General features: G+C 41.7%; 3 protein-coding genes and 2 long non-coding RNA genes across 13 annotated transcripts; 2 read left to right on the top strand and 3 right to left on the bottom strand.

Moving 5' to 3' along the window:
- Nucleotides 1-363: 363 nt before the first annotated feature.
- PPP4R3B (protein phosphatase 4 regulatory subunit 3B) lies at nucleotides 364-20,000 on the bottom strand. Of its 3 annotated transcripts, none has more exons than XM_053937215.1 (16): nucleotides 19,672-20,000; nucleotides 18,330-18,385; nucleotides 12,529-12,627; nucleotides 11,422-12,042; nucleotides 8,467-8,544; nucleotides 8,150-8,266; nucleotides 7,410-7,526; nucleotides 6,938-7,069; nucleotides 6,422-6,524; nucleotides 5,695-5,736; nucleotides 5,268-5,426; nucleotides 4,873-5,042; nucleotides 4,109-4,248; nucleotides 3,467-3,651; nucleotides 2,828-2,952; nucleotides 364-2,095 (listed from the first exon to the last, which is right to left on the bottom strand). In XM_053937215.1, exons 1-16 carry the CDS (start codon nucleotides 19,811-19,813, stop codon nucleotides 2,000-2,002), a joined length of 2,382 nt encoding a protein of 793 aa, XP_053793190.1. In that variant the 5' UTR covers nucleotides 19,814-20,000; the 3' UTR covers nucleotides 364-1,999. The 3 variants fall into 3 exon arrangements, with proteins under 3 accessions (XP_053793190.1, XP_053793189.1, XP_053793191.1); XM_053937214.1 differs by having other exon boundaries at nucleotides 2,828-3,030; nucleotides 19,672-19,998; XM_053937216.1 differs by lacking the exon at nucleotides 19,672-20,000 and adding an exon at nucleotides 19,147-19,635 and having other exon boundaries at nucleotides 2,828-3,030.
- Nucleotides 20,001-23,216: 3,216 nt separating this feature from the next.
- Nucleotides 23,217-39,018, bottom strand: PNPT1 (polyribonucleotide nucleotidyltransferase 1). The gene is made up of 29 exons (XM_053938882.1): nucleotides 38,828-39,018; nucleotides 37,336-37,396; nucleotides 36,930-37,004; nucleotides 36,375-36,480; nucleotides 36,003-36,052; nucleotides 35,469-35,532; nucleotides 35,337-35,384; nucleotides 34,556-34,669; nucleotides 34,155-34,341; nucleotides 33,949-34,000; nucleotides 33,208-33,265; nucleotides 32,963-33,059; nucleotides 32,767-32,869; nucleotides 31,887-31,957; nucleotides 31,233-31,269; nucleotides 30,417-30,483; nucleotides 30,226-30,315; nucleotides 29,880-29,933; nucleotides 29,668-29,774; nucleotides 29,022-29,093; nucleotides 28,862-28,925; nucleotides 28,230-28,313; nucleotides 27,660-27,743; nucleotides 26,907-27,013; nucleotides 26,764-26,819; nucleotides 26,114-26,192; nucleotides 25,701-25,748; nucleotides 25,191-25,349; nucleotides 23,217-24,450 (listed from the first exon to the last, which is right to left on the bottom strand). Exons 1-28 carry the CDS (start codon nucleotides 39,016-39,018, stop codon nucleotides 25,194-25,196), a joined length of 2,382 nt encoding a protein of 793 aa, XP_053794857.1. The 3' UTR covers nucleotides 23,217-24,450; nucleotides 25,191-25,193.
- Nucleotides 39,019-39,144: 126 nt separating this feature from the next.
- Nucleotides 39,145-46,838, top strand: LOC128786117 (uncharacterized). Of its 2 annotated transcripts, none has more exons than XR_008430183.1 (4): nucleotides 39,145-39,392; nucleotides 42,160-42,253; nucleotides 45,254-45,402; nucleotides 46,303-46,838. It is a non-coding gene; the product is annotated as an uncharacterized LOC128786117 (long non-coding RNA). The 2 variants fall into 2 exon arrangements; XR_008430182.1 differs by having other exon boundaries at nucleotides 42,127-42,253.
- Nucleotides 46,839-58,277: 11,439 nt separating this feature from the next.
- EFEMP1 (EGF containing fibulin extracellular matrix protein 1) lies at nucleotides 58,278-103,958 on the bottom strand. Of its 2 annotated transcripts, XM_053939168.1 has the most exons (12): nucleotides 103,628-103,958; nucleotides 103,285-103,373; nucleotides 103,070-103,157; nucleotides 100,105-100,153; nucleotides 99,666-99,926; nucleotides 70,621-70,743; nucleotides 67,091-67,210; nucleotides 64,776-64,895; nucleotides 63,076-63,195; nucleotides 61,700-61,823; nucleotides 61,369-61,564; nucleotides 58,278-59,490 (listed from the first exon to the last, which is right to left on the bottom strand). In XM_053939168.1, exons 3-12 carry the CDS (start codon nucleotides 103,148-103,150, stop codon nucleotides 59,332-59,334), a joined length of 1,353 nt encoding a protein of 450 aa, XP_053795143.1. In that variant the 5' UTR covers nucleotides 103,151-103,157; nucleotides 103,285-103,373; nucleotides 103,628-103,958; the 3' UTR covers nucleotides 58,278-59,331. The 2 variants fall into 2 exon arrangements, with proteins under 2 accessions (XP_053795143.1, XP_053795144.1); XM_053939169.1 differs by lacking the exon at nucleotides 103,285-103,373.
- A 106-nt stretch (nucleotides 103,959-104,064) lies between these two features.
- On the top strand, nucleotides 104,065-115,155 carry LOC128785334 (uncharacterized). Of its 5 annotated transcripts, none has more exons than XR_008429848.1 (5): nucleotides 104,065-104,287; nucleotides 105,436-105,485; nucleotides 106,063-108,528; nucleotides 108,756-109,219; nucleotides 110,305-110,898. It is a non-coding gene; the product is annotated as an uncharacterized LOC128785334 (long non-coding RNA). The 5 variants fall into 5 exon arrangements; XR_008429847.1 differs by lacking the exon at nucleotides 104,065-104,287 and adding exons at nucleotides 114,142-114,330; nucleotides 114,628-115,155 and having other exon boundaries at nucleotides 104,297-108,528; nucleotides 110,305-110,390; XR_008429845.1 differs by having other exon boundaries at nucleotides 105,436-108,528.
- Nucleotides 115,156-125,143: the final 9,988 nt, after the last annotated feature.

Raw genomic sequence — 125,143 nt, 5'->3', positions numbered from 1 at the left:
CTGATGGAGACAAAAGACCCATTGGGAAGCTCAAGAGTGAGCACACGAGGATGGTGCTGCAGCTTCTCCTTACGAGCAAACACTTCCTTGGCTCCGGAGCTGAGGAGTGTTCCCTCAGAGTCCTGTGCTGGGTGGCCTGGAACTTTCCAGGGATGACACCACTGTCCCCAGGTCCATCAGAGCACCCGTGTCTTGCTTACACATTGGGAAGAGCTCACCCATTCCCTCTGGGATTCCATCCAGTGGTATGGAGTTACTTCTGAAACCTGCATGGATAACTAACCTTAAACAATATCCTACAACAGCCACGTTGAAAAGTCTGAATTCACTTACCATGTGTAACAAACCAAACAAAAGCAATAATTATGGAATTACAGGGTCACATTTTAATTCCTGAATTTTACAGTTCAGCATTAATATCACCACATGTATACAAATGGTGTAAAACAAGTACAGTGGTATCTTTAATACAAAATAAACTTTTGTTTTATGGAAAAAACTATACTTCATATCTACACAGACAGCCCATCTTTTCCAAACAAGAGCTAAAATTAAAACTAACTACAAAAATCTCCAAAACAGAGAAACTGCTTCAGTTTAAACTATTCCAGGAGAAATGGACCCATAACACTTATTACAAGAGTGATCTATGTGGTGGATTGCAGCTGGTTCCATCTTTAACATCTCTGACACAGTCGCTGGGAGATCTCCTCTCACTTAGTCATGATCTCAGATCACATATGGGCAAACTAACATTAAAATATTTACAGTTCATGTGCTGCTCATGAAAATGAAACCTGGACTGTTTGCCTCTGTCACCTTGCCATGAACTCACCTATTCCTGTCGGTTCACTCACCTATGTGGAATGTGCTTTTGTGTTTTAAAAAGCAGCTTTTTGTACCACCCCCAGGTTCAGGTGCTGCTTGTGGATTCTGCCTCCAAGCCCTCAAGGTGTTCTCCTGGCAATAATCCCATCTTGGTCCAAACTGACTTTGGTGTTAAAATGCTGCTCAGTCCATCACTATGAAAAACCTGTGAGTGTTTCCTATTCCCACCACAACCATGCAGCTCCTAAACAGAGAAACAGCTGTTCCAAGAGGAGGCAGCCCTTGGAACACCATGGAGCACGGCTGGAATTCAGGCTCTTCCCAGCCTGAAGCCAGCAGCTGAGGGATGTGCTGGGTGCAGCCCCACCATGACACAAGCAGCTGCTGCAGACCCTTGGGAAGCCCCTGCTCCTTGGCATAGATATTTCTGGACATCTCACTGAAAGAACAAGCAGAACCTTCCATTTTGAATCCAGCTTCCATTCTCTCCTTTTGGAAAATACAAATTAAAACTTATTTTAACTGTTTTAAACAACTCAACATGCACTATAACTGCAGCGTCCCTACCTCCAATCATGAGAAATGCAGTTTAGTTGGTAATAAATGGTCCCAAAATATGGATTGTTTTTATGCAAACAGAGTTAGTTTTCCCTTAACATTTTTTAAAAGAGGCATTGCTAAAAGAACACAACTGACAGCACCATTACAAAATTAAGATTACTGGGTTCAAAATTTAAGCTTGAATTTTTTTTCCTAGTTCTGTTAAACAATGGGGAAACCCTGCAATATTTTTAAAAAAGTGTTACCATACCTTTCCCTTCCCCTTTCCCTCCCAACACCTGAGACTTTCCTTGCTGAGAAGCCATCATTCAGGTTCTGAGAATACTAACCCACCTTTTTTTTTTAATTTTTCTTTTTTTTTTTTTTTTTTTTTGACAGCCTGAATGGCAGACTCCTTACTTTCTAGAAAGACATTAAGTTCCTTGGAAGATTTGTGTTTATAGAACTAACCCTTTCTAGCTGATACACCGAGTTTCTTTTGCTACTCCTTGTATTATCTTATATACTCATGGGAGAAAGCTTTCTGATTCAGATTCTTTTTAGCTCTTAAAACAGTTGCAGCATTTGAAACCCCATAATAAAAGTTCTTATTCCAAAGTTTTGGTTTCTTTTATGAACCCAGACGAGGTCTTTTCCTTGGCGATGTCTCCTCCTCTTCATCATCGTCTTCATCATCAGGATAATCCACTAGCCCAACTAGACTTCCCTGCCAATTAGAAAAAGGAAGTTTTTATATTGAAGAAGTACCTAGAAAGGTGCAAATTTTGAACAAAACCTCCAGCCAACGTGTCCAAGGCACACCAGCCTTTGGCATTCCAAGTCCTATTTGTCTGGAAAATGGGTTTGAACCTCAAGCTGCAAAATGTACTGGAGCTTCCTCACTTCCCTGGGTCTGGATTGAAAATTGTTTAAAAATCACTTTCAGCCCAGCGGGAACGGCACAAACTCCAATGTGCAGGCTGACATCCCTTTGGCTGCTCAGCCTCAGGGTGGGCAGTCAATCCCTGCTACACTTTTCTGTAGCTACTCAGGAGCTTGATGGCTGAGGATTCCAATAATGCACGGCTGAGTCAGGCACCACTGTGGGGTCACTCACTGCATTAGTCTCCTCAAAAACACTGGGTAATTCCCTGGCCAGTGAGGCACTAACGGAGTTCCCAAAAACTCCAATTTCCTTTGTGCATCAGATATACAGAGCAGCAAGTGAGCAGGAACAAAAAGTGTAAACAGTGAAATGATGCAAATGATGTGGGATGAGACTGCACCCACCAGATTCCAACAGAGTCCAGCCCCACTCTAAACCTCCCCAGAGCAGTGAGGGATTCACTGGAGGGCTCAGGGTGAATTTATCCCCAACTCAGCCCCGCTGCCCACAGGCTGTTGCTGCTGTTACCCTGGGACAGCCCCATGCAGGACAGCCCCACATGAGTTCTCCCACCTTGGGGGCTGGCACCGCCGGGCTCAGGGCTGTGTTCTTGGAAGAGGAGCTGTTGGAGCTCGCTGGTGATGTCTGAGCTGCCACGGATTTGCTGTTTGCACCATTCGCACCGTTGGCTGCGCTGGCTGAGTGGGAAAAAGTGAATTTGAATCCCCCAGCTGAAGTCCTTTTTGGAAGATTCTCTTTGTCTTCACTCTCCTTAGCTGAGGGACAAACATTGTCACACTTAGGTATCAGCTGCACACCAAGGAGTACAATCCACATCACAGTGCAATCACAGGGTGAGAGCCAAGGTATTTTGGTTCCAATTCTGCTGCAATTCTCAGTTCCCCAACCAAGCCCATCCTGAGCCCATCAGCAGCAAACTGAGCGGGGCCTGGATGGTGAGGGCACAGGGACATGGCTCACCTGGAGCACACAGGCACATTCAAAGTCCTGCTTTTGAATACCATTTAAACTTGTTATTTTAATCCTAAACTGGCTTGCAAAGACACATTTGGATCTCATGATTCAATTACATGGAATACCCTGTACTGCTGCTTGAGGTACAGAGCACAAACCATGGGGTAGTTTGGGTGATACTCCACGTATCTGCCATGGAGCACTTCCAGTGCCAACAAGCTCAAACAGAGTAAATACCTTTTTTAGTTTCCATAAATTTCTCATAGCTATCTGGAAAATCATCCTCCTGTTTTGACTTCTCAACTGGAGGTACAACAGCTTCACCTTCTTCCTCTTCATCTTCATTGAACCACATTTCTTCATCCTCCTCCAAGGCTCTGGCATCTCTACGGAATCTATTGCTACGCAATATGGATGGGACACTGTAAGAGACACACACAGGGATTCCAGCTTGGCTGCTGTTTCAGGCTCGGGATCACAAATGTCTTCCAGAGCTTTAGAGGGAACTCAGTGCATTTGAGAAGGCAATGCAGCTCCATATCTCTGGTTCTGCCCTCACCGCAAGACTCACCAACACCCCAGCTGATGACAAGCCTGACTGAATCCCAAATCAGAGTGACAGAGCAACATTTTGCTCTTCTCTTAGAGAGTTTCCTGAACATAACATTTAGTCCACTGGCCAACATCAGCTCTACTACACTTGACCACAAGGAAAGCAGAAGGGGCTTTCCTCTAATCCGAGAAGTTTTCACCAAGAACGAAACCCAACCCCAGTCCCAGCCTCCTGCTCCTACTGCCCTCTGGGAAAGAGAAAAGCAAGGAGCAGCCCTGCAGAGCAGCAGCCCCTGCCAGGCTCAGGGCACAGAAACTGGGGCCTACCTGTTCAGCTTTTGGCTTTGTCGGTCCTTTTCCTGCTCATATTTTGTCTTCAGTCCCTTGAACGTCTGAACATACTCAATAGATGCAAGTGCATTATAGAAGTTTTCAACTATATGTGCAATAAGGGACTTAATGTCTTCCTGCAGAAGAACAAAACAGGGTTTCAGCTTCAAATGGGCACAAGCAGAAGTTCAGAAAGCTTTTGAGTTTAGTTTGTAAAGTAATTGATTTCTTGCCCAGAGCCAAAGCATTATTGTACAATACTGTACAAATGTGAAGCATGAAATCAGATTTATCCTTAATAAAATAGATGAGATTGAGAAATAATTATTAGGCTTCCCATAGAAACAGGCAATGGACCCAGCAGTGACCCAATTGTATTTGTGACACTTCTGTTAAACAAAGATCTTTTATGTAGGAGAGCTGTGCCCTGTCCTCTCCACAGGCTCCAGGTCTCCCCAGTCCTCAGCAACTACAGCAGCTCATGTGGGACCAGGAACCTGTTGGGCAGTCCCCCTCTATCAAGTCTCTCACCATATCAGGCAAATTCTACAATTCCTAATGTTCTTCTTGCTGGAAAAGACAGCAGCTACCATATCCTACAACTAAAAACTGCCCTTCACTTTCACAGACCACAAAGATTCCCAGCAAAGCCTCCCACACATGAAGGCACTGGCAGCAAGTGGGCTCAGGAGCTGCTGCAAGTCCTTGCTTTCCAAGGAGCTGGGTGCTCCTGTAAGAGCTGGAGCTGCAGCTGCACTCACCACTCTGATGAACTCGAACAGCTCAATCACAGCAGAGTTGAGCAGGTTGTACCGAGTGCCATTGTCCAGAAGGGCATTGATAACAGGCTCAAAGAGGTTTCCCTTGGTGATGTAGCGGTTATAGAATTCATCTTTCAGCCCGATTATCCTCCTCATAAAGCGAAGAGCACCTGTGGGAAGAAAAATTCCAGGAGTTAATAACCACATGCCAGGGCTGATAGAAAGAACTGAAACCCCCTCATATTACCCAGAGGAAGATGGGCCCCCAAACCCAGAGCATTACAATCTCATCCACACCCCTTAACACAAATTCCAAGTTCAAGTGTACATTGGAACACCTTCCACACAGTCCCACCATGCCTGGAAGAAGGAAATCACAACAGCTCCATACTCACACAAGGCCAGAAAGGTGTGTTTTGAATTCATCAATACCAGTACTCTTCTTAGCAAATCTTTGTTCATAATGTAATTCTTGATGTGATATGTGTGGTGTTCCACACAAAAAGTAAGCAGCTCCAAAATTAAGGCAAGTAGTTGTGCTGTTTGGTAATTATCTGCAAGAAAAATGAACAATTTCAACTTTCAGTAGCAAGGTTGACGTTGACTAGGGAAAAAAAAAAAAAAACACCTCACTAACTTAAAAACAGATGAAAATGTTTCTTCAGCTTCCAGTCATCTCAAGTGAATCAAAGCTCCTGCATCTATTTCAGTAAAAAGTATTATAAAAATAAAATATTGGCATGCCTAGCTTTTTTTTTTAAATAGAATACCATACACAGCACACAAGACAAGTTTCAAAACTCAAAGTCAATTCAGACTTACCAGGACAAATTGTATTACTCTTAGTGGATCCAACTACTGCATCTGATAAAGAGAAAATAAAAACAAAAATCTGAAAAAGGTTTTCAAAGCATTGTCAAGATTTAAAAGATGGGGAGAAACAATCAATTCTACCAAGTGGTCAGATTTTTCATCAGCTCAAACATTAGTGAGCTACAGGGACATAAATACACAGCAAGAATGCAGCCAGGTGAGATTTCGGTATTTAATTTACCTTACAAAGTTTTAAATCCATCTAGGTGGAAATGTATAACCTAAATCTTAGGAATATGCTATAGAATAAAAGCACCAATCCTAAATTTTTCAAATAATGTACTAAAATGAGTACTACAGATATTTTACAAGTTTTATTTTTGTATAAAACATGCAAACCATTTTTTTTACTTAATATTTAATATGAGACCTACAGACACTCTCTGCTTTACAGGAAGTATTTTTTAAATGCAATTAACAATTGTATATTAGCATGATTAACATCAAGGAAGTGCATCTTCCACAAAGCACAACACGAAGCTACAGCAGCATCCACAGCTGCAGGGAAGAGCTGGGAACTGCTGCCCACAGAGCCCCTGTCCTTGGGGGACCAGCACTTTTCCACAAGCACATTCCCCGCTGTTATCACAGGCTGATCCATGGGAGCAGCACTGTCAGTCACTGCCAAACACTACAGGCCTGAAATGAAGAAAAAGAAAATGGAAATATTCAGTACCTTTTTCACATTTATCCTCTGATGTATTGGCCAGAAGCGGCGCAGTGAGAACATGCATGCAATGGTTGTAGAAGAAATTGAGAAATTCACTCTTTTCTGTTTTCTAAAACAAAAGTAACTTTATTAAACACTGGGATTTGTACACAGGCTTTTAAATAAGAAAGAACAGTAACATAGGAAACAGCCCATACAGAATTCTACTGGCTTCTTCAGGTCTGCCTGTATATTTGTTGGGACTGCAGGACTGTTTTTGCAGATCAGTTTTTGCATTTTGGGACAACTAACCAAGCTCACTATCACCAGAGTCCCCACCATGCAAACATCTACTGAAAAAACATCAACAAATCAAAAAGCTTGACAAAACTTTTTTAAGAAACACCTGCACAATGCCCCAAAATGGAAACATTAAGCTTATTTTTGACTTGTTTAAATTCAGTATCAGAGCAAACACAGAGAATGACAGGTTTTCAGCTCTGCTGGGACAGTGCAGTATCTGTACCCCCCACATCTGCTTACATTGGCTGTGGCTAGCATATTCTCTGGGTCAATCAGAGTTCTCAGCAGCCCCATTAACTGAACAGCTCCCCCGAGCTCTGGATCTGTGTCGCAGATCATCTGCTCAATGACCACATTGATGAGGAGGATGTCCTGCAGAAAAATCCCAAACAAACACACCACCAAACAATTAGACATATTTTCAAGAGTGGAAAGTAATTTCCATAGTCTCTGTAATTTTCTGAAGACGATTTTAAACGAAATTGAAGAATTGAGAGCTGCATTTGGATACAGAAATTCTGGCAAGCACAACCCTCCACACCTACAATCCCTGTTAGTCAGATTTCCAAAACTATAAACTCATACAACACCAGCATGCTCAGAAATGTTTGTATATTAAACCTTTCTCCTGTACTTCTAGAGGTTTGTTTGTTTCCTGCTTGCCCAAAGACTGGTATACTCAACATGTTAACTGCAAACCACTGTAACTTACATCATCACTCTGCTGGGCCTCTTGCATCACAAATTCTCGGACCATGGATGGGCTAAATTCTACTAGATAAGAAAATATATCTGTAGCAGCAGATCTAACTTGCAGATCATCCATTCCCTAATAAAGAGAGAAACTGATTAGCAAGAACAAATTAAACTGGTATTTATTACCAAGTAAAGCTGAAAGTAATAGGCAGTTTTAAGTTTTGGAAACATCTCATTACCAGAGTTTCTATGAGAAACACAGTAATAGGGTTACAGAAAAACAACAATAAACCTGCAGAATGAATTGCAATGTTCAGGCAGCAACAGCTTCAGCCACAGGAGTGAAAGAAATTCTGTTTTCCCATTGCTGATTAGGACAGATTAATCTGCTAACGACAGGATTACAGGATCTTTTGGGAGGAACCAGCCAACAGTTCAAGATTTTCTAAAAATACTTCTTGGCCCTGGGCCAGTAACAACCACAACAACATTCCAGCTGCACAAAGAGCTTCTGCCAGTTTTTACACCCCCTTGTCCCAAGGACTGTGCTCACCACAGGCTCACACAGAGTAAAAACACCCAGAGCAGCCAGGTCAGGCACTTCAGATCTGGGGGCAGCCTCTGCATTGGGAATGCTCCAATCAACTCCCACTCCCAGCACAGCAAAACTAACACAGAGGGGCTCAGCAGAGCCAAAACTGCTTCAATGGCTGTAGCTCTTCTACTTGGTTAAAATCAGCTAGAAGTTTCACTCACCATTACAATTTCAAGAGCTGGAAGAATTCCCAACTTTGCCAAAGTTTTGAAAAATGCATCTCTGTTCTGAGGTTGTAATGTCTGAGAAAAGGCGCAAAATTCCTTGAAGAAGTTCACCTGTTGCACAGGGAAAAAGGAATTAGAAGTGTACTTGGGTCAGAAAACTCTGAAAGGATCAAACAGTTACATTTTGTAGCAGAGTTTGTGTGTTGGCTGATTCTACAGAAATCCCTCACTGACTGCACAAGAGTTTCACTGTTTCTCTTTCATCCCTCTCACCTAAAGCCTTGGAGGTACCACAGGGAGCTGGGACTTACCAGTTCACACCGTTTGTCGTCATCTGTAGCTTCATCTGTCAATTGTGCAAAAACTTCTGATAAAAACTTCTCGTCTTCCTGTGTAACACACAAAAGGAACACACCTTACACAGCGCCTCTGGAAAACAACTTCCATCCCTACAGGATCCAACCCTGCAGAAAGTGCAGCTCTCCATCCAATTTATTCCAAAGAAGACAAATGCCAGAGTACACATCCAGCAGCATCTTTCCCAGGGCACTCCCTCTCAGCAGCTCAAGCAGCTCCAGGAGAGCAGAGCCTGGTGAAGCTGAGCTCAGCGATGGTCTCTAAAACTGCAACTACAAAGTGCCAGCCAAGGGACAACTTTGCAGCCATGTCCCATTACCTCACTCACAACAAAACCTCTCCTACTTGCATGTGCTCTGCTTTGTCAAGCTGGGAAACTTTATGGATTATTACTGGCTTTTCATATTCACATCCTCTGTCACCAAGAAATATTTAAGTATATACAAGGAACACCTCACTTCTTGCAAAGCATTTCAATTACCCCATAAGATCAAGAGGTACCCAAAAAACAGGGTGAGCATCAGCATCTCTCAAGGGTTTGGACACATTCTGCCCTTGGATTAGTATGCACTCTTTCACATTGAAAATAGTGTTGGCATTATCTCAAATTCAAATGTTTCTCTTACCTTTTAAAGACAATATAAATCTGACGGCAAACAGTAACATGCTACAGCTTTACAAAATGTTACATCACTGTACCAATTCAACTCAATAAATTTGTGCATGGAACAAAAAAGAACAGTACAGCAGCATTCCAATAAATACACGTGAACTTTACATTGAATAACACAGTGTGCTTACCTCTCTATTTTGCTGTGTGCTGTCACTAAAATCTCTCTACTTTATTAGAATAACAATACAGAATTTTTACAGTTACAATGCCAACCAAAGACTGGCAAACCTTTTCCTGACAATTTTAAGATGTGGGGATAAAAGTGCTTTACAAACAAATGATACCTGGAATTAACATCACAGGGAGTGCAAGATACACAGATTTAGTAGTTTATTTTAAGCTTTGCTGGCTTAAACAGCTTAATTAAGCCTGTTACAAAAAAAAAAACCTCACACCATGCTACAATCAACAGCAGATGTAGTAGAAAATCCCTACTGCAGAGCACCTGAGCACAGAAACATCTCCTGTTTGTCAAAGGCAGCTACTCAGCCCAGTCCTGTGTCCTGAAGCATGGGATGGATGGAGGTTCCTGTCCCATGTGGCTGCCCTTCCACTGGGATCTAGTGCTCCGTGGCATGTAGAAAGGAGCTTTGCTGCTGTGGCAAACACAATCTGCTGCTCCTCTAAACTGCCTTCTCCCAGGGAGCTCTGCCAGTATATTTAGGGTAACAGGATGTCCCATGTGTTCCCCAAACCCAAAGAAGCTTTGGAGGTTCTTGCGCCCAACAAGCTGATTTACACTACAGGCCTGCAGAAGCAGTCCTGGACCTAAGGTCCCCACAACCTCAAGTGGGAATTTTCCTCAAGTGTACTATAACATCTGCAAGTGTGCTTTCTCCTCAACCTGTAATTCTCAAGGACAAACATTATCTGTAAATCACCACACATCTCAATTACAGGCTTTAAAATAAGCAGGCAAACCTGTATGCACATACTACGTCTACTGATGGCAAAGGCAGCCACAGCAGTACCAGCAAAGAACTGTCAGAGAATTTCAGAACCTTCTGCAAGGAGTACTTGGGGTAACAGCAAATCAGAGTTCTCAATTAAATATTCAGTACTGTAGAGCCCCAATGGAAAAAAAAAGAACTCTATAAACTAAAAAAATCTCTACTCTAAATGCAAACAGGACTGTAGCCTCAGGAGCATAATACTGAATTTATTTTTAGTTTTTGAAAATATATGCAAAAGAATTTAAAGGAAAATCTTTATTTAACACAAAGCTAATCATTTTACAAGAGGGATTTAATTTTTTGTTTCTTTCTGCTATTGAGCCACAAAGATAGTAGAAAGAAGCCAAATGGCATACTCATGCAATTCTCTGCAATTACTCAGTTCTGTTTTCCAGTCCTCTATTGAACTCTACCATATTTCACCCATATCTGAACTCTTTAGTATATTCCATATGGCTATGTTATGTCTCCAGTGCCTCTTTCTTTCCACCATTTTTACTCCCTTCCTCTTTACCTCAACTCTTGGTGTTTCACAGAGGCTCTCCACACTCACCCCAAGAGTATAGGTATGTGATGTATCCTACACAAATGGACCATTTTTGGACACAGATAAACAGAATAAAGCCACTTGGGTACACATGAGTTTGCACAACACAGCACCAACTGAAAACCCCAAAACGCCATAAATTCACACAGCTCTTCACCAAGGCTCCTTCCAGGGTCCCAACCACCTCAGAGCCTCTTCTGACTAAAAAGTGTGGAGGACAGTTTTTCATAAAATAACAGCTTGGTTATTTATTTATTATTACTTCTAGATATCAGTATGAAAAAAAAAAAAAACAAAACCCAGCAACTAGTTACTTAATCTTTAAGACAATAGGAACATTTGAAATTAGTACCATGATGTAACAGTAGTGTAACAGGAATGGTTCTGAACATGCTCTTTTGAATCACAGATCCAGAATTTGTTACAAAAACAGCTCAATGTCCCTAATACAGAATACAACAAGTTGCCTGTTCTCTAAATACTTACACAAACTTGACCAAAAATTGTATGTTGCTTGGGAATCAAGGAGAAAAATCTTCAGGTTTACAACCCATTAAAAAATATTAATATACTCACCTGAAATGTACCTTTTCAAATTATAAAATCAAAGGTATCAGAGAGCAGGGCAAGCATTCAAAACATTGTGCAAATGATGTGTGTGATTAACTGTAATCCATTTTGAAACTAAAAAGGTATCTAAAAACAATCCATCTAGACCATACGAAGAACCACTTACCTGCAACATACTGACAATCTCAACTTTGTTGAAGAAAATAAAGGAAGTGAGGGTAGAAAGAAAATTCTCTTCAAAAACAGATGGTGTCGGCAAGATGATGTCCTGAATATACTGTACCCTGTAAGTCTGGTGGATTTTTTGCCTGAGTTCAGAGTCTGTAATAGGAATAACCTCCTTAAATTTTGCTGTTTTGGTCAAGAACTCCCTGTGCCGTTTTGGCTGAGCCAAAGAAGGATCATACTCGAGACATCCGACCACATCCATAATACACTCGTCAGAGAACATCACCTCAAACAGAGTTGCTTTGTTGAGGAACAAAATCCCTCTAATAATTTCGTACAAATGATGCAAGCCTTCGGTGTTCTCTAAATTCTCGCAGACTTGGAAAAGCTGTAGCAGTTTTTTAATGTAGCCTTCATTCTCCAAGGCCAGTGCCAGCTTTTCCCTACGGATGGGTGAGGAAAGAACAGAGGTAACTAGGTCAGCAATCTCTTCAAGTTTGTTGAGTTCACAAGTAGGAAGGTCAATCAGAGGACTGGTTTCAGGCATTTCCTCTATGTGTTCCTCTTCTGACTCAATAAGTTCCTGCGTGACTTCCACTGAAGGATCCTTACCCTGAACCTAAGGGAAGAGGGCACACAGTTACTGTCTGATCCCAAAAATGAGCAGGTCAGTAGCCAAAATAATAACAGATCTCAACTACCCAGTGTGTCCCAAGGCAGCTGCAATGGGATCTGAGCTCTCTGTTTCCTTACAGCACATTTGCAGTTCCACTGCACTCCAATAAGCTGCTTCCTGAGGCCAGCTGGTAGAAGGACAATTAAAGCATGGAACTCTGGCAGTCCCTTTCTAATAAACACAATCACACAAACTGCCCCAGAACATCGACAACCTGAATCTCACCATTACAGTGATTTTTCAAAAGCCTGACATTCAATTATGAGAACAACAACTGGTGTTCTAAGCAGGGACAATTTAAGACCTCGCACAGAAAAGAACAAATATTTGCTTACTTTACAAGTAGGTTTAAAAAAGATGCACAAATACATCAAGCCACAGAAGACTCTAAAACACCTGGAAAAATCAGCATGTTTCAGTTTACTGTACCTGGCAGATTTTTTCCCAAATTTCATCACAGCCAGCTTTTTCTTGAAAACTCAGTGCTAAATCATAGTTCTCTGCTTCTGACCAAACAATCAGGGTGTCCTGTTTGAGATAAAACCAAGAAAGTAATTGTTTCTGAAACAGGTCTGCACTGCATACTAACCTCTATTCCTTTAATGCCAATGTCTAAAGAATAAATAATTTTAAAGTTACTCTTGACAAAGAAAAGCATAAACCACTAAAATATTATATCACCTGCTCTGCCATACATCAACTTTCTTTCTTGTTATTTTATGACCACTGCCTTACACAAAACGTATTTAAATATACTACTTTTCATATCCAAGCCACTTATGATGGCATTTTTCTGCAAGATACATTTCTTGCACCAACAGTCTTGAAATGGGAATACACATACTAGATTAAGAAAACCTACAATATAATAGGTTAAGTATTTTCATATTTAGTAAGATAGAAACAAATCCCATAAGAGTTCAGTTTTCCTCTCAGAAGGTGTTTTAAGACAACCCTAGCTAAGTGAGATATAATGCCTAGCTAACATTCAAATATTCCTTTCTGAATTAAAAGCCATACAACCTGAATAATACAAAACTCCCAAGTTCTTACTAAAGTTACAACCATCTTGCCAGTTATTTTCATTTGAGCCAGGTTTTTCTTCTCTGTTACTATTGTCTCCAATTTGTGCACTTGCAGACCAGGAAGTTTCAATGGAATTTCTGAACAGGCTAAAATGGTTTTTGAAGAGGTTTTATTAGGACACTTGCTGCTGTCCTGTAAGGAATGCAAGCCTGTACTTCAACATTCAAATAAAAGTGGTTGTAGTTTAACCCAGCTGCCAAGATAGTACCACACAGCTGCTCACTCACTTCCTCCCACCACTGGGATGGGAAGAAAACTCAGGACAAGGTGAAAGTTCTGTTCTTGAGGTAAGAACAGTTTCAAAAATGAAATAAAGTAAAACATAATGAGCAATTATAATAGTTTCAGCAAAAAAAAAAGGAAGGGGAAGAAAGGAATAAACCCTGACAGAGAAGTGATGCTGAGCACCACCTGAGCAGTGATCAGCCCTCCCAGCAAACCTCCCCCTGCCCCTGTTATCCCAGGGTATGGAATATCCCTTTGGCCAGGTCAGCTCTCCTGGCCATACTCCCTCACAGCTCCTCGTGCAGTTCCTCACTGCCAGAGCATGGGGAACTCATCAGTCCTTGACTGAAGGTAAGCACTGCTCAGCAACAACTAAAGCATCCCTGTGCCATCAATGTCATTCTCATCCTAAATCCAACCACAGCACTGCACCAGCTACTGGGATGAAAATTAACTCTGTCCCAGACAAAAGCAGGAGAACAGTTCCCCATCCTACAGCAAACTCATCTTCATATAAAAATATCCAAACTGAGCAGCTCTCTGCTAACTCTCCAGTATATTTGATGAGCTCCAGCAAAACTGTTCCATATTCCAAGTTTGACTTCCTGAACTGTTACCACAGTTTTTTAAATACCGAAGTGTTTTTTAAACACTAGCAAGCTTTTCCTTAATGGTCAGTAAAGTAATTTAATTCCCACATTTATGACATTCAATATTCACCACCCAACTCATCAAGGCTGGTTAGGTCTTTAGACCACTTTTAGTGAACACAAAATATTAAGAGTGGTATCTTTAAGCTCAGCAAGGAAACCCAAAGAAACATCTGATGATATTCCTTAGGAAGATTCAGGGGCAGTAAGGTTTAAACACGCCTTTCTAAATGCAGTTATCTGGGCTTACAAAGGTCAGGGAGCACTCCTCTACTTCCAGGTGTGAGGGGACTGACATTTAGGAAGGACTGCTGGCATGGGACAGTAGGTTCCCTCTTCCATCAGCAGTTATTTGGAAAACACACATCTGTCTCAACAAACACAACTTCCCAGCTGCTACAACTACCACTGGAACATGGATGAACATCAGCAGCACTGATACAGCATTAATTCTTCAGTTCATTTCTACAGTAATCCTAATTCCTCAATGTCCGTGGGGAGTTGTATATCTTGAGGGTTTTGTCTTTGCCCTTTTTTTATTTTGAAAATTAAGTTAAGAATAATATCACTGTTGACAAATGCGTACCAAGAGATCCATTTCCTTCTCCCAAAATAATCACAAGCCACACTAAAAACAATGGAATTTGCACAGACAGTTTTTTTCCTTTCTTACTTATTTTTACACATTTCTTTAGAGAAACAAAGTTTCCCTGTTGTGGAAAAAACAGAATTCAATGCACTGTGGTTTCAGCACTGTTGTGAGCTGTTATTTGTATTACAGTGTCCTACATTACACTTGCACTTTTCTCCTACAGACACAAATATTAATAGGGAGCCTCTGCTGTCAGCCTCTGATTCACAACTGGTCCAAATTCTTAGAGCTTACATGGTTTTCACTCCCAGCTGTCCTTCCTCATCTCCAGCTCAGGACATCTGGATCTCTGTATTTACTGTGTGCCATTTCAGAGTCAACAACTCAACTGTGCTTCAAAGGAAAAATAATAATTGTCAACTGCATGCACTGAAAAGCCTCATCAGCTCCCTGATTTGGTTCTTGTTCAGAGATTAATAAAAAAATAATTCTTAAGTACTATTTTATGGCTGCTACAGAATTCCAAATCTGAAATGTTTACCTTGAAACATTCTGTGCAAGTACTGATGCCCTGACACTCAAAATCAATGCACTCCCACGTAAGCTGAGCCTCAGAGGTGCTTCACTGAACAAAGAAGGACACACACATTCAGCACACCTATTCATAGCCCAGGATGATTCAAGTCAGAGAATTAATGCAGTAACTTAAAATTACTCCAGGCACCCAGGGACTGCAGTCAAAAATTTGTGAAAATTCTCAAGTTACTGAATGGTACTTGTTACAATCTGTACTGCCCACACAGAGCAGAAGTTATATAAGCTTTTCCAAAAATATTTCAGAAAGACTGAAAGATGGTTTCAAGAGAAAGTAATTGTCCAAAACCAATATAAGACGTACTCATCTGGCACACACTTCCTGCATGACCTCAGACAACCCACAAAGAGCAGACAGACACCTTCCAGGCCGAGCTCTACCAGTCCCACCTGCTTAGAGGCCATGCTGCTCCATCCACGAGCAACAGCAATGTTCCTTAATTCACTCAAGCACCAATAAAGACAAAAAATATTAATTCTGAACAAAACCTGAAGCTCAGAGCAGTTCTCTGTGCTGGTACTGGTGTGCAGAGTGTCTGCTACTCCACCCCTCCCTGATCCTGCACTGCACCATGTCCCCATGCCAGCACCAACGTGCTGCAAGGGGAAGCAGATGGGGAACACGTGGGGATAAAAATGAATCCAGGAAGACATGTTTCAATTGACTCAGTCCTACATCTAACCTGCCACTGGCATGAAACAGGAGTGAAGAAGTCCTCTGGCAACTGCTCTGGCTGGCTTTAACAGTACCCCTCCAAATGTGTTAAATCCTGGCCATGAGGAGCTCCTATTTTGCCACGAGCAAAGCGCTCTGTTGTCACATGAGTGATGGCAACTCTGGGCAAAAGACAGGATTTGCACACGATCTTCATCTCAGAGCCGCAAACAGAGCACACCCAAAGCAAAGGTAACACCAGAAGGCAACACTCCCAGTGAGGATTTCTGCAGCAGCTCCATGTCTTTCAGCCATGGACTTGCTCTTCTGCCAGTTCTGCCACGGAACAGTAACCTCAAGCAGAGGCTGAAACATCAAATGGGTGTGGTGCCAACATTTAAAACTACTTCTGCCAGAGCTTCCAGAACACATCTGACCCTGCCCTCTGGCTAACGTGGGGTGTCCAGCAGAGGTGTGTAACTCTCAAAGCCTATGCCCCAAAATCCGGGGGGACCTACAGCTCTTCAGGCTCTCATGTTCTTTGCATTCATCTAACTCATTTTACATTGTATGCTGAGCAGCTTAACACCAGCCCATCCAAGCCAAATTTCCCTTGAGAAAGGGAAAGTCATGATGACAGAGTGCCCAACACCTGGACAGAATGAATTCCCCAGGAACCACAAACACGACTGGAGCAGGGAGGTAACAGGCCTGTCCTGTTTGGGGTAGTCAATAGCTACAGCACGACTTGGCACTAACAGTGTAATACTGGAAATCACAGACTAATGCACAGCACTGAAAAATCAGTGCTGGGTTTCCTTATGCAAACCACAATTAAGCGTTAAGTACCCCTTAAGTTCAGTTAAGTAATTTATATGACGACAGACGTGTAGGCAAGGCATGTTTCTTTTCCATCAAGATGCACCACCCTGCAGCTTTCCCCAAATCCAAGACAATCAACTCGAAGACAATGCTCTGTGTCAACTAAAAGCTGCACGAGGTTGTACAAACCTTAAGGAGCAAACAGTGAAGCAAACACTTTCTGCCGCATGGACACAAAAGCATTAGTACCAGAAATAAAAGCCAGCCAAAATAAACCTCAGCTTGAGTTTTTCTAAACTATGATCTACCTTTTCCATAAGAAAAATAGTAACAAAAGCTACTTAAATCACTTGAAACTTTGCTACCAATTAAGTAAAAAAGGCCTACAATTAATCAGTTGTAGTTTCAGGAAACAGGGTGTGAAAGGAAGCATTTTAAAGCTTTACAGCAACAAAATCTGCATTTGTATTTCACTATGTATAGATTTCCTCTAGTAAACAGGAAACAGTTCAAGACTCTTGGCTTCTGGAGCTCTGCAGAGCTCCTTCCTCAGCATGACCCCCTGCAAGGAAAGCCTACAGCTACCAACCCCTAACAAGTGAACAGCAGAATACACAGCAAACAACCCCCTAGAAAGGCTGGCCCAAAACTCCACCTCACTCCTAACCTAAAGGAGACAACCAAGTCTCTTTCTCAAATTCTTACACTGTAACTTGTCACTATAGCAAAATCCTCAAAGATGTGTCCCTCTGTGACTTAGAAAGAACAAAATTACTGTTTTTTACAGTGCTGAAACACTTCTGGATACCATAACGATAAAGAACAAGTATCAAACACTGAAGGAACAGAGACTCTACTGTAGAACAAAGGAACAGAGAGAAAAAACTCCAGAAAACCCATGAGAACAATGCAGGCAGAGACATCAAAAATGCATGCTGAAAAAGCAAAAACAATAAAAGCAGAAGAGATTCAGTAAGCTGATTTTTTTCAGTGGATGAAACAAAAATAACCTATTAACACAGCTCCTAACTGCTTTACTTCTTTGTCCTGTAGGTTTACCCCTAGGAAAGGTAACTCTCACCATGGCTTGTGGCCTTACCTAGGACAACAGGAGCTTTCAGGGCTTAAAATAAAAACAGCAACAACAAAGAAAAAAGTTCCACAAAGACAAATTCCTTCATATTATTTCCAGAAAAAGAACTCAATCAATAAATAAATACACTTCAACAGAGCTGGTCAAAGTTTTGCCTCCCTAATTTTGCAATTATATCAGATGGCCTGGCATGGGAGACAAAAGTTACACATACATGTTTCCAACTATCTTTCCTGTAATTATTTCAGTATTTCTCCAAATTGCATATATTATCTTCAAAGTCTGAAGTCCAAAAAGTCGTTTCTAGACGACCCACATATTAATTTCTAGAATGTGAAGTGTTCAGCACCCACAGGCTTCTAAGCAATTTTTTCACCTCTATAAAAAACACCATCAACAATTGCATGTCCTCCTGCTTTTCCTTTTCTCCTGAAAAAATGCAATTACTCTGAGCACAAAACAATTCTTCAGCATCAGCAACCAGAGAAAGTAGAGCCTAGCAATAATACTTGCCTGCTGTTTTTGATATGCAGTATTTGGATTTATCTTCGATTCTAACAGTAGTGAACCTGAAAAAGGTATGAAGAGAGATTTACTGAATCCAACAAAACAAACATCTCCACACATCTCACACTGCTGCCCACGTGCCAGCCAACACTCTCAGCTTAATCCAAATCTCACAGAAAATCCGCAAGAACCGCCTCCTTTAAATATAATTTCCTAAAATAAGCCAGGTAAGACAAAATTCAACAGCAATATCCCTATTAAAATACATTTTTCTCTTCTAGTTTAGTCCAAAATCCACTGCAGCACTCTTTTCTCCTGAAATCTGGTGCAAGAACCAGTTTTTTTAGTGGTCTTTTAGACCAACTATACAAATTCCAGCAGGTAATGTGTTGCCCAGCATAAAAATGTTTTTGTCCAGAGAAGCCACGTGGGCCACTTGCTTTTATTCCCTTCAGCTGCCCTTCAGAAGTAAATAATCCACCTACTACAAACGCAGGGACTTCATCTTGTGTATGCAAGTAGTGTATGTCTCCTGGCAACAGCTCCGGAGCAATTTATACCAATCTTAGGTGGTTTATTTAGCACATTAGTCAGTTGACAAAGTGGGGAGCACGTACCTCCCCCCTCTAAAAAAGAACCTTTAAGGTGACTTTAAAAGAGCAATAAAACACAAGGGATGCCACCCGACTGGAACACAACCAGGGAATTCCTGAGGAGAAAAAGAGCACCAAACAAACAACTTTTTCACAGCAGTAAGAAAGGGAAGAAAAGAGCACCTCAGAAGCAAAGGATATTGCTCTGAAAGAGAACAAAATGTCCTCACGTGTCACAGCTTCAGCTCTGTTCAGGCTGGGGAGCTGCATGGAGCTGAGTCAGGGCAGGTTTAGGATGGATATCAAGGAAAGGTTCTTCCCCCAGAGGGTGGTCAGGCACTGCCCAGGCTCCCCAGGAAATGGTCCCGAGGCTGCAGAAGCGCCCGAACAACGCTCTCAGGCACAGGGTGGGAGTGTTGGGAGGTTAGTGCAGGGCCAGGAGCTGGACTTTGATGATCCTGATGGGTCCCTTCCCGCTCATTACTCTATGAACTGGGAGGGGGAAAGTCTAAGGACCACGGTAGCAAACGCTGCTGTGGCTTGTGTGGTAAGGAAACTTCACACGAGCCGCAAGATAAGGGAAGGCACAGAGAGTGGAAATAATAATAACAACAACAATAATCCTCGTAGGTGATCCAAGGGAAGGCACCATCAGCCGAGCCCGGCGACGGTGGGTGGCAACTCCTTCTGGCGGGGCCCGGAGCCAGGCATGGGGCGAGGGGAAGTGGCCTGGGCAGCCCCGGCCACGCTCTCACCGTCCGACTCGGCGCGCACCAGCAGCGACATCCCCTTCAGCCGCTCCACGTAGCTGGAGGAGACGTGCCCGGTGCCCCTGTCGTCCCATTGCCGATCCTCGTTGAGCGTGTAGACCTTCACCCGCCGGCGGGTGTCCGACATGGTGCAGCCCCGGGCCCGCTCCGCCTCCGCGGGGGCGATGGAGCGAGGGCGGCGGGGAGCAAGCGGGGCCGCCGGGCCGCTCAGGGGCACCGCGGGGCCTTTAACGCGCCGCTTCCCATGGCGAGTCAGCGCCGCCGTGTCCCAGCCCGGGCCTCGCTGGCGCTGCTCCGCCTCAGCAGCTACTCGCCGCCATCTTGTAACCCGGCTCGGGCCGCCTTTCTCTTCCTCCTCGCTGGGGCACGGGCTCCCCTCGCAGGGGCTACGGCGGCCGACCGCTGCCGCCACGCCGCCGACGGGACGGCGGCCACAGGGGCGGGGCCTCGGGGCGGGGCCCGCGCGCGCTCCCTCACGGCGCCGAGGCGAGAACGGGGAGGTGGGAACAAAATGGCGGGTGCCCTCAGTTGCAGGAGGGGTGTAGGCGCATCATTGCCTTTTAAAGGGGGAAATGGCTTACATGTTCCCCCGAAAAAAAAAAAAGTAAAAAAAAAAAAAAATTCCTTTCCTTTTTTTTTTTTTTTTAAGTCTGTCTAAAAGCTGGCGCCACCGCTGACGAAACACACGCCTCCCTCCGTCACGCCACAGAAAGTGCCATCTACCGCCGTCACACAAAATGACGGGCGAGCTCCACACCTCGGCCAGGGTAAATTTAAACAGCACACGCAACTGAAACAGTTTCATTTTTGGAAGAAAAGGTGTCCCCTGCATCACAAAACGGCAGAAAGTGAGCAGCATCTCCTTTACAGCAGCAGCCATATTGTAACATGCTGCCTGTGCCTGCTTTGTACATCTCCACAGAAGGCTCGAAAGCTAAATTGCAGGTGAAGCTTCAAAAATGAGAGAAACGTGCTTAATTAGCTCCTATACACAGCGTACAATTTAAGACAGACCACTTGACAAGCATCGTGGAGTCTGTATATCTCAAGTTTTTCACACTAAAAACCATTTACACATTTCCTCTGTACAACAAATAAAAAAATAATTACATCTCCGTGCCTGCGTGTGAATAGGGAAAAACGACCCACAAGCTTTCAAGGAGTAAAGCTGTGTGAAACAGCGGGAAACTGGGGACGAGGGGAAGCTTGAATGTGTCTCCAAACCCAATTTTTGAGGCTCTGAAGGGGAAGGAGGGAGGACAAGTTCTCCTGAGGCCAGGGTGTGTGTGCCTCATTCCCAGACAAAGCCAGACTTTCCTGGCTCTTGCCTCACGGTGAAAGCAGTTACACCGGTATGGCTCCTATTCACACGACTGGCATTTCTCTGCTCTCAAGTTCAAATGTGGTTCCAAAGCAAGGGAAAGAAAGTGTTTCCAACAAACTGTGTCCTCAAAGTATCTATCTGCAACTTTTCCAAACATTCTCTGGGCAGATTTAGAAAACTTAACATCTAAGTAACATTCAAGTCTCAGCTTTTGCTCTGATGTTCATTGTATCAGGCCTATAAGATTCAGTCACCAAGAAAATACAAGATACACTTCTGAGAATTGTCATATACATTTATATTTAGCTGTATAGGAGCACACCTTGGGACATGTGCATCATTATGGATAAGTGAGTCAGTAACTATAAAAAGACCATGTTAAGTGGTTTCAAAACCCTGGACTGAGAGTCACATGAACCAGTTTACAGTCAGGTTTCAAACAAGCCTTCCCTGCTATATTTTAGTGGCCCTCCTTGCAAGGTATTACAAACTGAGCATATTTCTACCTTAGAGAAAGCTCAATAAAAAGCAAACACACAAAAAGGAACACAAACTCCAATGGCCACAGCATACTTCTGCCTCAGGACATCTGCTGCTCATGAACTCTCTCTCCCTTCTGTATGACTTCTGTGGGTGCTTTTTGGTTCTTCAAACCAAATGCACAAAAATAAAAGCATGACTTCTACTTATGATCAAATGCAGCACTTCTCGGGATATATAAAACAGCAAGAAACCACAGCAGAGTATTTTGGAGCAAGTTCTTATGAATAGCTACAGAAAGGAGATATGTGAATTAGAATATGAGAAACTATTTCTCGTGCTTCAGCTGTGAAATAAATCCATGATCTCTCCAGGCATGAACTCAATGACCTCTGTGGAAAAACATCACTCCAGAACTCATTGGGAATGCACTCACTCAGATGTGGGGCTTCTCTTGACCCAAAACAGCATCCAGGGGGTTGTAAAGCCCAGGATGACCCTGCCATTGGTACCCACAACTAGCAAGTTAATTCTGGGGGCTTTCCCCAACAAGACATGCAATACTTGCCCCAACAAATGTTACATACTGGATTTAAACCCAGGCTAAGACCAGGAAACCATCCAAATCTCTGCTCTTTAAGACACACAGAAAGCAAAGCAACATTTTCCACGCTGGTGTTGCACCTGCCAGGAGCTCATCGTTCTCCATTACCACCATCAAGTTATCAATTCTGAGAATTCTGTGTTCTTCATCAAAACAAAGGATTTCATTAGGGTAGACAGAAGACAGAGCAACTCACAAGTGTCACTACATGAGCAGCAGAGAGCTTTTTTTGTTTTCCCAGGCAAGACAGGCAACTCATTCCTAAATCACTTAAAATTTCTTGGAGTGAAATTAAGAGACTGTATCATTCCCTCTGGCAGGTCACCCCAGAAGTACAATTAGGCCAGCTCTTATGCTTTTAGGATAGCACTTATAATAATTATTGCTGGCATTTAAAGGTACCTCAGCTCCTGACTCTCTGCACTTGCATGAAAACTTCAGACTTGTCAAATAAAGGCATTTCTGGCCCTCCTGAGCTGCTTCAATGCTGCTCCTGTCCAGCTTCACTCTCCAAGGCAATTTCTTTCAATGACTCCTTTTAAGACAGGTCATTACAGAAGCTAATTATGTTGAGCAGTAAGAAAGAAGAAATAAATCACCGAGCTTGTTCTCTTGAGCACTCTGGACCCACCTGGTTTCTGATCATAGCTGATCCCACCTGAGAGCCAAGCTCCTCCTGCCACGGCCCTGCGCCAGCTCCTGGAGAGCCTGGGATGTCCTTCCCTCCAGGAAGGGTCAGAGCAGCACACGCTTACTCAACTCTTGGCTCCCATTGAGCTTCTCTCCTCAGGTAAGAGCAGCTGCTTTCTGCTCCTCCCAGCCAGTTATCAAGTGTGCTCTTCCCCCGCCCCTTCCCATAGGGCTTAAAGCTGGTTCCAGATGCAGAAAGTCAGGCTGACTGTACAGGTTCTGCCACAGCAACATTAAAGTAATTTTGCTCCTTTATCATCATCCACCAAACAGACAATGCCCCAGCACTGCAGTAGCTGCTTTACTGAGACGAGCTCCACAACACAGCCTCTCAGAATTTAGTGTACAATAAAGGGAGACAAACCTTGGAAATCCACATAGATTGGGGAGGTCCATTTCTGGGAAGAGTTACCTGAAATGGCAACATCTGAGTTTCTTTAACATTGACCTACATAATTTTATTAACATTATTCATATGTAACAATCATGTACTAGGCAACTGTCACGGTAAGAAGTCACATCTGAATTCTTACTAAGAAATAATAAGACACAGACCTCAAAGAGGAGGAAAAGATTGCCAAGGAAATCTTTCTTCAATCTTTCCAAACTTTTTCAATTTTTCAGTCTTACATGATGAAAGACAGAGACAACTACAGAGCAGCATACCAGTCATTTCTTTCTTCTTTAATACTTTAAGTTAGAATGAAAAAAAAGGACTCATTTTTAGTATTCCCACTTCTCCTCTCCCCAGTGCTTTGTTTTTTCTTTCAGGTGGTTCAGAGCCCACCTGCCACCAGGTGGGAAGTTGATTTTCTTATTAGTCCTGCATACCAATTGGTGAACATCAGAAGGACCCTGTTTGATTTTCAAAGTCTATACCTCACAGTAGAAAAACAAGTCATTCTCATGAGCCCCTGGGAAATGTTTTGAAGTCTAAAAGAGATCAGTGAACCCACTGATGCAACGTAACTAATAGGACTAAGACATTCTTAACGAGAGTGTTTTAGGGAAATATTTATCACACCAATTATTCATTCCAAAAAAAGTATTTTAATTTTAATGTTTTAATTATGCATTTTAAAAGTCAGTGCTAATGAACCCAGGTGACAAGGGGTGATGTTTCAGCCAAATTCTGCTCAGATATTGTAGCAGGTCTGAACATTTTGAGAGTGATGTATTAATCTAAAACAGCATCCATCATGTTAAAGGTGATACTTCTAAGTCTTTATGCCTTGCTCAACATTCCTGTACACTGAAAAGCCAGTAAAACTTTGGCCAAGTGTGACTCTTGACCAAGCGTACAGGGTAATTCTTTCTCCCACATAAGAGCTGCTCAGTTCTTACTTCTCATATTCAGTTTTATTTTGAGTGGATAACTCAAAGGAGAATAACCTTTAGCACTGAAATATCTTCTCAGTCTACAGAATTCCATGTTCTTGTATTCTCAACTTTGCTACACAAGATGAGGGCATTGCTTGCTCCTGGTTTTATTTTAAAGTTTTTAATCAATTTGAAGGCCTTGAAGTTCTACATCGCCTTTAAGCATAAATAGTGTCTATTTTATAAATATGATTCACTACCATCCACCTGCAGATTCTTGTGAGGACATGTAGAGGTTCTAGCAAAGGTCACTTGGTATTTTCACCAACTATCACATCTTTTTTTCCTGAAAGAGAGAAAACACTTTGTAACCAACTCATTACATCAAGGTATGAGATTCAAAAATGTTCCTTAAAACAGAGATTTTGTCAGTGAATTTTCCCTTCTTTTTGTGCTGTCAATCATTCCTAGAAGGTTGCCACAGATTGCCTTGAGTTCCCACTGGTGCACTGTGCATTTGCCAGTCTTGCTGTGTAACTGGTCCTGATTTTAACATCAGACACCTTCCTATTCTAGCAGCTTTCCAAGAACAAGAAAACCCACACAAATTTTGGGAAAAGCTGAGGCATAAGCCCTCTAACAGTCAAATACATGCTGGAAAACTACTTCTAATGAAGAGCTTTGGCCATTTTATTAATTGACTGAAATCTTCTCTACTGTTGACTTAATCAAGAAAGCAGCTTATTTTTTCTTCTCTTCCACTACCCTCTTTGGGCTTTTTTCTTTAAAAGGTAGAGAAAAAGTATGTTGGAGATGAATAAGTAAGTTTGTTTTGGACAGAAGAGCCTGTCCAGATTGCCAGAGACCGTCAAGGCGTTTGAACCAATTTTATAGTATCAAACTTTCTACAACTACAGTGTGTGAAGGGCCAGTTGTTAACTCCCAACAAACTCCAACACAGCTGCCAAGCAGTCCCTGCACAGCACTGAGGGGTAACTGCTCAGTACAAACCCAGACTGGCACAATTCTTTAGCAGAGCTGTCAAGTGCAGCCCTGAGTCAGCTGAAGCTGCTGTGCTGGCCTTACCAGTCACTGAGATGAGGTGGATGTCTGTGGAACAGCCCCTCCCAGGACAATGCTGTTTTTTTCTGTCAGGGTTTTCAGGGTGCTGGTGGCTGGGGACTGCAGAATTTTACGTGAAAGCCTCATTCTGCCATCAGTGGGATCACGGCCAAAGTATTTAACCTGGTAAGGAAACAAAGTGCTTTCAAACTGAGCAACTTCAAGAGCTGGAAACAGCATTTTCCTTAAAAGATGGGGTGTTGGGTTTGAGTTTTTTTCAGTTTGATGCTAGAAAAGCAAGAAATAGGCATCCTTTAGCCTATTTTGCTGTCAAATACTGTGGTGCCTAGATAGCAAGACGATGACATTAAATAAATCTAATTTGAATGATCAGGCCTTTAACTATCACAGAAAGGGAATCCAATATGGAAAAATATTTGCTTCATAAACACTATATAAATAATTAGGAAAAAAAGTCAAGTTTTAAACTACAAGCAGCATTTTATGAGCATTTTAATGTTAAAAAAAAATTACCTGAATTTCTTGTCCAACTTCTAATCCCAGGGCACTAGGGTGTTTAATCTAGAACACAGAAATAAAATTATCAGAGTTTGTTATAAAAATCCCTTCATTCAGCGGCTCTTCATGCTACATTTCAATCCAGTGGCTCAGCACTACCTTAGGAACAACAGGTTTCTGAATATTACATGGAAAAGGGTATTGCAGAGCCAAAGAACTTGGTGTAAAAATGACTGCAGGAGTCACACAGTCGATTCTTTGCAGCTTTAAGTACAGGCCAGGAAGTATTAAAACAAAAAAGTGCTGCTGATTAACAGCTTTTAACCTGGAAATGGACTGTGGAACAAGAATAAGTGTGTTACAGCCATGCCAACTGGATAAAAAAAAAATCTAATTGCCCATTTTATACCTGTTTAAGGATGGCTTACCTTTCTTTGATCCAGCTGTGAAATATGAAGTAATACCGGGGTCATGTTTGGGTACAGCTTTACCATCACTCCAGAATCTCTGCAGCAGGAAACAGCACAGTTATTTCAAAGGGCATCAAGAAAAGTCCACATTTCACTCTGCATATGGTCCCCAAAGCAAGCACTTACAAACTTCTCACAAACAAAATTTTACTCATCCCTTTTTAGAAATCTTTCATCCACCATAACATGTCCTCTCATTTTTCCTTAACTGAAAATGGATGAGAATTTCTTATTTCAGGACAGTATTTCAGTAATAGGTATGTAAATGTAATTTAAAAATGTCATTTTTACAAGACAAATACTGTGATGAAAACCGGAAAGCAAATTCATACCACCACTTTCAGATTCAAAGATGAAAAAGGCTTTAAGTTTTATAATTTAGAGACATTCTAAATACTAAACAAACAGAAAAAAGAAAAAAAAAAGCCAGCTTTATCAGGAAACAAAATAATTTCACCAGAAAAAACATCAGAAATTATGCAGGTGCCAATATCCCCAGCATAAGTTTGTCACTCTTAAAAATACAATTACTATTTTACATCATAATTAGGTATCAGGAATACAGCTGTGTAAATAAGTTAATTTCAACTCCAAAGCACTCTTTATACCTTATTTCAGTAATTGTGGCTGTATAAATTGCCCCAAATTCCAAATTAACTTCTTGCTGTAGAAGAAAAAAGAAAAGAAACCAGTAAGACACAAAGTCACAAAGAGCAAACTGAAGAAGTTAAAGGCAGAAGTCTGTCCTTACATCATCTTTGCAGATTTCCCCAATGAATTCCCTGGCTTCGTGCATTGCCCCCGGTGTGGGGGCAAACACAGAATATGTCTCTTCATCCAGCTGACTTACAGTCACACCTGAAAAAGGGGATTTAGGACAGCAGTCAGGGGCACATTGCAGAAAAGTCACACTCAGTAAAGACTTGCTCAGAGCAGAATAGTTTTGTACACTCATTAAGACCTCAGACTTCTAATCATTATTTAATCTTGTTCAATTTAGGCATTGAACAACTGCATATGGCCACCACCTCCTTGCAAATACCTTGATAAACTTGTGGGCCATAAAAGAACACTAAATTATTTTTACAATCCTTTAAAGGCAGGAAAAAAAATCCTGAATAAAATGTTAAGGGTTATGAATCAATTTCCCAGAGATTTTTAATAATACTTGCATTAATACCTGAGGGAAATGAAAGTGTTTTGGAGCAGAATGGTATAATTCTTTGCCCTTCTAGAGTTCTGTGGCCAGACCAGACAGGCTTACAACCAAAGGGAAACAGGATTTTTCCTCCTTTTCTCCACCCCAATCCCCTGAGAAGCATTGATCAAGTTCACCACAGCATTAAGGGTTTCAGGTCCCAAGCAGAGCATCCACCTGTGCTCTACAGATATCAGAATTTTTTTATTTTCAGTTTGCACTGAGCATTGAAACAGTTCAACATACAAGTCTGAAACAAAGGGAACACGTGAGGATAAATTATCACAGGAACCAAGAATGTCTCACCAGTCTGTGCTTGAAGTTTTTTCAAATTGTAAGCCCCAGGACCAACGAATCTTAATCTTTTTGATAATGGAACGTGGATCGTTTCTAAAAGAACATTTAGAAATCCTTTGAAGTGCTAAATATAATCATCTTGAAAGCTATCACATGAAAGGGCACATTCCTTTTGCTTTTAATCTCTTACGGCTACCTGTCATATTTGCTGAACAGGGATGTATTTACAGGCAAGAACTGAAATAAATGAAGACACAGAATACACTCCGACAACTGTAAATTACCTTAAGCCATACTGATACTCTCATTTATATCAATTCTCATTTTGTGAGAGCTTCACGTAACTTCACATAAATTCTACTAGTGGTTTCTGGTGCACACTGAAATAGGAGTGCTGCCCCATGTGGCAATAAAAATCCCCCCAGAATAACAAAAAATAACTAAAACCCCTTCACAAATTATCCCCACAGGGCAAGGGCAAAAATATGTAACAATCATTTAAAAAAAAAGGTATTTTAAGCAGAAGTTTATTGCTAAAAAGGTAATTATGAAAGCTATGAATTCACACAATAACATTACCTACAACTGGTCCACTTTCTTTTCTGTTAGGTCTGGGTTTTGCCAGTGTTTGGTTCATAATTTGTAAAATCTCCCTCTTTGCAGCTAGAGGGAATAATAATAAAAAAATCAGTAATTTTGTACATTCTTAAAATAAATATATGAAGCTTTTGTTATACAGTCGTAAAACATTCCTTGTCAAAACCTGTCTCCTGCCTAGCTGCGGAATGCCAGGCTGAAACTTTTCCAACTCATTAAATCCTTATTAAAGCACATGGCTTCATTTTCTCATGTGCTTCAAGAATATTTCAGCTGCACATGTCAAAATACAGATGGCAGCAAGTTTCACTTGTAAATATAGCTGAATTTATGTGAAATGAGAGGAAGTTTGCTGTTATTTTAATAACTTTATCCTGCTGAATTTAAACAAAGTCATGTAACGCGTGTTAGTCCAAATCATGTAATGGCTGAAATTACTTTCAAATTGGTTTGGAGCTTATTGATTAAGCCAAACTGGTTTCATAAAGATAGAAGGCTTGTTTTTTTCCACAATGAGGATGAAAAATGAATAGTTTATTGTTTAGTTTCATACAACTTAATCCCATTTATCATTTAATATAATAGAATGGGTGTAAATCCAAGAACAGACCTACCTGTAGCTTGCTGAATAGCTTCCACCACAATTTTTATTGGTATTCCTGGCAGCTTTAGATCAACCTGACATGAGAAGAATGAAGTGCCATCAACATGTCAGGAAAGCTCTTCTAATACTCTCCCTGAGTTTCACTTGAGGAAAATTTCATGTCACAATACCTGCAGTGCTGTTATCCCTTTGTTGGTGCCTGCCATCTTGAAATCCATATCTCCATAGTAATCTTCAATTCCCTGCCACCACAGACAGACAAAACCAAGTTGAAGTAATTTTCTCCCACTATATCAAAAGTACAAAGAAATTACTTTTGAGACTTCCAAGTTTTCTTCAGCTTTATCTTGCTGTTCAGAATTAACACTGTTCCTTTCTCTCCTTGGAAATCAAGAGCTTTTGTGGACAAGTTTCTGATCCATAGCTGATCTTGTACTGTCAGTGGCTGCACATTTTCCTCCCCAGCCACTCTTCCAAGTGCTCAATCTCCACCCAATATGTACTGTCTTTCAGTAAATTATTAATCTTTTTTCTCCCATGAGGAAAGACAAAATTAATTGTAATGAGAAAGCTTATGAATGCTTAAATAACTAAAAACATGAAAAATAAGAAACATGACTGGACATTTAATACAATTTTTTCAAAATAAGGGAGTAATTTGTGAGATGAAACAAAAGATGCACCTGATTTTTCCAGGAGTGATGTTCCAGAATTGACTGGGTAAAAGGTTACAGAAGAAGGCCACAAGAGGAATTTTTCAGCAGTAAGCTGAAAGTATACAATATTTTCAACAAGAACAATGCGAGGAGCACTCACCAGGATGTCTGTCAGCAAGCGATAGTCCTCGATATCCCCTTTTCCCTGACTGCACTTGGTAACGAGGCCTATGGCTACACCTGCCACTGCATTTGATACCGGAACTCCTAGAAGTGACAAAAAAACCCCGATTTTTGAAGTCTTTGGTCATTTCCAGATCCTGTAGCACATTATCACATGCAGTTTATCCTTGTAAGTGTCTTATTTTGTACCTGCATCCATTAATGCTAAACTTCCACCACATGCAGAAGCCATTGAGGAAGACCCTGGAGTTTGAATACAGGAAAAAAACAGGGATTAAACACTGAAAAATGGGTAGGTTATTTTCCTCATCCTATAGCATAAAAATGCCCCCAAATACCATTTTATTAAACCAAGAAAGGTCCATTCTTCATGAACATGCTTTTTATTTTAAGTATTTCAGGTAATAGTTACTAAGAACATTTAAACTGAAATCTATTATTTAGCATGCCTATAAATCAAGTTTGTCAAAACAAAGCTTTTTAAGAACCAAATTTAGTCTCCAGCATCAGGTTAAAAACAAGAAAATCCTAATACCATTTGATTCTAGGACTTCAGAAGTAACTCGGATTGTGAATGGGAAATCCTGGGGTATAACTGGTTTCAAAGCTCGTTCTGCCAGTGCACCTGTTTAAAAAAACCCCAAAACAACCACTAAGTGATCCATCAATAAAAATCAGATAAAATACTGGAACTTTCAGCATGGGATTTCTCTAGTCTGGACTTACCATGTCCAAGCTCTCTTCTGTTCATCCCAGTAACTTTGCCAATCTCATTGGTTGCATAAGGTGGAAACTATGAAGGAAAAAAATGCATACACAGAAAATTAACCTGCTTTTCTTTTCCGTTTTAAAACATACACTTAAAAAAACCCCATCTTTGAAGTGTTGGTGCATCTCAAGATAATATACATTAAAAATAAAATAATCAAACCACCACATGACTTCTATCAGTCACTTTGTTTGCAAACCAGGACCAGTTTAGATAATGTTTAGGAAATGTTGTACTTCCACAGGACTAAAGAGAATAAAAGCAGTAGCAAGGTAGCTAAGAAAGAACACAAGAGGCTTCCTCCAAAGAAACTTGTCAAACAACCTAGCAGAAATGTTATTTCTGCCACAGAGATAATGGAACAAGATCTGCCTGTAGGAAATACTTTGGGCAAGCTCCAAAGGCTGAGAGAGATCCAAGATGTAAAAGCATTTATTTACTATTGCTGTGCCATGTCAGCTGAACATAAGAGTTTACTAAAAATAATAGCACAGGTTAATCCTGCTTTCAGTAAGAACCTGTTCTGAAGGAGCTCACCTAATGTTATGGCATTTAAAAGCCTGTATACAATGCCAATTTACAAATTACCCACTGCTTTTCAGGAAACCAGCACTTCTGCTCACATAAATTCATGCATGAATTAGCATAAATACATTTTAGCAAATCTAGAGCTAATTTATAACCTTGGAAGTGATCAACTGCACCTTTAAAAGCAAGATATGAAGCCCTTCTGTGAAATCATGCAGAAAGTTGTAACACAGGAAAAGTCTCACCTCATAATGCAGCATGAAGTTTTTATCTTTAATTCCACTAATAATTAAAAACAAGACCATGTCAAAACAGGAGCAACCAAACATGTTTTACACACAACAGGTAATTCAAACGAATATTGTTATGCTTACAAATGGACCCAGCTAAAACCAGCAAATCAATACATTTGCTGATCACCCACAGTTACCAAAATTAGAGAACATGGACAAACTCTTCTGGGGTGTCAAAGATTTAGCTACAGTAAAGCTGAGACATTAAAATGTAAAAGCTCCCACACTGGGATGAAATCACTGGGGTGACATCACTGAAGTGTGGCTTTAAAGGGAGTGAATTTCACTTCAGCAATAAAGTGTTCAGAGCACAAGGACCAGCTTGCTACATCCTAAGTTAAATTTTCCACAAATATTTTAAATATCTAAACCAGACTGGATGTTACTTGTAACATTCTCCAGTTTCAAATGTGTGCTCCGGAATTAATGTCACCCTAACACAAACTCACTGCCATGATCTCTGAAAAACAGGCCACTGCAAAGTCTAATTTTACACATTTTTCAGTCCTAAAAAAGTATCTACATGGAAGTTCAAGGGAATTTTATCAAATGTGCTTAAATGCTCACCCTCTTGCTACTACTGCCAAAGCACCAAGACATACATACCTCACTGCTGTGGAGATAACGTCTGACTTTACACTCGATTCTAGAGAGTCAAATGTAACTGTACACAGAACCTAAAATAAAAATGAGCTAGAATAAAAAATAAACCCCACTTAAGCCCTTCCAGCCTTCACAAATGTTACTGTTTATGAAGAATCAAAAAGAACGCGTTCAGCAGCAAATGAGATGCCATAACTACCACTTGTAGAACCTTTTTCTCTCCAACACACAAACTTATTCCTAATCTGTAAAGATCACACATCCTTACAAGCAACCCTATTTAAAAATACTAATTTAATCCTCCTTAAGTAGGAGCCAAGAAAAGTTTGCTCCCTAAGAAACATTTAAGAGACAGGGCCAGCTGCAGCCACAATGATGTTTGTGCCCGTTTCCCACATGGACTTGCAGCGGGTGTTATTTTTAGTGGGATAAGAGGGGACAACACTGAGGAGTAAATCACTGTCTGCAACTGCCATCCTAAGTCTGTGTCATAAGAAGTCAGATCATTGGCTGACAGTCTTCTAGCAAAAGGAGCTATAAAAGTACAGAAGACCAAATCTCGAGTACGATCTTAATTCAATCCACCCAACAGCTAACACTTTTGGCAAAGAAGAGAAAAAAAAATCCTCTCATTATTGCAATTTTTTTTGTAAAATTTCCCTAATTGGTTCAGGTTGCGTATGAAGTTGCTTTTAAAAGATTTCTCATGATGTGCCCAATTTAGCAGTGCCCTACACACCAATGTACTTACCAACCCACACATCACTTCTGCTTGTTACTATTTAAATGTGAAGAAAAAGAAAACCTGGCATTTAAATGAAAGACCCAAATCTTTCAACTTTTGATAATTCATTGATAATTTCTGATGTTTAAGTGACACTACCTGTGTTTGACCTCTTTGAAATAAGGCTGATCCATGAAGCATTCTGAACATGTTCACTTCACATTTAATGTCTCTGAGGGAAGTCAGATCTCTCCCATCACACCTAATGACAAAGAGAAATGAGGAGATCAGTTAAACTATAGTCTTGGATTAAAAGCTGACAGAAATATTATCAGTAGGAGTTTGATACACCCACCTTCTATATTCATTTAGCACTAGATTTCTAAAAATATCCTTTGAAACCACATTGAAAGATTCCATGATTTCGTAAGGCTCAGCCTCCGGAAATTTTTCTGGGTATAGAAAAAAAATTGCATCTGAAGTTGGGAAATTAATTTTATAGAACTTTTACTAAAATAGCTTCCAACAAAGAGGATACTCTAACTGCAAGCAGTGCTACCTCCATTGACGTATTCTCAAAATATTAACAAAAAATAATACCTTTCAGCTGTTCTTCTGTTTCAAGCCTTATTTTGTTGATCGCCTCATCTCTTGAAATCTAGAACACAGGATTTGCAAGCAGTTAACTCTACAGGGCAGAACAACAACAGAGGTTTGGGGCTGTTTGGTTTAAAGATCTGCAAAAAAATTAAGGAATAAGAAACATAACTGTCACACAAATTCAAAAACCAATAATGAGGCTGGAAGAGACCTCAAGGGTTGTGTGGTCCAACCTTTCTTGGCAAAAGCAGTCTAGACAAGATGGCCCAGCACCCTCCCCATCTGAATCCTAAAAATGTCCCACATTGGGCAATCCACCACTTCCCTGGGGAGATTATCCCAGTGACTGATAGTTTTTCCCAAGGAGAACATTGCTCTTGTGCCCAACCAGAACCATTTCCCCCTGATCCTTTTCATGTGACTCCTTGGGAAAAGGAAGTCTCCACCTCCACATAATACAAGCAAATATTCTTGTCAAGTTAAGAACTTAGAGAACAATTTATTATTATTATTACAAATACATGCAGGGAAGGAGACAAGGTTAAATTACAGTGTCACTGAGGTTGGAAAAGACCCCTGACATCATCAAGTCCAACCTCTGATCACCACTTTGTCAACCAGACCATGGCAAATTCAGTCTTTCCTTAAGAAGGAAATAAGCTTAAAAAGCTTAAAGAACTCAATCCTACTACAGTTTCATTATGATTTTAATTAAAAAAATAATCATGATTGATTACTTACTTTATCATGGCTTGAATCTGTGAACACTGCATATATCTTGTTAGAAGCAAGTCTTTAGGGAGAAAAGGAAAAATTTTTGAAAACACAGCTTAAAAAACACTTCTGTAACTAGGAGGTTTTTTGAGGACTAAATATTTGAAAAGTATTTGGTGAAAGTACCAGACTCATAAACATTCCTACATCTGCATTATTTGTTCTGAACTTACTTCTTTGCAAGTTCCACAATCTCTTCAGGAGCAATAAATAATTTCTGGACAGTTCTCTTGACCACACCCTGCTCCTTCACCAGCTGCTGAATGCCCTGGATGATCTGCTGTGTCTGCTTCACCCCCACTTTGATGGCATGGCAGAAGTCTTGCTGCAAGATGTTCTCAGCAGTTGCTTCCAACATAACTGGCAATGGAAGGATAAGAATTCAGTAAATTCCTGTTTTATTGTTCAACAGCAATCTAACATTAAACTGCATAAATGAGGGAATCTACTTAACCAGAAGTTACCTATCACTGTTGTTTGCTCCCACTATTGTATAAAACCCCACATTTCAAAGATAAGGAAAACATCTGCAAAGATTTCCAAGCCCTCAACAGACAACAATTAACCTACTTACCAATTTGACTTTGTGAAGCTCCAGCAACAACTAAATTTAGAGCACTAGAGGCTATCTCTTTCCGAGTTGGATTGATAACAGTCTCTCCATCCAGCAGCCCTACCCTCACTGCACCTGCAAAGAAACTCCAGAAAATCATTTATTATTATAATAAGGAAGCTCTTTAAGGCATCACTTTACTTTGAAAGTTACACAGCTAATAACAATAATTAAAGCTACATACTAATTTTAACATATCAGCATGTTGACTGGATATTAAATCTAGAAGACAAAACTACCCATTCAGTTTTTCTTTTGAGTACTATTACTGGGTAGGGCAAATAATGCCAGTATTACACACAATGCTGTGAGTGTACTGGGAGTTTTTTGTCATTTCAGCACATGTTTTCTAGAAAAAAATAGGCAGCTGAAAGGAAGATACTTGTTCAATATTTGTTCTTGGGCAGATCTTTTCTCTTCCCAGAAAATACTCACAATGAAATAAATCTCTTTCTGAGTGAAGAAAAGTATTCTGAACCAGCTATTTTCCAAGTGATGCTTTTCAATAAATGTGTTTCTCTTAAGAGAAAACTAATTTATTGGTCTCTATAGTAGACTATTTCCATTTAGTCCAGAAAAAGTAAACCCTTGAAGTGCAATAATCCTATCCATTGTAAAATTATTTCCAATGCTTGAAATGTAATGTTTAGATTCAGCTTCTGCTTTAGAAAACAAAGTACCACCTGTGGTCTAAATGTTCCATTACATTAAAATCACCCATAATTTCAAAATGTTTACTTACCAATAGGACCATTCCAGGGGATATCAGACAAGGCAAGTGCTGCAGAAGCTGAAAGAAGACAAATATCTGGATTAGAAAAAACCTGATCTCATTAAAACCCACCAAAGCACCAATTTCTCACAGCCTTCTTACCTCCATTAATTGCCAGAATATCAGGATCATTGACACCATCTACTGCTAAAAGATTACAAAGGATCTGGCATAAGATAAAAGACAATAAATAATTTTGACCTATACATTTTTATTCACCGTCAATACAAAACTAAGGACACTAAAAAACCCCACATATCTACAGAAGTCTATGTTTCACATGGAAATTTTTTCCAGGTATTTAAAATAGAAAGCTGACAATAAAGCCCCATTAATAGATAATATTGTATCACATAATATATAAAATATTTACTATTAGCATCTTTCCTCTATTGTACAGAGGAGATTTTAATTTTGCTCCTGCATCTTGACAACAAAATTTGGAACGAAGGATGTAATAATAAATAATTTAAGACAAGGACATAAGACAGACTAAAAAGCAACATTACACTTATTTGTGAAGTGCAAACTCTTCCTTGATGTTAATAAAAATAGTTTTTCTTGAAAGAGGGCCTGTATAATGAAATTTTCCTTGGCCATATCCAAGTTTTCTGTTTTGAAGGTAGCATGACCTACCTGTGTATCATAAAAGTAGCCTGCTGGGAAGAGTGGTCTGATTGACCGATCTGCAAAGGAAATAATCAAACTTTTCGTAAGAAGTTCATAAGAATTCAAAAGAATTTGGGTTTCAGTAGTTAATATTCAGTTTGTCCTGCAACGACCCCACAAGAAACTGACAAAAATGGTTTAAAAAAAAAAAAGAGAGAGAATAGCATTGAACCCAGAAATGTATTTAGCATGACACATATAACCTCAAAATTTCAATCATATTGATAAATAAATTACATGTTTGTTTTCTGACAGCATTATAAATGGCTGTATTTTCAAACACTCACAAGAAAATGACAACATTTTAAAGTACATTGTAAATAAAAGGTTTCAGCCTACCTATTACTCTGCTTGTAAGAATTTCTTTATCAGTGGAACCAAGCTCTCTTCTTAGATAGTTTGTAGGAATTCTTCCTGCTGCAGCAGCTTTCTGCCGGTAGTCAACCTTCCAAAGAAAATTCAGGTATTATTAATGACAACTGATTATTTACTGCAGCACCACAGAATCCCCCACAAGGGACCCTTGGCATCATCCAGTTTCAACCCCAATTATCTACTTCCCACCCTTAACAATCACAGTCCTTTGAGGCTCACAATCCAACCAGTTTTCCACACAATCAAACCTCAACATCTGAGTTTGGATGGTATGGCAAAGTTCACAAAGCCTTTGAAGAAAGCCTTACTAAAGCCAAGGCAGGCAACATCCAGGGCTCATCCCTCACCCACACAGGGATCCTGGATTTTATCATCAACTGTAATTCTCAAGTCCAGGGTCTGTCATTTACTGTTTGCATTCCCCACTCTCCCCAGCACCCTGAACTCCACTGTTTAAGGACTATGACTGCTAAGTTGATCACTGATTAGCACAAAACTAATTCTGTCATTAGTACTTACCACTAATGGCATAAACTGAGATGGAGAGGGCTTGGTTTTGCTGACTGCTGTGACCATCACTGCTGTGTCACCTAGCTGTGTTAAGAAAAATAGGTAAAAACTGAAGTTATCTGAAAAGAAAATAACTCCCAATGTTCTAAACTTATTCACAAACCAGTAATTCTTAAGAATTATACTTTGCAGAAAACCACCACATAAATCCACAGTTCACACCACTGTCTTTGCTTTTCAAACAATTTTTTCCTATAAAATGCAGCTGTCCCCTTGTTAGGGATGAAATTGCCACTTGAGGCTCTATATCCCACAGGCTTTGATGCCCAAACAACAACTTTCAAGTTTCAGAAATTTTGAAGCAGGACAAATTTTGAAGCAGGACAAATTTTGACTTTTTTTTTTTTGTTTTTACCTGAACAACAGCAGATCCATCAGCAAACTTTGCAAGTTTTCCAGAAGACAGCTCCATCTTTCTAAAGGAAAGAAACAATCTGTTACATGAGCTTATAGTGAATTCATGTACATTTCCCAGCAATTTCTGCATTCACCTGTAGCCTCAACTGCAGAGAATAAAGGCTATGCTTCACAAGAGATATAAAAATCCTCCTTAGATATAAAAATTGAAACTCTTTGAGCAAACATGAACAAACCCACTTACATTTCAACTGCTTTAGCCTCAAGTGTCCTGCTTCAGCCTTAAGTGTCCTGCTTCTTTTACACTGAAGCAAAGCCTTGGAGCACATCAGCTATCCCCATCACAAAGGTGAATCATCACCTGTTCCATTTGGGTTTTAGCCACTGGAAAAGACCCTCAAGGGCAAGGGGAGCTGCTTGCACACATCGCACCACAGCTGCAGAATATTCCCTCCTTCGTGGCAGAGAATGGAGAGCAACAAGGCAATGAGGACACACTTGAGAGCGAGATATGGATTATTTATTCCAGGGTTGTGCTGGGTGCTATTGCACAAGTCCAGCACACCCTCCTGACTTTCCATGACTTTATTTATACACAGAAATCCAAAGCTGGTCCCTTTGCAAGCACAGCCCCTCTATTATGATTAGTTAGTAGTTTCTATACAAGTTATCCCAGGTAACTTGTTCACATGCTCAGGGGAACTGCTGGGCAAGGCCCTTATGACCTGTAGGTGTGATTTTCACTGATATAATGAACACAGTTCAGCTACAGAATCACAGAATGCTTTGTGTGGGAAGGGACACTAAAGATCACTGAGTTCCACCCCTCTCTATCCCAGGTTGTTCCAAGCCCCATCCAACCTGGCTTTAAACACATCCAGGCATGGGGCAGCCACAGCTTCTCTGGGCAACCTGTACCAGGACCTCACAGGGAAGATTTTTTTTCCCTAATATCCCATCTAAACTTACTACCTTTCAATTTTAACCCATTCCCCCTTGTCCTGTCACTGCACACCCCCACAAATAGTCTCTTCATCTTTCTAGGCAGCTCCCTTCAGGTCCTGGAAGGCCATAATTAGGTCACCCCAAAGCTTTTCTTCTCCAGGCTGAACAATCCCAATTCTCTCAAGCCTTTCCTCAGCAGATAGGTCTCCATCCCTCTGATCAACTCGGTGGCTTGGAATATTTTGCTGAGTTGGCAATGTACACATAGACATCCATCAACAATTTGATTTATTACGTCCTTAGGGCGCCTCAGTTCCCGGATGCCCCCGACTCAGAGATGACAAGGCTGATTCCACTGCTCCGGGCTCCTTTCTCGCTGATCAGGCTTGCTAGCACACCAAGATCCGACATCAAAAAACGTCGTGACTGAGGATAGCCTCAACACATGCCGCACTTTGCACCAGTTTTTCCTTGCGTTTGCCTTACTCTCCAGCCGGGACAGCGCTCTGCCCTGCCGCCCTCCCACACCCCTCAGAGCCCCTCACCTGCCGCCCACCTCCACCGTCACGGCCCGCCCGGGCCCGGGCTTGGGCCCCGCCGCGGCGCCGCGAGCGGGCACCCAGGGCAGGGAGGGGCGGCCCGGGGGCAGGACCCGTCGCCACCGCGCCGCGGTCCCGCCGCCATCCCGGGACAGCGCGCCCAGCGCGGCGCGGCCGCAGCTCGTGGCGGCCGCCATAGCGCCCCCGGCAAGAAAGGGCGGCCGTGCCATTGGCTCGGGGGAGCGGCGCCGCGGAGTAAGAGCGGAGCGGATTGGCTGAGGCGCCGCCGCGCCGGTTTCGGTTCCGTACGGGCGCTACAGCATCTGAGGAGGGTCAGGCAGCGCAGAGCGCGCGAATGCGGCTGCTCCTCCACTCTCGAATCCTGAGGTAAAAGGCGGCAGAAAAAGGTTCGAGGCGGCGCAAGAGGTGGCCTTGGAGCCACCTCGGGCTGGAATCTGAGGAAAACCCGCTCGAACGAGGGCTCGGAGCGAGGAGGAGGACACCGGCATCGGGCTGCCGCCTCTTCCCGCCACTTGGCGCCTCAGGAGGCCGAGTGGCGCCTGCAGAGTTGGTAACGTTACCGCCGAAAGGCCCCGACCCTGCCTGGGGGTAGGCACGAAGGCCGGCTTTAGTTCACAAGGGGAAAAATACCTGCCTTTGCAATTAATTTACTCCACAGACCTTGTTCTGTAACACACCCACCAAAATTTAAAAAAAAAAAACCCAGACAAACCCCAACAACAAAACCCAAAAAACAACAAGGAAAAAAAGCACCAAAAACCCCAACCAACTACAACAAAAAAGAAACCAAAAATAACCCCCAACACAAAAAAGCAATCAAACTCCCCAAAACCCCAAGCAAACAAACAAACAAAAACCACCAAAAACCAACTAAAACATACTTTAAAGCCAGGAACACCAAAATACTCTGCAATGTGCAAGAATGGAACACAGATACTGCTTATCACAAACTTCATATGCTCTTACATGCTCAGAGTGCATCAGAATGTCAGGGGACAGTGGTTTTGTTACTTTATTAATTATTCCTCAGTGTAATGCAAAATAGATTGGTAATTAGTGTTAGTTATATCACTGAGGTGAGTCAACAATAATATGATTGCGGAGATCTGATCACACCAACAGTGAGATAGTTTTTATTCATTTAGCCCCACATGTATCTGTCACACATCACCTTAAACTCATCTGCCATCTGGATTTAACAATTTAAATTTAGCAAGTAATTATTAAAAATCTTAATAATTTACTACTATTTTATTTCTAAAGCTGTTTTGATGTTGCTTGTTTACTTAACTGGAGTCTTCTGTCCAAGCTGTTTTTATAGGAAACAGATTCGAGACTGGGAGAACAGTCCAAGCAATAATTTTTCTTTTGTGCCAACATGTTTCTTATCTTTTTGGCAAGACACAAAAGAGAAGTAAAATGATCAGAAACTTGGGATTTGGCCTGGGCAAAAGGGCTGTTAACTTTATCCAGATTTACTATTTATTGATACAGTTTTGTTTGGTACAAGAATGTATTAGGTGGCAAAGCAGAAATGGTCCCCATAGTCTCTTGAATTCACATTCACTTTGCTGCTGACAAACAGACAATTATTTGGAATGTTTTTTTGTGTAATTATTACAATTGCTATTCTCACAGCCACCAAGATGATAAAGGAGTATTTCATCACTGTCATGGACTAACAAACTATGGCCATACCACTGTCATAGGAAAAGGATACCAGAGCTTGGATTTCATTCAAGATACTAGGGAGCAAACAAAATTCATGTTTAACATCATGAAAGAAAGCAAAACTATGGTTCATCTATTAAGAAAGATTTGCACTTCATTTCCCTCTTCATTAAATTTTCTCGTGTGTTTGTTTTTTTTTTTTTTTTTTTTTTTTTTTTTTTTTTTTCTCTTTTAATTCCACTGTTGAAAATTCAAACCAAAACCCCAAACAAGCCACAAAACCAAATAATGATTAAAGCTTTCAGGAGAGCAGCAGAAGTTTTTGAGCCTTTTCTAGCAGCTCAGATATGACCACCATAAATTCACCCCAGGACACTCTGCCACACTGAAATACACATATTTAATATCTCCCTGTGACATTATTCCATGGTTTTATGCTGTATGGGCCCTACTGATATTTATCTCATGGTTGTTAATAAAAGTAGGGGTTTTATTTAGGAGTAGCTTAAGCAGCTCCCTTTTGGCCACTTTGTCTGTGCCCCCTCCTCTCCAGCTCACTGGGTGTGCTGGTGCAGCAGAGAGCTCTTCTGCATTGAAGTTTTTCAAGTTCCTTGAGGAAATTAGTTATGATCCACTTAGTCTCAAGCCACATATTTATTTTGCCATTTATTAAACCATTTATTTATTTGGTCAGGGTCCATCTGTAGCTGATCACCCAATTCTATCCATCCCCATCCTGCAGCTCAGTAAATCTCTCACTTCAAATGCTACAGACACTTGTAAAAAAATGATGTGTGGCTATTTTAAGGAATGGTAAACATGCAACCAACTGCCCCAGGAAGAGGCTGTGACAATTTTCCATGCACTCCTCCAGTGGATGGCTTCTCATGGCTCTATTTTTTCCTGGGCTCATAAACAAGATTAAATTGAGCCCCTTACATAGTTTTGGCATAAAGCTCTACACACTTATTATTTGATTTATTATAATTTTATTTTAAAGAGGCAACCATTGTACAGACCTAGCCCTATAAAAGCAGCTCAAGATAGAACTTAAATTAAAAGCAAACCCAACAAACAAACAGCCTGACAGTGATTTATTTCCCCCTTTTTTCCGTCATTGCCAACAAGCACAATGCTGATAAGAAATTGTACCTGCAGCTGTTCCAGGAAAGATTCCCAGTGGTGTTCCAGCCATTCTACCATGCCCAGGTGGGGCATCCCATTCTGGCTTTATTGCAAACTGTGAAGAACAATTATGGCATCATTAAATAGTCCTGGGAGCCCTGGGATGCTGCACCTGAGCAAGTAACTTCTTTGGAACTGATAAACTTGTTTTAGCAAGATACAGACTTCTCATCCTAACTTTCTAAAGAAGCCTTACGAGAATCCATTGAAATTGCGTTACTTGAAACCAACTTATTTTCACTTGGCTTTCTCTCCTTATTCTTGTCCTGTTTAGCTCTACTTTAATTTAATTTCCTGCTGCATCTCTTGTGATGGCTTTCAGATGCCACTAGATTTCCTTAGCTGGTATAACTTCAGTGTTCTTCAGAAAACTCATGTGGATGAACTGTGCAATCACAATGTCTGGTCTGTGTCTCATTCTATTTTAGGGCAGCACCACCCCTCCTTCCTTTCTCCCCTAGGTTCCTGAGAGCTCTGTGCTGCTCTGTTCCCTGAGCAGATATGAAATGGCAGTATTCCCTGGGAATAGAAGGTGGATTCAAGCAGAAGGTGTAGGTGAGTAAACTGAAGCCTGTGCTCATCCCAAGCTGTGCTGTCCTGCCAAGTAAGTTGGAGATTTCTGCAACCATTTGTCTTATGGTGCTGCTTGAACACATGAGAAAGAGTTAAAAATGCAAATCCCCTTTCCCAAACCAGTGCTGTGGTTTCTAAACTGAGCTGGTGTGTTGGGTTTTTTTTACATTTTATTTTTGCACTCTATAAGGAGCAAGTAAGGCAGAGGGTTGAATAATTGTCAGAGCAAACTTTTAATTTCCAAAAGATTTATTTGGATGTGTCAGTAGTCAAAGTGCATGTGTATATAAAGCCTGTGTGTCATGCCCACAGTGTAATAGACACATAAGATATCATATTTTTTTTCATTTCAGCAGCAAACTTTGAAACCATTTGATTCCTAGTTTTTATTGCTGTGCAGCCTAAACTTAGTGAAGAACTTCAGGAAAGTGGTTGCTTTTTTTTTTTTTCTCCTTGTGGTAGGAGGCAACAGAAGCATAACACTAAAGAAAATATGAGCACGTTACTTGAACTTGTGGAGTCATCTCCTTCATGTTTTCTTGACCTCTCTTTTGTCCTATTTATTATCTTAAGTTGAGAGTTAAAGCATCTTATAAATCAATAAACTGGGTTCAACCAAGCCTCCCTGCTGGTGTATGGGATGTAATGTGTCTCCATAGGCCAGATTTTAGGTGTTTCACATGAAGGAAAAACCTAGACCTGGGCAATTGGAACTTCTGGCAGGTCAAAACAGGCTCAGCAGATGCAAAGGGTGGGAGCAGCCTCTGAAACTGAGGGGCTGTAGTGGAAACTTCTGTATTCAGCTGCAGGGACCTTGTAGCTGTGCTGGGGATTTGACTCAAACCTGTTCTGTGAACTGGCAAGGGCAGTTCACAGCCTCTGTGTTGTTCTTCTTTCCAGGAGTTTTAAATGTCCTTGACCATGTACTCTGCTTTCTGGGAGCTGTGGATTTGGGTTCTTTGACACTTAGAACCACTTGATTTCCCTTGCTCAAGTCTAGATTGTGCTGAAATAATTACGTACATGTGCTGCAAGATTGTATTAATGTGTATTTCTATCTAATGAAAGGAAAACTCTTCCCTTTAAAAACTCGGTCCCTTTAAAGGTGTTACCTTTATATTTTATACTTCTTTATTGAGCTGCTTTCTCTTTCACCAACTCCCCAGGAACCAGGAATGTTCCCAGTCAGTGGGACAAGTACCATGTGGATGTTCTGCTTGTATATATTTACTTATTAAATACATAGACCTGTTTGTTGTAGCATGTGAGATTCTGCAAGTGTTTCTTTTATCTGCAACATGTCTTTGAAGTAAATGTGCTTTATTTGAAGTGGTTAATGTACTTTGGTAGTGGGTGTTGAGCTGGGGGTCAGGTGTGTGCTGGGGGCTGCTCTGGCATTGGACAGAGGGAAGAAATTAATAGATGGGCCTGGAACACTGGCTTCACCAGAAAACCAGAGGGATGAGCAACCACAGTGAGAGTTACTTTTTTTGGCCATTTCACAGAATAACAAGTGTTCAAGGCAGTGTGAAACATCACATTTTAAGTCCCCCCTTTTCTCGGGGGGTCTTCACCATACCCTGGCTTTTCTGTAGTACAAAAATGGAGAATACCGTGCCCACGTTGGCAGGAAGCTCTCTGGGCAGAGTAAAACCCTAAAATGCGTGATTTGGTGTGTCTTTATTGAGAATAACCCTCTGCCATACGGTGGCACTGGTGAGCTGAGTACGGGCTGCGTTGCGCCCGCGCGGTTCAGGCTCCTTCTGGCTGTTTCCTGGTGGTGCCTGCAGGGCGCAGGTTCTGCCCATGCAACTCCTCCGTGGCTTGCTTGGAAACTTCCAAGGCTACCTTGAATACTTAGAGAGTAATAGAAAACAACGGCTTGGTTTTCATGTCAATTCTTAAATTGCATGGATGAGTGATTGGCACAGAAAGTATTTTTTATTTGAAATAAAGAGATAGATCTACAGAAATAGTAAAATTTTACAGAATTTACTATGGACAATGCTCTTCCTTTTTGTCTGCAATGAGAGTGGAGAGGGTCTGAAGAGACCCTAAATTAATGAATTAAAGAGGGGCACCTAGAGGTGCGATTTTTAAGCCTTTTTAGGCATTTCTGTGAACTCTGATCATTCAATGCTGTGCCTTTAACAAAGGAGTTGAGCAAAGTTAAATGCAAGAGCACTCTGATGTGTGGGGTAATGTCCAGATTCCTGTTTTCTAAACTGAATTAGCACCACTACTAACACTACAAATGACTTTGACCTGTGGTGTAAAAAATGCAAGTGAACATCATGTGTAATGCACAAAGCTTCCTGATGTGTGTGCTTGCTTTCTGTCAAGTCAGTTTTTGGGTGCCCAAGTTAAAATTATTTGTAGTCTAGAAAACACTCCAAAAATCCCATTTGAGGGCTCAGCACTGCTCAGGTCTCCTCTCTGAGTCACCCTGATCTTTGTTGGCTGTGAAGAGCCAAAGCTCTAATACTAAATGCATATGATGGGAATTATGGTACATACCAAGGAATATAAGAAGGTCTGAAATGACCCAAGGCCCTGAATTCCTTGAGTGATTGAAGGGCAAAGTGTGATTGATCTGCGGTGTGTGTTGGGTGATGGCACAAAATCAGTCCAAAAAGGTGAATTTGGAGCTCTTCAAACCCCAAGTTGAAAAGTTGTGATTATTTACCTGTGAATGCAACATTTTGAAATTTAGTGGTTGCTTGGGTATTTTTTTTAAACTTAGTGTGTTAATTTTAAGAGGCATTTTCAAGTAAGAGAAGCAAAAGCAAGACAGTGATTCATAGAGCCTCTCTAACAAAGAACAAAGCTCTGGAAACCACCAAGCTGCTGGAGGTGCCAAGCAGAAAGGCCCAGATAGTGGAGAAAGACAGGAGAGGTTTGTTTGACCACAACTTGTCCATTGTTAAAGCATCTCAGCCACTAAATCTTTTTTTTTTTCCTTTGCTCTCTGAAAAACTCCAGGAAAAAGCTTTTGAAATCTTGTTAGAAGTTGGATGTTGATGAAGCCTGAACTTGCAGCAGTGCAGAGTGTGGTGGACAGCACACTTGAAATAAAGCAGCAGCCTTGCAGCTCCAAGTCCTGTGGATTATGGCTGTTCCCCTTTGGCATGGTGCTTTGAATTTTTGTCCTCTATTTCAAAGCAAAACTATAAATAGGAGTTGGGAACTGTGTGGATGTGGTGATTGATATGGGTTTTTTTTTTTTGCTGTTCTCACCCACTTGTAAAGGAGGTCTAAGCTTAAATTAAGAGGCAATGATGAAGCAGTTTGTCAACCCATGATCCATTTCCAGTGTGTTTGGCTCCATTCTCTTGCTATGACAAATGTCACTGGCTTTACCAGGGCTGGGTCAAGCTCTTTGTATGGAGATTTGAAATTTTACCATTAATCAAATAGTTATTTCCTCAAAATGACTCTTTGGAATCCCTGAATGTTTGCATTATTTTTTTTTCCTTGGGGAAAAAAATCTGTATTTTTTTTTGGGGTATGAAGTAAGAGCTACACCTTGATATAGGTCCTCCTGATGAGAGGAGATAGGACATATAAAATGAAGGATGAAAACAGCAATAAAACGTTTTTGAGGATGATAAAAATATGATTTATAGTCAGGACCCAGTTATAATTCTCATCAACACTTACTAGAGCTATACTTAACATATCGCTGCGTTGTTGAAAGGAAAGTTGGTAAAGAATTCAGGTTGTGGTGTTTAATTCACACAGTTACCTGCACAAGTTGCAACTGGCTTGAAAAATGCCAGTATTAGTAAAAGTAGAGAAGAGTGGTAATTGTTTATATTAATGGGGTATCTGCCTTTTAAAACTATAGTCAGCCCTGTTTTGGGGTCTGAAGTGTGCAGAATATATAAAATTTTTATAGGGTAGTAGCAGCTGCTCCCAGTAACAGGTATTTGCATCACAGCTGGTAACAGTTCAGTGATTCAGCTGCAACCTTTGATTTATTTTATTGTCTCATAACTTCATACTGTGTGTTGGCCTTGATCTTGTTTCAGGTGTTGTCTTCAGAGCATCCCAAACCTGAGCTTTATAAGCTGTTTGTAAGTGTTTGTGTGGAAAGAGCATCTGAAGGAAATCAGGAGTTTCTCAGTGGTACACCCTGGTCTTTATCTATGTCACTGGAATGATCTTTATCAACAACTCCCAGCATATTATTCCCAGGACAGGTGATACGCTATCCTTCTGGCTTCAGAGGTTCCAACACAGTTCTGAAAAAAAACCCTTTTAATAAATGAATTTTTGTTATTGGTGTTTTCAGGATATTAAAAATGGTTGTGTGTACAGGCAAATAAAAATACAAAGCCAGGGCACAATATCCAGGGTATCATTAACTATGAGCTCTTTGCTGAATCTTCCCTCAGTGACTTTTTTCCTTCATGATTGTACCTATTTTCCAATTCCAAGCAATTGTTGAGTAGTTTCTACTTGTGAAATCTTCAAGCAGATGTAATTCTGTGCCTGCCATGGGCAGAAAAAAAATCTCTTATCTGTAAATCTTGTATTTTCTTCCTGACCCAGATACTTTTGAGAGCAGTGGAAGGTGGCTGGACTTGCATAGGAATTTCTGCTATAACAGGGGTGCAGTGCAAGATGCTGATGGGCACCAGCAAATTCACAACCTCTAAGGAGGCTGTGCAAAAAAAAAGCAATGCCAAGAAAATCCTCTCTTCACTTGCCATGCCACAAAATTTTGAGGCCAGGGCTGATTTTTTAACCCTGGGAAGAATTTGAAGCCTCTGAGGTTTGGGAGCCTCTGAGGTTTGTGAGCTTCTGGCCCTGAGTGGCTGAGCTGGAATAAAACCCACTTTCTTGGCTGACTTTGCAAGGTTTGGGGTTTGTTGGCTTCTGCATTGGGATCCCTGGCCAGGGCTGGCCCTGAGCACCAGTGGCCTTGGTTACATGCAAGAGGGAATATGCTTTTGAGGATTGCAGTGAAATACTGCTGAGGGTGCTTTTGTGGCAATGTGGGGTCTGTTCAGCACCTGCCTTTAACTGGGTGGGAGTTAATTGATGCTTCCTGAAGGGGCTTTCCCTTCTATAACCTGCCCATGGCACCTCCTAGGCTGAGCCTTGGAGCTTGGTATGGCCGTACTGCAATCCCTGAATTCCTGAGGAGCCTGCCTGTGTCCCCTGGCCCGTGCTGCTGCTGGCAGAAGGAGGGGCTGGGACACCCTGTGTGCCAACTTGGGCTGCTTTTGCCTGGGACAGAGTAGGCTTAATAGAAAGCAAATGTCAGAGCAAAGCCTTGCACAGATTTATTCTCATTCAGGGAAATGTGCAAATCTTGGCTACAAATTTAGGAGCATAAATATTTGAGGGAAGGAAAATGAAGAATTAGTGCACCCTCATATCATAACTGTGCCTCCAAATGGAGTTAATTATGGATATGCTTCCTCAGCCCTCCTGTTCACCACAGGTTTTCCTTGACTAAATGAATTGTGAATCCTGTTCCTGTTGTCCGAGTTAAGTAGAGTGAAACCTGCCCTAAGTAATACTGGGGGGAAGTTTCAGTTGTAATTTTTTTATGATGAGCTTTGCCATTTAACATCATTAAACTCAGTTATCACAATTAAGTTTGCTCTAGGGCTTTTCTTGGTGCTTTTTTTGGATGTTTATTTAGTTGATTTACTTCAGTTCCTGAATATATAGAGCTTTAATGTTCCTGGTTTTGTCAACCTTCTAAAAAAATTCAGCTTAAAAAAAAATGATTTCTGAGAGCTTCCCAGATGAGAGAAGGAACACTCTTGATTTCAGCATGAAGAGTCTGGAGTTGTTAGTGATTAAACTAATGAGCTGTATAATTATAGCACAGACTGAGGTGCAGAGGTTTTGCAAACCATTCTTGCCCAGTTGCTGTAAAGCCAGTGCTTTCTGCCCTGCTGTTCCAGAGACTCCTTCCATGCAGGAATTGATTGCATTTGCAAAATTTTCTTGTAAATTTTTTTCTCTTGTAAATATATTCTTTCCACACATCCAATGCTGATTCAGTTAGAAATGGGTTTGCATTTAGAGGAAACTTTTTCCCTTGTTTCAGGTAGAGCCTTTCTCACAGGTCCCAGACTGGGTCTGGTAGGCAAAACCTGTGTATGACTATTGCCATCATCATGATTCCTGGTCTCCAACCCTTGTTGTCTCTGGATCATGGCAAACAGATGGTGTTCAAGTTTTATTTGAATATCTGACTGCATTGGAAATGAGGCAAAATGGATTCAGCCATCACTAATAGTAACAATGCCAAACCCTCAGGAAGTTTCTTTCCTCTTCTGCTTTTCCATGGTCTTCTTTATAACTCTGTTACACAACTGTTTCATCTGAATGGTTTAACCAATGGTTTTGGAAGTGCATCTGTAAAATTTTCTGGTGTTTTGTGAGCTGAATCAAGATGATCATGGTTCCTGTGCACACAAGTGTCCCTTTAGGTCTGTCCATCTTGTTGGTGTATACAGAAATTGGATTTAATGCTGGAAAAAAAAATCTCTATAGAGTTACTGTTCTAGCAAGATAAATGCAGCATTTTAATTGCATTTATAATTTGAGCCCAACCAGTTGTGTATTAGTAACTGTTTTCCTCACAGAGGTAACCAGCAACAACCACAGGCATTGAGCTTTGTTTGATCTAATTTTTGGAAAAATTGTTTAGCAATCACTGCTAATAGCTGGCTGATACTTGCATAGAATCCAAGTTCAAGTATACATTTGCCTTTCACAGGGCAGACTTGCAAACATGATCTGGCACCCAAACAGGCCTGTGCTAGACTAAAATTATTCATGTGTAGTTGGATAAATAAACAAATAAGGAATTTGGAGACTTTCAAGATTATTGAATATTTTTAATTGGGTATCTGCCTTTTTTACTTGGAACCACTCAGAATGGTCTTGAAACCAAGCTTTTAGGCTTCAAACAGCATTTATTTGTTTCTAGATTTGGTATTTGTGATTAATTAATGGATTTCATGAGCTCTGAACAGTCTTAAGAGGGGGAAACTCTTCTCCAGGATGACGGATATATCCAAGTGAACAGGTCCTGTACTCTTAACTGTCAGGTTGATGCCCCTGAAGTGTTGATCTCTATGGCACTGATGGTTCTGTCCTGCTCTTCAGAAAAATGTTAGCCCTTAAATGGGAGTAAGTGCCTTTGCAAAGGGTGATGTGAGGTGAAAAGGGAAAGTGGCAGCACAGGGGCTGTGCCGGCCCCTGAGCTGCAGAGCATAGCAAATGCTCCAAATATCAGATGTGTAAGTTGAAATTGCCTCAAGGCAACTTAATCTTATAGGGGAGGAATTTGCATGGTGCATAAACCAAGCAGAAATGGGCCTTGGCAGCTGCAGAGCAGCAGCGGCAGTTCCGGGACAAGCTGTTCTGAACACTTTATCGCTCGTGGGCTCACGCTTGCTGCACTGCTGACCTGGGCAACATCTCCTGGTTTGATCTCGTCCTGATACCCCCTTCAACCAGGCCATCTTGTGACTTATCCCAGCTTAAGCCAGCTTTCCAGGGAATTCCTCCTTGCTGCCTGCAATTTGCGGTGCTAGGGAGCGCTGCAAAACCACCCCAGGGTGGTGCAGGAGGTGGCTGAAGCAGCCTTAGAGCTGCAGAAGGGAAGAAAACAGTGTCACGGAAATAATGCTTTCCCAAATACAGGCCATTCCCTGCCTTTTTTGGGGATGGAGTGGGTATGTTCCGCAGCACCTCTTGTGTTCAAATCCACTTGGGCGGTTTGGTGCCTCAGGACTTGTTTCTGCTCTGCCATTGCTCTGTGCTGGGACAGGGTGGAGGGGTCATTGGGGCAGAATTAATAGTTTTTTTGTTGTTCTTCTGCATGGTTTTTGGCACTGGGAAAACCTGTAGCTCTTGCAAAATATTCAGTATCCCTGAGCTTAAACACTATCATAACATCAGACCTCACTGGATTTTGGCTTGAAGCTTGCATCCGGAAGTATTAAAATGCTTATGTTAGACAGGAATGTTACCCTCGATATAAATTTCCATATAAAACCTCTACTTGTTGTTTCTCCATATATTCCCCCTGATTGTCTCACCCTGATTTCTTTTTATTGCTGTTTCTGCTTGGCAAACACCACTGTGGTCCTAGCTGCATGTCAGCCTCCAAGGGAGTTCCTACAGGGCAGTGAGGCTTTAAAAATGAACAAAAATTAATATTTTAGGCTTCCCATGTGCTCTTTAAAGCTTGTACCTGGTGAAGGAAGTGTGCGAGCAATGGGTCGAGGGTGATGTGGGGGGAACCCCACAGACTTCTCCCAGTGCCTGGGTGGCCACAGCTGTGGACTTTCCCTGTGGGATGGGGCACCCTGTCTCTTTCCCTGCACTCTCCTGGTGCTGCTGTGCTGGGTGGGATGGCATTTACACCTCTAAAGCCTCCTGAGCTCTGCACTAGCAAAGGGCTGTGTGGTTGTTGGCTCCAGCCTTGGCGTTGCAGGGCATGATTTCAACCATGTCTATGGAGACCAATTTTCAACATCAAAACAAACCAGCGTAAGTGGAATTTATATTACCTTTTAAAAACACAAGTCAACAGAGCTGAGGGCTCTGCTTCGAGGAAGCCTCTTGGGTTTGTTCGGGGAATTACTACAAATATTTTACATCCTTTTGGGGACTCCAGGCAACCTCAGGAAGCTTCTGCCGAGGACACCTGTTGGAATACCCCAGGTTAAATAGCTGGTCAGAGGGGGTTTGGGGCCTGTAGTGTGAGGCAACACCCCCCCATCACCAAATACCTTCCACTGCTCAAAAGCACTGTCTAATTTTCAAGGCCAGGCTGATCATTCTAAATTTCTAGAAAGTATTTCCCCCCCCCGAAGCACAGTATTTTCATTTTGGATGGTGGTGGTCAGGAGCAATCAGACCATAAGCCTTGATCCCAAGTGTCTGAGTGTGTGCAAATCTGTGTGATCCCGGGGCGAAGAAATATTCTGCTGTGCAGAGCTAAAAAATATCCCTGCAGCAGTATAACAGCAGTGGAAGGGTTACATTCAAATAAGAATATGCTGTGGTGGAGGATGTGTTGTGATGCTGCCCAAAGCCCATTGAAGAGGCAGAGTAAAGAAAGGCTGGGGGTGTTCCACCCTTCTCCAAAATGTGCTTGAACACTCAGTGCTCAAATTCAAAATTCAATAATAGAGGCTTATAAGTTCAGTAATAGAGGCTAAAAACCAGAATCTGGAAATTTTATGAGTATGTTTTAATTTTTTTCCTGAGCTGGTTAATGCTTATCCCAGTCTGGGAAAGAGAAACATACCAAGCTACTGGACTTAACATTTGCAAATAGCCTGGTTTAGGGATTTTGGCCTAGGTACAAGCATCAAATTATGACAAGATGAATAGTGACTTAAGTGCTTTCTTTTGTGCCAACAAGCTGCCAGCTTAGAGACATGTTTCCATTACCTGGGTACCTGCAGGCAGGTGGATTTGGATGGGATGTTGGTACTGAGTGGATCTTAATTTCTTTATGTATCCTATACGTGTAGCAGGTATGTGAGTAATCCTTCAGGGGAGCTTTATCTGCGTCTTTGCTGTGATGTGAATGTGGTGCCTCTCCAGCTTTTCTTTATTCTGGTATGCAAACAGCCTTTGTGCAAAGCACAAAGTGAAGCTTCACAGGAATGGCACTGTGGCCTGTTAAGTTCTGTCACCCCAGAGAATGCAGGTAAAATTTTTTTTAAACAAGTAAGGAGACGAAACATATTCCTGCAAAATGTTTACTTGTATTAGAACTGAGTAGCTTTCAGGCTGGTATGGTTGATTGTCTATGAAATTTCAGTGCTTTATTGGACATGTTCATTGTACAATTCAAATCTTTCCTCCTCAGCATACCAGATCAGAGGCAGAAATCTCCTGACCCCATTAAAGTTTCATGTTACTATTTTGATCCTTGTGATTCAGTTTTTAGTACAAAATCACAGGCCTTGCAGGGAGTTCTTGGCATGTTGGTTCATGTTCCTCTGCCTACCTACCTCTGCCAACTTGTAGAGCTCTCCTGAAACAAAACAGCCGTACTAAATATTGGGGTGCAGTCTCTGGACTGATCCTGGGTTGCAAAATTGTCTGAAACCAGGTTTATTTTGGGGAGAGAAAGCAGCAAATGCAAATCTCTGTTTTAATCACTCCAAGGATCAATTAATGCCTGATTAGTGTGTGCAGAAACAGCTTTCCTGGAAACACCATTGTCTGCAGTGCTGTGGTTCCTGCTGCCTTCCCCCCAGGCATGCCTTTAAACTGGGCAGAAGTGAAATTTTTCTCCCTTTAAGTGACTTTTTTTGCAAACATTTGCTGCTGGTTGAGTTGGCTTTGATGCAGTTGTGGCCATTGCTGAGCTGGGTGTGATATTTGGGCACCAAACCTGGTGCTGGCAGCAACTACACAAAAACCTCACTAATGCAGGTGATGGAGGCAGCACCAACATGCTCTGTGCATGCTGCTCCCTTCTTCTTTTGGTGGGATTTCCAGGTTTTGGGCATTTAGCATCATAAGGGCTGGTGCTGACAGCAGAGCTCCTGGCAAGGCCATGCAACAGCTCCGGAGCTGTCAATGGCAAACTGGAAATGCTTCCCCTTTGCCTGCGGGTGCCAGGGGAACGGCTCCTGTCCAGGACAGCCACGTATTTAATAGCTCAGGCTTTGCTGTGAATGTGTGCAGTTAAATCTCAGCCTGGTCTGGGCTTTAACATTCCCAGCATCCTGCTGTAAGAGGGGGACAGGACCCAAACTCCAAGCTGTGTTTATGCTGTAGTGCATTTGCAGAAGTGTGCAAAGGTTCAGCTTCATTCCCTGCTCCGATCCCCAGTTATTCCTGATGCTGGATTATCTTTGTGGAGTTGTGGTTTCCTCTTTGCATGGTCTGCCATAACCCTGATGCTCTCCTGGGAGATGGTGGTCAGTCCAGAGGCCTTTGCTGTTCAAATAAAGCTGGGATAACTTCCTGCATGTGCATCACTTTGCATGTATCCCCTTTGGTTTCATTTGGCATTTCCTGCTCATTATTCAGAGCACTGTAAGGGCTCTGTTTTCCAGAGGATGCTCATCTTTACCTGAACAACTGGATATCATTAGCAAAATTTTCTGTTCCCCTTCTTTTATCCACTTCTTACTCTGGGGCAGGTCCTTTGATACATTGTCTGTAAGAGCAGCTCTGGCATAGTGCTGTTGTGCCAAATTCCTCCTCCAGGCATGCAACAGAAAGTTTCACTTCATTTTTTTTGCCATGGCATTATCGTTTTTTGCTTGTCTCCCTGATATGTGGGTCCCCCCTTGGTCCCATCAACCTGGGGTGTTGCTTTTGATGTTATTGGGAGAGGTTTGATTTGCCAGTGCAGGCATTTGCAAGCTGCTCCTTTGGCCTGCCGTGTTTGTTTTCACCTGTGACCTTCCAGAGCTCGGGAACATTTCCATTTGCTGTGTTCATGTACAGCCTCAGCTTCTCAAAGAATGACTTACTGATTTTAATAATGCCTTTTACCCTGCTGTTTTGGTATGTTGGCTTCCCCCTCTGCAGCCCTTGCTCCGAGCTTCCAAAATTTGTTTGTTTTCCTAGTTTCCATGCCGCCTGCAGGAATTTTGCTCTTTTGACTTCCCACTTGGGTGTTTGTTGTATATATTCTGTATAGGAAACATTCCTGTATGTTGCACAGAGATACTCTAGAAACACTCCAGTGCAAGAAGAAAATGTGACCCTCCAGAGGATGTGGTCACAGGTTCAGATGTTCTTGGAGTGGCACTAGCAGGATTTAAACCTTGAGGTGCCTGTGTAACTTCCATGGCTGTGGTTTCAGAGTTTAACAGCATAAATATGTTGCTTTTGTCAACCCAGCTGGCAGGCCGCTCCATTTGAAAGCTCTTCTGTGTGCTTGTTCAGGTGTATGGATGGGGATGGGCCATGTCTTTGCTTTGGAAGTTTTTGTGGACCTGCAGGAGCTTTAGCGGGTGTCTTAAGGGTTGGAGGGAGAGAAAAAAAAGAATGTTTTTTTACAGCAATGCAATGAAGTGCAGCAGCGTGTGTTTGCAGGGCAGGGGCTGCTGGAGTGCTTAGTACAGAGCTGTACCTTTTGAATGTTTATCCTATTTGAATATAAATGTACTTTATGGTTAGGTAGAAGTTACAAAAATATTATTAACATTTAAAAATAATTATCCAGATGCATTTCTGTGAAGGAGCAGGGATGCAGAGTGCTGATGTTGCGTCTGGGACCACTGGGATTCTGGATCAGAAAGGAAAATAATTTATCTCTTGAGAAAGCATGTGACTGACAGAGTGAATGTGTTTGCAAACAAAACCTGGAGCTCACCTGATTCCAGTATTTTGGTCTGCAGGAAGTAATGCTGGGTATCTTGGTCCCTCAGCCAGTATCAAGGTGCTTGCTGAGATAGCAGAGAATAAATCAGGGGGTGCCTTCAATGCTGCCTCGTCATATTTCTGTGACATGATATTTGCTGTTTTTTCTGCTGAGAAAATACACACAGTAAGTGTGAGACATTAAGGAGTTAACTTGGAGGTCACTTACTTAAAAAAAAAACCAAAACTTGTTAGATGCACATAATCAATATCAATATAAAACAAGATTTCATCTTTTCCCATGCAAAAATTACAAATCTGTTGTACTGCCCTTCAAATTTGCTTTGGCAACTCTAACCCAACCTTGTTTTATTAAACAGCTCTCTTTCCTCCTAATATATACAGAAATGTTTGCTGTATAAACATCTTAACTAGACATCTGCTTTTCCCCAGATATAGAACTCAGTTAACTTTTTGCCCTATTCACTGAGGCTGATCACTTTTTTTCTGCTGGCCAGATGAAATAAAATTGGGTTTTGTACCAGATGCAGCCCAGTTCAGTTTTGCATGACACAGGTGTTCCCCCAGCTGGGAAGTGTGGAATTGTCCCATTTTGCTGAGATGATGGGGAGGTTTAGATATGTGAGGGCGTTAAAAATAATTCTCTGTGTTAACAGTGGGTTTTGTCCCTGGTGGGCTCCATATGCTCAACAGCTGACTGGGGCAGCAGCTGTTCTATATTTTATTAGAAAACTTACAAAGTTAGAGACACGGATGATCATTCAAAACACAAGCAACTCTTTGCAGCCATGGAAACAGGATTCAACAACAAACTTGCATTTGTGAGCCTTCCAAGCAAAATAATCCCACTGCACTCTGTTCAGGTGGTCCTGGGGAAGTGAATGAACTTGCATTTTGATTTCCTTAAGTTCTGTTTACTCAGTCCCATTTTCCCCTCTATTTTCTCCCTCTTTTCTGTTTCTGAGAAGATACTAAACTTTGCATGTGATCCTGATTTAGACTCTTCTCCAACATTGACAGATTTATATGAGAATCCTTCCTGGAGTGTGCTCTTGGTAATGGTCATGGCAGTGGGATACAGAGAAGGCTGAGCAAACACTCTGCTCTCATACAATTTCTTGGGATTTTAGTTTCCCTTATAATCCAAGTAGCTCTTCAAACTCTCCTTGCATGTTTGCTGCATTTCCATACAATTTGTAGGGAACAGGTGAAGCTCTGCTTGCCTGGAGAATTGGAGGACCTATAGGTTTCCCTCCTAAAAACGTGAAGGTTTTTTGGTATAGAAAAGCTCTCGTTCAGACTCTGAACCATCTTCTCATTCTGACTGTGGGCTCTTTTCAGGCTCAGTCATGTACGCTACCCCTACCCAAAATAAAACCAACCACCCCCTTCCAGTTTCTGCAGAGCTCATCTCTGCTCCTGTTTTGGTTTGGAGGGGCTGCTGTTATTCCAGCTCCTGGCTCTCATGGAAGCACTGCCCACGCCCAGTGACTGCCTTCAGGCTCAGCCAGCCTGCAGAATAGTGACACATGGCTGGATCTGCACTCCTGAGCTCTGTGACTGACGGGGCTCACCCCCAGATTGGGGTGACCCCGGGAGGTGGTAAAGTCTCTCCTCCAACCCGGGCCTTGAAAGAAAGACTCGGTAGTCTTCAGTCGTCCGGTCTCAAGGTAGTTTATTGCATGTTATCTCAAGGCACAAACACTCCCTGACATTCTCTCTGACTCCTTCTCCCTCTGCGTCTCTCTCCGTCTCCCTCCGTCTTGTGTCTCTCACCATCTCTGTCTCCTCCCGCCCAAGGGCTGGTGCCATCTTTTATATCACACATTACGTATTAAATGTTTATAGTTTTTCCCCAATGCCTATCACCTATATTGAACAGTGACTTTCTACTCTAAACCAATCTGTGAGTGCCAACATCACCAAGAACATGGAGGATAGGAAGGAGAAAGAAGGGGGACAGGGCATGCCCAAATCCCTCCATCTTAGAACTTCTGACCCCCATGTACAAAACTCAGACCCCTCTGTACAAGGCCTAAAACCCCCCTGTACAGCACTCAAAAATCCTTCCTTTCACTTTGTGACTACTTTTATGATAATATCTAAACTTTTGTGATTTCTTGTTCTTCCTGCAAGGTTGGTAAATTGTTCCATGGATCAAATTCAAAACCACAGGGGTTTCCGGCTGCCTGCCAGGGTCTCAGATGCTTCTGACCTGGACCTGGAACATCCAAGAGTGTCTGAGAGACACCTTGGGTTCCGACATGTGACGACCTCTGACTTGGCCACTTTGGACTCTCAGTGGTCTGCTGGACACCTGAATATTGCAAACAGACAGGGAACAGGGCAGTTGTGTGTAAATAAAGTTGATTGAGCCAAGTATCATGCACAGTGAGGTGTACGGGACTGTGCAGGCTGAGAATGACTTGGGCATGTGTGTGAGGTACAAGTGCCTCTGTTGCTTCTGCTGTTTGAGAGGTGTATAAATATTTTTATATATAATGATCAATTTTGGGTTCCTGTCAGATGAGCAGAGTTTTAAAAGGAAGGCTTAAAAGGGCTGTTGGTGAAACTGATATAAAAACTGATGAAGTAAATCCTTGGGGTAGAGCCTGGCAACCTGGGGACTGCAGGGATAATTTATGGCTCCTTAATTTGCTCCAGGGACCAGCCTGGTGCCCTTCAAGTCTCGGCTCTTACGGAGGCAAAGCCACTTGAGCCTCTTCTGGGCACCTCTCAAGAGAGAATTGCCCATTTTAAACTTAAAAGCACCAAAACTGATTTTCTTGGAGTGGGCAATGCCAAATCACACATTTTGGAAGTTAAAAGTTGGTGTAAAAGAACAGTGCTGATGTTGGGGGTGGAGGGGGGTGCCTGAGGGGCAGCACAGCTCATGAGGACAGCCTACATCAAGAGACAAAGTTAATTAAAGGACTAGTGGAGGTGAGTATGTGCCATTTGCCACGGGAATTGCATGGAGGAGCAGGAGGCTGGAGGCATCTTGTTCAGTGCTTGTGTGGAACAAGGAGTTGCTTTTCAGACTGAGTGGATTTGCAGGGATGAATGGGGAGGAAGGAGCTCCTTACAAGCCAAACTCTGTAGCAGAGACTTTTCACCATGGCAAACCCCAGTTAAATCCCACTACAGAGCAACTGGGTTTGTCCTGGTGAGCCCCTCCCTGCTGGGAGGGATGAGGAGTGCTGGGGGTCTCACCCCACTGCTTTGGGCCCCAGGCAAAGAGAACGTGACCCAGCACCAGCACGATTTCCTGGTCTGTGCTGCAGCCACATGCTCTGAGCCTTTTGGCAGATGAAGTGTTTGTTTAAAGCCACAAATTACTTCCTGAAGGAATGATCACTGGATAATGGTGTCCTGCTCTGCAGTCTTCCCGGGCAGGGGGATGTGTTGCCCTCAACCACAGTGGCTGTGGCCTGTTCTAAGTTTTGTTCTGGGGTGAACTTTTGCTGTCACTAAAACTAAATCTCAGTAGGCAGCAGGCTTGTTCTTCTACAAAGGAATTGTGTTTTGAGTCTTCCAAGAACTCATCCTGAACAGGCTGAGATCTGGATCCCTCTGACTGTTCAGACCTCAACATGGCTTTGCCAACTCCCACAGTACGTGACAAGAACAGCAGTAGTAACAAACTACCTCAAAATAGACCAAATACAATATGGTAAGAGATCTTTATTAAAAATTTTATACATCAAAGGATTAACTACTACATTTTAAACAAGAAATAAGATTTTACATATTACAAAAGATGTTATTAGTTCTTGAATAAGAAATAAATTTTATGAACACTGTACATGATACATCTGAGTTGTAAGAGCAAGAAAAGGACCGAGTGCCTGGAAATGATATAACTTAATAAGAAAATGCACTCAATTCTTAGTATACAACATAATATTTCTGGAAAATAGTATGTTAAATTCAGTCTGAAAATGCTGCCTCCCTCTGAGCAGTAACTACCAACAGTGTTCTCATGGACATTTGTGCCCTGTCTGGTGATTTCCCATTTGGAGTTTCTTTGTTGGAGACATTTTCTTCCTACAGTCTATTTTTCTTGAAGAGAGCATAATGTTATTCCATGGTTATGGTTAACACAATCTGCATACAAAAACCATTTCTCACAATGTCACTTTACCTCCAACCCAGATTAGAAAAACCAACCAACTGTGATGGCACATAAATGTCTACAGAAATAGATTTTTATTTACTGTTACCTTTTGTTACAAAGTAGTTAAAAATAAGAAATATATTTTAGCTTATCAGATTACCATTACTTTGTGTATCATTTGTACTACATAATTTTTTTCTTTTTTGAGATTCAGTGTAGCTGCATTAGAATTTAAAATAAAAACAAAACAGAAGATCACTTTTAAATTGCATGACCTATTTGGCTAGGAAGAGTGTGTGAAGCTTTACAGGATAGTATGAACATACAGTTCTCATATAAAAGCATAGTATGTATCTAGTCCAAGGAAGGTAATAAAAAAAGATTTAAATCTTTATACAGAAAGTGACAATGCCCATGTTATACTATGGAACATATCTACTAATTTGGAATTACAGGTGTAATGTGTGAATAAGAGAGATCAACTTACTAAACAAATTCTTTTAAAAAAGAGAGCAAAATCTATAAATAAAAATAGTAAGTGCTTTCTTTCTGGTAATATTCTTTGGCTGCTGCGAGTGCCAGCGGAGGGTTGTTGCAAACACTAAAAGGCGTAAGGTCCCACGATGATCGTTAACCTCAGCACAGAGCTCGTGCGATAGTTCAGGCTGTTCACTGTCAGCATCTCCAGGTCCACGATGTGCTCCCTGGGGCCTGACAGTGACTTCACCAGCACCAGCATTGCACTCACCGCGCTGGTTTGCTGCAACAACAGCAACACGACAAAGCCCAGCTCAGTCCAACCCACAGCAACTCCCAGTGGCATCCCTGCTGTTCTGTCACTGCTCTGTGCAAGGCTCTGTCTCAGTACAGGCATGCACGAGGCAAGGGTGCTTTTAACACTTCCAAAGGGCCATGACTAATCTCACATCTGCCTGTGCTGCAAGGAAAACTCCACCTGACTGAGGCCCACAGGAATAAACTGTGCTGCAAAATCTGTTCCTGGTTATGCTAACTCCCCCAGAGGATGTGGGAAGTGGTAATCTATCCCAAGATGGTCTTTGTTTTAACCCCATCTACCAGGTTTTAAAATAGAGAGAGAACAAGTAAAACAAGAGCACTGATGTCTTTAACAGTGAGGTAATTTGTTCAGTGGAGGGAAACTCAAAAGTCTGTCTTGTGGCTCATGCTCCAGAAGTTATGCTGTCCTTGTAAACGCTGGGAACTTTTGTTACTGGTGTGTGCCTATTGCTATCCACATCTTGTTTTGCTTCAAATCTCTTTTCTCAATCTGGGCTTATGCTGCTGGTTTGTCAAACAGTTTTGTCTTTTCCAGATGATGATAAAAGGGTCAACTCCATCTCTCCCTTAGCCTACTACAAATATTTTCTCCCCCTGTCGCATGTGTTGGGGTGCATAGATGAATCCAGTCCATCTGCTGCATCCAGGAGCCAGCTCAGCATTTTACTACAACAGTAGGAATAGCTTCCAAGTAAGCTTTTGTTTACCACAGTCCCCTGGCAGGAATAAACACTTGCTTCCTTATTTAAGGCCTGTGATTTCTTGTTCGGTGGCAACAGTAGGTGGGAATTGTTACTCCAAGGGTCAGTCTGAAGGCCACACTGGAGTCTAACCCAAGTGGGACCTGTAGTGATCTTGTTTTTATTTTAAACAAGTAGCTGTTTGTATTTTGGGGGTAGTTAGGGGGTTTTGATATGTAACCTGTAATCCAGTGCTTTCCCCTGGATTTGTTATGTCACAACGAATGATATATGGATGAGTAGTTCCCTGTTCCCACCTTGGGTAAACATGGTGTAAATGGCAATACCACAGCTTGGTACACTTGTTGTACTATCAAAAGCCCATAATCTCCTGATTTGAAGGAAAATAATTAAACATTAAAACCTCCCAATTACTGTATTTTTGATAGAAAATTTTTGTGCTGAATCTGTTTTACTGAGTGTAAAGCCATATATGAAGGGAAAATGATTTCCTGGGAATTTGTAAATATTATAGGGGTTCAAGAAAATTAGATTTCTTCCAAAAAAAAAAAAAACCTTAAAAATCAGATGTTCTAGACACTTCCATTTATGTGTATCTACTTGAATGTATCCCACTAACAGGAAATACTGCTATCCCAAGTATTTTGAACTTCCTTGGTTTTTACTATGGGAAATAAAAGTTAAATTATGTCTCAACAGCACTGTAAGTTGGCCTGAGCTTAGCTTGGGATGGGGCACAGATTTCTAAAATGCTGTTATTGATTTCTTCTTTTGCAAAATGAGAAATGTAATTAATGTAATTGTACAAGGAGTCTTTCTATAATTGTGTCCTAAACAGATTTATCTGAGGTGTTGGTACAGAGAGGGGAAGGCAGGGAGATATTTTGTGTGAATCTGACACGGGTTTCCCAGGATTGCTAAATATTCCTGAGCTGAAAAAAACAGTTGGAGTCACAGTTTAGGGTTTTCAGGTAGGAAAGTAAAAGGCTTGTTAAAAACTGGAAACCAAGCACACTTGGTAAGGAAGCACCAAAAAGCTGCTGAACTTTGGGGTGTTGTGGAAGCCTTATGGGGACCTTTGGGGTTATCACAAGGATGGGGCGGTGTGGAGGCAGGGTCTGACTGCCCCCAGTACTCACCCTCAGGTAGAACTCTCCGTTCTCATTGCCAGACTTGATCCTGAAGGTGTTGATGGTATTGGGGTAGATGGTGGTGGCCTGGATCTGGAAGATGTCAGAGGGCACAGTCCTGTCGGAGCGGATGCTCATGTACTTGTACACCACTGAGTAGGGCAGCTCCCGGCAAATGGCGTTGGACACCGGGCACACGCAGCGGCTGCCACACAAACAGGGCAAAAGCACAGGAAAAGACATTAAAATACAATGTTCTGGTTCATTCCATCATGTCCCTTCTTGAAGATGAGCCTAAAACACAAGATTTAATTTTTTTTTTTTTTAATTTTTCCCTTACTTCTCCGAGGTAAGGACGTAGGGCTCTTGACAAGGATTTCTGGGGTAACAACGGAACCCTCCATGGTAATTCCAGCAGATTTCATCTTCTCTGCATTCATTAGTGGTCTCACACTCGTTTATATCTAGGAGGAAGGAGGAGGGACTATGTCAAAGCAGATGGAAACGGGGTTGCTACAAAGGTACTACAAAAAAACCTGCTTGTCTGTTGAAACCCAGCAGCTTTCCATGTCCTTGTCCTTGTCTTGTTTTCTGGGACCTGGCAATAAAGGGTTTCTCTGTGCAGAAGTGGAATAAACTTGTTTATTGGATGTTAAGCAAGACTGACTGTTTTTAGCTGACTGGAGATGCACATTAATCATATATAATGCAATTGTGGAAATGCTGTCAAGTTTATAATTAGCAAAGAATGATTTTACAGCCGAAGGTGTCCTGAAGACAGAGGAAAAAGTTCTCAAGGAAGGATTGTGATTACCTGCCTTTTGCAGCTTCTCAGTTGTTATAACCTGGATTCCATGGTCTAAAGTGCTTCATTAATGGCTATGTTTTCACCAAAATAGCTTTAGAAGGAATAGTGAAAACTTGTTTATCGTGCAAAGTAGAGCTTCTTTTGCCTGAGAAAAGAACCCTGAAGGGAGGTGGAGACTGTGAGCCTGTATTAATGCTCTATTTCCTGTCAGTGCCAGAGTCCCACTGTCTACCCACATGGTCTTCTAAATTTCATACAGGCAGAGAAAGGCTTTATCCGAAAGTAATCTCTTGGAAGGCACAAAGAGGATTTTAGATGCTTTAATCAACCATAGAGAATATTGTTCTGCAATATTATCTAATAAGATGCAGAGACTTTTAGCACCACTGAGAGAAAAACACAAACTTGAAAATCTTGGCATTTGGTGGCACCTGGCCAGAACGCTTATTTTCTACAATGAATTTTCTAAACTGCTGAAGACTTGCATTTTTTTCTCCTTTATCAGAAGAAGCATATCTTTAATTTTTATTGTGACAGGATTTAGAAATTTCTGTGAAAAGAAACATAATATAAAGACATGTTTTATGCCTGTAAAAAATGACCTGGATTTATTCAGGGGTGTTGATCTCAAATTTAGAACCACTACCTTGACATCCAAGACAAGTTTTACCCGAGGGCTGCAAAAACTGAAATTTTGTCCTAGGAATCCAAAGGACTTGAAGTTTGAGCTGAAGGATTCATATGAGATTATAAGATATTTAATGAATCATCAAGTGCTTTATCAACATATCTTCTGCTATCAGCACAGTAATCCTGTAATGCAATACAACCATTTAACTAGCAATCACCCTTAGCCTGAAGTGGTGTAAATAATGCAGGGCTGAGCCTGCCAAGGGGCGGGCACTTACCTTGGCATGTCCTGCCTCCTACTACCTGGTATCCTTCAGGGCACACACAAGAGAATTTCCCTGGCTCGTTGACACATTGGTACTGACATAGGTAACTTGAGGTTCTGCATTCGTCAGTGTCTGCAGAGAGCAAAAGAGCTTCATGTCATTGGCTTTTAAAATTTACCTAGTTACAGAACTAAATAAAATAGCTAAATGCTTGGGAAAAAAAATCTAAAAAGAGCTATCCAAAACCTGAAATGTGCTGCTTAACACCTTGAGAATGGAAGGGTGAGCTCTGCTGGGATTTTGTTAGTAATCCTCCAAAAGAAGAATTTTGGATTTGAGGAAGCAGAAGCTAAATTAGACTTCAGAACAGCTTTGGGAAAATAACTTTTGAAATTGTGTATACTTGCAGTATTCCAAAATGTGATGACTTTGAGGAAAAAACCCACAGCTGTGAGATTAGTTAGTAAGGCAAAAATGTTGCCTTTGTACTTGTGCCCTACACTCATGGAGTAGCTCTCTGGGAAAGAGGGAAAGGTCTTTTTTTTTGCCTTCTAATAATAATCAGTGGATACCATTTTCCTGCTTCTTTATCCTTGTGTATCCATCAGTCCCTCGTGAGGGAAGCCTGGTGTGAAACAGAACTAAACAGTGTATGCCATCAACAGGAAATTAATTTAAACCCAGCAAGACGAGGGGTTGGCTTGGAAAGCACAGATCTCCCTCCTCCTACCTCTGAGCTGAGCCCAGCTCTTGGGCTGGGGTCAGGGATGTCCTTGGAGGCTGCATGCTTGCTGTTCCCTGTTCTGTTCAAATAAGATTAAGTTAAGCAGCTTGGCTTAGCAGAGGGAGCATCTGTAACAGCTCTTCCAGCTCATTGGGGAGGGCAGTGCTGAAGCAGGGACCTCTCTGCCTTCAAGGCTGGTAGAAAGGATGTGGGCTCTAAGGGTGAGGTCATCATGTGTCCAAAAGGAGATTAGGGCACCCCTGTGGAGCCTCTGGCAGAGGAAATAAAGTGTTGATTGTATAATCATACAGGAGGCATGCTGTTTGTGTACACAGGCTGCAAAGCACCTCAAAAGCACACTTGTTGCTCCCTTAAAATCAGGAATTGGAGGTTTTGTTTTCAGAGAAGCCTAACAACACACAAAATTTCCCTTGTTTTTGGTGTGCATTCCTTTCCAATTCATTTAATGATCATCAGCATTAGACCACCCACAATTCCAGGGAGTTTGTGCAGTCAGGGCTCAGAAACCTCTTTCTTCCCACTTGGGATCTGAAGTGCAGCAATCTCTCTCCTGTTTTGCACTTGCTATAGGGAGCCCCATTCCTACCTGTATCTGAAAGCAGCTACAGCTACTCAGGTGTGAATTAGCCTCCTTTGTAGCATAAAAAATAAGTATCTTAAGGGTTTTGTCTATAAACTTTGCCCACAAAGTGTCTCCACTTCAATTCTGTCCCTTAGTTCACAGAAAGGCTTTGGGGCAAACAAAAACAAAGAAAACAATTGCTTTTCCAAGATAAAAACAACAACAAAAAAAAAAACAAAAAAAACCCACCACAAAAAAACAAACAACAAAAAAAACCCAACCAAACAAAAAAAAAAAAACCCAAAAAACCAAAACACACCAAAAAACCAAACCAAACCAAACCAAACAAAAAAACCCCACAAAACTCCCCCCCGAAAAAACCCCAAAAAAACCCCCACAACTTACCTTCACAGTTGATTCTGTCACTGCTTAGCTCAAAGCCTGGATTACACTGACAAATGAAAGAACCCAGGATATTGTAGCACTGCTGTGCACATGGGTTGTTGGCATCACATTCATTTATGTCTGAAAGGAAAAATGAGATATTTTTCTTGTGTAGGTGGTAATTAGGCTTGGTGGATTAGTCCTTAGGCTGGGCCTGTTGCTCAGCAGAAGCTCAGTTGGCTCTACCAATGTAGATCTGCAGACACTGGAGCAATGTTAGATCTGTGCTTTACATTCCATGTAAAACCAGTATTTTTCTAGGAATGAGAGTTATTCTAATGTGTGATGAATTCTCCCCAAAAATGTTTAATGTGGCTATTAAGCTCCACATTCCAGTGCCCTTTTTTTCAGGTATGAAATGCCAAGTCTCTATAAATAATTGATATAAGGAACACATACTGATAAGACCTCTCAGCATGCAGTGGTTAAGATTTATTTGAGCTATTTATTACTCTGAAAATTTGTTCTTTTAAATTCCATTGCAATTATAACATAAGCCTCTGAGGCCAGTAGAGTTCTGCAGAGCTCTAAGGCCTAGACCATATTGGGGGAAGGTATTTTTCTGCGCTACATTTTCCATGGTGTTGCCCATCCCAAGAACATTTTGAGGACACTGGTATGAGAAGAGAAGCAATTTTTAATGGGAAGTTTATATAAGTCTAATCACCTCTGGAATCTATAGCCCTTGTTTGGCACAGACTGTTGATTAACTGCTGCTCCTGTCACTCTGTAGATTTTAGTGTTTTCCCCTGTATTTCCCTCCTGCCTGTTTTCAATTCATGTTTGTGTTTATCAGATATCTCCATGAGTAGAAAGCTGTGCTTGGAAAAAAACCTTTGAGTTCATGGCTTATAAATGTCAGCAACACTGTAATTTTACATATACACCTAAAAACTGACAAAAACGAGGCACTCAAAAATGAAGCCAATGAAGAGGATATGAATTCTCTGCATTCCTCTGAGTCCTGAAAAAATAAATGATAATAGGGGAAAACTCATCACAAAGTCTTTTTCTTCCTCTGAGTTCGTTTCTGGCAACAGTGCAAAGGATGTACATCATTCCTCCTCCAATACTACCAGGAGGAATAAATTTGTTTCTAGTTCTGTTCATTTTCCAAGAAATATTGACCCATTTTCAATACAGGCAGAAGTCGTGACACAAATGTAATAGCTACAGCTGTCAAGTGCTGCTGTGGCAGATGTGAGTAACCATCTTGATGGAGTAACCATCCATTCATAAATCTTCTCCTTAAGCTTTCCTCCCCTTTACCTAGTAGAAATGTGCCTGATGAGGCTGGGAGGCTGGAAAGCCAGGGAAGGAGTATTTGTGAAGTGCCGAAAGAATCCACCTTCCATTTGAGCCATGGAAAGGGACAAATAAGTAACTTTTGTCACGTGGTTCTGTTGTATCCATGGGCAATTTAAAAAATCCTATGATTTGGTGAGAACCAAGCAATTCCTGTCTCAGTACAGAGCTGTGCAGTGTGCCAGGGTACTTGGTGTGGGTTGGCAATGCTTGGAAGGGATGGTGGAAGCTGGAAAACACAGCCTGATTTTTCTATGTATACAATATAGATTTTATATACACAAATTACATCTATAAAGAGCTGACCATCTCCATCACCAGTCTCTTGATTTTACAGCCATTCTCTCTGTGCTTCTGCAGGCAGAGTACCTTTTATTATTGCTCTCATCCTTCTAGAACAGATGTTATGATTTCAAGCTGGACATCAGTCTTACTGATATCTTACAAAGTCTTACAAAGTTTTACTGTGCAGCTTCCCTTAGGTGTTTTATTTCTAAGGGCAACATCACAGCTGAAAGGTCACTCTTAGTGACCCTTGTTTCAATTTTCAACTTTTTCTCGATATTCAAATGTGGTGTAAGACTTTCTTTACCATGTGCTGAGGGTAATTGCCCTTAACTGCAGAGGTATAGTATTGATTCCTTTGACTCCCAATTCTGGCCTGTGTCGTGTGAACTGGGAATAATATCAAGAAAGCCAATAATAAAGCAGAACTGAAAGAATAATTCAATCTAGGATTAAATACCGAAAGTAAGGCTTTAGATGTTCCTTGGAAATCTGCTATGCCAGCAAAATAACAGGCATTCAAGAAAGCTCTAAATTTTTCTCCAACCCTCCTGTAACTCTCGGCTCACTCACAGAGGAGCCTCTCAGTGCAGTCTTTTCCCTGTTGGTGTTGATTTCCTTTCAGTGTGTCTGTGGCAGTTGTGTGCTGGTGTCTGTGTGTCTGGGGGCTGCTGAGGAGTGCTTACCTACGCAGGTGTGGTTGTTGGATGCCAGCTGGAAGCCAGCGTTGCACTGGCAGTAATAGGAGCCGGGCGTGTTCACGCAGCGGTGGTGGCAGTACGGGGGCAGGGTGCACTCGTCGATGTCTGGGGCACCAAAAAACACCAGTTAGTACACATGGAAGCACAGCATTTTGCTGCTGTTCTCATGTCTGAGGAAAGTTAGTTGCACTTGATTAAAAGCAGGAGGAAAGCTTATGTGAGCTGGGCACTGCTTCCATGGATATTACAAGATACCCTTTAACTTCTCCTGTAAGTGACTGTTTTGTAACAAGCTTTTATGCTCCTTGTCTTCACTGTGCATTCCAACTTTATTTTATTGACTCGGTCCTGCAGCAGTGCTTGGTCTGGTTTATTTTGTGCAGGTAAAACTCAGTGTTTTGTTCAGCTTTCCTTGATCCCTCAGGATCAGACATGGTGCTGACCAACACAGCCAATGTGGCTTGGAGCTCATTTTCCCAAAAACTTGCATGCAGCACTCCTGGCACAGACTAAATCTTTTCAGCTCCATTAGGAACAGTCCAATTTTCTGTGAAAGTACAGGGGAATGGCAAGGATAGAGAATTAATGGGCCTGAAAATAAAACAGGTGGTTGTGTTTCCACAGGGATCCCCAGACCCTGCCTTGCTCTCCAAGGGTTTTCCATTGCTCCCATTCCCCTGGCTGCCTGTCCTGGATACCTTCCCACCCAGCAGAACCACACCTGGCTGTGCATCTCTGGCACTGAGAGCCTTCCATAGCCTCTTCTTGCAGGTCAGCCCTGCTTTTGAGGTGGGGCAGTCTGCCTTTCCAAGAGTCAGCATTCCTGGTGTGCATCGGAGCAGGGCTTTCACCTGCCTGCCACACAAAACATGCAGCACCCCATTCCCTTACCCCTTCTGCATTTTAAAAGGCTTCCCTGCATTCTGGAGGAGATAGTGGCTCTGGCTTTGCCTGGAAAACATGTTTTATTATTGCATTATCGTGCGTGTGTGTGTGTGTGCAGTGGGTGCCTTGAGCCGTGGCGGCTGGAGCTCGGTGAAGAAATCCAACGCTGTGCTTGTACACAATGGGACATTTCAAAGGATCAACACTCACACAAATCAGAGCAGCATTCACTGGAACAAAGAAAGGCACTTCCCACATCCATGCCAGATCTTGCGTTTCCTACCTCCAGCTGTTTCCACCATAGATGTGTTCAAAAAGAGGCCAAGACTTTTTTTTTTTATAATGAGGAAAGTGTTTGTTTTAATATCAAGTGAAAAAATAATCTTTAGAAGTTAACCCTTTCTTTGTCAAATTTAGGGCTGAACTTAGTGTTTTGGATGATTCTGAATGAAAAGGCTTATGCTGGAAAATTCCTGGCTATCCATACAGTAGCAATTGTCACTGTAACTCTTGTTGCAGAGAGAAATTTGGAAGTGGAAATGGAATAAATTAAGGAGGCACAGTAGATTTCCATCCTTGACTTTTACAAGACTAAGCTCTCATAAGTAACTGTAAAAAAATAGGATTATACATATGAGCAATGCTTTGGTACATTTATACACATAAATGCTTTCAGGATCTGGCTCTTATTCAGTGGGAATTTTCCTTGTGGGATTAGGCACATCAGCTCTGGGTGGATCTAAGGGCTGAGATTCATCCGATCAATTGGGCCAAATCTGTTTGAAGTGATGCTGGAAAACAATTCATTCTCCCTGCAGTCATGCATTTCAGAAAGGACTCATTTGAGGTTTTTTTTTTTTTTTTTTTTTTTTTGCAATACGTGAACAAGCAAATTTAAAAAAAAATCAGAAAAAAAAAGAAATTGTTAATGAATTTAGATTAAAATCAACCAACTGTTAAAAATGTGTCTCTTTTTCTCCTACCTTCAAGCCAAAATAGTCTGGAAAAATTTCTTTCAAATTTGAGAAACATTTCCTTCCATATGGAGAACCTCTATCAAGATCTGGCCCCAAGAACATTTTCTGGCTAAGCTGTTATAAAATCCCTAAAGACAGGCTTTATTCTGAAATGCTGACAGTTCTAACTGATGGGATGTACTTGTAATTTAGGTCAGTGTGTAATATGTAATACAGGTATTATTCTTGGTTTTGACCTAAATAGGAGAAGGGAAATTTCACTTTCCAGAGCTCTTCATGGATAAATTTAGATGCATAAATGTGTTCACATTTAGGTATAAGGGTTTATCACTCTAATTTCTTCTCACTTCTGTCCTGTTTCCACTGAGACTTTAATTTAGGACCCTGAGTCTTGATATCAGAAGTGCTGTTGCATGGCAGTAATATAATTTACCTGCTATATAAGAAATCCAAATAAACCCCAGATATTAAAAAATAAATGCATGACCTTCCAAAACTATTCATCTACCTGCATTCCAAATTAGTCATCATACTCCTGCACAGAAAACTGAGAAAAATCAGATACACCTGTGTTTACACCAATTTGGCAGTTCGAGGCCTGATCTATGTCTCTTAGGAAAGAGATAAGAATTTTTATTCTTCTTATTTCTACAGCCCTTAGATTGGAATCTTGAAGAAAGAGCCATGTCCAGAAATTGAAGTTATTCTAGGTGTGTACTAAAATCTTCTCAGTTTCTTACCTGTGGCCTTAGCAAGAAGAGATGAGATTAAGGAAAAAAAAAATTGAAATTCTTATACACTTTGAAATGCAGGATCCCTGAAAGAGGAAAAACCCCCAACCCCAAACACTTTTCTTCTAAACTGCATAAAACCAATGTCTTAGAAGAGGCTGTCTTGAATATCACCTCCTGATGTCTAGATGTGACTCTCTTCCTTCATAGTTGTTTTTATTATCTGACAAACCCAAGGCTTATGGCTGGAGTGCCTCTAGAAGCAATTAATCCATTGAAATGGTGATTAAAGAGGTGTCAAATGCAGGCTGAAGGAACAGGGGGATGGCACTTTGGCATGATATCCCCACCTGAGGATGGGACAGGAGAGAAGTGGTGTTTGCCCTGCACTTGGATTTAATTCCATGCTATGCTTGCACGGCTCCCAAGGGTCCCAATAGCTTACTTGGCACGGAGAATAAAGCCTGGTGGGTATTAGAGGCTGCAGCTCTCCTGTACCTGCATTCAGAGTTTCCATCTCTTTCATTTGTGTTCAGAAAGCTGAGTCCTGGAGCAGGGCTGGGGCCTGGGGGAGGGAGTGCTGTGTCCCACGGACCTGGAGCTGACTCTCAGGGGAAAGGTGTGCTTTGCTGCCATCGGGGACTCGTGGCAATCTCTGGGACACCGGGCAATGCCCCAACACAATCACACAATGGGAACTATTAGCAGAACTCAGCTTGTGAACTCCAAGTGTTGATTATCCTTAAAATAGCTCCTCCTCCCATGTTTTAGTGATTAATTACTGTGGTAAAGTGACTATTCCATTGCATTCCAAAGTGAATCAGCTCTTTCACACCACACATACTCATCTGCTTTATGACCAATATGATGTTTGCAATGGTAGATAATGAAAGAAAACCATTGGATGGAAAGCAACACTTACCAACACACTGCTCCCCTCGTTTCTGGTAGCCTGGAAGGCACTGGCAGCTGAAGGACCCTCTTAAATTGACACACACTTGGTCAGCTCTACAACTGTGGGTTCCAGTTGCACATTCATCTATATCTTTATAAAAAAGAAAACAAGTGCAATATTAGTCATTACATTTACTTAAAGTATTTAGCCTGTGGAAATGCTTTACACATCTTCAAGCTGTGCAGGCTATAAAGTGCATGCAGAAAAGTTCAGATACACTGCCTTTGTAGATATTTTCAGATATGGTTATTTTAAAAATTTGTTTGTCAAATACCATTAATATTTTGTACTTGTCAGTCTAGAATTTTCTGTGAACTTCTTGCAGCTTCATCATATTTGAATCATTTGCCTGTTTTGTTTTGCTTTGTTTTTTTTCCCACGCTGGTTGGATGTTTCATGCTGAATTAGTCCAGAAAATTTCAGCAAATGTAGTTCAGCTCTTTCTCAAGAAAGAGAGGAGTTAGAAATATGTTGTTTTGCTGTTACTAAAAGGACTCTGCTGATCTCTTGCATGGTTCCTGTGCTCCATGCTTTGGACAGGGACTTGGAACTTGGTAGGTGGTGGCCTTCTCATCAGGAAGAGATCTGCCTCTTGTCATTCCCGTGAAAATTCTCCTAATTCAGTCAATCTGTTCAAATCTCTGGAAACTGTTTATGTATGTTTGTATTGCACAGTACAGCTAAAACTGCAAGTTCTAGCCCGATACTTTTCAGAGTAATTCAGGCAGCTTTTAGTTTGTGCTCAATGCAGGTTTATACAAGTATAAAAACAGCATTTTCATTTTGCCTGCTCATTATGACTGCTGGAGGTACTTAATTATAATTAAACTGCATGTGCTGACAAATGAATTACAATTTGCTTTCTCATCTCAACATCCAAAACGTTGGAGAGGTTTTTATTGTAACACGACACAGTACAGTGAGATGACTTTTTAATTTTGGCATCGTACACAATTTGGAGACTCTAGGCTGAATAAACAGCCTTAAAACTTATGATCTCTAGTTTACAAATCTCAGCTGACCTCTCTATTTGTATAGGCACTGGGGATGTTAAAACATCACCAGTGGCAGATTCTGGGTGGTGCTTTGGAAAAAATGATGGATTCTTTCTCATAACAAATGAAAACAATTTCAACCACAAGAGTCAATAAAAAATAAACCATCAACAGTTTGAATTAGTTCTCAACGTTTACCCTCTCCCCAAATGTTCAAATATTTTACATACATCTTCCCTTTATTCGACAGAGAAGCTAAAGGCCTCTTATGTTAGGCTGCTCTTTGCATTTCGGCACAGTGTCACTCCTGAAGCTGCTGTGCTGGTGCAGGATTTGCTGAACTCACTGTTGTGTCCTGACACTGAAAAGCACATTCCCAAGTGTGAAGAAGATTTTTGGGGACTACAACTGGCTACCTCCTGCCACCCCTACATCAGGCAGCTCAAGGCAAGTCTTTGCAGGGACCTCATGAGCTTTGTACTCCTGGTTCCTACAAAAGCTGGAAATAAAATTCTTGTACAAATCCAATCCATTTTGTTGCAAACTGTGCTGGAACAAAGAAAATTTATTTGATCTTTAGGAGCTTCATATATGAGTAAACATGAATTTGCCTTTTAAGATGGATTAGTTAAAATGCATTGAATAATAAGCTACTCTAGCTAAAATGATTCATAGATTTACTTATGTACTCATGGTTTTTGGCTGTTCTTGATGGTAAGTTCAGCTGGACAGAAAAACAATTATTGCCAGCTTGCTGCTTCCCCATCTGGAAACCCTTGGAGGGTTTTGATGTTCTGGCCAAGATCTGGGTTTGTAAAAGGTGTGGGAAGTGAGGCAGCCTCCTGCCTTCCCTAGGGAAGGGTGATAAGGTTGCCATGCTTGGAGTGGGTCTGCTCCTACCTGTGCAGGGAAATCCATGCTGGTAGAGCAAGGCTGATGGCCTAAAGGTTGTGTTTGAGGGAAATAGGGCTGGAGGAGAACAGCAGGCATCTGGAAAGGTTTCAGTGCTGGCATCTCCAGTATTGCAGTAGTTACAGATATGTCCTACTGTTGTGACTGATACAGGGGTGAGGAAGTGAGTGAGGATTTCTGTGCTGAAAGCAGTGACAAATGTGGATTGGGCTGGTGCAATCCCAGAGCAGCCCAGCCCTTGTGGAGAATGGGAAGGAGCACTGGTGGATTTAGCAGTGATGCTGCAGCTCTTCCTGTGAGCGAGGCCAGAGAGGAGGCTCCAGCTCTTGGCACTCAGTGTGACCCAGATCACTGTCCATTACAGAAATAGTCTGTTTCCTAATTGTCCAGAGAGTTACTGGAGAAATAGAGGTGTGGGAGTCATTAGAAGGAAGCAACAGCAACATTGGAGTTTCCTTGGCATGTGGCAGAGCGGCTCCGTTTCTCTCTGAGGTGGCAGAGGCAGAGTTATTTATTTACCAGTGCACACCTACTTCTCTGCCCATGGGAAATGGCTCCATCACACACTGGGGGTTAATTTGGGATTCCCACAATGTGTTTGTGGCTCTTGAGTGGGTAGGTTGTCTATCTGCAGTTCCTCAGGGTCTGACCAAACTCAAGTTTCCAGATTGTTTTCCCAGTTATGTCCCCCCTGTAGGGAAATCATTCACTCCCACGTCTTCATTCCATTGTTGAAATCAGACTTTTCCAATCCATGAAATTCCTGGATTTACCATGACTCTCACAGTGCCTCTGACCTGACGGTGATTTTGAGGTTCCATCAAATCCTGCTCTTAGTCTGTATCAAATATGGGAATAAGACTGGGGATTATACAAAGCACGTATTTTTCCCTAAATTCTACCACCTCATTCAATTTGATGTTTCTTGACAGAATCCCTGGGCTGAAGTGGGAACAGTAAATGAGGCATTGGGAATCCAAACTTTTGGTTTCTGCCTGGTGCAGACACCCATGGCCATGATTTAGTCTCTGAGAAGACACTGCAATCTGGGGCAAGGGTGTGAAACAGGAACATCACAGAGCTCACCAGCTCTAATCCTGAGAGCAAGAGAAATTTATCTGACCTTTCCTCTGTAGCACGAATGTTTAATAATGTGTTACGTGCATGTGTATTTATAATAATTAAAAAAAATTAAAACAAGGCTCTCCACTGCACACACTTGTCCCTCTGGGGAGAGGGTGAGAGAACAAACATGTGACAGATGTTTGTCATGTTGCTTAATGCACTACTGGAAAGCACTCAGGATACCACAGTGATGAGTGCAGTATAAGAAACAGATCTAGAAGGAAAATATGGGGCTTTTACAAGCTCATTCTTGAGCATCTTTCCTCTACATCCTCTTTTCCAAATTTAGTGTCATCATGATAAAGTTCATCTCCAGAAGTGTTTCAGCAGCTCATTCCATAGCTGAGGCTTCTGCCTTAAGCAAATATCGTGCCTGATAAGAAAACACCTGAAAACAATCCCAAATCATTCCTCATCAACTTTGTTTAAATTTCATTTCTAGATGTTGTACAAGCATTTGTTTGTCTAGGTAAACCATATAAATTACACCAGTAACTGGTAATGAAAATGATCTGCTCTTTATTTTTTTTTCTTTCTGTTTTCTAATCTCAGCTAACATTTCTAAAGGTTGTGCTGTTTACTACACATAAACACAGGCTGTAAGTTTGTATTAGTTACTTAAAAAACCTGAATGGTGTTTGATTATTGATGCATGCAACCTGTGAAATACAGGTTAGTTCTTAAACTCATTGTATCTCTGAGTCTGACTGAGGACGTTCTCAGATTTTTATTCCCAGACAGTTTTCCTCTGGACAGTTACATCCTGTGTAGGTGGAAAAATTCCTTTGAAGTAGTCTGGGTGTCTTTAACAATCCTTTTGCAGATCAATCTTACTTAAAAATGGAGCTGGGTTACCTTCAGTGTCTTGATCACTGTAATAACTGAACGGAGGGAATTGTGTAGTCTTTCATTAGGCCACTCAAAATCAAACTTATTAAGGGATTTATTTGTACTTTGGTTAGAAAAACTATTTGAAAAATGGGTTCAGATTGAGTAATTTCTGTCTGTTGCTTGTAAGTGTTACATCCAGAATATTGCACTGAAAGGATGTGACAGTTCCAAAAGATTGCGAAGCACAGCATTCAGGTTCTCTGAACACTTTGAATTCAGATCCATAAAGCATCATAACAGAGTCTTTAATCTCACTCTGTTTTTCCTGCAGGTTTTTGCTTGGTCAAACCTTGATGTGCCCAGAATGGGTTGGGTGGTGTGGGCCTTTATCAAGTTGCTGTATAAAATCCTTAAAATAAAGTCAAGGTCAGTCTACGGAGAAGTGGGGCAGAAACACAACAATTAAGGACACCATGTTTCAAGTGACATGTGAGCTCCACTGCTCCTCCAGAAATGTGAATATAAGTCCTCAACTGTGCTGTGGCAAATAGGGCCTTCAGACCCCAGTGACTCACCCTGATGTAAATACTGCCTTTTGTAGCATTTCCCAGGGCTTTTCTAGAAAGTTCCTTTTGGAAGACTTTGCCATCCATAACTCTCTGTGAGTTAATAGAATGCTCTGAGTTGCGCAGGCAAGTGTCTGAGATTTGCAGGGTGCTACAGCCATGGTGTGAGAACCATGGAGGGCAGCAGAGCTCGCTCCTGTATTCTTTCAAAATATAAATGAATTCACATTTCATAGTTTTAATTCTATAAGCCTCACTAATGGCTATACCCAGTGATTCCCTCATTTTCCAAAAATGTGCCCACACTGCCTCTTGAAGTGATTTGCACAATTCTGTCCCTCCACTGCTGACTTTGGCAGCCTGCTCTGTATTTCAACCACCAGTTGTGTACAACAACAGCCTGACCTGCTTTTAAGCTATAGCTTTCCCTAACCCTTGTGTATGACTCCCTCTTTTAGAGATCGTTTTTCTGCCTCTCTCCTGCACTCCATTCTCTCAGGCTCTTATCTAGATCCTCAAAATCTTCTTGCTAATCTCTCTTTCTCAGCTCCAACCCTGGCTCTGTTCCCTTCCCACTGTGACTCACTTTTCCCAAACCCCCTGACTCATGCTGCTTGCTCATTTATGCAACAGTTTAATCTCTGCAATTTGCTTCGTATCATTAGAAGCAGAACATAAAATCAGGAGATGCATTTCACTAGGGCTTTGGACTTTTAGAGAAAAAAATGCTATCCACATCCACCTTCATCTTATTTAGGCCACTTGAAGCTTTCCTCCTTCTTTCCAGCACATACCTGTATGTTGTGCTCAGAGTTGAAGAAATGTTTTCTTAACTAACTCAAGTGTGTCTTGCTCCTGTGACTGAAGTGTTCAGCTTCTTTGCTGCTCGCTAGCTCTCAAAATATTGCAGTATGTTACAGCATCCTCTTGCTCTCTGTGTACATCTTCCTCTGTCCAAACAAAATGTTTTCAAGTTGCTTTTCTCTATCCTGGTCCAGAGCAATATTAATATTCCACCATATAAAAAAAAGAAAGTTCTTAAAATATTTTATGGGATTGAAATTCTTATTTCTGTCCCCACTGAGGAGCATCAGTGGAGCAGCTCCTGAGTGGTTCATAGAAATCCAAATCCATGATGGTCCCACCAATGTCATTGCTGCATTTGTCATGGATTGTAGTGAACCTGTTCTTAATTTGGTTTGAATGTAAACCATAAATATTTTACTTAATGGGTTTAAATTTTTTGAGTTCTCAGTGTGAGTGAGGCCAGAAAATGACTTGGTCTATTTTTCTAATGGATTCATCTGAAGAGCAAACATCAACTCCCACGTCAGCAATGGCACCAGACAGTCTGATATCAGACACACAGTGATCTGCATGGGGCTGCAGCATCACTGACAATTTACTTAACCTCAGGGTTCTGTCAAAACTTTCCCTTTCTGCCCACTTCATTAACTTCTATTCTGTCTGTAAGATATTTTATACTGACATCTTTCAGAAAGAACCACCTGAAGATAACATACTTGGAGAAATTAGACCTCTATAGTTCATCCATTAGTATGGGCTTATTTTATTTGACCAAATTAAGTATTCTGTCCCTTATTTATGTTTCTTATATTGTTCTTGCAACTGAAGACAGGCTCACTGCTATGTGGTTTCCTGGATCCTCCCTGATCCTTTCTTACACATAGGAACAACATTAGCAACATCCAAATTCCCTGGTTCCCTCCCCAGCCTTAGCAAGCTATCAACAATTTCTGTCATAGGCTTTTCTATTTCCCTTGCTACTTCCTTCAACATTTGCGATGTTATTCATCTGGGCTGGATGCCCAGACAGCTTTTAACTCATTGGTGTTGGGAGGTTATGATTTGTGGTGGTGGAGCCCAGCATAAGATCTGTTACATAACATCAGGACAGGAGGCAGCAGGAGGTGAAATATCTTGAGAAATTTCCAGTTCCTGGAATGGCAAAACCTGCTAATGCAGAGACCTTCACTCCAAGTGTTGTCAGCGTCCAGTGGTGTCATGAGGGACACTCTCTAATTCTGCACAGCTCTGCAGCAGCCCAAAACCTCCCCCTTTTTTACTGGTTTTTCCCTTTTAAATTTTCCTTTGCCCTTTCATGTGAGGTATATTGGCCTGATTGCCCTGGTAACAGGTTTTCACAGTTGAGCGAAGGTAACCTGCACAAATACTTGTTTGCACAGGAAAAAGAGACGTGAGAGCCAAGACCTACATTTAAGCAAATAGGTGAGGTAGAATGTTTAAATTAATGAGGTTTTCCTGAAAAACTGCGCTCCGTTTGGTGTGCTGAAATGTTTCCCCTCTCCCGTTTGAGAGTGCAGCAAAGCAAGCTCCTTGTGGATTTATCTCTTCCTGCTCCTGGATGTCATGGCAGAGCACAAGAGAAGCAAAGCAAAGCACTGATGTGGTGAATGTGCAAAAAGAATTGAATGCACAACTCATTGTGTGATTTTTGTATTTGGACTGCAAATGTGTAAGCAACCTCTGTGGATTTGGGCAAGTTACTCAAGCACAGTGATTCCAGGAATAGGAAGGTACAGGAAAGCATCCTTCTATTAACAGACCAGAGTTAACAAGCTGTTGTAAGTAAAAAAGTGCCCTGCAATTTTCTGTCACAATTATCTATTGTCTCTGGTATGTCCAAAGCAAATTGACTTATCACCCAGAACAGCTCAATAAAGGAGTGAACCATGGCTTTCAGCACTAGAACATCTCCCACATGCTTGTGAGAGGCAGGCAGCTGAGAAGGGAGAAAAAAATGAATGAAGCTATGAACTGATGCATTTGAAAATGCTTTTCTTCCTTTCTCCTGCTCCTTCCCACTGTGTGAGATGCTCCTTCCCTCTCCAGCACACACCAAGCACTCTGGGAGGTGCATTGCACACGGGAAATGGCTCCTAATTCCAAGATCTTTTGGAATTAGATGGATACCTCATTATCCAACCACAGTCACAGCGAATTAAATTAATGTGACACATAAAACATTGGTAACACATTAAACTGATCACTGCAAGTGAGAGTCGTATGGCTGATATGGTATTAGTCTGAGGCCACAAGGCCACAAACTGCTCCCAAAAGAATTTCCTATCCAATGTTACTCCAATGTGTATTGTTAAAATAAGAACATGGACAATAATGTGTCCTTGTGTTTAAAGTTTCTCAAAAGGAAGAGCACTTTAATCCCCCATTAGAAGAACACATTGTTAACTATTAATCTTCCCACTCATATAAAAGAAAAGTATTCCATGCTTTTGATGGATCTAGATTCATTTAAAATTTGTATTATTTGCTTTATTTTTGCTGGAGCCATAAATGGAGTCATTACAGTCCACTAATTCAGAGCAATGTATCTGCAAGTCTCTGAGTGCTTCAAAACATGAGTTGTCATAATGGTGAGCTTTTTGATTTACATTTTGCAATAGCTTATTTTTACTTTCAGTGGAGTATTTCCTGCTGTTGCTTTCTTGTGATTTTATGCTAGAGGTCTAACAACTTGTGCTTTTTGGTTCATGCCTGCCCAAGTGGGGATCACCCACCCATGATGACCAATACACTTGGACTGTGCTCAAAAACAACAAGGGTGGATTAAACTATTCCATTATTGCAGATGAAAGAGTTCTCCCCGACATCTGGCCTATCATCTTCAAAACTGATATGGAACATTTCCATAAATTCAGCTTAACATTGTTTTTGTGAGTGTTCCAAAGTATTTTTAACACGAAGAAATAGCATGCAAACTAATTTCCTATTTGAATGTAAATGTCTTGTTCTTATTTCTAATCCACACAGTTATTAAAAAAGTAAAAAATAAAAAAGGATGTTCACTTAACTAGAAACATACTGGTTTGTTTACTTAAGTTAATGGAAAAGCTAGTCAGTGTTTGATGTAAAGCTGCCCCCTTGCTTGAAAGAAAACCAAACAACTGCTTTTGAATTATGAACATCTCCTAATACTTTCCAGAATTATCTGAAGGATGTATTTTTTTCTTAATTACATACACTTGAAAGTTCCAAGTTCCCTCTTCATTTCCATTTTGTTTATTTCTCTCCTTGGAAACCTCGTAAGCATTTTCCTTTAGCTAGGCTTGACTGAACAAAATATCACTGCTACAACCTGTAATATTGGGGAAATCAAGGCCTGAAAGCTCATTGTGGTTTTTAATTAGGAAGTTGAAGCTCATTAAAGCTTTGCAAGCATTTTCACAGCACTTACACTGGCAACTGCTGGATCCCTGCAAAGGAAAATATAAATATCTACCCAAAAAGTGAGTTCAGGGCACACTTCAAAAATCAACATTCATTCTGAGACAGCTCAGAAAACAGCTCCTGCAAAAAATGTTGCTTATCTTGTATGCTGGCATGTCTTCCACTGGTTTAGTCCCAGTCAGAAGTACAGGAACCTGATTTTGGGGCTTTTTTGGTAGTGGATGTGTCGCTGATCAGAGCAGCTCTGCTGACACAAGAAACAAGGGACCTTTAGAAGGAACTTCATATGTAGGACAAGTGACTTAGAATATTTGATACGAACCCAATTTTATCAATACCATCTCATTCCCCTTCAGCTTTTGCAGTCTGAATGAGCCTTTTTAGGAATTCCAGTTTCCAAGCTGAGAACATTTAAGTTCAAGCTGAGTTCAATAGTAACTCTCCAAAGGAGAGGGCTTATCTAAATGATGATATTGTTTTTAGCACTAATCATCCAATCTGTTGGCAGTACCAACATGCTGCAATCTCCACAGCTCCCCACGTAAATAAGCAGATTCCTGATGCTGTTCCAGCTTCAGAAATGCCTTTGAAGGTATGATTTAGTTCTGAATTTTTCCTATGTGGTTATGTGATACTTCTAGCATGTGGCTGGACGTACCCACAGATGCCTTGTTTTGAAGAAACGTATGTAAAATATATTTGAAGTGTTATTGGCAGGCACTGGGCTATGAAATAGAAATGGTTAAAAGAAATTCTCACTTTCACGCCTCCTACAACTTCTGAATGATGGAAGAATAAAACCAAACTATGGAAATAGTACTGTAAAAAAGACACATCAGTTGATTTGGTCCAAAATATACTCTAGGGACGGGAGGGGACTGGAAGAGCTGGGATAGAAAAACACAATGTTCAGGTTGCACAGTTCAAGTGAAGTGAAAGGGTGTGCAGAAGTTAAGGTTTCTGTGGCAATATAAATTTGACTATGCCAAAAACAAGCAGTGTTAGACAGTTCTGATCTAACAAAACCATCAGGAACTGGATCTTATAAATTTTTGTTTGCCTGTTTTGCCCTAAGAATTTTTATTAACTGCCTCCTTCTTAGAACTTAAGTGGAAAATTTAATTTTCCATGTAATTCTTCACATGAAGAGGGCTTAAAATTGAGTTTGAAGTTCTAAAAATTCTTTGTTTGCAAGAGAATAGATACAAGAGGTGAACCCAGGCAGGATCAAACGTGAGGCAGAGGCACCAGGGGAAAAGGAATCAATCCTTTGAAGGTAAAATAAAAAAAAAAAAAAAGGAAAAAAAAAAAAAGAAAGAAAAAGCAGTATGGATACTAATGAAGGAAGGAAAAGGAACATGGGAAAAGCAAGACAGGAGCCCAGGGGAGACTGTGGAAAAGGGGAGATGGATGAGAGTGGTAACTGAAATAAGCTGAGGGCGTGCAGTCCACTAAAGTTAGTAAGTTACAGCAGTGCTTGGGAAGTATTTGTTGTTCTTTCAAAAACCTGACAAAAATTCTGAAAACTGAAAATTATTATTATTTTTGGCCCCATTCTAAGATTTTTCTGGGGTTTAGCCACAATTTTTTTTTCCTGTGTTTGGGAACAAAAAAAAAAAGAAAAAAAAAGACACCGAAAAATACATTGTTCTTTCAATGAGTCAGGAATAAATAAAAACGAACATTCTAAAAACCAGAAGTTTCCTTGGGAAGACAGAACTATTTTTTCTTCCAAATTTCCTTTGCCTTAAAATTGGGATGTGCTCTGCTTTCAGGCTGAGGATCTGCCTTCCCAGCTGCCTTTGAGCAATCAAGTAGAAGTAGCAACTGGGACAGCTTTACTCCTTTCTTTCTTTTTTTTTTTTTTTCCCTGGTGCTTGGCTGGGAAGTTGCATGGGTTTGCCTCAGAATAGATGCTGTGCTACCATAATCCTGGCACTTTTCACTGCAAATGAGATTTCAGCAGGGTTTCCTAGAGTAAGTGGAGAACTCCTAAGCATTATGAACATCCAGCTGCAGGGCTGGTGGGAGGGGGAAGTGCAGCAACCTGCTTTGTTTGCCTGAGCATGTGATTTTTTTCTTTTTCTTTTTCTTTTTCTTTTTCTTTTTTTTTTTTAAATACCTTGTGATCTTCACAGACTCCTGGCAAAGCTTAAAAGGTTAGTTTGAGTAGGGAGTGGCTAGCATTTGTTTAGAAAATAAATAGCAAAAAGTAGGCCAAATACCAGTAAAGTCCCAGTTTTAAAATATTAAACTAACACACAACATTGCTGACCTGGAAAGGTCACATGAAGTGGGAGAAAGGATGTATTTAGAGTGATTGCCAGGCAGGACGTGGGATCTCTCACTGACTTGGCAGTAGATACTTCAGCTCTATTTGCTGTTTCTAATGCTCCTTATTTGCTAAGTTCTTAAGTCTGACAAGATCCATGCTTTATTTGTCAGTATTTACATGGTATTAAGCAAGTGTGTAAATCTATTCAGAGGGTAACCAAGGCCTACCCCACCTGCTTTTTCTGCTTCATCTTTGGATACAGACAGGATGCTCAGAAACCTGGGAAAAGGGAGGCTTGGAGGGGATTTTCCTTTGGGGACTGCTATCAGATAACAAGGTTATTTGTGACAGGTTTAAACTTGCTAAATCTGGTGGAATAGATTCAGTGCTTCCAAATCTATCACCATGAAAGTGAGGAAAGAAAAAACTGCTGAAATGACAATAGAGCTGTTAGAATTCCTTCAGAAGCAGGAAGATTTAATGGAAATGTAAAGATGTCAGTATCCCTCTCTATGGCCTGACTTTAGGGCTCTTGGCAAGTGTGGAGGAGAAAACCCAACGCAGCAGATAAATAATTGCTGCCACATCATCCCAGCACATCATCATCACTGCTGATGAGATGAAAGGTATTTACAAACCAGAGGCTGCCAGCAGAACACAGGCAGCCCCAGCTTGATCCAGCTCCAGCTGTAATCAATAGGAGCCTTCAGCAAACCAGAGCCTGAAGAACAAACTGAGTGCTTTTTGAAATGTCTTACACAGTGAGCTCTGTAAAGCAAAGCTGGAGCTCAGCAGGAATGGGGGATGGAGGGATGCAGTGGAGTTTTGCTACACATATTGTTTGGTGGGCTTCAAAATTATACTTTCCACTGACAACTGAAGCCCCATTTTTTGTTCTCCCCCTTAAGTCTCCCACTCTTCTCCTGTTTTTCTTTCCCTGTTCCTTTGGGTTCTGCCCTTCTAATTTTTCAAGGCAGAGGATGAGCCTTTGTTTGTGAAGAGCAAGGTGAGTTTATGGCACCCTATTCATTATATTTATGAATCATATCTAACTGAATTTTTCCCATAGCCCAAAGGTGGCTGATTGCCCAAAGGCACTGATCCTAATGCCTGTGTTTTCTATTTATAAGGTGTATTTTAGTTTACATCAGAAGCTGAGGGAAAGACTTCTGCTTGATATCACTTCTGCCAAATGAAACCCACAGAGAAACCATGGCCAAAGGAATTCTGTACAAAAGTTGTCCGGGCTCTGTAATTTTGTTCACGTGGGTGCTTGGTAGTATACACCAGCTGCCAATAAAAACACTCTAAAATAGATACAGCACTGTGCAAGTCTTCAGATGATCTTAAAATGTACAGAATGCAGATAAGGGAGCATGGAGGCTTTGTAAGGACACAGCCCGGTGAGAAAATCAGCTTTTGCATGGTGGTCGTGAGAGGAAAAGCAGCTCCTTCAACAATCCCTGCTACTCCCTGTAAGTTGATAAAATTCCTGAAAGAGCACTTTAGAACCAAATTAAAGAAAATTGTTGCTTTTGAAGCCATTTGCAGTTGTGACCAAGTGTGGGTGCTCCCCAGAATGTGTTGCTCTGTGAGCAGCAGAGCCAAGGACAGGCCCCAAGGAGGGAACATTGGTCTGGGCCATTGCTTCACCTCAGGAGAGTCTTGGGTCACTGGCAGGGGTTGGAGAGCTCCAGCAGCACGGAGACCAGGACACAGGGAGAAGATCTGTGGGACAATCATAAGGAACTGATGCCTGTCCAAACCGAGCTTTTTGCCTCCAGAGAATGGCAGGAATAAAAGGAATTGGCTTTGCAGCTACCGGGGGGCAGGGAAAGAACAAGCCTTGACAGATTCACTGGACAAGTTTTTTAAATACTTTGTGGCTTGAGATGCTTCTCTTGCTTCTGGCCCCAGGAAGAAAGATGAGTGGGAAGCATTAGAACCATAGAATGGCTGGGTTTGGAAGGAGTCTTAAAACTCATCCAATTCCAACCCTGTGTCATGGGCAGGGACATCTTCCACTATCCCAGGTTGCTCCAAGCCCTGTCCAACCTGGCCTTGAACACTTCCAGGGATGGGGCAGCCACAACTTCTCTGGACTATCTGTGCCAGGGCCTCACACCCAAGATTTTTTTTCCTGATATCTGATGTAAACCTACTCTCTCAATGCAAAGAAATAAATTGCAAAAAGTGCCTCTCTATCTTTCTTGTAGCCATCCTTCCTAAAAAAGCACTGAGGACCTTTCTTGTCCTTTTTTTGTTTCCCCCCAACGTTTTTTTTGCTTGGCTCTCTGTGTGTTCTGTTCCCCTCTTTAAAAGGCATGAGATCCCAAATCTTTATGCTCTTGCAAATGGAATGTATGAGCCAAGTGCCAGGGATGCCTGTCTGCATCCTGACACATCTGAGGGATGCCCAGGACATTGTCAGTACATTATTTGGCACTGCCTGGCTGTTTGGAGCTTTAAGCAGACAGCCATGAATGTGTGATTAAAATCCACTGCAGAGGTTAATGGCTGGGCAGGATCCACAGGAAAACATGAGGGCCTCAGATACTGCTGAACATAGGCCAGTGGTGGTTGGTCAAAAGAAATTCTGCTCATAAATCCTTGCAGGATGGGAGAAGAGATTTCTCAATTTAGACTTTCATCAAAGCTATTGGAAAAAGCAGTCAATCACACTGAGGATTCTCAGAGATGCCTGCCTGCCTCAAATGCCTTCCAGATGGATTTAATTCCAGTGCATTGATTGTCCACTCAGCTTTGCAGTGGAGCAGGTAAGGGCAAGTCCATACCATCCTCATTGAGCTGCTGGATGGCAACAAAATTGGCTGGTGGCTCTTTCCTCATGGAAGTGCTACCTTCCAGGAACTGATGAGGCAAGAGGTGAATTGGCAAAAGATGAATCTAAGTAGGGGAGGCTAATTATATCCAAGTAATTAATGCCAAGAGCTAAGAATAGAATGAAAAGGTTAAGGAAGGAGAGATGTACCTCAGTATTAGGAAGAGAGTCTATTTATAGTGGAGAAAGAATAAATATCTATGAGCACATAAATTTCTTACCTATAGGATAAAGGTAAATTTACCTATAGGATAAAGCTTAAAATTCTAAAGTTGAAGTGTTTTAAAGTAATTAAAAATAATTTACTATTGCTATTATTTATGCAATTATAGTTGTTAACTGGAATAACCCAAACCATTGTGTGCAACATTAAGCCTTCTCCCAGGCTAATCAATCTCAAATTCCTTGTGTAAGTTTGGGAGGTCCAGCCTGGATTTCTCTCTGCTCTTTGGTTTCAGAAGCTCTGGCTGTGGAGGAGGATTCCCTTGTTGTGCTGCTCCAAACTCTGAACCAAAACTCATGATGATGTTCAAGCAGCAAACGGAGAGGACAGAGGGGGGGCATTTTAGAGGACAGCAAGAACCAGGTAATGAAAGTTGTGGGTTGTAAAGATTTTTTTTTTTTAACAGCTTTTTCAAGGTACAAGGTTTCCAGACAGGGACTACTGAAGAGGAGGAGGAGTTTTTTAGCAGACTGAAAACATGTGGGCTTCAGTAGCTTGAAGACTTTCATAGATAGCATTTAACCAACTGCCCTGATTTAGAGGCTGGGTTTCATTAATCAGATGCTACCAATAAATATGCAAAACACCAGTGGAAGACTAATGACAAGATTGGTTTCTAGCAGTTAATTGAACATCCTCTGTAGTGAGATCTGTATCTAAATTTATTTAGGATCTCACAGACTGTTAGTTTGCTTTGGAGATTTCATGGACAGGCAAAAAAATCAGCATGAAAGAAAAAATGTCTCAGCTAATAACCACAGGGTCTTCTAAAGGGATTTCAGAGGTTCAAAAACACTTCTGACAAATGAAATCCAAGTCATGAAGGTTCTTGTACCCTGTTATTTTCTTGACTAGGAAGTGTTCAGTGTGTTTTAGGATCAAGTCCGAACAATTTTTAAGGAGTTAGGCCTTGTTTTCAATGAAAGGAAAATAAAAAGGAAGCAAAGTATAATAGATAAGTAAGGCTAAATACATATTAAAACCAAAAATCTTTTCAAATCAAAGAACAATGACCTCTTATCTAGAGAAGGTTCAGCAAACGGGTTAATTCTTCATATCGCCTTTAAACTCTTGGGCTTGATTTATTATTCCTCTTATTTGTGCAGGAATTTTTAGGCTTCACACTTTATACATGTACATGTACTTGCCCAAAATGTCCAGTGGTGGAGAGCAAGGCCCCTTGAGCCAGAAAAGCAATCTGAGAGGTTCCTGGAATGATCTCTGTGGATGCAATTATGTATCATTCTGTCCCATACCAGCCCCTGCATCCATCTGCTCCTCAGAAGGGACAAAAGTGATCTGGTTTGTAGATCGTCAACAAGTTGGAAATTCAACTTCCAGAAGGGATAAGATTTTACAGGGAAGATACTGAGGAACTTGTTCTTGTAACCAATCCAGGCCTCATTTCATAGAGAAGTGGCACAACGTATTTAGTGAGTAGAAGTGACAACATGGCCTCGTCTGGCACTCCAAATTCACAGTCCTGTTTGGAGTCACCATAAATCATCAACTGTATAGTATTTGGTTTCCTAAAGGAGCAGCTTTATTTCAATAACATTTTGAAAGTGACGTTGCTAACTGTACCATAATTTATCCAGGACCACAGTGTGAACTGCTGTTTTCAGTCAGGTTTTGGGCCTTGTTGCCAAGAGTAATAAAGAAAAGAGGAGGGGAAAGTAAGGAATTAAAGAGAAACAAGAATTGAAGGGTATCTAAAAGGGGCAGCATTGGTAGATGTGAGACAAGCTGGGATATTCAGCAGAGGGATTTGAAAACTGTCCCAGCAATGGAACTGCAAGCTGAGTAAACAGCCAATTCCTCCAGATCAAGGCTACTCCCTCCGATACTCTCAAGCATTTCCTACCCACCCATGAGTAGGATCAGCGTGTGCCTGGTATTGCAGGCTTGCTCTGGCAAGTTTTTTAGTGAGGGGTTTTAAAATAAAAGTTCCTAGCAACAACCTGATTGATGCCAGCAGTGAGCAGTTGTGAAAACTGAGGCATGTGCAAAGGTGTCAGGGAAAATACTGAGATCTAAACGCGTGCTTTAAATGCTGGAATGTAACTGAAGGTGTCTTAATATGACATTTCAAAGTACAAACAGTGGTTTTATTTATTGAAATCAGTCTTGATATTCTCTCAGTACTTTGAGAAGCTTGGTGGGCACTAGCTATGAAAATATCTGCAGTTATTCAGAGTTCAAGTAAGCACAGTCATGGATCAGTGAAACTTCCCTTATTTCCTTGTTTGTGGATACACATTGATATTATTTTTTTTTTTAACTGGAAATTAAAAAGCTGCAGAGATTCACTTGTAGTGGGAGTTGGGTCATGGGAGGCTGGGAATGATATTCAGCCAGTCTGCTCCTGAGGAAAATGTTTTCATTCAAACCTAGGGCTGCCCAGAATTGTTACCTCTGCTAATGGAGAACACTTTTTCATGTACACATTTGTAAGAAAAAAACCCTGTTCTTCCCCCAAGTTTGCATTTTTAGCACATCTCTTTTGTGTGTGTCAATCCAGGATGAATTGTAAGGAGGGAGTCTAGGTATAGGGAAAACTTTTTTCACCATTAGGGCAGTCAAGGTGTGCAACAAGGTGCCCAGAAAAATTATGTGCTCTACTTCCATGGGGTTTTTCAAGCCCTGACTGGATAAATCTCCCAGGCTTGATCTCAGAGCAGAGCAGGATGTCAGGCTGGAGACCTTCCAAGGCTCCTTCTCACCTGAATTGGGCTGCTGTAAACATACTCTAAGCTATTAACCAGAATGGAGAACTTGACTACCTTTCCTTCTTCTGACTTTTTATAGTGTTCTTCAGGCAGGAATTGAGTGCAGCGAGGTTTCTGATTAAATCATGTGGAGACTGTCACACAACTTCCTTTTTTTAATGCAACCTAAGTAAGTAAGTTCAAAACAAGTAAGTTCAGCCCAGCTGTGAATTAAGAGAAGAACTGTAAGGAAACCAGTTGGTCACCACTGTGCTAAACTGTGAAATTAGTGCTAAGAATAGTTAACAATGGGACATAAGCATTTCATTTTTCAAATTAAGGACAAATGATAGGAATGGAAAAACCTGCATATTATCATTCCAGTTTTTAAGGGCTGTTGTCTGTGCAGCCCATCCCAAGTGCATCCCAATGGGACAGTAATGCTGTCTTGAAGCTGGCTTTGTGTGACAAAGGCAGTTCTGGAACTCTGGGCTGTAGAGCCGAGTGTGTGATGGTGCGTTCCACCGGGATGGGCTCCATCCAGGCACATCCCACAGCTGTCCTGCTCGGAATGTTACAGCCAGATGAAAAACCCTTTTTTGGTTCCTGCTGCCTTTTTGCTGTTTTTCCTGTTCTTACACACTTGCGGTTTTTCTTGCTGGCTGAACCCCCCAATGGCCATTGAGTATGTGAAAATCCCAACCAGTCCCTTTGGTGTCTTTAAGACTTTGCTTCCAGGTTCCTGCTTGGGGCTGTAGTAGGAGTGGGACCCCACCCTGAGGACCAGGCTGTGCAGTGGCTCTTCAGCCCCTGCTTGGTCACACATGAGGCATGTGAATGGAGCCCCCACGGCTCCCTCAGCCTCCACCAGCCAGAATGTGTTGAGGCCACTTTTTGGCTGGCTTGGACATGACAGATACTAAAACAAAGAATCAAATGCAAGGAATGATGTAAGCTGCTCCTGCTGCTGCTTTTGTCCCAAAGGCACCACTGAACACAGCAACTGTGGGGCATGATGTGCTAGTTAAGTCACACATCACAGAATATTCTGAGTTGAAAGGGGTCATCAAGTCCAACCCTTAAGGTAGGGAAGTGCATGCACCATGAGGCTGTTTTTAGTGAAGGACAGTTCCTTCTCCATGCACATGTTGTTCAGGAGAATGGGACCTTGGAGGGCCCCTGGAAGCTGTGTCAGTACTCAGTGTCACTGAATTTCAGTATTGCTTGCTCTGCCCCACAATAACAAACCCTGATTCCTACGATGACAATGTTCTGATATCAATACCTGATTCCTTTTTGATACAGAAATTGCATTTGACAGATAACAATCAGATTATTTACACACCACTTTGTCAGAATTACAGAAACTTTCATCTGAATTTCCTAATGCTCTTAATTTAAAAAGAAAAACCTACCTTAGTCTGTGCTTTCCCAAAAAAGGCTCAACCTTCTGCAGCCTGTAGGGCCAGGAGTGGTTCCATTATGGAACTGAACATCTGATGTCCACCAGACTGATTAGCCAGAGCTTTGGGGAATTGGCTTTGTGTTCAACCCACAGATAACAGCCACCAAATCCAGAAAGATGGAAAACATACCGACTCTGCTGTCTCAAACTGGGCACTGGGAGATACCTCAGAGAAGTACTGATATCACCAATCTGCTCTTCAACAATCAGCCTCATGCTGACATTTTTTAAGAATTGAGGATTGCCCTAAGCATAAATTAGGTTTGTTAACCTTTTCAAAAGTTGCTGCTTTTTAACTTCTGCTCTTGCTGTATAAAATGTCCAGACCTTTGTTTGATCAAAATTGTTGGCCTCACTCCTATCCCAATGCAGAGATTTCGGGAAGCATTTCCTTTGGGGGGGCTTCTCCAACCATGCCACCTTCCAGCATCACAAATACTCAAACAGTAAATTTCAAAGTGGGAAAAAGCAGCTACAAACCTGCCTTGATTATTTCTGTATGGTTTTGCTATGCTTTGATCTACTGTTAGAACCTCTCTTCATCCCCTAGCTGCTGCTTTCTCCTGCTGCTCCTGTTTTTCAGTACCCCCCTGTCCCAGGCTCTGCTCCTGGGCTGTTTGAGAGGGAAGGAAACCAAGCAAGTGAACTATTCCTGCATCCCAAACAGCCCCTGCATGGCTCTGGAGCTGGGGAATCCCCCAGGAAGCTTTTAGGAGGGTGGAGAAAGCAGAGACAAGATCAAGACCAGCGCGCTAAAGCTGTGCTCAGGGGAAGAGCTTAGGGTGTTTGAGGATGTTGCTGGGTGGATCTCCTTGGCTGGCTTTGGGGTTTGGCTCCATTACATGGCTGTGCTTTCAATTTATTTCAAAGGTGCCTGGAGCCTTATAAATCTGCATACATAGTAAGAAAGAGATTCTCCTCACAGTGGATACTGAACTCTGAGTGTAACCAGAATGGAGAGAATGTTTTGATTTAAATACATAATGAAGCAATATTTTCATAAAAATATCTTGTCTAGAAATGGGGAATTTTCTTTTTTATAGGCATAGAGAGCCACAGTTTCTAACAGAGGAATACTTTGTCTTGGAATACATACCAAAAAGTTTCCCCTTCCCCAAAATCATCCTTTTTCACATGCTGATTAATAGATTAAAATCTATGAATATGGTTTCTGGATTGTTTAAATAATGGTCAGTGTTTGCAATGGGGAAAATGGGTGGGTGTTTTCCTTCACCCAAATTTTCCTGCACCCAACTTTTCCTGCACAAATGCTCTCAGGAGTTAACCTCAGGTTAATTCAAGCTGGAAAGTTCTGCTGCTCCTGCAAACACCAGAAACCCAAGAGGTGCTCAGTGGTGATAAGTATATCATTTTTATCTGCTTGTACAGTGCCTTCTGCTCCAGGGAAAATGTGCTGGAAATCTCAGCAATATCTTTGGGTATTGCAACCATCCCCATATTATTTTCTACTCCAGTAACACATAAGGAGAGACTGGGAAAGGAAATCTGTCTTGATGCTTCAAGTTAAGCCAGATAAGACTGAAGAAGGTCTGGATGCAGAATACATACAGGCAGGATGACGTCAGAGAAGAACACGTGTTTTCTTTCCCCTTGGGAAATTGAATGACTTTTGGATTCTGCACTCTTTCCTGATTTAGTCTCCCAACAGCTTCTGGGAGGAGTGAAGTCAGGTGTCATCCACAGCCCACAGGGGCAGAGCAGGGGTTGCTCCAAAGCCCTGCTTATTTCTGATGTGATTCTGTGCTCACTGCCCTCTGAAATATTCCTATAGTCCTGCTTTTAACTCACCCCAGGCGTAACACGCAAGTCCTTCTTTTACCCAGTCCTTGTTTTATCATCTCCAAGTTCTGTGGAGAACTGGCTCCTGATAAGAAAGTCCCTTGAAAGCAAATTAATTTATGAAGAAAGTGGTTTAAAAACTACAAGCAAGTATTTGTTTCTGAAAGTGTATTTAATTCTACCTATTCTGAATCCCAGACACTTAAAATTCTCCCCAGAGTAAGTTTATACAGGAGAGAGATTGTTTCTCCTGGTTTTTATTTTTATAAGATAGGTCATGTCAGCTAAAATCACACTTAAATTTCTGCTCACTTTGCCATGTTTAATTCCTTTTCTCTGAGTAAGTTGATTATTAAATGTTACCTTGTAGGCAACCTCTTTAAAACCAGAACGCAGAACATTGTTACCTGTCAAAAGTCCTTGTATTTCCAATTCTAAGTACTTTGGACAACAGTAGGCTGTTACAGTATTGATAAGGATTTCTTTCTAAATTTATAAAGCTACAAGATATTCAGGAATCGATTGTCCAAATAACTGCTTTTCTGGAATTATGGGGGTTTATATCCCACAAGATGCCTATATTTTTTTTCCCTCCTTGAATTTCTTTAACTCTGGTGAATTTTAATTGAAATTGAAACCCAAACTTAACTCTTGATATAAGGCCCAGTTTTGCACAGCAATCTGCTGGGTCAGAGTTAATCTGCCTGGTCAGAGTTTGTCTCTGGTTTCCATCTGAGAGTGGGATTGGTTTGATTGCACATGTTCTGCCCAGTTACCTGTTCACGGGATCCCACCCATGCAGGCAGATGCACATAAAAACCCTGGAATGAGCTCTGCTTGTCCTCAGGAATCTCTATGGAACATTTGTTCAGGCACAGGCTGAACATGCTCAAGTGCAGGGTCAGATTTGCTTAAATCATCTCACACTGTGTCATGCACCAGACCAGGAGTTTCCTTCAGGTTAAATTCAGCTTGTAAAGAAAGGCTCAGCAATATCTTCTCAGAGCTGATCAAAACAGGCTTAATTAATTAATGTCCACTCAAAGGCATGAATTTTTTTAAATCAGGAATTAATAAAGCCAGATTGAGAGTTTTCCAAAGTAAATATCTGTTCCCAGGAGACAGACCTTCACACACTGAATCCTTTGTCATTCCATTGAAGAATTTTCCTTTAGAGTTATTTATTTAAGCCATTCAGTAAGAGCAACAGACAAGGGGCTACTGAATATCTAATTTTAAAAATGCTTAATTAAGACCTTGGGATATATTTTGCCAGAAAAGGTCTAATTAATTTCTTAGCCTTAAGAACTTTTTCTTAGCACTGTAGCTTATAAATGTGTGTGCAACAAATGTTCTTAGTCACTTTTTTCAGCTTTGATCATATAATTATACCTAACAAAAATTAGACATTTCTCTACTCTGCTTACAACAGGACCAACCTTTAACATGATTTCAGATTAACAAATGAGACACAAATGGGAATAAACATTAAAGGCATTTTATAATAACTACATGTGTGCTAAAATAGTACGGAGCTCTGTAATTTGCAAGTCCCTCTTGTATTTTTAGTAAAGTTAAAAGGTAGATGAAAGAAGGTACACACAGCATTCCTGTGTATTTAGCATAGTTTTTTTTTTCAGGTTACATTTTGCTGTCTATTGAATTATGGCAAACAACCTTCTCTCCAACTGTTGCTATCTGGCTTCTATGAAAACAAAATTTAGCAAATTAAAGATGAAACATTTCTTTGTGAAATTTCGTACTTTTTACTCATGAGCTTTATATGTCTGATTACCTATTCCATTGTCAGAGCAGAAAGAACAGAGATCTTACAAGCCCAGTTCAGATCTTCCAGCCTTGTGGATAGAAGCATCTAAACACTTTGACAGGTATGTGGCAAAATTCCCTTTGACAAGAACCCTTCAGCCCAAAGGAGGCTTAAATTTTGTGTGACTTATTCTAGACCGTGCATAAATGATGATAGCCCAGAAAAAGTAGCTCAAAAAGCATCACAGAGGGGAAGAAAAGAATAAATAATCTTTAAGTATAATGAAAGGAGGTGGTCAAGCTCAGTTTACATTAATCCCAGTTAACACAGACACAGCACAAAGGAGTTTCCATGACAAAGTGCTGCACAAGAGGAGTTGGCTACACCACAAAAAATGTGGACTGTTTAAGATGCAACCTGGTAGGTGAACTCAAAAATTACACTCTCCTTGCGGTTTCTACCAGACCAAAAATGTATCGCTAGAAGGGAGTCCTGTAACACTCCCACTGTTTTTGACAGTAGGAAAATGGCAAACCAGCAGGCCTAACCACCACTCTGAATGAATTCCTGCAGTGCTGGAGACTGGTGTGCTTGGCTGTAGGGCAGCAGATGGGATTCCCTAGCAAAGGACAGGGAGAGCCACACAGGCATCCCTGGGTGGTGCAGGGAGGAATCAAACAGGCCTCTGCTGCCTTTGCAGGAAGCTTTGTTCTTCCTGTAGGGCTGTTTTGGCACACAGAAACAGCAGCTATCATCTTCCCTGGCCAGCAAGGGAAGGGAGATATCACTTGGAAAGAGAATAAAATGAGGAAAATAAGTTTCAAATTTCAGCTCTTGAACTAATTTTCCAGCTTCCTAAATTTGTGTCCCATCACTGGAGATGCTCAACAAAGATCCTGGACCTTTGAAAAATGTGTCTGCAATGCTGAGATCCTTCAGAAACATTCTAGCAAATATGACTCAGTAACCCAGACTACAAGAGTGAAAATAAAACACAGGTAAGAGCACTTCCTTTATACGTTAATTAGTCAAAAGTAGGAATCAGGTTTGAAAATGGAGGAAAAAAGTGGTGGTTGAAAAAAAATCATCTTGAGCAAAAAACTGGGGAGAGGAGGAGCACAGAGTGTTTCTCAGGAGGCTGAAGAGTGACAGTGCAGGAGACTGGGAGGAAACAACTGCTCAGAGCAAGCGCAATGAGAACATCCCGGTGGCAATACTGTCACTATAAAATTATTTCAGAAAGGTGCTAAAAGCAGCTGCCAGGGTGCCTTGGCACTGGTGGGGGAAGTGACTGTATCACTGTGATGCTATGGAATATATTCCTTTGAGAGCAGGTTTTGGCACAGGGAACACAGCCAGTGCTGCCCCAAGTCCTGTTTCGTGCTCTCTGATGCTGCTGAGTGCAGCAGGTGACAGCCCTCACTTCTGGTGTGGTTTTCCTGACTTGTAGGATGCACAGATCTGAGTGTCTGCAACAGGTACAGGGAATTCCTCGAAGAGAGAAATAAGTGCTCTGAACTGTTTAATGGGGTGCCAAGTACTCTGGGATGCCAAGCCAGGATCAGGCATGAGCACATTCTTCCCCTTTGCTATCTGGTGTTATTCCTGATTGCATTGTGAAAAAGACCTCCGGCTTAGAGAGAGGAATTCTGAAGGAGGACAGATGGCTGGAGTTTGGACTTTCTTCAGGCCATGTGCCTTCTGCATCCATTTGCTGTGTTTTGTCTGTCAAAACATGAGCCTTCTCTGAACTACTAAGGCAACAGGCTTTAAAATCAACAAATGCAGTCCACAAGGATGACAGCCGAGGTGACTACTGTGTGATCCCATTCTTCTGCTGCAAGAGGCCATGAGAACTGCTAATGAGTTTACTTAAACTTGGAAGTCCAATGCTTGCCTGCATAATCCCAATTCAGGAAGCTAAGGTAAATACAGCTCGGGGAAGCTTGCTTGCCTCTAGCACACTTAGCAGGATGAGCAAATGGGAGGAATCTGTAGCAGCAACACACTGAGCGTATTCCTGCAGGGGTCAGGATGATGGGAAAGCAGTAACTAACTCAGGAAAGGAAAGCAGCTGCTAGTATTTATGCTTGTGATGGATGTTCACAGTAAAATGGTCAGACAGAATAGAGAATATCTCTCCAAGGTCTTGACTTGACACCCACAGCTGTGCAAATAGCACAGATGGGAAGATGATTCAGAGTGGCCTGATTTCAAAAATGCCCAAAACCAGGCCTTCAAAACAAGATGGGTTTTGTGAACGCCCTCTGGACCCTCAGGGCTACTAAAGAGATGCTGCTTTGCAGCAGAATGCAGCAGTTTCACAGATTAACAGCTTGAACAGTTGGTTTGGGATGGGCTGATGAAAGATGATCTCTGCATGATGTATCCAAATGTACAAGGAATTAATTGGAAGCCATGAACAAAGAGCTGTGAAAGTGTCAGCTTCTGTCCTTATGTGGATCCTCTTAGACCTGCAGAATTCCTATGGCTTGTCCCAGTAATGAGTATTGAAGTGGCACATGTAACCAGGTCAGTCTCTTAGAGTGGCTACAGCTGGCAGCAAGTGTTCCCCACTCACTGGAGTGCTGCACAAACACATGGCCTGAGGGAGCACTTGGACCTACTGCCATCCTAAACCACCTAACCAGGCCTTTGTTTTCCTGCCATAGGCTCTATCTTCACCCTATCCTCAAACTCAACAGGCCTAGTGGTGTTCACAGAATCATAAAATAGTTTGGGTTGGAAGGGGACATTGAGGATCATCTTGTACCACCCCTGCCATGATCAGGGACACTTTTCACTATCCTAGGTTGCTCCAAGCCCCATCCAACCTGGCCCTGGACACTTTCAGGGATGGGGCAGCCACAAGTAGCCCTGAAGCATTTTTAAAAGTACTCCTTTACCTACAAGAAGGGGGAAAACTTGGGATAGTACAGTATTTTACAAAAAGCTCTCAAAAACATTTCCATGGCTAAGGAATATCTATAGCTGTATTACAGGCTGTGTCTGTATTAGAAAATGGGTTGAGCCCATAGGAGCAGATCCCAGCTTTGTGCAGAGGTTCCAAAATCCCAGTCCATGCACTTCTGAGGCTCCCTGGAGTCTGGCCCTGAAGGCTGAGTGCTCATTAGTGGTGGTGGCACATTAGTGGCGGTGGCACATTAGTGGCACCCGTGGGGTGCATTTCACATTGAGTTTCATTCAGCTGGGCTGGATGTGGCTGCACATTCCAGGAGCTCTCAGAGAGGGGAATCAAAGTGCAATGAGTGGAGCTCATTAGGAGCTGCAGTGCCCCAGCCAAAATGCCAGGAAGGAGCCTCCTGCCACAGCACAGCCAGGCTCTGCCAAGGGCAGCCAAGTGCACCCGCACTCACACACCTTTTATGTCTTTTATATGCCAGCTGCACATCCCTGACATATGTAAATACATATAATATAAAGTGATTTTTCTATGGAAAACATCATGAACTGCTCCCCCTTGTCCCTCCCTCCCTCCTTAACAGGACAACAACAAAAAGGATTCTACAGATGCAAAATTTAGCCTTATTTGACTTATTCACAATTAACTTCTTGAGTCAAAAGCATAGCTTGAGTATGATAAGTTACTTTGAAAAGTACTAAAAAACAAAACAAAACAAAAAACTTAACCTCTACCAGTGTAAGGATACCTAAAGTGATTTTGAAGGGGGAAAAATAACCACAGCACAGAAAACAAATTCATTTTTTCCTCCTTCCACAGAGGAGGAAAAAAGCAACCAATGTCCATCAAGTTGGGACAGAACTCTGGAAAAATGTCTTTCTCCCACAGAAGCAAGCACTAATCTCTTGTATTGCAATCTGTCTGCCTCCTGTACTTGACACTGCAGCAGCACAAAGGGTTACAAACAGGCTGGAGAAATATCAAAAGCTAATCTAGCTGAGGAGCAAAAATGTTTGCTTACTTTATTGCTTGTATTGCCAACATTATAGGAATTAAGGAAAATAAGTTCTTTTCCCTTCTCAAGTTTACAGTTTATTTGGTACCTTTTTGGTCCCTTTTTTCATTCAAGTGTCATTAACATTATAGGAGAAGCCAGTATTTTCTTGCAGACTAGGTTTGACAAAATTGAATTAATTGGGTGATTTTCTTTTGAATTCAACAGGAGCAGACTCAAATCACAGAGAGCCTAACAACAAAGTAAAATAAAACTCAGTCCTGTATGCTGGCACAGAGTGCAGCTATTCATGGTTCTTATCAGGGAAAAAATGTCTGGTAACCTGAGATAACTCAGTAATTTGTTTAAAATTATTTCTTACTCTGTTTTTTGCTCTTCCCCATTACAGTGATACCCTCACAGGGACAGGACTGAACATCCAAGTGGCTTCCTGAAAGTGTGACCAGGTGCCACATATGGGAATCTCCCTTAGGGACCAAATTTAGGAGTGACAGTGAAGTGGGAACTGATTTGGATGGAGATAGAGGGGATTAGATAAGTTCATAAACTCAGAATTTAAAGTACAGTTCAAGTGTTTATATTGAAGCACAACTCTTTCCACATAAGAGATCTTCCTCCAGAATAACCTCTTTCATTCTTGCTTCAGTTTGGGGTTCCTGGCATCACTGCTCAAAAAGAGTGTCTTAAGAATGTCCCAGGAAATGTTTGCTACATCCACTTCTAACATCAACGTGGTCACACTAGAACATGTTTCTGCTCACTAGTAATTATAAGAACGTGTGTCAGCACATCACTGGAGTGAAGTCCATCAGGACCAGTGTCATTTATGGGCATTTATTCCAAGCACAGGAACCACAGGAGTGTGTTTGGCCTGTCATTCCCACACTGTTCCATGCTTAAAAAGGGAGTGGACATTTGTGTTAAAACAGAAGGCCCCTCACACTACAGCATGATGTCAGTAATTCAGCTCCTTGGAGCATGTTATTGTTTGAAACAGAGGTCTCCACACTTTCACATTGGTTATAAAATACTTAGTGCTGCTGGACTGGAAGGAAAATGTCATACATCTGCAAACAATTAGAAGGAGCTGGACTTCATATTTTATTTACTAAACAATAAAACAAGCTTAAGTGTGACTATATCTGTAAGTTACACTCCCTAGGAGCCTCGAGCAGTTATCATAGCAAAGTCTTTTAACCATAATTAAATAAATCCGCAGCGGGACCATTGCTGATCAAGATTATCTTTTATAAGATATTTTCAGCAGTGAAAAGCATGAAGATCATGAAACTGGATGCATGCTTTAAGTGCTCCAAAACTCTTTTATCCTTCATTTCAAGCACACTGTCCACTACCCTTTGTCCAGCTGGAATGCATTCAATACAATACATTTCAGCTTTTAAACACTAATATTTTCATGCTTTCTGCATTTAGATTGAAATGTCGGCATGAGGAAATTAGTAGCTTCATGCAGTCAAGCCCAAGATTTCACCATAGCTTGTGTGCCTGTTGGTTAAAACTTCTGGTACTGTAACAATACTTAGATGTTGTTATAAATTAAGCAAAGATTTGGGAATTGAAGAGAAATACTTAGTTGCAAGTTCCAGGAAGCCAGAGCATGGAGTAACATAATAGTAATCTTTCACCACCAATTTCTCCTCAAGAAAACAGAAACCTTAACCAGTTGTCAGTCTCTCAGTTCAACCTAACCCTCAACCTTTGTTTGGAGCACAAACTATGGGTACTAAATGCTGTCAAACTGCCCTACTGTATCCCAAATGTACACACCTAAAGCCAGTATAGCAAAAGGGATAGTCATATTTTGAAATTTTCTAGCATGACTTGCATTTTTTATCAAATAAAAATGTTATGTGCTGAAGTTGGAACAGTTTATTACAGTTCACCAGTGAAGAGTATTGCCAGCAGCATCACCTGAAGGAGGGAGTACCGGGCCAAACCCAGCAGTTCTGCTCCTGGTTTTGCTGCTGCTTTGCCAAGTTAAACTAAGGAAAAAGCCAATTTTCCATCTAAGGAAAATTTTGATTTTCCCTTGATGATCTCCAGTGAACGCCCAGGGTTAAGGAGATCTGACCTCCTGTGGTAGGTTCTGTACTTGACATTCTTGAATCAGAGTGACAGAAATGTTGGACATGAGCAGATAAGCCAGAAATGCAACTCTGAGGCTTTGCCTACAAAAATAACTCCTCCAGCCTCCATGATGATTACTGTGGTCCAGAATGACAGGGAATTTACTTACTAGTGATAAATAATGTCCTGTGTACATGAATACCAGGGAGAAGGAAACTACCACTGTGTATTACAGCCTGCCCTGATTACAGTCCCTAAAGTACTATTTTATGTGATTATACTGCTGCAGGCCACAAAGTGGAAAAGATGAACCATGGGGTCAAGTTTTGCCCTCTCTTTGCATGGGTGTCCCTCCAATGTGTTTGAAAAGCAAGTTTGTGAGCAAGGGGTAGACTATATTTCTATGAAAGAAAACAAAACAATGGCCGAAACATTTGTTACTTCAGCAAGTAGAAGAGTAAACTGTTTATATAAAATAATAAATGAAACAGTCTTAGTTTACAGAAGTGCTTGTGAGGCTGGTTCCTGAATGCATACAATTAACATTGCTAATGCCCTGAGAATTTTTGGCACTGTGTGTGGTGTATGTACACTCAGATGAAAGCTCTCCATTGCCATAGTTTCAAAGAGTAGCCAGGCTAGGACTGTAAGTAAACTGGCAGAGTCTGCCTAGGGCTACTTCCACAGAGATCAGAAGAGCACAGGCTGTTCAGAAGTTGGGTTCCTACTGCTGGAGGAATATTCCTTATCCACAATAAAAATATAGGACCGTTCTGCACTGCAGCTTGCTCTAAGCAAAACTTCATCCTGTGGTTATTTTTTGTTCATTCAGCATTCACTTACTGAAAAATACAGAGTTCTGCAAACCTTTCCAAATTGCTTATTCCTTGCTGTATTGTCCACTCTTTTCAGAGCACTTTCTTTCCTAGGCATACTTAATACAACACAAAATGCTTCACTAGAGTAATTTTAAGACTTTTTTTTAGGAGCTGCAGACAACGGAATTAATTCAACTTTTTAACCCAAAAGTAGATGGAACAGACTGTAAAGGTTGCAACAAACTGCACATTCTGATGCCTTGAACAACAACAGTGACATTTCTGTATTTTATTTTTGTATCCTTAAAGGTGTTAATGGAGCACCAGTCCCTTCCAGTCAGTGCAAGGGCTACAGGCTGTCATTCCCCTGGGTCTGTGTTCACACTGCAACTGCACTGGGAGCAGAACTGAGGCAGGCACTGGCTTACCTTGGCACACGTTGTGGTCACTTTGCTCATACCCAGCTGCACACTGGATTTGGTGGGTTGGGTTGGGAGGGGCACGCTGGGGGTCGGCCGGGGTCCGGCGAATGACGCTGTTTCGACCACTTGTGGATTCAGCTGCTGCTTCTTCTCGCTCATTTACAATAATTTGCGCTGTTCTGGGTAGACAGAGGTATCCTCCATAGTGGTTAACACATTTCATCCCACCTTTACATGCATCTGGGACTATTTCACATTCATCAATATCTGTGGTTAGCAACAACACAAGTCATGCTTTTAACAGTCGAACCTTCTGCAACAGCCATTAACACAAAGAACACGACGAGACATGCACATACACCTCCGTGTCCAAAACAGGGGTGTGCAGTGAGAATATTTTAAGAATACCAGTGACAAGTCTGTCTTTGAAAATTATTTACTGTACCTTTGCACCGTTGCCTAACAGGATCCCATTCATAGCCATCTGTGCATTGCTGTGAAGAAACAAAAATAATAAATTGGTTACTCGGGATTCTTTGTTTTGGAAAAACAGTGTATTCAGTGAACTCAAAGTGTGACACAAATGGAAATGCAATATCTTGGTAGGCTAGAAAAAATGGCAATTGGTACAGCACTGCTGTGCAAGAACAGCAAAACTTGTGGGTCCCTTCCCACTTGGAATGCTCTATGACACACAGAGAGCGCCCCTGTCTCATGAAGTTCCCAATATATTGTTTGTTGTGAGGAGGCTGGGGAGCAAAGTGAGAAAACCATTGATTTCTCCTTCCTTTGTTCCTGTGCCCTGTGTTATACCATCTCTCCTTGGCTGAATCCTTGGATAATCTCTGGTGTGACCAAGCTGACCAGAATGAAAATCTTCGTATGAAAAGCAGTAAGTTTTTCTGAATTTGGATTTTATTCCCTGCCTTCCAACAGGTGAACCTCTTTCATTCCCAGACTCTCTTTGCCAAAGGGACTAAGAAGATTCTCTGCCCCTGGACTTCATCCTCTCTCCCATTAGCACTCCAGCAATGGGGAAAGATCCATGACAGCTGGAAATTCATTCACATGCTTTTTAATCATATGACTCCAGAAACTGCAGTCTAGGAAGGACAATTTATATTGTGAGACACACAATAAAGGCTTAGAGTTTATAACAGCAGGACTACTTATTTATACAAAACTTCGCAAAATTCAAACAAGGCTATACTCAGCAACTATTCATATCAATGTACACCAGCAAGTTCAGGAAAGATTTTAAATAGTCTGCTCTGCATCTTCATTATTCCTATGCCCAAAACCATTAAATTATCCAAAGGGCAGTCATTTTAACCACAGGTCACAGTTACAGAGACTGATTAGCAAAGTATCATGGTGCTACCAACAGCAGCAGGAACATTTAAAATATTAAAATACCATTGAATCAACCAGACTGTGCTATGTAGGTGCATCTTGGGCTGCTAAGGATATTACTTTAATGGCCCCATACAAAAAAAAAAAGAATGGCGTTGACTAATGTAATTAGTCACAGTCAAGCAAGCTAAATCTTATTGCAACTCCTCTGCTGCTGAGAGACTTACAAGTGACAAACTTGACTTTCTGGTGCCAAGATCCACTTGTTGGAGGTCCTATCCTCAAGTTACTTTGAGGGACTTGATACTGACGGACTCTGACTTAGCAGGAGGATTGAAAATATTTTCTTCTCTTGCAGGTGACACCAGTGATTTGTCAAATGTGGCAGCAAGTTGTAGCTTGGAAGGGTTTTTCTCCCCTAGGGGTAAGTGGACACTCTCTAAAGGATTGACTACGTGCTGAGTTGACAACTCCAAAGTTACTGAATCTATGAAAAGGCAAACCCAAAGGAAAACAGCTAATTCATGCATTTACTGAATCACCCAATTCCTGTTAATGCACAACAGAAGTACTGTCTGTTTAACTGCAAGGAGCCAAGTCCATCTATTACTGCAGCCAAAGGCTTTTACAATAGCAAAGGATTTGGCCCTCCATGGATACAATATGTGCATGAGAAACAGTAGCATCCCAAGAGCAAAATCTCCCAAAGCTGTTTCTTTTGTTTCATTTTACATGATCAGCGTTTAAACACCAGTGAAGCACCTAAAGGCTAAGACCTCCTTGAAAATGGAGCATAGGTGCCCAAGTTACGTAGGCTTACTAGAAATATTCAATTGGTATAATCAGAATTATGTGAAATGCTGCATAATTAAAACCCCCCTCATATAATAACTGTGAGAAAGGAGGAGGGTGGGATCCTCCTGTTTAGTCCAGATTTTCAAAAGGTACTCACATCTTCAGTTTCCACTTATATACAGAGACTTTAAAACAAAAGTAAATCACAGAAGCCTCTAAATAAAACTACTCCCAGCCTTCAAAACCCTAATGCTTCTAAAGCCCAGTGTTAAAGTATTTTATTATTGACTTCCTGATGCTTACTTGAGGCTTCTTTAAGCCCTGACTTCTACAAGAAGGTCCAACTCTGCAATATTTACTTGCTTGAACCATCCAACTGACTTCAGTGGGATTACTTGTATAAGACACAATCCCAGGCTTTGGCTGTGGTTCTCTAACTTTTTGCATGTGTGCAGAATTTTCTGCTTGTGTGGCATTGGGCTGATGTGTGTGCACATATGCAGAGGTCCACCCATATGAAGCAAGTTGCAGGGATTACAACTGTAATCAGATGTGAAAATGCGGGTCTTTCCCCAGCCCAAGCTGGGGTAATTGCACTCCTTCCATGACACGCATTATGCAAGCCAAGCACTGAACACAAGCAGACTGAAAAGAAAAAGCCCGACAAAAAGGCCTTTAAATCTCTTAGCCTGCCACTTGGTTGCAAGCAGAACCTATTTCCAGTATTCTTGAACGATTTTAACAAGCCATGAAAAAACCACTGCTCAAAATCAGCTCAGAAAAGAACGGTTCCATGATCACTCCAGGATTCAGATGCTTCATTAAGAGTCTCCAGCTTCATTAAGATTTGGAAGTACTTACATTTTGTTAAAAGCAGCTTGAAACATCCATAAGAAAACACAAAAGAATGTTTGACCTAATTATCTGTCAAACTCCATATATTTCAAATGAAGGTCCTAGGGACTCCACCTTTATGAAAATGGCTTAAAAATATTAAAATTTTGTTCAGTCCCTCAATCTGAGTACACAGATAAACTTTTCCAAACAAGCAGTTGTATTTTGCTCAATACAACTGAACTTGTCAACTTGAACTTTTAAACACTGTTTGAGTGCAGGAACAGCTTATTTTATGGTTAACATTCGAACTCATCGACCTCTGTAGTACATGCTATACATTGGCAAGAAATTCGGTTTTTCTTAAGGGTCATTTAGCAAAGAATCCCCGCAAAGCAGTAATTATCTCCAGGTCTATTAAACCTTACCGTGTACGTTATGGTTTCCTCAGTTTCCTGAGAATGTACTGTAATAAGAACGAGCGCAGCCAAGAACATAGCTGTCAACATCGTGAACCTTGAAAGAAAGGAAAAACAAATCAAGCACGAATGCTTTTAGCGGTCTCCTTTGCTGGAAGAGGCTGTAGCACCTCTGGGACCGGGTCGGGACCGTGTCCTGCCCGGCGAGCCCACCCAGCCCCTACCTGGGAGAAGCGGCCCGGCGCTGCCCGCTCGCTCCCGCAAGGAGAGGGTGAGGCTTGGCCGTGCTTCCTAGCCCGAGGATTTTATCCAGCTGGGAGAGAGGGACGGAAATAACCAGTCAATGGAGTTTAAAACACCCCAGCGCTCACCGGGAGCAGCGCCGGACAAGGCGCGGGCAGCGGCACTGCCCGGCCGGCGCACGCTTTCGGGCGGAAAACTAATTCTTCGGTCAAAGCAAGGCGTAGGGAACACCCCCCACCTGCCGGGCTCTGCCAGGGACCCGCTCGGGCAGAGCCCTGCCCGGGGGGCGGCGGGCACGGAGCCGCCTGCGCAGCCCGCTCCTACCTGCGGGACCGGGCGAGCGCCGGTCGCTGCTCCCGTCCACCGCCTCTGCTGCGCTGCCGGCGGCCGCTCGCTCTCCTTGCCCCGCTGCCGGTGCGGTGCTGGCGACCTCTCGTTCCCTTTCCCCCGGTGTCTGTGCGGTGCCGGCGGCCGCTCGTTCCGTTTCCCGCGGTGTCGGTGCGGTGCCGGCGGCCGCTCGCTGTCCTTCCCCCCGGTGCCGTGCGGCGCCGGCGGTGCCCGTTCTCCCGCTGCCGGCAGCCGCTGTCTGTCCGTGCCCGGCGGCCGCTGTTCCTCCGCCGCTGTCGGTGCGTGCCCGGTGCCTGCCCCGGGCTAAATAGAACGGGCGCCTGTCCCGCCGGCGCCGCGCGCGCCCCCTGCCGGCCCCGCGGGCGCGCGCGGGGCAGGTGCGGCCCCGCGGCCATGTTGGGGCCGTGAGGGCAGCCCCGGGCATGGCCCCGCCGCGGGCAGGGGGAGCGGGGCTGCGCTGGCCCCGCGCGGGAAACTGTGAGGAGAGGGCGGCCGCAGGCCCGGGAGCCGCTCCCTCACGCCGGTCGGGTGCCCCAGCCCAGCGGCGGCTGTGTCCCGGCTGGGATCTTCGAGGAAGTGCAGCATGGCCGTGGTTTTGTCGTGTGTCGTGAGTCATGCAACTGTAGAATCCTTAAGGTTGGGAAAAAAGAGGTTTGAGACTATCTGGTCCATCGCTACCATGTTCTCAATCACAACTGTAACCAGATGTGGAAATGAGACTGGAAAACTGGGTTTTTCCCCAATCCAAGCTTGTGTAATTTCCTCTCCTTCCATGACATGCATTAGACAAGCCAAACACTGAATGCAAGCAGATCTAAAATAAGTTTAAAAATAAGTTTAAAAGAAACTTAAAAACTTAAAAATAAGTTTCTAAAAGAAAATAAGTTTACAAAAAGGCCTTTAGATCTCTTACCCTTTGCTTGGTTGCAAACAGAGCTTACTTCCAATATTCTTGCCCTCTCATTCCACATCCACGCATTTTTGAGCATTTCCATGGGTGGTGACTCCACCACTGCTTTGGGCAGCCCCTTTCAGTGCTTTGCAACTCTTGAATTTTTTTTTTTTTTTTTTAATCTAATCTAAACCTCCCCTGGAAATTTAAAATAGCAGGACTGATGTGTTGTTGCCATTAAAAATTCTATAGTTAAAAGCCATGAGGAGCCCTCCATAGGGCAGTGCCTGTTCCTCAGACACTACCTAAGTTCAGCAATCATCACTTCTAAAATATCTTTTCAGGCTATGAAATGCTGTTATTTCCTCACCCAGGGGGAAAGCTCATGGACAGAAGGAAGGATGATGAGGCATTGCAGGGGTTTAGAAACTTTGGTGGGTTTGGGTGAGGAGAAGGTGTCCAGGAACATGTTCACTGGATCTTTATTTAATTCCCCAGTTTTGCTTCTGGGGGGCCTGTGGCACAGTAGAGCAGCTCTAGTCTCTTCCTGTTGTTCAACAGAGGTATTTAGTTTTAAAATAAGTTTTTGCCTCCTTAATGTAGACCTTGAAGGGCCTGGAGACCTGGAAATCTGAAAAAAATGTCTTACTATGCTGCAGATCTCTGACACTGCTGGCCTAGAGAATGGCTTTCCTATACAACCCCTAAATTCTTAACATTAAATTATAGTTGATCTTACATAAAGCATGAGTTCTTTTTTGGACAGCCATACAGTGCTCATTAATTTTGTCTCTGAATCAAATCACTTCTTATCTGTTCCAGAATCAGCCAAGCTGGTAGTTTTAGAATACTTGTAGCTGCAATCATATGTTGCCTATCTTTTATTTTTTAGGTGAGAGAAGGCAGGGTTTCCTTCTCTCATTGCAGTTTCTGTGCTTACAGGTAAGTGGGACTCCTGAAAATGTACTTACAATCCACACACCTCACTGGTAAATAAAGAACAGAAGCAACAACATGGTGTAATAAAAAAATCTAAGTTGACTACATTATAGGACATTTTGTGCATACTTTTGTGTGCATATTAATTTCATATTCAGCAGGCTATCTTTTGACATGTGTTCTCCTGCTCCAAAATAATTCCTTTAAAGTCTGCATTTCATTATTTAGAAATACAGCTTCACAATGTTAGATTGACTCTGAGTTGTTCACTTCTGTTGGTGTAAATTTGATTCCTATTTGTGATGTGGTCCCTTATATATTTTAAACTTTACTGTTTCTTGCTTATAGAAAGAAATGCAGGTATTTCTAATAATCTAATGAATGCAAAATAGCATCATAATTGCTTTTATCTACTTGGCAGCATTACTTAGTGAGTATTGAGTTGTCATTTGAATTGTGGCATTGTCATCCATGCCATGCAAAGAGAACAAAATTTAAGTTGTTGGGTTCTGGATTAAGTAAAAATGTTTAAAAGTCTTGTCTTAAGCTACCACACAGGAAAATACTGCCTGTATTACAGGACTCCAGTTGTTTATTTTTCTCTCTGGAAGGATAATCTGCAGAGCATAGAAGAGCAGGAACATCATTTTGGAGGGTGTCTGAATGCTGGCTGAGCAGGGACCCCCTTCTCTTGGCTTCAGCCAGTGTTACACATTTGCTGAAATGCCCCATTTTGCCAAGGATGGTTGTCAGTCCTTTAAATGGAGGTAGGAGACTCAGTCCATGATTTGGTGGTTCAGATATTCCCTGCTGAGACAACTGGAAACTTGCCTGGTGTGGGAGAGCAGAACTTAAACACTTGGAAATGCTGATGGGAGTGTGAGGTATATGGATGAGCTGAAGGACAACTTATGTACATATCTGGGGTGTCTGAAGATGTCCCTGTGGTCAAACCATCCCTCCTTCCATGCTGACCATGAGCAGCTTGGCACTGCTGAGGCCGACCCCTACAACAATTGAAGAAGTCCTCTCAGGCTGGTTCCTGATTTTCCTTTTTTTCCTTACTTTTGGCTCCTTCTGAAAATTGTGCACTCTATTCCCTACTGTTTTAGTGAACTCTTTGTCACATTTCAGTTTTTGGTTTCTTTAAACCCCACAGTTTTAATAAATTCTTTAGCTCAAATGTGTTTACGACTTCAATGTTCACATTTTTTTCTTCCTGGCAGGATGTGTTGCCACCCCCCATTGTCCTCAAAAACCCAAAGATAGGTAGGCTGAAGGAAGACTGTGTGTGGTTAAAATGTCACTGCACTCCCAACTAATTCTGGCTGCTAGAATTGTCCCTGGGGGCAGCAGACAGCTGGACATAATTTAAAGCAGGCTGAGATTGATACTAGAGGCTAGCCCAAAAAGGAGGAAAACAAAATTGCAGTTTAATCTCTTCTACTCCGAGATCTGACCCCCTTTTCCTGTTTCAAACTTTGCTCCCTAGAACAGAAATGAAGCACGTGGAGAACTTCATCAACTCGTGTTTGCCAGCTCGGGGGACCATCGGTGTCAATTTAAGATGGTTTCTGTCCCTGAGTGTGGCATATCAAGTAACACTGGAGTTGTCTAAACTCAGAGCTGGAATGGTGGAGATGCTATTTTCATGTTGGACTCACAGGAATTTTAGAACATAAATTATTTTGATAACATGGCAGGCTGCCTTTCTGCCACACTGCCTGCAAGTGTCAATTTTTTTTTCCATGTTTCAACTTGGAAGTGACATAATGTTGAAGGATAAACTGTGAAGAATCAGAGGTCTGATTTTTTATTGCCAATTAAACATGACAAATGTTAAACTTCTATTTGAGGTAATATTTTACAAGTTTATTTATCTTTAAGGGAAGGTATCCTGAGTATATTGTATGTGCCATGAAGTGTTACTGTACTGTAAATTTGTTTTGAAAGAAGGTCTGTGTTAGGTAATTACTTTCACTTTTCATAGAAAGCTGACATAGAGGTAAAAATTCACCATATCAGTTTCTTATCACAGGTGTTAAAATGACAAAAAGTTAATAAGGACCAAAACATCAGTAGCAAGGGGCAGAGAACAAATTCTCTCCTTCTGCTTAATCCTCCCATTCAATCTAAACATATATTTATTGTTATTCTCCGTTTCTTGCTTTGCAGTAGAGTTCATAGGTGACAGATGATGCAAACACAGAATTAGAGAAAACTGACAAAGAAAAGATAGGAGAGTTGGATTAGAAAAATCTAGGAGTAGCATTTCAGCCTTTATTTTCAGGTTATCTCCTGTATGAGAGATCTTGCATGAGTTTTGTTATGCTGAAGCCTCTGGCTAACTTGAGCAAACCATTGCTTTAATTTTTAAATGTCTAACAATGCTCTAAGGATATTAAAGTATAACATTGTTGCCATTTTTTATTTTGATTTTTGCTAAAGATCAAGCCTGTGGTCTGCAAACAATTTGTCAAGCATGCAATTTGCTTGTCTGCTGCATTTTATGGGGATGTGATCCTGTATTTCGTGTGTTTCTGTGGACTCCAGCAGAAATCTGGATGCCCAGATAAGGTGGTGACTATTCCCACTGGAGTCCTTTGTGAGTAAAAGAAACATGAGGGAGAGAGTGAGTGAGTGGGAAAGGCATTTCCCAGAGGTTGTCCATCTTTTTTGTTGGTACAGTTGTGCAGCCCTAATAAATTGGGAATTGAAGGGCTTTGGAAGGGTGAGGGATTTTCAGATCAGCTGAAAATAACACAAGAAATGTGGGGGTGATGGTGTGTGGGAAGGATGAGCCCATTTCACTTTCCATATGTGGTTCACCACCTCTTGCATCTCAGGGAATGAGGATTTTCCAGGACTGCAAACCTCTCCTAGTGATACTCTCGGGTGATGTTGGTTTTAGGCTGCCCTGTGCACAATGAGAGAATATGGTTAATGGTTGTTTTCTCAGTGTTTTCCAGGCTGTAAGTTTGAGGTCCATCTTACACAAGTTTACTCACGCTCCCAGAATATCTGTTTTTATGGATTAACCATACAGGTAAAGACCCTTTGATGTGGTAAGAATTTCAGATATGGGAAATCTGGGCTGTAGCTTAAATTGCACTGTAACTATTTGCTTTTGCTAAGTAATTGTGTCTGCAATTTAAATATTCTTCCTCTCTTTAGCTTGTATTTCTGACTTCTTCCATTTTTATACTGTGCAGCAACTCTTTTCCATTCTCCACCAGTGATTTTCTTTCTCTTTTTTTGTCTTTCTCATGCCAGATAAGAGATACAGCAGCCCAGAAAACATTCATCAGTGTAGATATGTGGTTTCTGTAATACTGGAGTTGTCATTTCTTCTCCTTTTTCTTCTGGAAAACCAGCATTGCTGTGCATAGGAGTTGAAGTCTGATGCTGTACTAGGTTTCAACCAATTTGGTTAAAATGAGAACTTTTTCCCAGAAATATAACCCATCTGAGGAGCAGACAGCCTTTCTGATATTCAAAATCCTAGCTTGAATATATACGGTTGTTCTGATTAAACTGTGTCAGTGCAGTTCCTTGCTCTGGCTAAGAGGCAACATAGAAATGCCAGAATTCAAATCCAGTATCACCCAGAATATGTTGGAGACAGCTTTCAACTCTAGTTTTGGCTCCCTGTGAAGCTTTGTGCAAATCATTTAATCGATTTCTTGGTACACTCTCTGAAATGAGGAAAAGATGTGACTCTTGCTCAGGGAAGTGAGGTGAGTGCATTCACTTACCTGTCTAGGATTTCCAAAGACAGTTGATTGTCTTGGATGCTCAGATCCCATTCAAAGTCCAGGACTTTGGATGCTTGTCTGTGAGGCTGCCTTCAGGCCTGCTGTGGGAATCTTTGTATCCCCTCAGCTGAAAGGAGAATCAGGCAGAACTCACCTACTGCAACATTTATGGGTGTGGATGACTAAAAACTGTGCCCTCTCTTTATCCTCCCTCCATGTAGCAAATCCATTTCCCTTCCTCTGTCAGTTCTGAGAAGGGTAAGAGTGGGTTGATATGAATGGAATACCTTTGTATGACCAGCATGGATTTCTGACTGGCAGCTCAACTCCAGCAGCTTGTTCAAGCCATAGTTTTCATTTTTGCAATTTTCCAGCATTGTATTTAGCTCCAGATTTTGGGAATTAATTTGAATAATTTAACCTTTCTTAAGAGGATTTAGAGTATTCTGGTGGTCAGTAAGTGCTAAAGACCTTCAAGGCAGGCATTCATGTTTGAAACCCTTAACAAAAAGCTTTCTGCAGAGCCTCGTGGGCCTAAACTCGACTGTGACAGTGCTGTGATCTTTCCGCACAACCAAACTGAGACCTCTCAGAAATGCTGTGGTGAAGGGGAACCTTAGAGGAACAGATTTGTGAGGCAGAGCTCTTGCTAAAGACTATTTTGCTTTTTACCATTCAGGAACATCAGGATCAGTAGATATATTAAACAATAATTTGGTTCCATAAGCATCTTCTGAACTTCCTGAATTTTCCTTTCTTTTTCTTTTGAGAAAAAAAAAGTTAGTAATAAGGGAAAAGCAGGAACATTTCTTGTTTATATTGTGTGGGGGTGAACTTGGCAAACAACCTGTCTAGTTAACCTATTAATTATTGTCCAGAGACACAATTTTTCTGCTCAATATCTACATGGTAATACTACAGGATGTATATCAGAGCATTTGAATTTCCTGGAATATTAAGCTTAGTGCTTGTCTTTAAGCTGTCATACAGAAAGCAGAATCCAAATACCAGTGGGGATTTTCCTCTCTGTGAGACTGATGGGGTTATCTTCTCACTCCTCTTTGCAGATACCTGTGGCTGAAAGGGATCAAAATTCTGGAAAAGGCTGGAAGATGATACCATGAAAAGCTGGCACAGAAACGCCCATAACCCTGTATGCTCCCAAAATATTCTCTGTAGGAGTTTAACGACATCAGAGAAAAATTCAGTTTTGGGAGTGAGGCAGTAGTAACACCATATCTCCAAGTCATTGAGGTGGAGAGGCTGCAGAACAACCCCAACATGTCATTTGTGTCATAGACTTACTGTATATTCATTTTAAGTCACTTGTAACACAGGGATTGTTTTTTTAATTAATCCGTTCAAGTTCTCATTCTCTGGAAGCCCAAAGCCCTAGCAAATTAATTCCTGCTCATTCACCCGTTACTGTGCTTGAACTGTTGTAATTTAGAAGTGATAAAGGCCCAAAATAACCTGATAGATACAAACCCCCCCCCCCTCTCCACCCCAGAGCAGAGCAGTTCAGTTCACTCTCTTATGTGACTCCAGAAACCCCAGAGCTCCCTTTGGCCAACAATAGTCTCAGTGTGTCAGGGGCCACAGGGCTCTTTGGCACCACAGCTGCAGGTCGTAAATGCAGTTCTGGAGATTAAGATATTAAAATGTGCCTCTTTGGGGGCTGCAAAGCACAACAAGGCCTGAGGTGTTGCCTTTTGTCCCCATGGCAGCCTGGTGGCTCCCTGGGCTGTCAGGTGCTGCATGAGCATACACCAAGAGCTTCCTGTGAGGATTTGTCCTCAGCAATGGTGTGGTTTGCCATTTCCTCTGCCAGCCAGGGAGTGTTTGCTGCTCTAGGCTCCCACTTCCTGCAGAAGGTTCCACAAGGTTGGTGACAGAGGTTTGCTGAACAGGAATTCAGTGAACATCAGGCAAAGGAGATGTAGATGCTTGAAGAAAAGCACTGGATGCTTTGTGCAGACCAGGCTGCAGTTGGAGCACTGCTCTGTCCTCGTGGCTTTCCATGCATTTATAAAATCCCAACTAAAAGAGCAAGAGGCATGTGGCAAGAGCCACTTGCATCAAGTGCAGAGGAGGGGAGTGGATTTACCTACTCACTGTTTTACTAGCACTTACTTCCAGACTTCCTATTTATTACTTTTTATCCCATTTTATGTAAAAAAGGTTTTTTATTTTCAGTTCCCTTACTTTTGGAAAAAAAAAGCCTTTCTCACTGTAATGTTTGACAGCACTTTAAACAGTGAGCTGTGGTTGTAGAAATTTTGACTTCTAGCGGCAATACTTAGCATGTATCAGAATTTTAGGGCTTGGTCATTTCTGCCCACGTTCATCCTTCATTTTTCAAATGTAGATCTCTTATTAGAGCTTTTACCATAGAAATTCTACTTCTGCAAGAAAACACTGGGGCAGAAAAAGCAGAATTGATTGAGCTTAAATCAAAGGAGAGCCCTTGGTTCAACATTTTGTCAGCAAACTGTGGCTGAGTTATTAATTATCTGTCTCAGTTTGTAAATACCTGGAATCTGTAAATCTTCCAGGAAGGCCTTTAATATACAAATCTCTACATGTTACTGGAGCTTCTGACTGGTATCTCTGAGGAAGCCGTGGACACACGGAAATAAGTCATCCTGAAGATGGATGATTTAAGTATGTTGAAGCAGATTGTTAGGTTGTGTGATTGTAAATAGCTTTTTTGGCACTTGTTGCTGTAGGACTAAGGGTCAGATTCTTTCTCGGCCTTGCACTAGAGATGCATCAAAACTTGTGTGGTCTGACTGCAGTGGGTTGGGAGCCTGTTCCATTTTTCTGGGTAGCTGTGCATGTGGCTTTTGGGGACAGGTCCTGTAGTTGCTACTAAATTCCTTGCTGTTTTAAAAGGAAGTGCACAAAAACAGAGGAGGTGGCTTTGGCCTCAGGATTGTGGCACTGCAGTTATTAAGAAGGGCCTTACCATGTTTTTCCCATGCATTCCTTCAGTGGATTCAAGAGGACATTAGCTAAAAGCACAAAGAGAAATATTTTGTTTCTCTGAAGGTAGAGAATTCTCTAATTGAGGGGGTTTGCAGCATTCCTTTAGAGCTAATAATGGCTCAAAGTTAACAGTCACATAATATGTATATAAAACACTTACGTGTAGAGAATGTCAGTGGCATTTTTTGGCTGGAATTACTCCAGATTCTTCATTCAATTGACTTTCATCTCCAGCAGGGCTGTCATTATTTAGTAAAAGCCTTCTACAGTGCAGGAAATGTACCTGTGAGGAAGGCCCAAAATGTGGCAAGGTGTGGTGCTCAAAATGGGTTTAAAGTGCTAGAACACACTTGATTTAGCATTGGTAGGTGAAGGGGAAGGACAGGATCCTCTGCACTGCAAAACAGATCTTTGCTTGGTGTGGATTAACAGTTTCTCAGTGTTAGAAATTTGGGGTTTTTAGTGTGAATCTTAGGAAGGAAGTATTGCTGTTACAATACTTCACTTAGAGTCACTTAGAGTCAGGAGGCCTTCTGTCACTGCACTGCTGCCTTTTCAGAATGACTTCCAGTGTCAGGCAAAAATATCATAGAGGCATGGAAGAAAGTGGAATGGATTTATTTGCAGTAATCTTTAGTAGAGAAAAACACCTAATTTTTCAGGAGGAAATGAAGTTCACACACATTTCCTTCACAAAAAGGTAGGGTTGTTTTTTGTCCACCTTGAGATCTGAATGAAATATTTATTCCCAGTTGGCAGTGTGTGACAAAGCATACCTTTGGTGGCAGGCTGCAAAAGGGATTAATCATCTGGTGAATTTATTAACAGGAGTAATAAATCAGAGCTCTCAGGGATGCTCAATGATTTTACTAGCTTGAATTTAAAAGTATGTGAATGGTGTAAGTGAATTGCAAGATAATACTAACTAGAGACATTTGCTCACAATTAAACTTCTACTTCTCAAGCTATCAGTTGTTTACTGATCTGGACCAAGGAAATGCTAAAAGCTAAATACTGTAAAATGTTAAACTTTGATGAAAGATATGAAGACAGAAACTGTTTCTTTTGCCAACACTGTGGTCAACAGCAATGCTCTGACCTGATTACTTAAGCTGATGTTTTTCCTAAATCTGTCATGAATCAGTAATTATCAAGTTTTGCAATACTCAATGGTTCTCTTGTGAATAGCAAAATTATTTGTTATTGTAGGTTGGTATTTTCTGAAAAGAAGTGTTCAACTCTTGCATCTGCAGCCTCTCTATAGTATGCTTGTTTAGTTTTAGTTTTTTTTTTTTTTTTTTTTTTTTTTTTTTTTTTTTTTTTTTTTTTTTTTTGTTTTTTGTTTTTTTTTTTTTTTTTGACTGGAGAACTGTGGAATGCCACAACAAATCTCCTGAACAGTTTCACAAAATGTGAGGAGAATTCAATCTGGTCCAATCTGGAAGTGACCCCTCTGATGTCTTATAAAATAAACTTTGGTGTCAGTGTGTTATTCCAGTCATGGTTGGAAGATTGGAAGATTTCCAGTACAAGTATTTAGTTATGGGGCTTGACTTGTAGGGCTTCTAATAGGAAAAGAAACTTGTACAACATACTGTTTTTATTAGTGGGTTGTTCTCATAGCAATTTAATATGGCAGTGACAGAAAAAATTCCCTTTTGCCTTGAGCCAAGTGCCATGCAGTTGTGTGAGGTGGGTGTGCATGGGGACAGAAGTGGGACCAGGTCTCTGAATGAGGCTGGAAGTGAAATCTGTTTCCAAGATTATGGTGGCATAATACTAACAGCTGGCCTTGGAGCCCTAGTAATCCTTGCAGCCCCTGGCAGAGTTTTTTGGGAAATAAGAGACCAGAATTAGGGAAATTTATCAGATAAGGTAAGTGAGAGATGTGGTAACATGATGAATTGTCTGTTTAGTCATTTCAACAGAAAAGGTGGAATGGCAAGACCTCTGTGTGGGGCTTATTTGGTGGATGTTTTGGGCTCTATCCATGGACATCTGTGGCTACCCCCCCATGGAAATTGACTGCACTTCAAGCCATATGTGAGGGCACTGTGGAGCTGCCATCCCTGGATCCTTGTCCGGGGAACGCCACTGAGGATTTGGTGAGTGGGACTGTGCTCCCCACTGGCAGCAGTCAGTGGAGAACATGCAAACAAGCAAATGTAAATGTAAATGTTCATATCTAACACTGGTGGAGATTTATCCTAATGATAGGGGAGTTGATAGCAGGAAAATGAAAAAGAAGAGAAAAACAAGGAAATTTGAGCTATCCAGTTATTTTCGGGTGAAAATTGCATAACATAGATTTGTGGTTTTAAGTAAATGTGCACATTAAAAGAATGCTGACCTTTAAAAACGTGAGTTTAGATGATTTGCTATTGTTGCATATACACTTACAGGCAGCAGAAAATACCATAAACCTGTGAGATTGGGAATGCACCATGGAAACAAACAGCACCCTGGCAAAATAAAGAGATGTTTCCTCAATGGATCGCCATTAAAAAGCTCAGCAGAGCTTCTGAACCCTGCATGAAGGGATACTCCAAACTTCTCAAAGAAAAATGCACAGCGAAGTGGGGTATTAAACGGTATCACCGTGCTTTGCTATAAAACATAGAAGGCTTTTACGAGAGCCGAAGTGGTAAGTTGTTGATCCATTGTGTTGGAATTGGATGAAACGAATTCCTCTGGGAGATAAGGAAAAGGATCTAGAAATGTAGTGCTGCCCTCCAGTGGCGGCATGAGGGGGTTTGTCTCCAGTGCTCGCAGGATCTTGGCTGGAAGGCAAACAGAAACGTGCAAGTATTTCCGAAAGGACTGGGTAGTTACAGTTCAAATGTTAGGGCAGCAGTGGAGAAGAGGGGATGTGAGACACAGCCAAACTTACCCTAGTCTGGAACTGCTGAATTGGTGATTTGTCCAAGGTTATTCTCAGCCAGAGGAAAGAACTCTTCCCTGCATGCTACATTAATCCTCTTCACTCTAGTTTGCAAAATCTTCTGCTCTAGTTAATGAAGAAAGGAGTTCATGGATGAAATGGGCTAAAATTATGAATCGTCTGAGCAGACTCACCTTAAAAAGGGGGATAATGTCTTTGTGGAGAGTGCCAGCAGTGGAGAGTGCAATTAAACTCATTTTCATCTTGCTTAAACTGTGGTAATAACTCCCCTCCACACCCCTTAAGTCAGTTTGCCTCTTCAACATGGCATAAAAGAGAAAACAATAAGTTATATAAGTCATGTAGGAAGCTGCTACGTACAAACATTGTGTCCTGTGTGAGGCTTCAGCAGTTGCCTTTCCAAAGCAATTACCAGTCCCTCTATGATATTAGGGAAAGCACAGGAAGCACAATACTAGGGAATGCCTACAGAAGTATCTTTCCTTGTGATCTTAGCAGCAGCATGGCTGCTTAGTGAGGGTTAAACTTTTCTGTCCTGGTGTAGTGTTTTCTGAGGCTGCTGCTCTATCTTCGTCTTTTGTGCAAAATATGGTTTCTGTTTCCATTTGGTTAAAGTTGTGTAAGACAAATTCAAAAAAGAATCTGAGTCTGGCAAGACTAGGAATCCTAAATACAACCACTTGTCTTAGGGTTCAGGTTCTGGGAATACCAGACTGTTCCAGATTCCCAGAGTGCACCACAAGGGAATCTGGGAGGGGCTGCATTACTCCAGTGTGTGTCTTGAGATGACAATGGATATGTGTGAGGGGAAAGAGCAAGAGCCAGAGGGGAAGGGTATGAAAGGCTCTTGTTGAAAAGTTTCTTTGTGTTTATTAATATCAGTGTAGATAAAAGGAGAAGTAAAGATAACATTGATGGCAAAGATTTTTCATCAATGTTTGTTGCCTGTGCAGAGTTTTCAAAGACCCAAATGAGAGGGAGGACTTCTGCTGGGGAAGTCAGTGTAATAGGCAGAGTCTAAGGAGCACTGATGAATCAAGCTTCCCTTTATCCATGCTTATGGGGCACATCTCCTTCCTATTCATGTTTCCTACAGTCTCTTTTGTTCTGCTCTTAGTGAAAGTACTGCTGCTTGGAAGACAAAAATCAGTTTTGGTGGGTGCAGAAGCCCGGGAAATATGGACAGACCTATGAAAATACACATACCTGCACACACACACAGAGCAATTGCAGCTGTGTGAGGGCCTTTCTGGTGGCACCTGCCCTGTTTCCATGGCTTCTGCAGAGGCTTCTCTGTAAGCTACACAAAACAGGTGCTGCAGGTTATCTCTGGGATTAGGAGTTAGGAGGAGCCTCTCTGAACACGGAGCCAGGAAGTCAGAGCATCGTGCTGGAGTCCACAGTCAAAGACCTCGCTCCAGAAAATCCTGGCCTTCTCTAAGTTGCTGTGAATAAGGCAAAGTCTTTTCCTTGGTGGGCTGAGGTTTGACTCATCTCCATGGCTGTTCCCCTCCAGCAAATACTCCCTTCTTTTAAGGTAAGATTAGACATTGTGGCTCAGTTCCATTGGTCAGGGTATTCTTTGGTCTGTCCTGAATCTGATTGAATTCAGAGGCTATCTGTCTGATGCTGATTTTTGATGTAGAGAGATGGAGATGCTCTGCAGAAGCTACTTAGTGATTTTATAGACACTTGGAGACAAGTTGGATGGAAACTTCCAGGGATAGCTAAGTCCAGGTATCCAGTTACGGGCAGGGAGTAAAATATCATGTCAATTCATATAGATGTTAATTAATATAAATGTTAACTCATAATCCGCTACACTGATGTACATGTAATATTCTTTTAATGGCAGCCTGAGGCTTTAAACCTTATCAGACTTCTGAGCATAGAAGATTAATGACTGAAGCACATGACAAGTGAAGCTACTACATATGAAACAACAGTGAAATAGTAGTTTGTTAATATTTTGTTACATCTGTCCCTTTATGTGGGATATTTTGTCCCACATCACACAGTACAGCATATCCAGGAGCAGGTATTGTTTTCCTGAATATGTTGTTACATCTGTCCCTTTATGTGGGATATTTTGTCCCACGTCCCACAGTACAGCATATCCAGGAATAGGTGTTGTTTTCCTTGTTTTTCCCATCTGTCCCATGCCCCTAACCTCACCTGGCTCTCCAGGGTTCAGTGTTGCCCTGTGTTACTTTGGTTCAGTGCTTCTCATTTAGATTTTAGTTCAGCAGGTAGTGTGGGATATCTCAAACAGAAGAAAAACACTCAACAGAGGAGCAAACAACTGCTCTGTGCTTATGGCCATCTTCACCTTTCATCAAGCCTCCCAGAACTGCTCTGAGGCTGGAATGTGAAGTAGTTGCCGGCTCCTCTGGTGTCTGTTTTATTTTGTGTGAGATACAATCTGTGTCAAGGATGTTTCCCAGACTACCTGTGGAGGTTAATTTGCTTGAGAACCACACTTGCAGCATCCTTCAGGCACTGGATAGAAGACAGAGCAGTTGGATCTCTCAGGAAGTTCCTGCTGCCCTGTAGCTACAGAGCCAAGAACATAACTTTGCTTCCCAGCACAGCCATTCCCTCTCCTGCTCCAGAGGGAGTGTAACCCCTGCAGCGGAGCTCTCTGTCGGCTCAGCAGTGCAGAGCCGGAAGCTGTTTTCTGATGGGCTTGGCAGATCTCCACAAACACCAGGTATCTGTCGAACTGAATTTGCCAGTTCCTCCAGCTGCCTTGGGGAGCTTGTAAGTTACTTGAGCCTCATTCCTGCCTAGATGGAAGTTACAAGATGTGACTGCTCTGCCAACAGGGCTGGTAAATTCCAAGAAGCCCAGATACTGGATTCACAGAAATTACAGCTCTGCTGACCACACTGGTCGAAGCAGAAATGTTTTGGAATTTCATGAGCCTTAGCTGTTTCTTCATGTAATTTACAAGTTCCAGTTGTGCATCTGCGTAAAGGGCTTTGGCACAGGCAGCCGGAGCTGTTGTTGGCTGCAGTCGCAGCCAGCACAGTGCACAAGCAGCTCTTGGAGCCCTTGCAGTGCTGATGGGTTCTCAGCAGAGCTTCTAAACCTGGTGGTCTCTGGCCAGGCTGATTTGGAGCATGTCCCTCCTGTTGATTGAGCAGCTTCAGGGATGGGATATAATCTAGCACATCACGAATGACCTTGTACTTTTATTGGAGCCTAAAATTAATGCTTTGGGGAGATAAATTCTGCTTCTCAACCAGCAAGTTTGGAAACCTCTCTGTAGTATCTTGATGTGGACGAAGATTGGAAGTAAAGTCAAGTTATCAAATAATGAGAATATGATTTTTGTGATTTTTCTACAGAAATATTTAGATGACAGTTTCTAAATTCTATTAGTGTTTTCCTCTGGTGAGACATGATATATTTAGATGGCAAAGGAGGGGGGGTTTGTTTTATAAAGTCAGGGTAAATTGGCTAAAAACACATCTTACCCTCATGTTTTGTCTGTCAGAATTTACAAGTACCCTGTCAACTGTAGGTACTTCACTGAGAAAGGAAAACCACTCCAGTTTTCTTAAAATACCTGAAATTTGGAGAATTTGTTAGAAAAAAATATAAAAGTGCTGAACTTTTTTTTTTTGTATGGATAATGGGCATTATATTACATCAGCTATTTGGATCAAAGGGTTCTAAATAACCTTGATGTCTTTCCTCTTCATGTTCTGTAGACACCATTGAGGTAGAAACAACTTTTTCCCAATTGTGTGAAATGTACAAGTTGAATCTTGCCACGTCATGGCATTTGGAGCCTGGACTTTGCAACTTTAACATTCTTTCAGCATTGTTTTTTAGGGTGTAATTATAAATGTGAGCGTTCATCTATAATATACATTGATGAGAACAAATACAGTATGTGATATATATTTCAAAATAACATGGCTGCCACAATAGATTGGAAAATGGCAGGAGGAAAAAAAAAAAGAAGTTTGTATTTGGTATTTATATGGTGTATATGCCAAATAAACAGAGTGAGAAAAATGTATCCAGATGGGATATTACTTATGTCTGTGTACATTACCATCCAAAACTTTGTCTGTGTCATCAGGCAAACAATAGTAATGATGGAAAAGGAGATTTCTAGTTGGATCTGCATTTCCAGTGCCTTCCTTTGTGTTCCCTTTGCAAACATGAGCAGTTTTGCTCTGAGGGTATCTCAGTACGGTAGGGAGGTCGAAGAAGCTGATCAATCATAGGAAATATTCTGGAAATGCTTCCCTTGGTAGCTGACACATGGGTTGTTAATCATTCCCCTTTCCCTGAAAAAGGGAGCATGGCAATATATCTTTATGTCAGAGCAGTTTTCTGTGTCCAGGGTCTCTCATTCTGGCTCTGCACAACACAGGAGTTGTGCCAGTGTGGTGTCTTCCCTGCTGACGTAACTCTTCCTTCAGGATGTTGGGGGCAACTCCTCTTCTGGGTGCCTGCTCTGCACATGTTTTTTCCATTATATTAGCGAAGTGAACTGGCACTTGCAAATCTTCTTGCACCCTGCTTCCCCCTTGACTCTGCCTCTCATAATTAGGCATTGAATAGAATTTGCTGGAAGGAGCAAGAGGGCAGATTCTGCTGATTTGAAAGTTGGCCTTGATGTGTGTGACTCTAAAGTTAATTTTCTCAAAGCCATTGATGAATAAAACTTTCCTTATGTTTTCCCTTTTTGTTTAAAGTTAACTCCTATTTTACAACCTTATTACTCACCTTGTATATATCTCAAGTATAATGGTTACAGCTGCTAAGAGAGTAATTAAACTTCAAAGCTTTGTTATTAAAGACTCAGCAAGGAAACCCCAAAGCAGAAGAATTTGCAGTTAAGACTGTACAAATCCATCTGTAACAAGTCCATAGTGAGTAGGGATTATGTAGCACAGGAATAGCATTTTCTCTGTGGAGGATCCTTGCAAAATCTGAACATAATGAACTGCATGGTGTACAGTACACAGCTGAATGTTCCAGGATTATGATTTTGGGATTTTCTGTATTTCTTTTAATAGATATGGCTTTGCCTTTAAGGGCGTAGCTGAATATAATTTCAGATAAGCAGGACTCTGCAGTCCAGGGTTTTGCCTTGACAGTCATCTGTAAAAAATGTTAGTTGATGTTTCATTCCAAAATAATGAACAAAAGCCTTGATTCTGCTGTTAAATCTGCATTTATGAATCATCAAAAAGTGCATTAACCTATGTGTGTGGGTGGCTAAACTGCAGCATGTGCCCTGAGCTGTTGCTCCATCAGGACTGTGGAGTCATCCAAAAGGGTGGACAGCTTTGTGCTCTTCCCTGTCTGTGCTGAGGAATGGGACAAGTGGGAGGTGAATTAACCAAAACTGGGAGCCCACAGACCTCCGTGCTCGTTACTCGAAGCCTGCAGTGGGCATCTCTGGAGCACAGCTTTGGGTGTAACTGATTGCATGAGCCTGATGGAATAAATATGGCATCTAAACATTTTCAAGCGTGCAGTCAGGGGACAGGGGGGCTGTCATTTAGAACATCCTTTACTTGCTGAGATACTTGAGCCAAAATTCAGAGGATGTGTAAAGTTATCTGGAAGTCTTCTTTGGGTCCTTAAAGGAGGAATTACAGATTCTCTCTTTTGATACCGTAACCTGTTTCACCACAGTCACCTTATTTTCTTTCCTCATTGCCAAGGCTTCTTCCCTCCATTGATGTTTTGTTTTTTCTGTGTTATTTCTCCCATTTCAAACAGGAAATGTGGAATAGTTTGGTGAAATTTACATGATTTTTGGGAGGAATTACTGTTTTTCATATGCACACTCAGTTAATAGATTTTCAACTAAGGTAAAGCTTGAAGGAACCCCTACTGAGCAGAGGTACAAAAAGAAGTGAATCTCCATTACTACATGTAGTGAATCTGTAGAATTCCTTGCCTCAGGCTTTATGGATGCTGCAAATTAGGTAGGTTTGGGGGGATATTGTACAGGTTTGTGAAAAAACAATTTTTAGGGATGCTAAATGCATGGAAATATATGTCCTAGGGAGTGCATGAGCTACAAATTGTTGGAGAGCATTTGGGAAAATACCACTGAGTTTATCTTGTACTTGCACCTTGTTTTAGTTGCTGCCAGATGAATTAGTTGGATCTTTGGTCTGTTATCATTAAGATAAGTTTTGTTGTAGGGAATGCCTACCTCAGATAATTTTTTGTTTGTATAGAGATTCCTAGGAAATACCAGTCTGGTTTCTATTGCTTCAAATGCAGTGGGAGCAGAGGGGAGATTAAACACATTAGTATTTAATTAATGGCTTATCAAATGCTTCCTCCTTGTTTTCATTTTTCTCCCAGCTCATCCTGTTGTAAGTGAATGTGGTGCTCTGTGGTTAAAGTGCAGCATGTCATTTGCACACTGTTCTCTGGCAGAGGCTGAACCAGGGAGTGGCAGCAAGTAATGGAAAGGTAGCTTTCCTTCTGGGGTGGCAAAGGAGTCCCAGGGCAAGAAAGGGTGAATACTCTCTTGGCAGTAAGAATAAGGGAAGTAAGGAGAAATGCAGTTAATGCCATTTTCTTGTGGCTCTCACTGCAGGCTGATTAGACAGTAGCTGAACTGGGATAGAAGTGTGAAAGGGGAGGAAAAAAAACATGGAGTAGTAAACGGTCCCTTTTTTGCCTCTATCCTCTTTCTGGAGAGGCTTCAGTGAGGGAGCTCTGAAGCTGGCTATGAGCACTCAGCAGGGAGGAGAGAGGTAAAAATGTTGTGGAAAAACCAAGTGTGAGGACCCCATCACCTTCTGAAATACTCTGCCCTGACATTTTGCTGTGAAATGTCATTTTCAAGTGGTGTTTCCAACCATGCATCTTTCTGTTTATGTTTCTTCCCATCTTTCTGCAAATCCTCCCTGGAGAATGTGTGGACATTATTGGGGTTCTGAGAAGCTCGGTGGTTTGTTTTCCCTGCGAAGCTGTTCCTCTCCCTCCCTGAATCAGCTGCGTTCCCTCGGGAGGAGGCTCCTTCCTCCCCCTTTGCTGGGTTGATCTCTTTGGGCTGTGGCTGCTCTCAGCCTGATGCCGTGTGCGGCAGCAGCCGTGGCTCTTCTCTGCTGCAGCAAGCGCTGCCTCCTGACACTGCCTCCCCTGGGGGATCATTAGCAGGGTGGAGGCTCTTTACTTTCCTAGAAACAGGAAGAGAAGAAGAGCGTGAGAGATGGGAGGCCTAAACAATCTAGAATTAGATTACAGTATGAACTCCATGACATCAGCTCCCTTCAGTCTTCCCACCCATTGGCTTTCTCACGGCATTTCTGCTTAGGCTGATCAGGATCTGAAGATACCCATAATAAAATGCTAATTTTTTCATGGTCCAAAGGGCCCGAGCCCACTCCCACGACTGACAAGTCAGGAGTATGGAGAGCTGCACATTGAACTGCACAGGTAACTGCATTTATCTAACAGGCCAAAAATTCAGAGCACTTCAGACCTACTTTCAAGTGATATAGACACCTTCAAGTCTCGTAAATTTAAATAAAGCCTACAAGGAATAATAAGGTTTTTTCCATCCTTTAACTGCTAGCTCCTTTCTACAGCACTTATTCATCACACTTTGTGTGCTTGGTCTGTGGAACTATGCCATTCACTTGTGAATGATGTGCTGGATGCCTTTTTGGCAGTAGTAAAGGTCTAAATAAGTAAAGCAATAAATAAAAATGTTTGTGTATTTCCCCTTTAATGTAACTTTTTAGAAATTATAGGCAATACCAGGGGGAAAAATAGTGAAAGACTAGTGTTTCTAAGTCTTGGTATTATTTGAATAATAATAATAATTATTGAAAAATAATCTTGAATTATTTTTCCAGAAAGGAGAAAAAAAGGGGCTAAGAAACCATTTTGGTTTCCTTTGGAGCCTTAGTGCCAACTGGAGACAATCTGGATCTCCATGTGCAGGAATCCAGGCTCTGTATGGATGTTGTAGGTCCCAGTTCCATGTGCTCCCAGACAAACCAAGGTGTGGATTCTCCAGAGGGGCTGGAATGAGTTCAGAGTCACTGTATGAGCTGCAGTGCTGTGAAACTGGCACTTACCTTTCCAACCTTGCAGACACCATCTGCTTACTCAGGCTCATTGTGTCGCTCCTGGAATTCCTCTTGCCCCCAGCCATGTTTCCTGCCTCTGGAAGGTGCTGCGTGTCTCTGCACGTTCAGAGGCACCTCCAGACAGCTTGGGATATACAAATTCCTGTCTCTGGGGAATGGTTCACTCTGAGGATTTAACCTGTGCAACTGTGCCAGCACTTCTCATCTCCAAATACCTGGATTGAGTATCTGTGTGCCCATTTAACTTCCTACCAATGGAATAGAATGAAACACACCTTCAGTTAAAAACATGCTGACAATTTGTGGGATGGAGATGAGTTCCAGATCCTCATTCTTATTCAAAGCTTGTGGCCAGACTCATCTCTGTGTAGAAGAAATGGGTAAAACTCATGTGGAGACAGCCAGGAGGTTGCATGTAGTTTTTGAGCTTCTGATCGGAATAGGAATAATGAATAAAATAACGTCATTTGACTCTGCTATGTGCTAATTATGTTCTGAGAGACTCCCTCAGAGAGTTGTGGAGGTGATGTTCTGTCTGTCAGACTGCAGATAAGATTTGCCAGGTTGTCTTTTGGAGCAGTTGATACCAGCAGGTTCTGTGATAGAGTTGATATCTTGCTGCTTCCTTCAGCTTCAAGATCATAAATTCATATGGACTGGGATGCTCAGAATGGAGATAGAAGGCCTCAAACATATCCATGGATGTACTGGAGGGTCCAGGTGCTTTGCTCTGAGCCAATGCTTAGCTGGAAAACTGTGCTATGAATAGAAACTGTGTTAGTGAGGGCTGTGCTCTGTAGGTGAGGCACAGATTTCTTTTGGAGACACAAGAATCCAAAGAGCCATAAAGGTCTGTCAAATTAATATCTTGCACTTGCCCAGGTGTCACACTCCATTAAAATGGGATAGCTTCGTTCAGTCCCTGAGGGAATTGTTGCATGTTAATGTTACACACTGCCCTTTGCTGTGCTCCAGTTCCCCGTGGCTTCTGCTCCATCAGCAAACAAAGGGTTCCTCTCTGCTTTTTCATTTGTCTTGTGGAAACATACATACAAATCCATAGGTGTATTTTTGTATATATTATAATAATACAAAACAGGTTGTAAATAATTTTGCAATACTTTGAAATAATTTCAAATAATTTGGAAATACTTTGGACAGAAATGACTCTTGCCCTTATCACTATCTTTAAATTTTAGGCATGTCTTGTAAGTCTTGTATGAAGAGAATACATTGTTGAAGTAACAACCTAAGAAAAGGACAGAACTCTTTTCCTTCAATTTTTTTTCTCCCAATCTGGTTCTAGGTCTGGCAGCACCCTAAGCTGGGAGGGAATGAGGTGTCCCACTCAACAGCACCAGGACCTTTAGATTTCTCCCTTGAGATAAGGCTGTGTTTTTGTAGGAGAGCTGTCAAGGTTTTGGTGTGATGACATTTAGCTCCTGCGTCACCATCATAATATTGCAGCTGTTCCTGTTAGGAGCTCCTGGATGCTTGTTTAGATGCTGAAGGCAATGCATTAGGAACTGATGGTGCGTGATTATTATCCAATCAGTTCCTGATGCAGTATCTGCGACATCAAAAACTCTGCTGTGATTTTGATTGCCATTTTTTAATTTTAAATATCAAATGTTGAATCTTAACAAGGTCAGTGTACTAGGAAGAAAAAAACTCCAACTTAATTTTACTGCTCAGTTTTTAAAGGAAATTTATACCTTTTATCTAAGAAATGCTAAGAATAAATATTACCAAGAATCTGGGTAGCACTGCTGGAGAACATTATACATCTTTTGCAAGTTTTACTTTTTAGCTCTTCAAACTTGTTGTTTGGTGGTTGAATAGTTGAACACAAATTAGTCAGCAAATGTGTTCTGCTTCTCAGAAGGGCAGGAAATGATGTAGGCCTGCAGCAGGGCGAGTATGCAA

Source organism: Vidua chalybeata, chromosome 3, assembly GCF_026979565.1.
Source record: "Vidua chalybeata isolate OUT-0048 chromosome 3, bVidCha1 merged haplotype, whole genome shotgun sequence".
NCBI lineage: Eukaryota > Metazoa > Chordata > Aves > Passeriformes > Viduidae > Vidua > Vidua chalybeata.
Note: the sequence above shows the minus strand (reverse complement) of the source record. Positions and strands in the feature narration are given on the sequence as shown.

Coding starts and splice junctions, on each gene's coding strand:
- PNPT1 (XM_053938882.1), bottom strand. CDS start 39,018: ATGGCGGCCGCCACGAGCTGCGGCCGCGCCGCGCTGGGCGCGCTGTCC. Junction 33,266..33,948: donor CAGATTCAAGCCATGATAAA/GTAAGTAATCAA, acceptor CCTGTGTTCTAG/ATTTCAAGAGATGAGGCGAT. Junction 29,934..30,225: donor TGAAGTCCTAGAATCAAATG/GTATTAGGATTT, acceptor TTCAAACTCCAG/GGTCTTCCTCAATGGCTTCT.
- PPP4R3B (XM_053937214.1), bottom strand. CDS start 19,813: ATGTCGGACACCCGCCGGCGGGTGAAGGTCTACACGCTCAACGAGGAT. Junction 7,070..7,409: donor AGGCCCAGCAGAGTGATGAT/GTAAGTTACAGT, acceptor ATTTTTCTGCAG/GACATCCTCCTCATCAATGT. Junction 2,096..2,827: donor CGGCGGTGCCAGCCCCCAAG/GTGGGAGAACTC, acceptor TCTAATTGGCAG/GGAAGTCTAGTTGGGCTAGT.
- EFEMP1 (XM_053939168.1), bottom strand. CDS start 103,150: ATGTTGACAGCTATGTTCTTGGCTGCGCTCGTTCTTATTACAGTACAT. Junction 100,154..103,069: donor AGGAAACCATAACGTACACG/GTAAGGTTTAAT, acceptor GTTTCTTCACAG/CAATGCACAGATGGCTATGA. Junction 61,824..63,075: donor AGGAGGCAGGACATGCCAAG/GTAAGTGCCCGC, acceptor CCTTCCTCCTAG/ATATAAACGAGTGTGAGACC.